The sequence below is a fragment of the Lissotriton helveticus genome, chromosome 1_1 (assembly GCF_964261635.1).
Source record: "Lissotriton helveticus chromosome 1_1, aLisHel1.1, whole genome shotgun sequence".
Taxonomy (NCBI): Eukaryota; Metazoa; Chordata; class Amphibia; order Caudata; family Salamandridae; genus Lissotriton; species Lissotriton helveticus.
Window position 1 is genome coordinate 455,799,509 of NC_136057.1, and position 144,179 is coordinate 455,943,687.

The following is a 144,179-nucleotide window of genomic DNA, read 5'->3' on the forward strand; positions in this document are numbered from 1 at the left end:
AGGGGGGACCCATGATATCAGCCATAAGAGATATCCGCCACCGCGATAAAGTAACAGAGAAGAAGCAAAAGAGGTTGGGTATCCCAATATTAAAAGAGCACTAAATCGCAGTAGGGACTCCAAAAAAGATTTTTTTTAAAAAAGCGCAGCCTGTAAAGTAGGCACAGCACACAAGCAGGAAGAAAAATAGTTATTGAAGAAAATAGCACTGAAGCATTTGAGACATGCAGGTCAAAAGCGTAAAATCCAGTAAGGAGCAGCTAATATTTCCAGAAACGTCAAAAACATTCACAGCACTCTGGAGTGGTTATGCAGCAAACAGAAGATAACTGGGTCATAGGCCGCAATAAATATCTGAAAAAAAAGTCACCGTAATCAACTTGTGCCTGTATATGGAAGGAGTCGTCACTGGCTCATGAGGGAGAGAAACCGAGCGTCGTCACACCATAAAATGGCGGCCGCTCCCAGCCTCCGAGACTGAGGACTCCTCAAAAAGCCAAAACACAGCTCTCCTGACGCTCCAAATGTCGGAAAGCGGCGTATTCCATTCCCGGCAATTTCCGACCTCCGAGAATCCACTTTAGAACTGGTAGGCAGCACTGGAAGGGGACCTAAATCGTCCCGACAGCCACCGAAGCCCCGGAGCTACTCACGGGCCGCCATCACGTCGCGGCGTGCAAGCCACGCCCCTTTTGTATACACTATTTGATGTAATAATAACTGGGACCACCCTTTATTATACTGCCCCCTTCATTATAGGCTATTCGTTTGCGACATCGTATTTTTAAACAGTTTTATATAGCACGAACTAAAGCCGAAAGTATTTAAGCACTTTTACATGAGCACCAGTTATATTACACAAGGACACACATTCATTTTTGGTAGGCATGGGGAAATTAAGAGATTTGCCCAGCATCACAGGATGCCGATGCCGAGACCCAAACCCAGTTCCCCAGCTCTAAAGTCGTCAGCGATGGCCCGCAGGGCAAACACATTTCGGCAACAAGCCTGTTGTCTTAAATCGGTCTGCAAGCTGGAAAGCCTAAACAGGGCCGGACTGGCCGTAGCGGGCAGTGGGCAATCCCCCAGTGCGCCGCACGGGTGGGGGCAGTTTTTGTTGCAGGGACGTTTTTGCAGCATAGCTGTAAAATCGGCCCTGTAACAAAATCGTCTGAAAACCGGCCCTGGCAAAGAGCTCGGCGGCACCCCCAACCCCCAGGGGGGGAGGAGGGAGGGAGGGGGGCATCCGAGACCTTTGCCAGGGCCGGTTTTGGTTCCCAGTCTAGCCCTGAGCCTAAATGGGTCTCTGGGTCACCAATTGCTATTAGTCGCGAGCGCCCTTAATTGATACTATCGACAGGTCTGTGTTTTAAGGTACTAACATAACGAGCTATTCGATATGTGCCATTGCTGAGGATGAAGGGTTAAGTACTGGGTTAGAGAATAAGGACACGTTTTTTCCACACAAAGAAGGGCATTGCTACAAATAAATGAAATACACATGTTAATTTATAAGAACTAGAAGATGAAAGGGCAATGAAATTTCACCAAGGTACTGGTTACTGAAATCTCTCCACCCTTCATTTTACGGTAACGTACGTGCCTTGCGTTGCGCAAACAAGCGTCGGTAGTTGTACAGATAAAAAATTTCCTTCAAAGCAAAAGAGAAGTTCTGCCAAGTGAACAGTAGATGGCAGCCATTGATCAACAGGAGAATTTACTCCAGAAGGAATACTCTTCAGATACGTTTTTTTTGCAAGGTTTTAGATCAAATTTATCCGAGGAAATAAAATTAAAAGTGTTTCTATTTCCTCATTCTATATTTAAATTCAATGCCCTCGTGAAATTAAAACGGCACCATTCTATTTCAGTGTTTGATCAGTCTTTTTAAGAACTGTTCCTAACCGATGTGAAAATAAAAAACAACATCCAGCGAAAGTCCTACACGGCCATCAGAGAGAGACAGGTTTGCAGCCATTACATCCATTACTTGACAAGTGGTTATTGTCATGCATTTACAGGTTGAGGCAGCCGCAGAGGATGCAAAGGCGTAGTGACAGCCTTTCAATACAGGTGGACATAAGATAAAATCAAGAATTGACAATGCTGTTCGTTTAGGCTTTGTCATAGCTAAAAGTGTTTTATCTTGCAGCACTAACATTTATCACACGAGGAGTGGGGCTGCAGGGCAGGGGGTTCACTGTAGCCCTGGACCCAAACCCATGCGGGCTCTCACTGTGCTCAACAATGCAGTCTTTAATTTTGCCACAATATTTTAGATCAACTTCACTGATAAACATTTGAAAAACCCTCTACAACAAGCATTGGCAAGGCAAAACTGTCTAGCCTATTGACTTATTCTATGCTTGCTTTTTCACAGATGGCAGACGTTCATATGGCAGCTATAGTTAAAAGGATTTTTTTAAAGCATACGAAAATTCATTCAAAGATTCCCAACGTGCCTGAGCATACATACGCATGGTTAGCCTTTCTGGAATGAACACAGTGTTGGGAACAGAGAAAAGGGTGCAGGGAGCAAGTTTGCACTGGAGTGGTTATATTTAATGAAGATAGGGGACTAGAGTAAAGTGAGGAGCTGGAAGAGATAGAGGGGAAGAGAAAATAGTCCATCATATGCACCACAATGCAAGGTCTGATGTTAACAGTGAAAGGATGAATATCATCCAATGAAAAAAACACGGTGAGAGCGAAATGTGTCATGAGCAGGGCAGGCAATGACATTGAATAAGAGAGCAGGTGTATTGAGATAGACAAGAGAGCTATCCAATCATGAGTAAGGAGATAATCAAACTCCACTCTATGGGGCATATTCTCAAGGACTTATCGCTGAGTTAGCAGTACTTTATCGCAGCCAAAGTGGAGATGAAGTTATTGCCCTATTCACAAGCTGGTGCTAACAGCCAATGTCACCAGTTTTCCTCTGATAGCAGCCACAAAAAACATTGCCACAGATGACACCGGCAACTATCGCTAATGATAAGCAGAGTAGGTGTTCCCATGTAAAAAGCCGCAACAACACCACTTCGCAACATTCTCAACGACCAGCCAGATCGGCGATAGGATCCCAAAACAGGTGATAAGGTGCGTTAGCAGCAGGGATTTAATACCTGCTCTTACCTGGTGTTAAGTTGGATGACAACCTGCACCATAAAAGGGAGCCCATCCCAGAGCCACACCTGAAGAACAACAGATGCCATGGAGCTACTGATCATGCAGCTCGGAGCGCCAAGAGGGCCACAACACACACCCACACCACCTCCAGGTCCGCCAATCTCACTGGGTCCCCCCTGCCCACCCTCCCGGCCTACCACAGAGGCAGCACAGACAAAGACAGTGGACCTTCAGAAAACGCACCAGCCTCACAGACTTAACATCAGTGGATGTCATTGCTCACTACAGGCTCAAAAGGACAACCATCCTCTGCATCCTGACCATCATTGCCCACAGGCTTACGGTACCAACTCAGCGGACAACCAACATCCCTCCGCAGACAAAGCTGCTGGCTGTGCTGCACCTGTTGGCCTCTGGTATCTTCCAACCAACAACTGCCAGAGTCACACAGCCAGCCCAATCAAGGTTAATCACAACTGTCTTGGATGCCATCATCTGCTTGGTACCCCAGCACCTTCACTTCCCCCACACTGTGCAGGAACAGCTGGAGACCAAGCAAGGCTTCTATGCCATACCTGGCTTCCCATACACGTTGGGGGCAATTGACTGCTTACATGTCCTACTTGTGCCCCCTGCCAACACTGCACACAATTAACACAATAGAAAGCCCCCACATTCCATCAATGTGCAGGCAATAGTGGACCACCGGGAACTCTTCACCAATGTTGTCGCCAACTACCCAGGCAGTGTGCATGATTCCGTCATCTTCCGACAGTCTTTGATCAACCAGCGCTTTTAGGCTGGCACCTACGGAAATACACTGCTCTTTGGTAAGTACCAAATGAAATCACGACACACCTCAACTGTACAATCATGCAACTCATAACTCTGGGAATGCACATGTTACAAACTCACATACAACATGCCAAACAATATGCCCACCAACCAGACACAACAGCACAACTTACTGTGGTAACCTGGGCTAGCCATGTACACAATCCATCAATGGCATGGCACCTCAGCCGCACAATAGCAGAATGTGGGGAGAGGTGGGAACCAGGCATGTGCGAAGGAGGCAAGTGACCCATGAATAAGAATGTGCACAATGCCAAGTGTGGCGTGGATGTGCTGGCCAGACTACAGTATGCAGACCACAGGCATGTCCATGTCGACATATACTGCTGGTGTTTGGATTGCGGTGGACAGTGGACGTAACCATGTTACCCTAGGCAGTGGGGAAGATCGTGGAAATGTAGCTTGTTACGTCTCCCCCTGCAAGCGTGAGCTGAGTGGGCTGGCCCGGTGTACACCAGGCCAGCGTAGGGGTGTGAATAAAAAGCCCGTTGCTCTGGGCATGGTTCTCTTCCGTAATGGCCACTGTGTCTGTGAGGGCGGACCCTCTCACCCTGCCACGAGGCCGATGCCATGAGCGGTGGTGCCTGCGATCCTGTGCGCCTGCTGTAAACCAGGCCGCTGGTCCCTAGACCCGTATTGGTCACCCCTGGGCACCCAGGCCTCACTGCTCACCTGTCAACACCGGTGTGTGTCAAAGAGGGCCCACCACGTGCCGGTGCAAGCTCAAAGCCCGAGGCCCGTGACCTTGGCAGCCTCCTCAGACCATCGCTGGCCTCCGGGACACAGGCCCCCAGCACTCCTTTCTTGTTGACGTACTCCACCGCTGCCTCCGGCCTCCACTGCGGTCTGGTAGGTCACACATTTGATACTGAGTCTTGATATCATGATGGCTGAGTTCATATGTTAATGGGACGTTTGATATCACTGTACTCCCTCGATGTGGTGCCACCAACTCTGTGCATAGCATTCCAACAACACGCGTCTGTGGTCCCTTACTGACTACACTGCGGTCAAGTAGGTCACACATTTGGAACTGAGTCTTTATTTATTTATGGCAGAGTTTATACCATTGTACAGGCCTCATCGCAGACTGCTTCTGGTGCCACTAACTCTGCCCCGAAATTCATGGACACTCTTTGTTTGAACTTTGGTGGCATCTGAGTCTATGGCCTGGGGGTTGTTTCCAACATTATGTAGCTGGTACTGACTTGGTGTAAAAAATGTGCCTGTAGCATTCATTGCCTCCATATTGCCTGTTTCTTTTTAGTTCTGCCCTCTGCATCTTGCCCTGGAAGAACACCTTCCACTGTCCCCCGAAACACTTGATACATTCAGCTTCGACATCGACGAGGACCTGCTCAGCTCTCGTGGCCCTAAATCAGTGCACTGCAAGTCACCGTCCCATGGCGGTGTGCCTGTGCCGGCCGCAGTGCATCCGGGCCACTAACTCTGTGCAGCTCAAGTCATGGACACTTGCTGTTTGAACTTAGAACTTCTGATTGTCTGATCACTGTTGTAGTTGTTGCCAGCACCAACCACTCCCTGAGGGCTGGATTACACTCATCCCACAACCATCCAGCACAGGCGTCACTGGTTCCACAAACTATCTAAGTGTGTTAGTGTGGTCATGATGTATGCATGAGGGCCACGGACCCTACCACATTACATTGTGCTGTGTACAGCAGACGCAACCATGTCACCTCAGGCAGTGGGGAAGACCTGGAACATGTAGCTGTGTCGTACCCCCCTGTAAGCATAAGAGGAGTGGGCTGGCGTAGAACAGTCTTGAGTAGGGATGTAGTTAATCAACCTGGGGCCCTATCTCAGAAAAATGAAACCATTTCTCGAGAATTCGGACCTCAAATCTGCAGTCCAGTCCTTAGTTATTTCTAGGCTTGAATACGGATGTACCACCCTCGCGGGGCTTCCCAAATTCTCGAACCGCCCCTCTAAAAGCCTGTCTCAATGCTGCAGCAAGACTCATAACAAGTTCTAGGAAATATGACCACATTTCGCCACACCTGAAAGCACTTAACTGGCTACCCAATGAAGCTCGAATCCACCTAAAAATGGCCTGCATCACACACAAGGCGCTACACCACAACATCCCCCAGTGCCTAGCCCAAAAACATACCATATCTGGAGGAAACAGACATTCAAGGAGCGCTAACAATCTACTTCTGAAACCCTCACGTTTCAAAAAGTCTAAAACTTCCAACAGAGCATTCTCTGGGGCTGCGCCAAGAATTTGGAACTCCCTTCCACCACACATCAGAAAAATCTCCTCTATCCCTCTCTTCAAAAAGGAAGTAAAATTATTCCTGATGAGCAAATTCCTACCTTAAATCAATACAACCACAACACAAGATCGGCAAACCCCAAACTACCTCTATTCTTGGGTTCCGAGTAATTAAGACCTACATGAACTTAAATTGTATTTTCTGCTCAGAACATTTCTTTTCAATGCTGCCATGAGAAATGATGACCCATGTGAACTTGAATGGTCTTTTATTGTCCAAAACAAGTTTTTTCAATGCTGCTACTCCTTGTTACTTGCAGAATATGTTTCTTTGTATGCAATGTTCCCCTTTGAATGTTTCACCTTACGCCTTATGTAAAACGCTCTGATACCCTACCTTGGGTCTGGTTCGCGCTCTATAAAACTTTAAAAATAAATAAATAAATAAACACCATCATTGATAATTTCTTTACATGAGTACGTCACATTGTCACAGTCCTTAGCAATCATGGGGCAGTACAAAATCACCACAGGCACAGCATGACAAATACATTCATAACAACACACATTCCCTGAGAGCGTCACTTCTCTGTACAAGTACAACACTCTGACAAGTGTAAGTGCAACATGTAGTGCTAACAATCTCATAATGTGAAAATAGATGGTGGGTGTGTCACCTCTGTACATAGAGGCTGTTTAGGGTATCACGTATTCAAAATGCCATTACTGTGTGTCAAAGATAGTACAGAATCCCACTTATCAGCATTTCACATGTGTCCCAAATCATTACATATAGGCTGTCATTTGTTACCTACAATTGACAACAGGCCTTCTTTTGGGGTCCAATATGTACCACCATGATGCAGGGTTTGCACGCTGTGACTCAAGTCCCACAACATGAGCAGCATGGACTTAAGGGGGAATCACTGCCCCTACATTCGTCCATGCTTTCATACTTGATTAATCATAGACATGACATGTCTTTGTGTATTAGTATGTATTATTCACGTTCAGTGGAGTGCTGAAGCTGTCTTAGTACTGGGCCATGCAGACAACACTTTACAATGTTGCCTCGTGGAGGGCCAGCCAGAGTCCTTTAGGGATTGACAAGTTTCTCGGAAGGGGAATAGTCCAGTCCGCAGGCTCATTGCTGTGTCATTGTTAAGCAACACAAAATATGGCAGTCCATGTCGAGGTTCAAGGTTAGTGTTGCAGAGTGTATCAGGGGACGGTGCAGGTGTTATTCCAGGGCATGATGCAGAGGGCAGAACCAAGCAGAAACAAGCCATATGGTGGAGATGAGTGCTACTTCTTCCTTCTTCCACTAAGGCAGATTCATCTTCATCTTCGTCCTCTGGCGTTTCATCTGCCTCACATGTGGGTGGTGGTGTTTGGTCTGCAGCACTGTGTGACACATCAGAGGTCGGAGACATGGATGTAGGAGTAGCAGCAGCATTCATCTGCGCAATGTCTTGCGGCATCACTTCCATGATGAGGATCTGCAGGGCATGGAAGATCCCATTTACAGCTTTCTCGTGTGCAGCTGTGGTAGCCATTCTTTGCGCCTCCATCCGCTCCATGTTCTCCATGACACTCCTTATGTTTCCCAAATCACGGATGACATCGCTGTAGCCACTCTGACTAGACAGTTGTTGTTGTCTCCCAGTCATGATTCCAGCAATGGCAGCCATGGATTGTTGGAGGGCATGGGGCGGACTGTGGGTGTCCATTAGGGAGAGTAAGTGGTCCCTGATGAGACTTAGACACTCACGTATGGCATCTAGTTTGGCTGCCATTAGGCGGAACACCACCCGCACCTGTTCAGCCAGCTCCTTCTGGCAGTCTAACACACGGCGTTGAAACTCCATGTATTCTTCGGTGAAGTGCTGGGAGCCAAACGTGGTGGTGGGTGCTTCCTGCTGTGTGGTCTGTGCAGGGGGTGGACTCACCTCGATGGTGCTGGGCTGCCCTGCTACTAGAGGAGGGGTGCAGAGGTTGTCCATGAACCATTGGAGTTCGTCTTAGTCATTGTCCTGTAGGGCGTCTCCATCATCACTGACATGATGTAGGGTCTGCTCTGCAGGAGGTGTTGATTGTCCCTCTGCAATGTAAAGGGGAGATGCAGTTTCACAGTGTGTTCCATGTATGTTTACGCATTGGCAAAGTTTACATACAGACTTGTGAGGAGATGCCTATTCAATGCGGAACAGTGGACATTTGTACTGCATCATTGATGTGAGGTTGTACTTGTACATTGTCATCTCACAGTTTTTTTGTGTGCTTTTTTGGTGCATTTTCCCGCATGACGCGTGGGAATTGCAGGCCTGTCGCTGGTTATCGCTGATTTTTGTATTGCTGTTTTAGACAACGCCGCTTTTTTGCGTTTGTGTTTTGCATTTTTTAGGCGTCACGTTAATTTTAACGTGGTTATTTGATGCATTATCGTGGGACTATCGCAAGATACAGCCGTGTTGAGAATATAACGTTAACACGGCGCTATTTTCCCGCGATAGACTGCAATCTGAAAAGTTGCGTTAAGCTATTTTTGCGATAATTATCACACGTTCTTGAGAATATCCCTCTATGACCCAAAGTTGCGTGAAGCGAAATGTTCACATCATTTTATGCGTTAATGTTGCTTTGTATGATGTTCAAGTTTTCTGCATGTGATTACTCTGTGTGCAAGTTTACCATGCGATAAATGTGTATGTAAAAAATTGCATGCAGAAAATCTTCAAAATTACCACGTGGGAAATAAGCATGTGGAAAAATCACAAACAGTAATTATGAGTCGTATGGTAACCGATACCACAACAGGAATTAGTGCCAAACAACTCCTTCTGCGAGGAGCAGGAAATATTTGGGTCCGATGGCACAGTGCCACGTCTGTTTTCAGAATGCAATTCCTGCACAAACTGTATAGATATTGAATGCTTTTTTTCACTGTCCTCCACTGTACAGAGGAGTGAAGACTGCATTCACTTTTTGAACTGTTTGCTGCTTTATCCGACTTCTGAACTTGGTTGGCATGGTTCTCAACACCGACTGCCCTGTAAATCTTGCTTTTCCTTCTCAGCCTCTTCTGCAAGTACTTGCAGTTCTCACAGTGAGCAACTCGGAAAGGTAAAGTTTAGTGAGTGAGGCTCTCACTCACTAAACCTAACCTTTCTGAGCTGCTCGGTAGTTTAACTGTTTGTCTCGGATGGTTGTTCCTGTACAGGCATGGAAATGGATTTGAAAACCAAATATGGTATGCTCCTTAGAAGGCTAACTTTGTGAAATGGTGTTTGTCGCCAGTTAAGCGCACAATCTGCACACGAATGATGCAATGGGAATAGGCTGGCACCTAAAAATCACGTTTCCCTTGTTTATGTGTCTTTTCTCGACGATGTGGTAAACTCGATACCACAGATCTGAACACTCCACTAATCTGGGTCCTGCACACAGAATCTCTGCTCACAAACAGTACCTCCAGAGTGCCCAGAGTTATCGTCCTGGATTCCACTGCTTTGCAATCAGGCTCTACGGATTGTATTGTACACAATGGGTCTTTGACAGGGAGCTCAGCTTTATGTTGGAAAGACGTAGAAAAGGCAGACACTCTCAAATTGTCACTTTTTACAATGGGTGGTGCAAGCTGCAGAGGCCTCCTGACCAGAGCCCTGGCACTTATCTGTTTGACATATTATTACAAAGTGTTTTTGTCGGAATTGTGACTGCAAAGTGACACCAATTGCCACCTGAGACACCTCCAACTAGTGCCGCACATATAGCCTAGAGCACTTTAGATTCTGGGACTTCCATGGTCCATGTTACCACTATTGACTAGCAAACCCAAACCTGCAAGTGCTTAAAGCAGAAATACTGAACTGGCTGAGGGTGACTTCTGCTCCCTCTGGTCTCTTCATTCTCTGTCTCTCTCACTCTGACTCCCTTATGTTCACCCATTTAGCTTTCATTTCTCTCTCTCTCTGTTGTCCCAGACTACAGAACGGCTACTGTGATTGCTCCAAATGAGAATGTGTGTGTGGAAATGCTTGAACGACATATCCAGACATGTTTGTAAAGGTGGGGAGGGGAAAAGTGCGGAGCAACACCACTACTGCTTATTTTATTATAGTGTACATCATCAGCAAGTTCATATGGGATAAGCGACATTTTGGGTAAGAAAAGGTTGAGGAGAATTAAATAATGCATGGCGGCGTTGGCCCTTTGAAGGCCTGTAGTCTCCTTGAACAAATATTTTTTTTCATAATTATAGATGCAGTGGGCTGTGCTGTGTGCAATTTCCCAAAGAGAATGCTTGTTATCTGAAGATTTGTAGCAGGGCTTATTATCCCTCCAGCACGTAGGCATTCTACTGTGGGCACAAGTTCTTCTCAAAGTTTCTTATGCATCAGTATGATGTCATTGAGTGACTGGAGATGTCGTTCAAGCATTCCCACTTACAAATTACCATTTCAGAGCAATCACAATAGCCAGGGCTTTAAGTGGGATGATAAAACTGGGGGATCTCTCAAAGGGGTGTGGCTAATGTAATTAAGGGCGTGGCTTAAAAACACCTCAGCTAAAAATCTGTGCTTAGCATAGTGTGCAGCTCAACTTGTATTTTGCTGTTTCTATCATTGCATCCATATGTACGATACAAGTATTGTACCTATAACAAGTCAGGACTACTGCCTTTGTCAAGGTTGTTTTTTGCATAAGATAAATAAGCAGCAACTATGGCTAGTATATAATATTGAAAAAGCTTCCACTTAAAGCCCTGGTGACACCACGACAATGTTGTTGCTCCTGAAATTCAAAATGGGAAGGGAAATCCATAGAGAAAATGACTCTATGAAGGATTTCCCTTCCGCTACAACGCTCACCTGGCATGACTTCATGCCTGCCGTAACTTCTCCACTACTGAGAAGTGAGCAGTGTGAGCACGCATACATCGACGTGCCTGCGTCACTGCAGTCCGGAAAAAAGGGACCACCTGTGCCAGGGCACAAAACAGAGCCCGATTGAGACCTGTTTCGAGGCCCCCTTTAAAAAACTGCCGGTGCTCAGCACCTGTGGGTCCCGGCCCACTTAAAGCCCTGACAATAGCCGTCTGTAGTCTGGGCCAATCCTAACACAGATAACCCTACCTACAATAGAGATTACATTTGTCAAACAGTCTGTTGTTTTTGGGCTCCACGAACCCCTCTTACTTTGAAGCTAAGTAAAATTGTCCGAGTGACCACTGATTTCTGCTACAGGTCTGTTTTGAGTTGCACAGGCGTATGCCCAGTTCCTGACCTAGAAATCAGAGGCACCCAAAGATGGAGGCTCTCAGACCAAGGAGGCTCACAAGTAAACGATGACAAGTTCAGCGCTCTACTTGCACTCTGTTGGTGTGACGCTGCTTTCAGTTTTGCCCAGTGATTAATTTGAGCCGCAGGTTTCTGGTGCTCGGCACCAGCACTTTGTTGTCGGCACCAGCACTTATCGCAGCTGCCAAATGGTGTAATTTAGAGATGAGCAGAACAAAAATTGTTCATTAATTCAGTATGCATTATATACAATTAATAGCTGCCACCCAAGCTATTTTTATAGCTGTGGGGCCTGGAATGTGTAGAATTGTCACACTTGCGGCAGTGTGCTGATTAGTAGTTGTGCTGGTACTGTCATTGGCAACACTGGCACTTGCAATGGGTGGTGCAAGCTGCAGAGGCCTCCTTACCAGAGCACTGGCCCTTATATTTTTACAAATCAAGCACCGGTGCCTCTACAGACCTGACAACCTTTATGCAGGTTGCTTTATCTGTTGCAGTCACGCAGGGGACCTAGCTAGATAGGCAGGCTCTAATGCTGTCTTCTCAGTGGAGAAAATAAACCAAGAACATTCAGATCCATCAAAGGTTCAGGACAATTGTATTTAATGCTCTGCAGGCGGCGCACCACAGTAAGGGTATGAATCACTCAGACCATATCCCACCAAATTCGAGTCAGTCCACAGACTCTCCATCAAATGGCAGGTGGATTTCAGATCTGTCAGCACCATTTAGATGATATGTTGATATCCACTTTGAGTAAAGTGCGATTAATTATTTTTGCCATTTTGTACACTGGATTGCTCTGATTTTGAAAACCCGCTTATGGGTGCTCCACGACAGACTGGATACACGTATCTAGCCCTGTTTTTTCATGTTTCCTTTGATGACCCCCTCACCCTCAGTCTCATCTATTTTCTGATGATATTCTCATTGGATCATCTCATCATTTTTAGACTTTTTTCAAGACTTTTCCTCAACTTAGTAAAATGTCAAATTATCCCAAAAGGCCATTTTCGGCAGTAAAAGAGCTTGAAAATTTGTATAATAGGATCTCTATGTTATATGCACGCATTATGTCTGAGTAAAAATAGTTTTATTGTATTTTTGAAGCATTTAACTCATAAAGGATATTACAGTGTAATCCTTTGGCTATCTTTCCACTCACAGCAATTACCCTTGAATTAGCAAGAGGAATCTTATTGATATGTTTTTGCTGTCTTGCCAGTAAATGTGGCCCAGTTTTAGAAATCCAATACCCTCTGGGAAGCACAGGCTTAGCCATGTTACAGACCCGAGCCAGGTGGGCAGACATACTAATATTATTATTATTGAGTGCTTGTATAGTGCGCATGCCCACCCAGCAAGTTTCCCCAGCGATTCGGGTATGACGTAGGCCAGTCTGAGGGTTAAAAGAGTGGGGTCTTTAATGCATTGTAAAATCTGAGAAGGAAAGTACAGCATCTCAGGGATTCAGGAAGGGAGTTCCAGAGTTTAGGACCAAAGAAGGAGAAGTATTGTTCTCCCATTCGGGTTAGGTCAACTCTTGGAACTACAAAAACAGTTTGCTGCTAGAATGCAAAGTATGGGCCAGATGGTATGGGGACGGCAGTTTTCGCAATATTGCGGTTCTGAAAAGGCTCAGATTTTCTACATACAGCAAAAAGCTTTGACATGTATTCGCCTACCCACAGAAGTCAATCTAGTTGGCGACTGAGCAAAGATACTGAGGAATGTTTAGGGAGGTGAAACAGGAGCCTTGAGGCGGAGTTCTGGACCACCTGTAAGCGTCTTTGCGATGCCGTATCAGCCCCTAAGTACAAGATTTTGCCATAATCAAGTCTGGAAAATATCATGGCCTGGATGACTGCTCTCTGGGCAGAAAAGAGAAGTATCGACAAAATCTTCCTTGAACCATTTCATAATGGTAAAGCATGTGGAGGCTACTCTGGCCACTTGTGGCTTCATAGACAGGGTGGAGTCGAGCAAGAAGCCAAGGTTTTTCACTGGTGGGGATAGACGGCGTTCCCAGTATGGCAGGCCAATGCTGAGGGCCCCAAGGCTGAGGATTCCTTCTTAGCGCCATTGCCTCCATCTTGTCACCATTCAATTTCAGGGAGTTGGTATTCATCTAAGTGGAGACAAGGCTTACGCAGGAGTTGAGGTCCTCTGGGTTAACTTCCCGTCTGGACAACAGCGTGGAAAATGATCAGTTTGTCATCTGCGTATGAATACAAAGTTAGTCTGCAGCCTTCCACCAGGTCCACCAAAGGGCAGACATAGATATTGGAAAGCATGGGGTTTAGGGCAGAGCCCTGAGGAACTCCAGTAGTAAGTGGGAGAAATCCAGACCCCGCATTTAATGAGAAGACCTGAATTGTATGATCCTTAAGGAAAGAAGAGAGCCAGGCCAGTGTCGTTCCTTGAAGGCATAGTTGGGACAATCTGTGAGAATTTTGTGTGACACAGTGTCGAAGGCTGCATGAAGATGCAGTAGGATCAATGCAGCAGTGCCGCCTGAGTCTAGGAGTTGCCTTAAGCGCTCGGTGACTCCTAGCAAATGCAGTTTCAGTGTTGTGCTCAGCTCTGAAGCCTGACTGAGAGGGGTGATGGCAACATGGTGTTTCCACCCATGAGGTAAGTTTGATATTAATGTGTTTTTTCCAATATCTTGGAAAAAATGGGTAGTAAAGAAATAGGTCTAAAATTGGACCTGTTGTTTTGGTCCACGTGGGTTTTTTTCAATAAGGGAAAGACCATTGCATGTTTCCAGGCTTTAGGAAGTTCAGAAGATCGAGCACCAGCTGCAAGAGCTGTGGGCTCAGGCTGCTCAATTTGGCAGAAGGGAGAGGGTATAGCTGGGATCCGGACTTGATTGACTGCAAAATGTCCATCAGTTGAGAGTGGTCCAGTGGGAGTTGACACCGTAGTCCAGTGGGCGCCTTACGTGTCACAGTAGGGTTTTCGCTCCTAATTGGGGGTACAGTAAATGCAAGACTGTCATTTCTTGCTGTGGCCAAAGAGGACATAATATCTGTTACCTTGTTAAGCCTGAGCGTGTGTCAGCATCACAAAAATACATTCTGACCCCTTAGAGTCTTGTGAATATCTGGGCATGTCCTTAAGATCGGCGGATAACCAAAACTGTAAACTCCACGCACTCCACCACCCCCCGGGTACAAAGACCAAGTTTATAGACCAGATGATGGAAATCATCACTACCAACTCTAATCTGCAGTCTAATTATATTTTCTTAGGAGACTTCAATCTTCACTGGGATGATCATACTGACAGTCAGATCACCCTCTTCAAAGCCTTCCTGGAAGAGCAATTGTTGGTCCAAGGATGTCATCTTCCTACCCACTCCAAAGGTTCAACCTTAGATTGGATCATAGCTAAAGAGAAGGTGATCGATAAAATTGTAATCACCCCCTGCGATTGGTCTGATCACCACATAATTACATTCGAAATTCCCTTTATAAAAATCAAATCATCCTCACAATCTATTAAGCCAAAAAAATTGAACTGTGACACTAGAGGAATCAATATGGATAATGTAGCCACTCGCTGTGAAATAGAATTGCAGACACCTAAGAGCATGGTTGACGTCAGTGACCTCCCATTGCATTATAACAAGACAATGTCAAGCATTATTGAGGACATAGCCCCTCTAAAACTAAAAAGGATCACTGACAAAGACAAAAACCCATAGTTCAATGGTGCCCTTAATGAAGAAAGAAGGTCACTGAGACTTTCAGAACGTAAATGGAGACAACACCCTTCCTAAATCAACTGAGACAGTCCAGGAAAGCCTATAATAAAAGCATTCTAAAATAAAAATAAGTCTTTTTCAGGAAACAACTGGATAATGCAGTAAACAGACCAAGGAAATTATTCGATATACTGAAAGAACAATCCAATAAATCTGCCAAATCGGCAACAGCCATTTCAAAAACAATCTTAAATAGTGAAGATGTCTCTGTTTTCTTTACAGAAAAAAGCTAACTCACCGGAGGGGGAGCTCAAAAAAGCAGCCGAAGACATTGAAAGCGATAAGGGTACTTTAGATGAACAACAGGTTCAATAAGAATTAGAAAAACCATAAAACAATGCTCGATGGACAGGATTTAAGCCGGTCAGGGAACTAGACATTGCAAAGATCATGTCGACCACTAAACCTAACAATCACTACAACGATCCTTTACTGGCAAAGTGCTGGTCTTCTATAAACCACCTGCTAATCCCGTCATGGACAAAGGTCATAAATGCCTCAATGACACAAGGCCAAATAACGGCCTGCCTAAAAACTGGTCAAGTCATTTCATTCTTAAAAAAACTAACAGAGAACCCCACTGATCCTAACAATGTCAGACCAGTAATAAACATTCCAATGCTAGCCAAAGTACTGGAAAAATGTGTCCAACAACAACTGAGTCTTCATATTTCGGAATTCAATCTGCTTAATGATTTCCAATCAGGTTTCAGACCAAACCATAGTACAGAAACAGCAATTCTGCACATCGTAGATGCCGCTTTACTGGCTCTCGACCACAACAAAGCATGTCTCCTAATCCTGTTGGAACTTTCGTCGGCTTTCGACATGGTAAACCATGCCAAAATATTAGATCGGATGAAAAACAGAATGGGGCTAGAGAGAACAGTCCTAAAATGGTTTACTTCCTTTCTTGAGAACAGATTGCAAAAATTCATTGTCAACCGAACTCTATCAGGCCCATCCAGAAATACAATCGGAGTTCCGCAAGGGTCAACACTATCTGCGGCGCTATTTAATCTATACATAGAACCACTCACGGACATATTACAAAAAGCTAACATTTCTTTCCACATGTATGCAGATGACACTCAGCTGTCCATCAAGGTCGCATCGACAGAAGAGATAAAGACCATGAATTAGGACTAACGAGAATCCTCCAATGGCCAACCATGAACCAACACGATGGCAAAAAATGCCTGTTTCCATTTAAGCTGCCTGAGAAAACTAAAACCATTCCTAAATAAAACAGATCTCAAAACAGCAGTTCAGGCACTGGTCATATTAAGGATAGAGTATGGTTGCACAACTCTGGCCGGGCTCCCCAATATTTCAACAGCACCACTGAAAGCATGTCTTAATGCAGCCACAAGACTAATATCTGGATCCAAACAATTCGACCATATCTCCACTCATTTGAAAGGACTCAACTGGTTGCCCTTCGAAGCAAGAATTCAATTCAAGTTGGCATGCATCACTCACAAAGTGTTACACCACAAAACACCAGTTTACCTAACCCAGAAACTCACGCTATCAGGAGGGTGCCGGGTTCCCAGGTGCCACGCAGACCTACTAGTGAAACCGGCTCGTTTTTGTAAGACAAGAACTTATGACCGAGCGTTCTCTGGGGCAGCTCCGAGAATCTGGAATGCACTCCCCCCTAACATTAGAAGAATTCCATCCATCGCTACATTCATAAAGGAAGCAAAATCGTTCTATATGAGGACATTTCTACCTTAATTCTATATAGCATAGCTACTGTCTACAAGCTTCTCATGACTGTTTCCTTGCTTCCTATAGCCGCTCATTAACCCGATGTGGGCTTGTATATATGTTTTCCTTGTAGCTTAATGTTTTAGTCTAGTCATGGTAATTTAACTGATAACTTATATATATGTTTTCCTTGAAGCTTAATGTTTTGATCTAGTCATGGTAAATTAACTGATGACTCAGTAACTTATAAAGTTTTGTTTGTGGAAATGCATCTGTAAAGCGCTCTGATACCCTTCGCTGGGTCATGTTTTCGCTATAGAAAACACTAAATAAATAAATAAATAAATAAAAAATAAATAAATAAGTGTGGGAGCAAGATAGATGTTGGGTAGATCTGATAGATCTTTAACCACTTTAAAAAGTGTTTTGGGGCAGTATTGTGCTTGAGCAATTTTTTCTGAATAAAATAGAACACGTGCCATCCTGCAGGGTGAGTGATACTGGTTTAGTGCCAATTTATATTTGTGCTTTGAGTCAGTATCATATAGTTTTCTCCATGCCCTTTCAAGGCGCTTGCACAATTTCTTTTCTGCCTGCAGTGGCTCCTTGAACCAAGGGGAGGTAATATGTTGCCTAAGCACAAATGTTTGCTTAGCTGATAGCATTGTCTCAAGCGAGTCTCTTAACCAGTTGTTAATTACAGGTAGTTCTAGTTCAACCCTCTCTGTTAACTGAGGTAAAGACCTTGGAAGGCAATCATTGAAAGTGAGAGTTTCAAATTTAGACCAATTCCTGGCCAAGGGTTTGGGCTTAGTTGTCATCATAGGTAGTGAGGATTGGGGCCTATAGAAAAAGGTACTGCAAAGTGGTCAGACCATAGTAATGGAATAGGTGGGTCTGTGTTGAGACCTAAAATATTAGAAAAAAATGGGATCCAATAGATGGCCTGCTTTATGAGTGGGAAGGGAATTTATTAGATTAAGATTCATGGCATTCAAACCCGCAATTAGTGTTTGACTGAGAATACAGGTGGCATCCTCTAAGTGCAAATTGAAGTCAACGAGCAGAGTGAAATAGGAGCTTCTGAGTATGAGAGTAGAAATTGTTTCAAGGGTAGTGGAGCACCAGCTACCTGCGTAGTTGGAAGTACGGCAGATTAGTGTGCCAAAGATTGTACACTTAGGTGTAAGTTGGAGGGAAAAGAACAAGGTTTCACATGCCGATAGAGGAAGCCCCTCTATCTTGCACTGGTATATATCTTTAAAAACTATCTCTGTGCCATCTCCCTTCTTGTCTTTCTGATCCCCTCTGAGAATGCAGTAATTGAGTGGGAGAGCATCAATAACATCAGGCAGTGATGCCTTGTGTAGCCAAGTCTCTGTCAGGAATAGAGCGTCTGGTGTCATGTCTACCAGAAACTCACAAAAGTGAAGTTGATTGCTAACTAATGAACGGCAGTTTATGCAAAAAAATTGAAAGCTGCTAGTGGGTAACTGTCTTCGAGATATGATCTCTCTGTACGTGTCCTCAGAGATAGGTGTGTATTTAATGGTACCAGCAGTGGCCGTGAAATCAGAGGGTTTACAGGAAAAAAGGCAGTGTTTGCAATTCACCTCATAGACTAATGGGTTAATAGTTGGCTGACACCTTTCTTGGCATATGGGATGCAGTGTTTTTTTAAACTATGATGAGAAGACTACTCTTTCTATCCTCAATTGGGCAGGGTCTCTGGCCCTTGGTCCCATTCTGGCACGGATGGGTGCAGACAGGCTTGCCTTATGCATGCTTTTGGCGCACACATTCGCTGCACTACAGTGCCAGGCTTCCCTTCAATCACTGCTGGGAGCACCAAAATTCCACTCAGCTGTGCCGCAAGCCAGCCAAGATTGTGGCCATCAGGGCACACCAAATCAGCCTGGTGCGTCCCAGCTCCCTCTGCACAATCGGGAAACCCATTGCAGCCCGGGAAGCTGATGACTGCAAAATGAGTGGCCAAGTGGTCATAAGCTTTGAATGCAATATTAAAACAGTAGATGTTGTAAAACAGTTTGGTTGTGATCAAGTTTTCTCCCACAGTAGCACCCCTGCCAGGGGTGGCTCCTCCACAAGGGTGGAGTAGCGTCGCCCCACTGCTTTCTCGCTGTACGAGAAAGCGAAAACATAAAATGGTAACATCTTTTAGTTATTACCATTTTCTGTTTGCTTTGCAAAATTGTGGGTGGGCGGGTGGGCGGGTGGACGGGGCTGCTCTGCTCTTTGAGCAGGGGAGGAGTGGTTTGCCCACTCCTGAGAGCACAAAGACTGTTTGGTTGGCCCTCTCGGGCCATCCAAACCGGTCATGCTCACTCTGCCCTTCTGCATGCAGGCTGCATTGCAGCCTGCATGGAGAACATGCCCACCCCTCTAGCCCCTGGCTGGGTGCCGTCCCGACCAATCACCACGCTGCTGCCAGCATTGTAATTGGCTTTGGGGAGGTAGTCTGGCTGCCTGATTCCTGTTCATGTCCGAGTCAGCAAAGCAGGACAGCAGGAGCAGTGAAGATGCGGGACCCGACGGAAAGGTAGGTGTACATTTAAAAAACAAATTGTGATCCACCTCTCCCTGCGTGACCCCCTCCACGTGTGACCCCCCTCCTTGCACGTCCCCCTTGCCTGCCCCCCACCTGCAAGCCATGCCAGCCGCTACTGATCCCCACTACATTTTAAAATCAAATTCGATCAGTTAAAGATGCCTAAATAGGAAATTCAGATTTAAAAGTAGAACCCCTTACTGAGGGTAGCGTAGGATTGAAGATATTCCCTGACAATAGAGTCAGCAATAGAATAAACTTTAAGCTCCTCACGCACACATGCAAGGCCCTCCACAACATCAGACCAGCATACCTAAACAACTGCCTCTCCTTCCATGCACCCAAGAGAAACCTCCAATCAGTCGACCTCTCTCTGGCCACCGCCCCATGCCTCTACAAGACCAGAATGGATGGAAAGTCCTTCTCCAACCTCGCAGCAAAGACCAGGAATGACCTCCCTCTCCACCTCCGGCAAAGCCCCACAGTGCTCCAGTTTAGGGAGAACCTAAAGATCTGGCTCTTCAGATGACCCAGCTCTATATGGAGCCGTCCCCCACCACCCCCCAGCGCCTTGAGACCGTGACGGGTGAGTAGCTGCGCTTTAAAAAAACCTGATTGATTGAGCGCTGGGATGCCTGTCCCTACGCACTATAACCCAGTAACCTTTAATGCATTACTTGAGCTTGTGTTTATAGGGAAAGAACTCCACACTATGGGCCTATTCACAAACTGAATTTTGTAGTATGTTAGTAGTACTAACATAGCTCTCCTAACATTCTAGTACTATTCACTAACTTACATTCAGAGGTGTGCACCTCTGCCTCTCATATCTATTATGTGCAGAGATTTCTGCCCCAACTGCAGAGATCTCTGAACACATAGGTATATGAATTAGTAGTAAACGTGGGAGGAATTGGGAAGTTGATGAAAAATAGAGAATATTTATGACTAAGTCGACGTGGGTTAGGGAAATCTAGGTAGGGGTTTATGGAGGGACATGCACACAAGCAGAAGATTAAGCCCATTTCTATTGACAAACTGTACTTCCATAGATACTACAGCCAAAGAAGACCCAGAACAGATGTGAATGTACTCCAGCTCAGAGACAACCATTGGAACTGCAATACCCTCCCATAGAAAATAACAGAGGTATGGATGTAAAAAATGCGATGGGAGAAAAGCTTTCAAATAGTCATTGGTAATTATTCAGTGTGGCATTCTAACCCATCATGTTTTTTTGGCCACTATGCCACCTCAGATTACACCCAGTCATATGCAGATAAGCCTTTGTTCTGTTCCAACAGGAACAGCCCAGCCCCAGCTGCCAAGCCAGGTCCTCTCTGAAACCAGAACAAAAGCATCCTGAGACTTGCTACAGCCTAGTTCGACCTCTTCATTCACGTGCAGCATGGATCCAGTGGCAAAGTGAGTGATAAAACCCATGTCTGGGTATACCCTTGGCCACGTCAGACTTGACTGGGCAGGTTGGTATAGACTGTTGCCATACGGAGCAGGGTCACTACCAATTTGCATTAGTGGGGTCTTTGTCTGGAGAGCCACAGTGGGTAAAAAAAGAATGGGTTGAAATGCAACTCTAAGTGATTGAAAGTGGTTAAAATACTTGCAAGAATTTGTCCCATCACCATTGTGTGACTGACTTAAAAGAAAACCCAATAGGAAATAATGACTACACAAATGTATGTATTTTACCTTTTTAAACATATATAGAAATGTAATGGAATGTAAAAAAAGATATAAATTATAAATAAATAGATTTAAATTTTAAAATATTCGAATTGCTTTTTTATTTAAAAAAATCTAATTCTATGCATAACTTTTAGACATTTTAATACATTATAAAAATATGTAAAAAATATTTAAGGTGCATATTTTTTACCTAAATCTTCCTCTAAATTCTACCTAAAAAAATAATATTCATTTAATATAGTTAAAGTAATGAAATATTTAATTAAAAATAAAGTTAATAGTTCTGTAACATTTTTTACATTTGTTCTACATTTAAAATACATATACATATAACATAACAAAGTTAAACTATATATTTTAATTTTAATAAACTTTTATACATTTCCCTACACTTTACCATGGAGAGATCTGGCATTCTCAGTCATTCACTGGAAAAGTCAATTGTTAAAGTGAAATTATAGTTAGGGGAAAATGGCAGTTAAAGAGTAACATTTTTAACTAAAAAAATAGTTATGGTTTACAGAGCTAACTAGAATTGTGTGTCAGATAACTCCTTTGTCATAAGTTTGTAAGTACTATATTATTCCTTAGACTTACCAATAACTTTTCAAGAAACCATGCCCCTTGATCATGGTGTGTTGGATGGCACCATGTTTGGCATAGTAGAGCATTTCTCTTAATAGTACATATGAGACGGATTAAATAAATTGTCTCTCTACATTACAAGAAAGGTGAATAATGAGAAAGAATGTTCTCCAAGTATTACTTAACTGCACTAATATATTGGTAAATCAGGAGAAGACCAAGATACTTATCTTTGGGAAGTACCATTGAAAGAAGACAGCTCAATGGCGCCTAGGAGAACTGCAAATCAGAACTTGTAAAAGCTATAATTATTTGGGTCTCAGGCTAACGGAAGGGGCAAAATCATCAGCTCATTTGAAATATTTAAGAAGCAAGGAGACCGGAATCATCTGCAGCCTTAGAAGTCTCAACCGAAGACTACACAGTCCGTCCACTGAACCCATCCTGAAAGTCCTAAAAGCAAAAGTAGTGCCCTTCGTCAACTACGGCCACTTAACCTTTCCTGGAGCCCTTATTAACCTTTTCATGAGACACCAAATCTCGGTATACAAGAAAGTATTAGGCATCCCACGACAGGCCAGGAGACCAAGAGTAAGGCTGGAGCAGGGTCTAACTTGCCCAGACGTTACCTGTCTTGGAGTCACTTTAAAATACTATATTAGCACCCTGCGAGCTCCAGCAACAGCCTTGAAAGCACAAATTAAAACAATTATCGAAGAAAGAGGATCCCAATGGCAGGCGCAATTGACAGTGGCCATAAAATTGTTAGAAATTGAGGTGCAAAACCTGGACAATTCAAACACTCCAGTAGCTGCATGGAAAAGAGCTGTGAACAGACAGGTCAAGAAAATATCATACGTAAGAGACCAGGAAAGTTTACATCACCAACTAAATCTCTCTTCACTGGACACCTCCTACATAGTGGGAAAACCACAGCCTTATTTCAAGCAAGCACTATCTGTCCAAGCCCGAAACAATATCACTTACATGAGACTTCTCGCATTGCCCATTGTGGATTTTAATCAAAGTTGGGCCCGACTGGACAATTTAGGTGCATGCAGACTTTGTAATTACCATCAGGAATCCTGGTTCCATTTTCTGTGCTGTTGTCCCAAGTTAGCTAGTGAGAGGCACCGTTTGGTCATTCCGATCTGCAGAGCTCAGGGCCTTATACGATGCAGAGAAGTCTCCGACTTGTGTTTTTCTTCTAACACAGCTCAAACAGTTGCACAGCAAGGGAAATTCATAGAATTAATTCGAGCCGCACTGTCGCCGAAAATCAAGCCACAAAAAGAAAACAGTCGGCTAGGAAGTACGAGAGCCTCGGACATACCTCCCGTTTAAGACTAATGCACTTTGCCCTCGCACTGTATAACCAGAATGTGATACTCGTTTTTAAGGTTTTATGCCTTACGTAGTAGTAGTAACAAGCATGGAATTTTAACTTTTTTATACTTCTTTTATATTGCTAGTACATTGTAATGATTTTAAGTAATTGAACAATAAAAGGCTTTCTTTCTTACTTAACTGCACTATATATGTAATGTATTCTATCTCTGTTCATGGGATTTTAAAAAATATTACATTATGTGAAATCAATATTTAGGGTTTGGTTTACTATTGTCTTAGAAACATTTTTTATATTTAAATATATGCTACAATTTTTCAATTTATGTTTCCTTCTCTTTTTTGTTTCTTAACAGAATCCTTACTTGAAAATGGTGAGAAGGTGGAATTTACTAGTGGGGGGATTATCAATATCATAAACTCTTTCTCAAGTCTGAGAATAACCAGTGAGGGACAATGCTAGTTCAAAAAGAGATTTTTGTATGCTTTTGAGTAGTACTTTCATTAATACTACGTAATGGAATATTCTTCTGGAATACTTTTTAATGTTCAAGGGGTGACTGGCGTTTTTATTCTGGGAGCAGTTCTATGCTAGAATATTGTTAGTAAAACTATTGTCTGATAGAAATATTGTATTCTTAAAATTATTTACAAAAATATCATCCCACTGGAAGTTGGCTTTCCAATCTAATTATATTCACAACATTTTGTCAATGATACTTAGGACAAAATATTTCTGCCAGGCAATATTTTGGCTAATATATTCTTGTACCACGCTCTGGGATCTCATTTCTTTTTCTTTCGCTGTAGGAATCATCTCCGTCTTGGAGGCAATGGATAATTTGAGATTTATGTAGTGTTGTAAGAAATCTTCCCAAAAAGGATTATTGACAGTGGGATTTATTTAGTAAGATATATTAACTTTAACCTGTACCAAGGGCCAGGCGAATCTTAATAACTGACATTCAGTTCAAATCGTTATATATTAGGTTCCAAGACAGAACAGCCAAAGAACCAATGGCCTAACAAGAATTAATTACACCACATATCAAAGAACAGTAAAGAAATCCTACCTACAAATGCAACACATCATTTCCCTTTAAACTTCTTTCAAAATAAAAGAAAGCACAAGTGCGTGTGACAAATAAACACCAAAAAAAAATAAAAAAAAAATAAAACCATGAACTAAACAAGATGAATAAATTGAAAGAAAAATGTATATGACACATAAGGTGTCCCTGAGATGTTAAAACAATACATAAAACATTACAAGGCATGATAAGATAGTAAACCAGAAAGTTAAATCACAAGCTTTCCATTTTGCTTGTCCTATGTAATTAGACGCGCTGTGTCGTCTGCTCACCAGGTGTGCACACGTGCTCTCCATGCCACTGGAGTCAAGCTATCCTGACTGATGAGGGGTGATGCCCCGAAACCAGTTCCAGGATGCTTGTTTCCAGTCCTGGGAGGACCTAGCATTTCTGGCCAGACTGTTCCCATGGGGAACAGGGTCAAGACTGAATTGCATATAGCTTGGTCTTAAAGTGGAATGGCACGGGGAGCAAAAAAATGAGGAAATTAGGCCGAGATCTCTGTACTGGGGTGAATGTTTGACATTGATCAGCATTCTGTCCATCAATTGTTTTTTTTGCATTTGCCACACTGAGTGGAACGGGCATTCCCAGACTTGGGTCCCGTAGTCTCCATACCACTGGAGTCAAGCTGTCCTGGCTGATGAGGGGTGATGCCCCGAAACCGTTCCCAGGATGTTAATTTCCGGTCCAGGGAGACCCGACCTGGCAGTTCGTGTTGGTGTGTTCCCATGGGAAACAGGGTCAAGACTGGTTTGCCTAGATCTGGGTCTAAAGTCGAATGGCATGGGAAACCAAAAACGATGGATTTAGGCTCAGATCTCTGTACTGGGGTGAATGTTTGACATTGATCAGCATTTTGTCAATCAATTGTTCTTTTTGCATTTGTCACCACGAGTGGAACGGGTATGTCCAGATGTGGTTCCCGTGCTCTCTATGCTACTGGAGTCAAGACAGCCTGGCTGATGAGGAGTGATGCCCCAAAACCAGTCCCAGGAGGTTTGTTTCCAGTCCAGGGAGGACCTGGCCTGGCAGTTCAGGCTGGACTTTTCCCATGGGCAACAGGGTCAAGACGGATTTGCATATGGCTGGGCCTAAACTGGAAGGCCAAAAAAACGATGGATTTAGGCCGAGATCCCTGTACTGGGGTGAATGTTTGACATTGATCAGCATTCTGTCCATCAATTGTTCTATTTGCATGTGTGCCCAGAGCTGAAAGAAATGGTGCCAGTACCAACAGTCACCTGTGAGGATTACCATTTGCGCTCCATGTGGTGGTTACTGTAATAATAAGAAAAATCCCCAAAACCTTTTCCACTAGGTAAAGCTGCTTATGCCTTATAAACACTGGTGCACAAGGCTTCGTGCACACGATCCCTGAGTCCTTAAATATAGAAAACAGAGCCTGGATTGTTGAAAACACACACAACACAGAAGAAGTCAAGTAGATCGCACCCGTCCAAAAATAGTCTCCCACTTGTCACTAACTTTGTAGTTTGGGGAGAAATCCTCCTATAAAGGATTATTAACAGAGGGGTTTATTAAGTTGGATATAGTAACTGTAACATGTACAGAGGGCCCAGAGAGTCTGAATAACGGACCGCCTTTCAAATAATTACGTTACATTCCAAGAGGGCACACCTAAAGAACCAATGTAATTACATCACATAACAAACAACAGTAAAGAAGTAATTACATCACATGATAAAGAACAGCAAAGAGGCCCTACCTACAAATGCCACAATTTACCAATTTAAATAGCGTTGCAACTAAAATCTCTAGGACAGACTTCAAGTTTCTGTGAGGGTGGGGCATTCACTCTCATTGGGAAGATCCTATAGTCATGTTCAGTACAGTTCCTGTCCACCATCTTCTCCACCCATCGCTGACACACTTTGCAAGATTCATACACAGACTTGTCGCTGTCACCCTGTGCTAGCTCGCGGAGTGAAGTCGCCTAGCGATGGGCCGAGTCAGAATACTGGCTAGATAGTCAGTGAAGTTGACAGGGGGTTGTTTGAAGTCTTCAGTAGGTGTATTGTGGCCTTGTCAGACCCGACTTCAAGCCAGTGTCCAAATTCCCACAGTACACAGATCAATGTGTCACGAAAACAGACAGCGTGCATGAAGCAGCTCTCCGCAGTAGAAACAGTAAAAAGTGCCCAAGCTCTTTTTATCGTATTCATATAAAGTCTGAAAAGCGATCACGAACTAGCATCCTTTGATTGGCAGCGAAATGCCTCCTAAGGCGATAGGAGGGCACTGCGAGTATGATTAATCCGACAGTACTATAATTTACATTGTGGTGATTTCCATTGAATCACAGAGTGCAGTTCTTTCTCTGTCGGAATCACACAGTTCTTGGCACCGTTTATTTGTATGTTCGCAGTCCTTCTGCTTCCATTATATGTCTCAGCACTAGAAAACCCAAGGTGGTCACCGTCTCTAGCGAATTTTTAATTGGAGGAAATCAACATCATGCTTTGAAGGGGCTATTCCCTGATATAAAGTTTTATTTGTGGAAAACAATGTTTTTGAAAATAACAACGCGTGCCTTTCATTTGCTGACTTTAATCATTTTTTACGAGTAACCTCAAACCTCAGAAAATACATTCTCATTAGAGATAAAGGAAATACCACCGTAAGCATCAGGATGTCGATTTTCCAGTATGTATCGAGGAATACATTAATATGCTTTACTCTCTCGTTGCTAAGGACCCATAACAAAAAGAGACCAATTTCAAATCTAACTTACGTAATAAACATCATTGAGTCAACAGTATTTGGCCTCTGAAAGGCATTCTGGAGTAGAACAACCAAGTATTCCCTGCCCAAGCGGAGTTCAGTTGTCCCAGAAGTATGGAACCAACATTCATTTCCACCTGGGATGAACATAAATTGCAAGTGAATGAGGACTGTCAAGCATAAAATGATAAGTTAAAGACTTAGACACGTGAATCAAACATCAGGAGGTAAATTAATTTCAGTTTTTTCCTATTGGACAGAAACACAAGCATCATCTTAAAACAATTTACCTAAAAACTGCCTGCATGACTGAAATACACGCATGACCAACAACTTTCTTAATTTAATTTCAGCTAAAAAAAACAAAGGATGTCAGTCGTAACTACTCCATTATAGCAGAACGCTTCCACTTATAAGCTCTAATGGAAGCAACCCTCCTCCGGTTAAGTAGTAACAGACCTAGTGTGCACAGAGGTGCTAACCTCAGTCTAATTCCTGAAATAAGCAAGTTCATCAAAACCTCTTACCCCATACACTGCAAAGCTATATAAAATAATGTCCATATGGAACGATACCAATAGCTTATATTTGAGCAATTCTGACCACATAGTTGAAAGGCTCCAATGAGTACAAAATGTGGCCCCAAACTATGTATACACACAGACAGACAGAACTATGCATCCTGGCCATTTTATATTCTACATTGGTTAGCAGTAGCACTCAATTGAGAATAACCTTCAAACCACTTTGCAAGTAAAAAAAAAACAATGTAAGAGAGGCACAACACAAACTCAACTAACTCTTGGTTCACAATACCCTGCTTAGGGCTATAATTATTCATCCCCCAACAAATGGCGAGCTGGAGGAAACACTTCCCAGGGAAACCTGCAAAAGTATGGAATACCCTTCAAAAGCATATTTGCAATACACAGGATCATACACCAATCAAAAAATGGTTCGAAACTAAAATTAGTCCATTTAACTTCAAACTCCTATGGAACACAACCAATACCCTTGCAATATCCTTTCAGAAACAGAGAAAACTCTTCCCCGATCATCAGGAAAGTAGTGCAAGACCTGACTAAAAGAATCCAAAGCCTGCTGTCCAATAGGAAAAGGAAACAAACAGCACAACCCACAATTACTAGAATGATGAGCCCAATTATGAACATGGAGCACAGAAGCAAGTCCAAATCAGAGAAATGACAACACAAGTACATGACACATACGTTGACTTACCCAAACACCACCTTCACTCTTTATGCCTAGCTAAAACTTTTTTTCTACTGAATCAATGCACCACCTATGATATTTAATGCCATCCTGAAAAATTGGTAGAATCACCAAATTTACCTTTGTGTCAATGGCTAAGGTCACTGGCAGAAGCAAAAGAAAAGATGAAATGTGAATAGTGTCTGACTGGAGGAATGTCAGGTGCACCCGCCTAGCTAAAAGGGAACAAGTAGGGGAATGATATAACACCGTTTGTTTATGTGAGGTATGTATGTATTATATGATCCAATTCCTTCATGTAGATCCACCTGAAACCCAAAGTTAAAAGCAACAAACTTCTCAGTCCTCTCCACTAATCACAAAGCCTGTACATAATGTTTATTGTATGTTTGTGATCTCACGTAGATCTTGATTAATGAGATTCCTGTACCTCACATAACTTCTAGTTTTCCTTATGCCAAAACCTGTCTAGCTTTCTCTTATGTCACACTGGTTCAAACAGAAATGTCTTACAGGAACTGAAATTGGATGAATGTCACATACAATTGTGCTGCTTTTGCAAAGTTCACAAAGTGACATTCTAAAACTAGGTGGATATTTCTTGGTGCCTGTGTCGTGTAGTTCCTGTATTACCCATGCTGGACCTGCGAGTTGATTAACATAAACTGTAGGATTGGTGGCAGTCTAACTCTGAGCACCGCTTGCCGTGTATGTTAGCCTGTTTACCTTAGCTAGCTCACAGTACCACTATAATCTCCTCTTATCGGCGAGAGAATAGTTTCTGGCAACCTAAGATGAAGACAACCCTAATCCAGCCGGCTGGTGGCATTTGAAAGTGGTGGGTGTAAAGGAAGGGTCTGAATGTGTACTGTGTTGCAAGCGATGATTGACTAAATGGGAACTGCGAGACCCTCACGCCAAGGAAATCTTGAAGAACAACAAAAAAAGGACCAAATGGTGCAAGTTAAACCACATTTCAGAAAGTAAGAATATTTATAAAGTTAATTAGGATATGTTGTCTTGAAACAATTAAACACATTTAAAACTGTCCCATATCGTGCTTCATTCCTGCTTCCACCCATGCCATTCATTTAGCCTGACTGCATTATTTTAAAGCAATAGGGTTGAAAATAATCGCCAGATGCACATGTTACACTTCATTTAACAGCACATAGGCTGCTCTTGAAAATGCAAGGTAAAGATAAGTAGCTCACAAATGTCATTGGCGCTCCCTGCAAACAAACCAATTGGCAACATTTTAAACTGGCCTACCGTGGACTAGAAGAAACCCCCATTGGGCACTTCACAGTTCAGCAGAAATCAAATCCTTGTTTTCCTTGCATCAAAGCATAGACAACAACAAACGAAGGTCAGAGTGAGATTTAATTTCCATTCACATGATAATACCACCATTCTTTCTATTTTATTACTGTTTTCTAGCACAGTGCATTTGCCGCTTTAATCATTCTTTGCAGTGCTGCTGCTCTCACGTTTGCAGGGAGCAGCGTGACACAGGGCAAGAGGAAGGCTGGGTTGGAGCTATGGACGACTCACCTGCCCTATCTCAGTAAAGTGAGAGTTTAGAGTGTTAGAGCGAGGCTGGCGCTATGGACAACCCACCCACCTGATGAATGGGCGGCAGGAGTTAGTCTATGTGGGGCTGGAGGAGAGAAAGAAGAGGTAAGGGATAGAGGGGGCAGAGAGCATAGAGAGAGGAAGGGCGAGAACAGGGATAAGAAGAAGAAGGGAGAGAGGAGGACAGAGAGGATTGCCAGAACTCCTGAGTAAGCGTCTGTGGCTGGAAAAATCTTTTGCGATCGCATTACAAGGCAAAACACTTTTAATGTGAACCAGTACCTACTTCCTCTACAACGTAGAGTGACTGGTGGAGACAGGAGTGGAGCCGTAACATGAGCCACACTGAGACAGGAGTACAGTGTGACTGATCACAGCTCCCCTGCAGAGGAATTCAGCCCGAAGTAATATCACCTGTTCTTGTGACTCTCTAGTCATAAGTAATTCTCTCTCTGAAACTTGTCTGTGTTACAGTACAGCTTCAATTTCATTCAGTACCACACTTTTGTTCAAGTAAACGCTACCTAATTATTTAATATGGTCTGGTGGCACAGAACCAGGGACGGCTGTTTCTTGAATAGGCCTTCGCTTCAACACATACACCAGGGGGGTCGATTCCGATCTGGTAAAAAAATCCGCCATACGACTCGCATCCGGAGCCGTTTCCGTACGACTCGTACAGACGCCGTACGACCCGACGAGTATGATCCCGACCGGTGTACCAGGACAAGAGTCGTACCGTCCACGCCAGGTAAGGGCCATCCGTACGGAAAAGCGCACATTCACATACATACCGTACGGCGCGTACACCCCATGATCGCAGATGTACGCGCCGTACCCCTGCGATCATAGTGGGTATGTGCTGTACACCCAGCATACATGGGGTACGCACCGTACACCCAGCGTACATGGGGTACGGTGCGTACCCCATGTACGCTGGGCGTACGGTGCGTACCCCTGCGATCATCGGGTGTACGTGCCATACCCGGGGGGGCCGTTCCGTACCTGTTTCTGGGCGAACTCCGCTTTTACGGTTGTTTTCAGCTCCCGTTGGAAAAGGGTCGTACGGTGCGTACCCAACACGAATCGTACTTGCCGGGTCGGAAAAATCGGCCGCGAACCGTACAGATGTCGCGTACAGCGGGTTCCGAGGGAGAGTCGTACGGGGATTTCATTCGTACGGTCCCTGTACGATTTGTACGGAGTACGGCTCCTGGTATGGATCATACGGTGAACGTTGCAGGGTACGAATCGTACGGGAAAAACACTCCGAACGGCAATTCGGAGCGCTTTTTACCGGATCGTAATCGACCCGAGGTGTGCTTCTTGGGTCTGCATTTCGCCTGATAGCTTTTAGCCCCCAACCTCCACGACAGTGCATTTCCGGATTCAACGCCACTGTCAGTTCTTTCTGTCAGAGAATATCTGTGTAAAATTCCAGCATACAATATATATATTTTTTTTTACAGCCAACGAGTCTCACACATCGCAGTCCCCATTTTGGGATAGCAATGTCGCACTCTAAAACTGTTTTTACAGTGCCTGTGCCTCATTATCTCTGTTAACTCCAGTGGTCTCAGTCATGCAGCGGTACTCTCTCCCATGGACTTTGTTTCCAATGGATTTTGTTACCAAAATCCACCTAATCTCTCCCACCAAAAACCCTTCAACCACATGCCCCAACTGTGCTTACCGCGCTGATGGACTATTTACATTGCAAACATTTGCATTACATAATACCCCAATCTGTGACCCGCTGCGCCTGTGAGTGTGCAGACAGTCAGACACCATGATGTAGCGCGATTAGGTCGGACTCGGAGACCGTCGGACTGTATTGCAAAGAAGCAAATGCAATTTTATGATCTTAATTATTCAAAGCAACTGCAAGGCTAGAAGAGCCGCTACCCTGCCAGTGACTGCCTACTACGTATGAAGAAGAAATGATCATGTGCCAGTGTCATGTTCGAAACAATAAAACAACAACAACAGAACTGAGACAAGTGTAATTACGGGGGAAGAAAGGAGTTGCTGAGATATTGAACTGGCTGGCGAGTGATGGCTGCAGCGAACCACGTCACGTAGTCAGAGGTGAGCTGTGCTCTGCACCCCCCCTGCAATGGTGGATCCTGTCTGGCATCCTGGCGAGAGGCTGGCGTCCTCGTGTTTCTGACCGGCAGTTCTTCGACTGAGCTTGGCCCGAGCGGCTATGTCAATCAATCAATCAATCAATCAATTCATTTATAGAGCGAGCTACTCACCCGTGAGGGTCTCAAGGTGCTGGGGCGGAGGGGGGGAGGTGCTGCTACTGCTCGAATAGCCAGGTCTTGAGGTGTTCCCTGAAGGTGAGATGGTCCTCGGTCAGTCGTAGGTGTGCAGGGAGGGAGTTCCATGTTTTGGCTACCAGGTAGGAGAACGATCTTCCTCCGGTGGTGGTTCTGCGAATCCGTGAGATGGTGGCGAGGGTGAGGCTGGCAGAGCGGAGCTGGTGGGTGGGAGTGTAGAACGAGAGGCGGTTGTTGAGGTATTCAGGGAACAATGTTGTGGAGTGCCTTGTGTGCGAGGGGGAGGAGCCTGAACGTTATCCTATTGCTGATGGGGAGCGAAGTGCAGGTTTCTCAGGTGGGCGGATATGTGGTTGTGGCGAGGGATGTCGAGGATGAGTCGTTCGGAGGCGTTCTGTATGCGTTGTAGTCGTTTCTGGAGTTTGGCAGTGGTTCCAGCGTATAGGGCGTTTCCGTAGTCCAGTCGGCTGGTGAGGAGGCCTGGGTGACGGTCTTTCTGGATTTTGGTGGGAATCCACCTGAAGATCTTTCGGAGCATGCGCAGGGTGTTGAAGCAAGTGGACGAGACGGCGTTGACTTGCTTGGTCATCGTGAGGGAGGAGTCCAGGATGAATCCCAGGTTGCGGGCGTGGTCCGAGGGTGTCGGCGCGAAGCCCAGCGCTGCGGGCCACCAGGAGTCGTCCCAGGCTGAAGGGGATTGTCCGAGGATGAGGACCTCCGTCTTGTCTGAGTTCAGCTTCAGGCGGCTGAGCTTCATATATTCTGCTACTTCTTTCATTCCTTCTTGGAGGTTGGTTTTGGTGGTGGCTGGGTTTTTGGTGAGAGAGAGTATCAGCTGGGTGTCGTCGGCGTAGGAGATGATGTTTATGTAGTGTTTGCGTGCGATGGTGGCGAGGGGGCTCATGTAGATATTGAAGAGGGGGGAAACATCCTTTACAACGCAACGTTTACAACGCACTACCATTACGACGCAACTATGACAACGCACGTCATTACAACGACTTGCGCTGGAGGGCGCTCTAGGATAGGGAATAGTTTAATTACTATCCAACACCTTCCCTACTATCCACGGGGACTGGAGTTCGAATAGTAAATTAAACTATTCACTATCCAGCGCCCCCCAACGCAAGTCGTTGTAACAACTTGCATTGTAAAAGTTGCGTCGTAATGGCATGCGTTATAAAAGCATGCGTTGTAATGTCATACATCCTGTAGAGGGTTGGGCTGAGCGAGGAGCCTTGGGGCACGCCGCAGATGATCTCGGTGGCCGCTGAGCGGAAGGGAGGGAGGCGGACTCTCTGGGTTCTGTCTGAGAAGAACGAGGTGATCCAGTCCAGGGCCTTTCCTTGGATCCCAGTGTTGAAGAGTAACGTAACGGAATGCTTTTCCCTGCTCGATGATGGATTTTCTTTCTTGCTAACTGAGGCACGTTTAAGACTCGGGAGCGCTTGATTGTTTTGAGGTGCTACGCTTTCCCTGGCGTCGACCAGAGAGGAAGGGGAGAGAGGCTGTGGCTGCGGCTGGATGTTTTTACGTCGCTCATTTCAACTGTGCCAGAATTAGAAAAGAAATCGGCTTCTCATGGATTTTATCGGCGACGGCCCTGAAAACTAAACCATTAAAACCATTTTTTCATTGTGGAGAGGAGCTGAGAGAAGCTGAGCCCCTAAACAAAAGGTATGGACGGGATTGTGACTCTGTGGGAGGCTTCTACTAAAGTAAATTTCGAGACATTGCAACAGTGCACCTGGTAATAGTGAGGGGCTTTTGAGTATTTTGCCTTTGTCTCTACCTCTGCCTTGACTGTGCTGTCCTGCACTGTTGTTTTCAATTAAAAGTGCTTTTGGGGGTCTCAAATGCTCGGAAAAGAAAGAGACTGCATAGCGAAATAACAGCAAAATAATCCAGTGATTTCGAGTTTTGCCCCTTCCTGCAAAGCTCAAGTTGAAGTATACAACTTTATAATAGAAGGGAATTGATTTATTTATTTATCTGTCACTCTCTGAGCAAGAGAGATTGATCAGAGGTTAATCTTGACAGCATAAAGTTGGATAAAAATGGCCAAACTGTTGAACGCTCGCATCAAAGCCAAAGCCCGCCGACTTCAGGTTAAAGAAGCAAAAGAAGCGACCCGGTTGGCTGGCAAAGAATCCTCCGCAGACTTGTCAGATCTTAATTCTTCATTTGAGAGTTCAGACGAACAAGACTCGCCCTCTGTTGGGTTACTGAATCAGACGGATGTCTTGGGTAACGCAACGACGGTTGATATGAATTTAGTTACTGCCAGACCAGCCCCATCACAGCCAGATAGTACCAGATCTGATGGTCCTAAAAAATAAAAACAGTAATTAAGGAGTCAAAGCAATTCTCCCTTTTCTTGAAAAAGACAACTTCACAGCCTGTTATAAGCCTTGTGCTAGACCTGCAGTCTGCTGTGGAAGCCGCTGGGACTAGCCAACTTTCGGCCACTTCACCACGAGGAAAGGTGGCTGAAGCCACAATTAGACACGGAATCCCACAGTTTATATACAAGCGGACATGTGTCTAAACACTGTACCTCTGCTGAGGCTGATATCCCACCAAGATGAGGAATCATCGTTATTGACGGTTCAAAATGAGCTATGCTCAGGAAACATCAAACCAGCACCTGCTTCAGCTCCTAACCAGACGGGGGAATCCCTAGCGCCCCCGCCATTGCAGTGTGTCCATCCGCTAAATCCCAGAAACAATCTCAGTCTGCCTTACAGAAGGTGGGTTTGGTAGAGGACATGCTGTCTGCGGGTGAGCAGATTGATAATCACATGGATACTCATTTTTCCTGTACTGTGGATCCTTCTAGCCCCGTCCTCAGTATGAACACCAAGTCAGCGAGCGAGGTTCAGATGACAGTTAAAGACATGCTAAATCTAATTCTAGAGGAGGTTCGGGAGATGAAAAGAACTCAGAGAGCTGAACTTTCCTCAATACATTTGCGTTTGGAGAAAATTGAGGATGTAATTTCAAGTTTTCCTCTAAGACTTCAAGAAGCGGAGGCTCAGATTTCTACCCTTGAGGATCAGATGGCGGTGGTAAAAGAAGAGGTTAAGGTGGCAATTAAAAGCAAGCAGGTACTCGAAAATAAATTGGATGAGCTGGAAAATTACACATGGAGATCCAATCTTCCAATAGTCGGAGTTCTGGAGGGGCTAGAGGGGGCCAATACAGTACAATGGGTCACCTCATTCATTAGGCAAAAAGTAATTCCAGAATTTGAAGGGGACCCGACTATTACTCGAGTGCATCGGGCACCTGCTCACCCCTTTCCCAACTCTACGCTGCCAGGCACAATCCTTTAAAAAATTTCTGACTTTCGTATTAAAGAAACAATACTATCTAAAGCTATACAGCAAAGACAGTTTTCAGTAAACGAAACAGAAAAGTGCTGCATCTTCTCGGACATGTCTGCAGCGGCAGCACGTAGAAGGAAGAAATTTGTGAACATTTTACATCTGTTTAAAGCTAATGGAGCTCAGACTGAAGTACTGGGTTTTTAAGAACCCAGCTGTGCCAGGGAACACACCCTAAGACTTTGAGTCCTTCCTGTCTCAGACTACAGAAACACAGAGTCTTCTAGGTGAAGTCAAAGATCGAATTTATTGGCTGCAGCCAGTAACAGGTATCCTAGAAGTACAACACGGTGTATGTTCTCAGGAGACTGCTCAACTTACAAAGCCAGCCATCCCGTTTTACACAAAATATTATGCTTTAGGCAAACATTCCTTATTTTACAGTTGACCATTCACATATTTTGATGACAAAGAAAAAGCAGATTCATGATGACAAGCCTATTTTCAGTTTGTCCAGCCCACAATCAATTTCCCGGCAAGGCCCAACATTTTCATCAGATATCGGACGGACCCCTAATAAAATCGGGCACCTCCTCCTCATAAAGCAGGTCATAAAGAAGGAAACAGAGACAGGTGTGTGTAAGATTAGGCATGGTTTGTATGCAATGAAAGGTTTATGGTATGCTGTGCCTTGATCTAATCTCGATCGGCCACTGGGAGAGGAACTGGTCGAACAGGTTTGGCTTCAGGCAGTGGAGTCAACTTGCCCAGGTCACACAAAAGTCAGCAAAGGTGTATGTGTCCTTAAGACACGTTTTGGCCTTAGTCATCGGCCTATGTGAGGGCAACCACAAAATGGCTGCCATGCACAAAATGGAACCCATGTGTTCAGGACGAAATCCCCGATTTCAGGGTGATCTCGCCACTCGAATGCGACGAAAATGCTCGGACATAGTGTACTCGTCATTCTCGGTCCGCTGATACGAAAATCGTCATGATACGACGATGTTTATGACACGGGTGCAGAATTTTCAGTACTACAGCCCCTCCTTTTGCCCTTACATAGGCAATCAACCTACACTCACGCTAATCTGAGTCCAGGTCTATATTCATAAAATCATTGAGATGTTGCTGTAGCATCATCCTATTACTTAGTTCGTCCCTCGATACAGGTTTCCTTACACACGATGTAGCACAGAGGCCACATATAGCAGGTGCACACTGTACGCACAGACAGAACAGGAAAAGGATGGCTAAAATCATCCCAATGACCATCAGAATCTTCCACCCCCAGGCGGACATCAGTTCCCAGAACCACCCCATCAACGACCAATCTCCTTTATCCACATGAATAGATTCAGAGATCTAATGTAGTTTGGAGATGGCCTGGTACACTGTTGGAGCGTTATCTGGAATGAAAATACAGCAACTCGATTGGATCACTTTACACACCCCACCTCGGTCTGCAAGTATGAAAACTAGCACAACTCTGTTCTGAAGGGTCATAAGGCGATCCGACTGGAGCTCAGCAGTCAAGTTACTAAGGGCACCGGCAGTTTCAACTACGGTGGATTCAACCACCCTCGTCAATTGCCTTATGTTCCTGCTGTTAACCATAGGTCCCCAAAACGGCAGAAAACCCTTAAAGAAGTCTCCAAATTCTTGTCCCGCAGTGTCTTCTTTACTGAAGACACCTCTAACTATCCTTGTCTTGTGGTAATCTGCCACAGCTGTGTAGGTGGGTGGCAACAGGAATGAAACAAAACATGTGCCCGAGAAGTCATGGGGCAGCCATGTGTAGGCTCTATCATGACAGATGAAATAGGTACCCTTAGCTCCTAGGAACGAAGGGGAAGTCTGAGACGCAAAGACATATGTCTCAGTGCAGATACTCTTCAATAGCTGAGCTCTGGGATTCTTGCCAGTACCTTGCAGACACAGGTGACCCTGATGGGGTACAATCCAAATCGGGGAGGATCTCGTTGCTCGCTGGTTTTCACTCAGAGTAACTCCATATTCGGTCACGTTCCATCCAATATATGCTAGTGTCTCATCTCTCGGGATAGTCTCATAGGAAATAGCTTCTCTAATCATATCTGCTATACCCTTAACTAGAGCACTATTCTTTGGATTATCTTTTTCAGAACGTAGGGGGTGGACTTCATGAGCATAGATAAACATCGTTCTGTATGCCCATACAGAACCATTGTAGCTAAATGGCAGGACCAGATAAGGGATACCTTTATCAGTAGTATGAGGCATAAGACCACACACCCAACAGTTAGTCGTGTTCACTACTAATTGGTGTTGGTGCAAAAGCTGAACGAAAGAGTTATTGATAAATTCTAATCTCCTAGCGGACTCATGTTCAGGTAAAGGATGAAAAGAATGTGAAGAAACAGTAGAAGGAGGCATGGGCTGTGCTGTGGGTGCAAATGTCACTTGAAAAGAGAATAAAACATATCCTATTAAAAACATCATTACGCTAACCAACATGAAAATGCAAAATATCCAAAAACGTTTTCATCATTGTACACATTTTTGCTTTAAAGTTCATCTCCTTGGCAGGTCTCTCCATCTCGAAAAACTCCATCCTCTAATGTTGCTGCTCGCGGAGGTAGGGTGTTCCGTGCTAAGGAATGCGCCTGTCAGTTCAAGGGAACGCCCAAGAACCAACCAGAACCGTCGACCTTGTGTCTTCGGCTTGGACTCCAAAGACTTGTCGCCCGCGACCCTACAGCTGAACCCGGATGGTGGTTCGAAAAACAAAAATAAAAAAGTTTCTCAGATGAGAGAGCTGTACTTTCAAAAATAGCAAAGAAAAGGTTTTATTTGTCCATAGTTCTCGGACTCAGATTATAACGGCTCTTTCCAGATAAAGTCTGGTCTTGGAACAACAGTTCAGGCTTGTTAGTGTCCAATCAAATTGACGGTGGCACAGCTTCCTGCAAAAGGTTGTCACTTTCACGCTCAGAATTTGTTCCTTTTACAAGTGCATCGCTGAAAGGCAGAAAACGAGGCACAGTCTCAGTCTCAGAGTCAGCAATACCCTCCTGGACCCACCGGTCGTACGGCAGAGGCAAAGGGACCCTCTTGCAGTGTACGCCGTGGATCCAGTTCTTCTTGCCTTCCACTCGCACGGCGGATCTTGTTGACAAAAGGACTAGGTGAGGGCCGGTCCAGCGGGGCTGATCATTCTTTGTCCGCTGGAAATTTTTCACCAAAACCCATGAGCCAGGAGCGATGATGTGACCTGGATCTTCAGAAACCTGAGGCAGAGAGTCGTGAACCTGTAGGTGTAAAACACGCAATTTAGTCATCAAATCATACAAATAATCAAGCAGCACAGGGTGTTCAATCTCACTGAATTTTGTCGGCCTAGGCACTCCCCATATGTTAGCCGGGCGGCCGAACACGATTTCGTAGGGACTAAGTCCCACTCGTGAGTGCACAGTCATTCTTGTCGATAGAAGTGCTAATGGTAAGGCATCGGGCCATTAAGACCAGAGCTTGCTTGTATTTTGGCCAGTTTCAGTTTTAACGTGCCGTTGTAGCACTCTACTAGTCCAGCTGATTGGGGGTGATTTGCAGCGTGAAACCTCTGCTGGATCCCTAGCCCTTCACATACTCTCTTCATCACTTGACCCACAAATTCGCTCCCATTATCACTCCAGACCATTCTCGGTAACCCAAATCTGGGGAAGAATTCTTTGACAAGGGCTTTAGCTGTGGACATGGCAGTGTTTTCTTTCAAGGGATATGCTTCTACCCATCTCGAAAAGGCACAAACAACAACGAGTACGTATTTCAAATTGTTGCACCTTTCCATGTGGATGAAATCTAGCTGCAAAACCTTGAACGGATACGTTGGAGGCGCAAAATGACCAGCTGGAGTTGGGGTTCCCCTACCAGGATTGTATTTCAAGAACACCATGCAATTCTTGACCACATCGTCTGCGCATTTTGGGATTCTAGCATTTTGCCATACTGGAGCCAACAACTTACAAATCCCTTTCACACTGATGTGAGCCATTCCATGGGCCATTGTAACCACTGCAAGCACATATGCATCGGGTAACAACCATCGCTGATGCTCTGACAATTCAACCCAACAACCATTTGCATCCAATTTACCCGTACTCTCTCTCCATACGCTCAACTATTTCTCTGTAGCTTCAGCTTGAAAAGACTTCACACTCTCTATCGTATCTTCACACATTCCGATGTCACCAACCCATCTCGCAGGGCCTGCAACATACATTCGACTCATCACATCTCTCGCTGTTTCTTTTGCGATTTCATCAGCAAATGCATTACCACGACCAACATCATCAGTGACCTTCTTATGTGCACTGCATTTCACAATCGCAACTTGCAACGGCAAAGTAAGTGACTCAAGAAGCTCATTTACCAACTGACCATGCTGTATCTTGGCTCCATGCGAAGTCAGAAACCCACGTTCTTTCCACAGTCGTCCAAAACTATGAGCCACACCAAATGCATACTGGCTGTCAGTATATATGGTCACTTTCATTCCTTTTGATAACACACACGCTCTTGTAAGTGCAATCAACTCGGCTGCTTGAGCTGAATTATGTGGGATACGTGCAGCTTCAAAAATCGTATGCAAAGTCGTAACAGCATATGCCGCAGTCGTATCACCATTCGGGAGCCTAAAGCATGAACCATCCACCCATAAGGTACCATCACACTCCCAAGAGGAGTGTCTCTGAGATCTACTCTCCCTTTCGTTTCTTCCTCTGTCTTAAGTAAACAATCATGTTGTTCAGAAACATCTGTCTCTGCTACAATCGGCAACAACGTTGCTGGGTTCAATGTGTTGCATCTTTTTATGTGCACATGACTCGCTAAAAGTGTCAGCTCATAACCTGACAATCGAGCACTAGTTTAGTGCTGTGTCTTGGTTCTGTTTAACAAAATGTCCACTGCATGTGCAACCATTAGAATTAACATATTATTCATCACTAACCCAGCAGACTGCCGAATAGAAACTGCTGCTGCCGCTGTGGCTCTCAAGCAACTTGGCAACGCTCTAGCTACCGGATCCAAAGTCGACGAAAAATACGCGCATGGACGTTGTTTGTACCCAAAAGACTGTGTCAACACTGACAATGCACAACCTTTTTTCTCATGGACATACAGTGTAAAGGGCTTGCTGTAGTCGGGGGTACCCAACACAGGAGCTGAACACAATGCATCACGCAATTCGGTAAAACTTTTCTGACAATCCTCAGACCATGGAAGGGGATTCGGTGTATCTTTACAAGTCAATGCCACCAAAGGTTTGGCCAGTAAAGAAAAATTTGGTATCCATTGTCTGCAATAGGATGTAATGCCCCAGAAAGCGCGCACTTCTCTCTGTGTCCTTGGCACACTCAATTTTGCAATTGCCTGAATTCTTTCTGGGGTCAGTTTCCTTCCCTCCTTCGATAAGAGATGACCTAAGTAGGTCACTTCTTGTCGACAATACTGTAATTTCGAAAGGGACACTTTGTGATGCAAATCGGACAAATGACGTAACAATGACAATGTTGCTTCTTTACAAATTTCCTCAGTATCTGCAGCGACTAGTAAATCGTCAACGTACTGAATAAGGGTAGCGCCATCAGGTAGAACAATTATATCAAGCTGTATTTTTAAAGCCTGACTATATATAGATGGACTCTCACAATAGCCCTGGGGAGCGTGTTTGAACCGGAAGCTTCGTCCTCCTAAACAGAAGCCGAAAATATCCCTGCTCTCCTCGGCAATCGGGATGCTGAAGAAAGCATTCTTCAAGTCAATCACCGAGAACCAAGTCGCAGAAGCTGGAATCATAGTCAATAGGGCAGTGATATCAGGAACGACTGGAAATTGTGGCACAACGATTTTGTTCACCCCTATAAGATCAATCACAAACCTGTAAACAGGTGGCTGAGAAGGGTCAGTACGCTTCAAAACAGGCAAAACAGGACTATTGCAAACGTTGCCTCTTGTCTCTTCAATTACATCTTTTTCAATCAAATCATAAATGATCGCTAGTAACGCTTTTTCACCTTCACTAGAGATCTTGTATTGGGGAATGCGTGGCATTTTAGCATTCGCTTTTAATGTCACAACATATGACGGTATTTCCAAAAGACCCACATCATTAGGGCCAGTAGCCCAAAGAATATCAGGAAGAGATAACAATTCTGCCGGAAGTTTATTCTTCGACAAATACATTGGGGAGACCACTTTCTTACTCAGTGTAAGCTGTACTCCTGAAGGAGAACAATACAAGGTTGCATATCATCTTTTCAACAGATCCAATCCTAACAAGTTCTCACCACAACCCGTTGTCAAAATAAGGGGTGCTTCCAATTCATAAGGTCCAACAGAAAGGGACATAGGACTAGAAATCGGGTTCCTAACCGGGGCGCCAGAAAAACCTACTGATACATTCATTTCGCCAGACAAAGGTGCGCATGGGAGTTTAGAGTGTATAATAGAACTCTTCGTAGCACCAGTATCCAACAGAAAAGGCTCTGACACACCTGATGTAATCACCTCAACATAAGGTCCACTCTGATCCACTGGAACTGAAAGAACTCCCTCTCTTTGTCTATGGCTGTCCTAGCAATCATTACCTTCCATATTCTCATCTTCTGCATTGTAGTCATCAGCATAGTATTGAGGTGTCCTACCAGACGCGTTATTCTGCTGACAAAACTATTCATTGAATTCTGAGGCGGAAAAGAACGCGCGTTCTGGGGGAAATTTCCACGTCCTCTACCTCTAGGCGCTTGTGGGGCACCCCGACCTCGTGCGCTAGAAACACCATTCATATGCTGTAACAAAGCAGGGCAGCTACTTTTAAAATGACCTTCTTCTTTGCAATATGCACACTGATTAGGTCCTACAGGAAAGCGTGGTTGAGAAAACTCGAACCTTTACGAGTTTCTCTGAAATTGCTGAGGTTGCTGATAATCACGCTGACCACCACGAGGCGGGTAAGCTTGCTGTAAAAGAACCTTCGTCTTTAACTCTTTAGTTTTCTTTTCTACTCTATCTTTCTCGTCCTTATCTCTATTTTCGTAATACTGTGCAGTAGCCAATATCTGTGCTGATGAGGAAACGGCCCACGAACTCTCTGAATCTTTCAATTTTTTACACAACTCAGGAAGCAAATTATGTACGAATTTGTCAATGAACAACCGTTGACCACCTTCTGTACTCATATCTTGACCACTGTGGTCGATAAACGTCTCCTCAAACCTGGTGAAGAAATCAGACACGGTTTCCTCTTTCTTCTGCTTACATGCAGACAATTTGTCCCAATTCACTCGCATAGCAGGCATTAAAGTCTTCATATAGGTAACGATCTTGCCAGGAAGTTCTGCAACTAAAGACTCAGGTTTAGCACCACCAACTTGTCGGCCATCTGCAGTGGCAATATTAGCCCATGTATCACCTAACTCCGGCGCATGATCTGTATGACGAATCAATCCCCACAAAGGCTGTGGAACCACATTTCCAAACAACATGTCTATGTCAGCTAAATTCATAATACATGAGTCTGCGGTCTGTGATAGTTCCTTATAATACCCTGCAGGATTTTTACGGGGGTCAGGTAAAGTCTGCTTAAGGGCCAAAACTTCAGCTCGTTTTCAAGGAACATGTACAAAAACACGCTGAAAGTGTGCTGGCACAGCATCAACGTGATTAGCGACATCATCTGCAACGGCTTCCTTCCCTACTGGAGGAACCTCTCTCATTGGGTACTGTCTCGCATTCCTCCTAACAGAGGGATCAGGTTCAAACAACGACCGAGAGATAGTCTCCTTCCTAAATGACAACAATGTCGCAACTGCTCTTTCAACATCGGAACCCACAATCGTTCCTTTTGCAAACTCGAACCGTACACGGCACAACTCAGGTGGGTTGGGCTCTAAATCATTATCCTCCATATCCTCACAAAGAAAAGTACACATTTTATCAAAAACGTATCTTTGCTTCGGTGCTTCCCACTGATGGAAGACATCCATAACAGACTCTAGCTCATATCTTGTGGGGTCTGTAACCCATTTATGTGCCAAATAATCCAATGTTTCCCGCTCTCTAGAGTCGGGCAGTTGACTGCGCAACTGTTTGTGCGTTGAAACAGGAGTCATACTCGCTGCCCCAAAAAGAGGAGATAGGAGACTAGCAACAGTGTCAGTCATTCTCTGTCGAACAGAGGGAGAAGTCGACGAAAGAACAGGGGGAAAAGCAGAGTGAGGCAAAGCAGATGCAGATGCAGACGCAGAGGCAGTAACAGGAGGAACATCAGATGAGGTAGTTGATGCAGTAGGCAAGGTTGTAGGAAGTATAGAGGGAGCAGGTAGCAAAGTCAGCGGCCCTTGAGGAGGCTGAGCCGTAGCAGTAGGAGCCAACTGAAAAGGAGCTGGCGGTTGTGGAAGAACCTGAGGCACAACAATCGGAGGTTTCACAACTAAAGGTTGCGGAGGTGCAGTAGCACTCTGCGCATTGGGGGGTGGTGAATTCAATAAATGCGACATTAAAGGATATTTCTCAAGTTCCTTTGCTGTATCCTGCTGGAGAGGTGACAAAACTGGATAGCATTTATCGATTGCCATTTTACATTGCCTGTGCAACTGCTCACTCGCTTGTTCTTCTTCATCATCCTTATACTGCATAGCAGCTTGCATTATCGAGATACCCTTTTCTCTTTTATTCCTTTTAGCTAATTTAATTTCTTTCTGTTTGGCTTCCTTTCGCCATAGGCGGAAAGAGTCAAACATCGCCGGCCGGGCTTTCTTCTTAAAGAGTCTAACCTCTAGATTATCTAATCTCTCTGTGTCAAAACTACCATATTGGGGCCATTTTAAAACACCATCCTTCCTGGTGTATCGAATCCATACTTCATTATATGTGATGGGGCCCACGCCGTGCTTTACATAGAGTTCATAAGTTGGAGTTCCAATTGGAGGAACCGGACACGAGTCCTCCAATCGGGAATCCCTATTACAACCAATACTAAACAAATTTCCAAGTCTGCTAAGACCAGGCATCTTCGCTCTCTAGTCTAGCTTCAAACTTCGAAGGATTATCGAAATACGATAGTCTTGTGAATACACGAGTCCCTCGGCTTTGGTACTTGCAAGTTCCAAATCAAAGATCCCAAGGGGATAACCAAACTAAGAACCAAACTAAGGACTGGGAGACGCTCCACTTTTACTTAACTGAGGTATCGATGACGTCACCAGAAGACTCGTCTATCGTTTCGCTCTACAAATCATCAAGGGTCCAAGACAGGACGATAGTCAGGGCAGCAGTCCTTCGTAGCCGTCGGGAAGCGGGGAACCTCGCAGCAAAGACTTTCGGACCACGAACGACATACAGGGGTCGATGAAGTGGTTGGCCTTCCTCCAGAATTTTCACACGAAGCTCCTCACGAACCTCTGGCTTGGACCGGTACCGCTGAAATCGCCCCACGTTGGGCGCCAACTGAAGTACTGGGTTTTTAAGAACCCAGCGGTGCCAGGGAACACACCCTAAGACTTCGAGTCCTTCCTGTCCCAGACTACAGAAACACAGAGTCTTCTAGGTGAAGTCAAAGATCGAATTTATTGGCTGCAGGCAGTAACAGGTATCCTAGAAGTACAACACGGTGTATATTCTCAGGAGACTGCTCAACTTACAAAGCCAGCCATCCCTTTTTATACAAAATATTATGCTTTAGGCAAACATTCCTTATTTTACAGTTGACCATTCACATATTTTGATGACAAAGAAAAAGCAGATTCATGATGACAAGCCTATTTTCTTCAGTTTGTCCAGCCCACAATCAATTTCCCGGCAAGGCCCAACATTTTCATCAGATATCGGACGGACCCCTAATAAAATCGGGCACCTCCTCCTCGTAAAGCAGGTCATAAAGAAGGAAACAGAGACAGGTGTGTGTAAGATTAGGCATGGTTTGTATGCAATGAAAGGTTTATGGTATGCTGTGCCTTGATCTAATCTCGATTGGCCACTGGGAGAGGAACTGGTCGAACAGGTTTGGCTTCAGGCAGTGGAGTCAACTTGCCCAGGTCACACAAAAGTCAGCAAAGGTGTATGTGTCCTTAAGACTTGTTTTGGCCTTAGTCATCGGCCTATGTGAGGGCAACCACAAAATGACTGCCATGCACAAAATGGAACCCAAGGGTTCAGGACGAGATCCCTGATTTCAGGGTGATCTCGCCACTCGAATGTGACGGAAATGCTCGGACATAGTGTACTCGTCATTCTCGGTCCGCTGATACCAAAATCGTCATGATACCACGATGTTTATGACACGGGTGCAGAATTTTCTCTATTGCCCAACAGTCCAAATTGAAAGTTTTGGTGAAAGGCACAATTTTCATGTTCTCAGACCTAGATGAAGCTCAGGAGCTATTGAAGGAAATTTCGCAGGGTTATAAGGGGTGAATGAAAAGAAGATGAATTGAGAGATAATTCTCTGTCTTAATCAAATGGCTGTGTTCAGTATAAAAACTATGCTTTATTTTACTTTACCCTGGTCAGGATTGTCAGTCTTAATGTAATATGCTGAATAAGATTATTTTGTGGATTATCGTACCATTCACTAGACTTCACTGGAGGGTAAGCCTGTTAAATCGCTTACATTGCCGGGGGGATGGAGGGTTCACAGGGGTGTGACAACAAGACACCCAGGTTGTTAGGGGGAAGGGAAGTGTGGTTGGCGTGGGGGAGGAAGGAAGGAAGGACCACATTCGTAGGGGGAGGGGCACAGGTATAGGGTTAGGAGCAATATGGGGGAGGGGGAGGGTCACTGGGGGTGGATAGGTTGTAAAAGTAAGGAAAAAATTAAGTCCTTTGTTTTTTTAACTGCTTTTTTCTTGATCAAGGTTTTTTATATCTCCCTATGAGGGTCAATCGACTGCAAAACTTTGTTCATTTGCTTTTATGACTAGCAAATAGCAACTGAAAGTAGTATCATTTAATGTAAATGGTTTAAATAATCAGAAGAAAATGCGGGCCATAGAGATGTGGATCAATACAGAAAATCCTTCGGTAATTCTTTTACATGAAACTCATATTTCTTATATAAAATTATATGATTTCTCTATGTTTAAGGCCTGGGCCTCGTATCGAGGTTTCTCCAGTACCTCTGCATCCCATAGAGGAACAGCTATCTTTTTAAATAAAAATATTCAAGCAGAGGTTATAAATTCTGAAAGGGATCAGCTGGGGCTACATGTACAGTTAAACATAGACAGAGGCCTATAACTTTTGTCAGTTTTTGTGCACCGATTGAGGATAACTTTAAGATCTATGAAGAGCTGTTTCAATCTTTGCTGACTGTTATAGGGGATGTGGCAATTGGGGGAGATTTTAATATACTCATTAATCCGATAATAGACTCCTCTACTAAGACAAGGAGACAACTAAAACCTAAATCATTGAAAATTCTGCAGAATTATGGGGCTACGCTTGATGTGCACGATCCATGGCGTATGAATTTTCCATCCAAAGCAGAATTTACTTGCTGGTCAGGCAGATTTAGGTCTTCATCTCGCATAGATTTTTTTTTTGGTCTCTAGAAAGCTTTGTTTCAGTCAGCAGAGATTTCTTCATAATGGATTTTCAGATCATGCCATGGTAGTTTTAGAGATTTATTTAGAAAACTCTGTAAAAATTCCCAAGCAATGGGTCTTTAGTAGACAATATTTAAATGATGAGCTTTGGGTTAATTCTACAAAGGTAGAGATTAAAGAATTTCTTATTCGAAATTATGAATCTGCCCCATTAAATATTGTCTGCGACACGCGTAAGGCTTTTACCCACGGGACCCCCGCCCTTATGGCGGGCGGTCCCAAACCCCGGTAGGATGACAGGCGGACAAAGTCCGCCCGTCATCCTAATAGGCCCCTTAGAGCAGAAAGTTCAAGTACTTAGCACTATAAGCCTTCACAACCCATCTAAAGCTAACCAATATCAGCTTGATCAGGCAAAACGGGATCTTAGTGCTAATTACTATACTCAGAGTGAAGCTGTCTTTCGCCAACAGCATCAAAAGGTATACGAAGAAAGCAACTTCACAGGCAGATTTCTGGCTTGGCAGGCTAAGGAACATGCTGCCGCCAACCTAATTAAAACTCTAATATGTCCTCTCACCGATTCAGAGACAGATGATCCGGTTAAAGTAGGGGATATAATGCTTAAACACTATGAATCCATCTATGGTCAACATCAGAGGGTAGACCCGTTCTACTAGAAGCCTTTTTAAACAATAATGAACTACCTAAGCTCTCAGAAGTTGATCAACAGTCTATGGCTAGATTATTTTCTAAGGAAGACTTAAAGAGAGTTATAAAGGATCTCCCTAATGGAAAGGTTGTGGGGAATTTTTTAAGGTCTTTTTTTCTGGTTTTGCTGATTTTTTTCTTATATTAATACATTGTATGCTAGAGGGAGGCACAATACCAGATTCCTTCAGACAAGGCTACGTAGTGAGTTTTTGAAAAAGGGGAAGGACAGCAAGGACCCAAATTCTCATCGCCCTATAACATTACTAAATTCTGATTACAAATTAGTAACAAAACTTCTATCATTGAGCTTTAATAATATCACGGCAGAATTGATTCATCCGGATCAGAATGGTTTTATTGCAGACAGACAGTTAGCAACTAACACACATTATTTAACTGAGGCTCTAGATTATTTTGAGATACGAGGGATCTCTGCTTTAGTTTTGTTATTAGATGCTGAAAAGGCTTTCGACTTGGTTGTTTGGGAGACACTGTTTATTATTTTAGGACACTTTGGGGTTTTGGCTAAAATTATTTCTTTGATTTGCAATCTATATTTCAATGCTAAAGCTAATGTATTTGTTAACACCGCAGTGGCGGGGTCAGTCCTAGTAAAACGAGGTACAAGACAAGGATGTCACTTATCACCAGTCCTTTTTACCTTTTTCATAGAGCCCCTGGCAATAGCATTGAGGAACTGTGCAGATATTCCCCCCCATCCCATCAATGGCAAAATTAAAATTATATGCAGATGATATCATGCATATTATAAAACTGGAACTTAGGGTTCAAGCCAAAGTATTTCAGCTCTTCGAGGATTTTGAAATTCTAGGAGGATACGGTGTAAATAAAAAGAAAACTTAAATTCTACAATGTGGGGAGGAATCTGTGGAACTACATCCGGACATTCTTTCCTGTACCAACACTAGACCAAAGAGATATCTGGGAGTCTTTTTTCAGCATCAGTAAGGGATTTATATGATCTGAATTTTAATCCCCTTCTCCGAAGAGTCCAAACGATGTTCTCACGCTGACTCTCTGCCATTATCCATTTTAGGAAGGCTGGCTTTGATCAAAATGTCGGTTCTTCCCCTCTTTAATTTTTTGTTCTCCATTTTTTTTGCCAGGTTCTTTCTTTACTCGAGTAGAATCAATGTTTACAGCCTTTATTTGGGCAAAGAAAACACCTCGCATTGCACTTAGCACTTTATATGAAGATCTGGATCAGGGGGGGCTTGCTCTGCCAAATCTTAGAGATTACTATAATGCTTAAATTGCCCAGTACCTATCCAGATTTAAATCTCATCTTCATACAAAAAGTTATTCATAAATACATTTTTTGATCTAATCTGCAAAGAAAATCAGATACATGCTCCTCTCCACGTGTTTAAATCTCCCAAATTTGTTCGCTATAAGTCCCTTCAGTGTTTTTTTTAAAAACGTCAGGCTCTGTTTAAGAGATATTCTATTCCCATTATCAACCTAACATCGTTATTATCTAGTATTCTCCCACTGATGGGTGTCACACAATACTCAGATCTTGCTGTTTATTGTGCGGCAGCAGGGATTTCGAAAGTTTCAGACTTTTTGAGAAATGGGAAATGGATCATCCTGACAGAAATGTCTCAATTAGTTACCCGAAATTTCATCTTATTAGGGTCATATAAATCGGTTTATAAATTCCTGGTTCAATTGGATATTATACAGTTAGATCAGCAAAGTCAGCTAATAAAGGAATTGTTAGTTGACGTGCCCAATAGAAAACCAGGGGTATGGAAATACCATCTGGCTCAAAATAGGAAGCTGGATCTTAGTCAAAAGGCGATTAAAAAAATGGTTGGAGCTGGAAAATCATGCAATGCCTTTGAATGTTTGGTCTGTCATTAATAGATTTAATTTTACTACATTAATGGGGGCGAATTGGCGGAGAATGTTATTTTTTAGTAAGTGGTTACTTTATCGTACACCTTCTTCTATTGCCAAAATGTATCCTAATCACTCTGCACACTGTTTAGACGTATCCATCATTCTTCAGCTAATTGGTCACATGTCATGGTTTATTGTGAAAAGATTGCAACATTCTGGGAAGAGATTTTCAGCCATTTCCAGCTCAAATGTGATATCGAAATTGTAGTGAACGAGAAATTAATTTTGTACATTTAGGATCCTGATCTCTCTTTTCCCTACCAGGTGGCTAAATTGCTATATATTGCAATGGCAGTGGCTAGATCTCTTTTATTACAACTATGGCGTACAGAGCAGATTCCATCTTTTTTTGAATGGCTACATAAGATGAAACGGGTTAAATCTAGTGAGAGGACTTTCGTGCAACAAGCGGGGGTATTAGAAGATTTGAGTAGATTTGGGGGACTTTCTTTGATTAAACAATTTGAGAGCAGTTATTGATATTACAGGAAAAAGTAGTATTTATATGCTTTATAGTATATTATATGCAGACATTGTGATTCTAATATCTTTTCTTATAATGCGTGGTGCATGATATTTGTTTTTTTCTTTCAGATCTACGTAATTTTTTGGGCTAAATGAGATGAAGTACTGTCGATGAACGGTATATTATTTATAAATTTGTATTGTTTTTAAGGACTTCAATAAAAAATTAATATAAAAAAAAACAACAGAACTGAGACCTGACTGTGTACAGTACAGGTAACAACTTAAAAATAAAAACTTACGTAGTCACTAACTCCCTGACTCAGCAACACAGAGAGATTGAAGAAGACACACAACACCGGGTGGCACAAGGTCTCGAGACCTCGACTCTAGTCTCGTGACTGAGTGACTCTCACTACACGTGTGGGTGGCATAGTGCGCCAGACGCGGTGATGCGTGCTGATAGCGCAGAGGAATGGCCAATCACCACTGCATGGCTCGCATAAGCCACTGTGTGATTGGCCATACAAGTGCGTGCACTGGGCAAACACCACCACCCACGCCCAGCACCATCCAGCAGGCTGCCTGGCTGAGCAGTGACTGCTCTCAGCCAATCCTGGTGCTGCATTAGCAGTGCCACTGCGCCAGGATTGGCTAAGAGTAGGGTTACTGCCTGCCCATAATCAGACCCAGGGGCCCGGGTCCCTCACACTCTGAGTCACAATAGGGAGGGAGGAGGGAAGGTACCGTACCGTGTGGGCATGCGCGGGCCAGTACTAAAAATACCTAGCCCAAAAATTGACATGCGCACACTGCAGCTAGCGCTGTTTGTGCTGCTCTGTCAATTACTGCCGGAGCCCCGCCCCCACACCTTCCGCAATGTCGGGCTTGTCCGGAAGCTCTCTGAGTTGCCGCAGACAGTGCGCTCAGATTAGACTCGAGATTTTTATTATTTTGATGAATCCTATTCCTGTCTGAATGTTAGCGTGACGGTCATCCATGACTAATGGGGCAATGCCCCAATGCCCCCAATGGACGCACCGCCACTGGCCTGATCCCCCAGGATGGTGGAAACAATGTACTACTTTTCACTCAGTCACTTGTGCTCACTTATGCGGTCTCGGAGAATTACACAGAAGAAACTGTTGTGCGTGTTACAATGAGAATTTATTGCACAGTTGTTCTTCTAGTGTATAATATATGTGCTGTGACAACCACTAGATAGTAGTAGAGATATATGATCAGCAATACAGTGACTATAAAAGGATAGTACAGTTCTACTATTTTGCAATAGTCATGAACACATACAAGGATATAAAATGCATGATAAAAGAAAGCGCGTGTACTTCTACGATGCCTATCTAGATGTACCTTAGTGTACCTAGCTGTACCTAGCATGTGAGTAGGTGTGAAGTCAAAAATCCCTCTAGGTTTAGTCTAACCCCATTACTTGAAGCAAGAGAGTGTGTGGGACCCCTTCCTGGTCTCGAGTTGGACACCCCACAAGGGATGTGTTAGACCACTGTCAGCTGGAGCATCTGCATGCAGGAGCCTCAGCGTCTCTGGTCAGTGTGTCGGCCTGGAAGTCTCAGTCCCTCTAACTAACACTAGCAAGAGGTGCTGTATTTATACAGAAAAGTATCTAGGTTTTCTTTGTTCCTTGTTTCTTGTATTAGCCATTGTTGGGTTTGAGAATGACGCATGGGATGAACCATGTACGTAGATATTATGCAGGTGAATGTAGCCCCAGCCTGGTTTCCAAGAACCCTTATGAATATTCATTCATACTGTGTCAGTCTAAAGATGAAGTCATAGAACGCTATTGTTAAGGGAAACCCTCCTTCTGCACCCAGGATTAGAACCAGGTAAAGGTTAAATCCTAAAAGGCGTGTTACTGTGTAGTGTAGGTGAGGTGATGTAGGTGAAAGGGTATGATGTTCCCCGGGCCTATATTAGGGTACCTGTATGAAACAATAACACCTGTATATGATATTACTAGTCTGCCTTACGACTGATCCGGCAGTGAACAAAGTTCTTTTACATCATGAATAGATGATGAAAATAGGGATCCTTATTACAAAAGTCTTGATTTTCATATGCATCCTTCCCTTGCCTAGCATGCCTAACATCTGTGGTTTTTTTGCAAGAAATGCATATACTAGGAAAAATAGTGGTTTCCATCCACCCTTATTGATCACAATCCCATTTGTTAGCATTGACACAATGGGGTGGTTGTCCCCCAAACGTTTTGGCTTCACTCCTACTTTGCTGAACTTGTTTTTGTTGGCTTTAGGACTCTGTGCACTTTACCACTGCTAACCAGTGTTAAATTACGTATGCGCTCTCCTTCAAACATAGTAAAAAAGGCTTACACCCAATTGGCACATTATGGGTCAGATGTACGAAATTCTCATTTTGCATTTCCTAAACAGCAATTCCTTATTAATTGCTGGTATGAAGGAATCAATTCAGTAGGCCTTAGGGTTTTCTTTCTTGCTTTTATTCAAAATCTTCATACAAAACGTAGCCAACGCGTTTCGTCCGAAGGACTTCTTCAGGGCTACAACAAACAGATATACAAAATACACATATTATACAAAACTATATTACAATTAAAAACCTAGTTTGTGATAAATCATAAATACAAAGGCATAATGTGCCTGCTGAAAGATCCTTAAACATGAATAGCCTACTGACAGAGTTTGCAATTTATCCTCATATAAACAATGAAATAATGAGGACAACAGTCTATGAGAAGCAAGGAAATGATACCTTCAAAGAGTGTATCAGGCTTATAGTTTATCCTGAGTGGTTTAGTATTATGGTTTGGAAGGGAGATTGGAGATAAAGAAAGGGAAATTTAAACTAAAACTGCAAATTAGTCATAATTAGAAATAAGTCCAAGACCATGTCTTACCGAAAAATATTGGAAATGTGTCACCAATTTTTCGTTCCAAAACTTTTTGTTAAGGCAGAACTTCAAATATTTTATGGCAATGATCGCCTGTTATGTGATTGATTTGATCACTATTGTCACTGTACACTGTGTGGTGTGCTGAACCATTGTGTTTTATTGTGAAAGCGCCATTGGGCATTGCCCTTGGAAGCCTAGGGGTATGTGGCTTCAGGTTTCTGGCACCCACAAAAATAACTAGACCACGAAATATTAGACGTAGTGCAGTCAATCTTTCTGCCCTATACCCATGTTCTAGTACTGCTACTTATTAATTGCTGTTTAGGAAATGCAAAAGGGTATGTAAAACATTTGCCTATCGCCTAGTAGCAATTCCTACAGAGTAGGATTTGCTATTAGGAAATTGCAAATAGGAAATGTTTCCCCACCTAAAGGCCAAATAGGAAATGTTTTTAATTTCCTAAATTGTGATTTCTTAATAGGAAATCCAAACCGAAGGGTGCCTCTGGGTGTAAGGCTCCTCTGGAGGGACCCCGAAATCCGTAGTTCACATGGAAGTGCACATATGTCATGTTAAAACATGCATTTTTAAAAGTATTTTTAAATTTTGCACATGGTTACCATCGACTTTGAGTTGATGGTAATTGCATTTCCTAAATGCCAAATTTGCATTTTGGAAATGTTTTGTACATGTGCTTTAGGACTCACAAATAGGTAATCCCTATTTGCGTTTCCTGATCGCGGTTGCAATGTGCGATTTCTACTGGGTAGAAATCGCAAATTACGACCTGTTTTTGGCCTTTGTACATATGAATATGCTGTTTTGCATTTCTTAACAGGTCAAAATTGCCATTCAGCCCGTTAAGAAATGCAAAAAGCTTTTGTACATCAGGCCCTTAATTTACCTATCAGTCCCTAGTAAAGTGGTACTACATGTACTCAGGGCCTGTAAATTATATGCTACTGGTGGATCTGCAGCACATTTTGTGCCACCACATAAGCTCTACCTCTGCAGCCTGTATGCGGTTTTAAACTGCCAATTCGACTTGACTAAATAAAAACTTTGCAATACATATAAGTCACACCTTGGGTAGGTCCTATGCAGCCCATAGGGAAGGGTGCATTTTGTTAAAAAAGTTGGAGATGTACTTTTAAGTTTTCTATGTCCTGGTAGTGAAAAGCTTGTTTCCCACTACTGTGAGAACTTACTCACCCACTGGATATCACAGGGTTGCTTTATTAGATTTAATAAGTGATATGTTTTTTGGGAGTAGGAATGTCATGTTTTATGTCTGAGGAATTGTAATGGTAAAGTTGGATTTTAAGCCACAATTCTAAAAATACCACTTTAGAAAAGTTGGCATTTTCTTGCCCTGACCATTTGGTGCCTGCAGCCTGTTCCTGGGTCACATGACTAAATAAGTAAAAGCCAGGAACTGTAAAGCACAGCAAATAACCTGTGAGGGTCTCAAGGAGCTGAATTGTAGGCACAAGGAGATTACATGATTTTGCCCAGAATCACAGGATGCTGAGCCAACCCCGAGACTCGAGCGTGGTTCTCCCAAATCTGAAGCCGGCAGCTCTGGCCATTACAGCACATCCCCTCCCTAAATATGAATCGGTGTAGTTGGCATTTGGCCTTTGTGTATTCCTCCCCGACAGCCACACAATAGAGGGTCAGGGTGTTGGCAGATTGGGTCACCCTGACTTGATGAGGGAGGTGGAGCTGGCATCTGTCACACTTACACTTCAAATACTCTGCTTCAGCTCACACACTGAAAATGTTATACTAGCCTATTTACCACTAAGAGTTGGGCCAAGGGAGACTCTGGCCTGATTTGGTGGACACAGTTCCTCCAGGGTACATTATCCTTAGATGTGATAGACTGGACAGGAGTGGGGCGGATCACAAGGCATTTAGCTATACCGTTAACCATGTGGATAAGAGCATAGGTGGCTCCCAGGAGGCAGCTACATTTGGGTTGAAAGTTTCAGCTAATTATACGTTTGCGGGTCTCTTGGTATATTGCCCTTCAGGCTCTCGAGCCAACTTTACGGAAGTTTGGTGCCAGACCCTGGAACCATACTTGACTGTCGCCCAAAGCATTATTTTGGGGGACTTTCATGTCATTTCGATGACCCTCTAAGCAAGAATTCTGCCATCCTCCTGGAACTTATGTCCAACTTTGGTTTTGTTCAGTTGGTGTGATGCTCCATGCTTATGGCGGCCATACTTTAGATGGGATTTTCACTAATCACAATTATCTGGTCATTGAGAAAGTCCAGCCCCTCAGCTGGGTTGATCACTGGCTGATCCTTTTTAAGCTATTGTCTCCTCATCCCACCACAGGTGCAAGCCTTACCCTTCCTAGGCTTTTATGATGCAAAACGTTTAACAAGATCACAGCAGAAGATTGGAAACAGCCCTGGTATTTTCATTAGCTGCTAGGGACAGTTAGCACTCCCCATCTGCAGATGGCTTCTGTGATTGGGTTAATGCTGCCTTGGACATTGTGGATCCCTATAAAACCAGGGGGGTCAAAAGAATTAAACCCAATACCCTTTTGGTATTCCATAGAACTAATGTCCCTTTGGCAGGATTACCACAGACAAGAACGGAAGTGGAGAGGTAACCCATGTTCCAGTGAAAAAGAGAAACAGAAAGAACTTGTTCGAGAATATAAACAGGTCATAGCACAGGCTAAATCAAGCTTGCTTACCGAGAAGATTAGATCTGCTAATAACTCCTCTAATCTTCTGTTTAAAGCAATAAACAAGTTACTAGAGCCTCCAATGCAACGGGCGCTTAACTTCTGCCAAGAGTTTTGCGACAAAGTTGCAGTTTATTTCCATGAAAAGGCTCCTAACATCATTGGAGATCTGGACCTGCCTGTGGTAGAGGAAATCTCCTTTGATAAACCTGCTCACTGTGCTACTGAGAATCTTCTTGATGCCTTCCCCCAGATTTCCACTCAGCAAACCAAGGATCTACTGCTGAGTTTAAAATCAGGAGCCCCCTCAGATACGTGTACGCATTCCATACTTTAATTTGCTCCAGATCCGATTACCGATTTTCTATGCAAGGTGTTCAACTGTACGCTCCAATCTGGAATTTTTCCTGGCATCTGGAAGGAAGCAATTATCATGCCGCTCCTTCAAAAGGCTATCGCCGATCCCAATGACATGAAAAATCTCCACCCTATTTCCTTACTTCCAGCTTCTGCAAACATCTTGGAACATTTTTTCAATAAAGAGCTAATGAAATTTATTGACAGACAGGGGATTTTTGATCTTTCTCAGAATGGGTTTTGTGCTGGTCACAGCACAGAAACTGCCCTCATTGAGGCCATTGACAGCATCCGTGCCCAGGTTGATCAGGGTGGAGTGGCTATCTTGATAATGGGCGACCTCTTGGCAGCATTCAATATGGTCTCTCCAGCACTGATGGTTCAGCGTATGCTGCAATTGGGGGTCAGTGGGACAGCCTTGCAGCTTCTCCACTCATTTTTGTCCAACAGTGCTCAAACTCTCAGCTGAGGAGGCTTCAAGGCTAAGGCGTTCAGTCTTCCCTGTGGAATACAACAGGGCTCATCTGTGTGCCCTACCCTGGTCAATCTCTGTGTGGCCCCTTTGGCTTACCTGGTGCATTCATTTGGTTTTCAAGTGCTGTCATATGTTGATGACACACAAATCATCATCTCCATTTCTAAGGAATTGCAGTGGGTGGCAGGGAGGTTCAATCAGTGTATGTCCAGCATCATCTGCTGGGTGAAGGATAACTCCCTGAAGATTAATGCAGACAAAGCTGAAGTTATTGTATTTGGTTCTCAAAATTCCATCTGGTCAAGCAATAGGTGGCCAGATGTCTGTGGACCTCTCCCCTGTCAGGAAATCCAAAATCCTGAGGGTCATCTTTGATGACTCTGAGCTTTGATGCTCAGGTCAATTGCACTGTCAGCACTTGCTTCTAATTTATGAGGACCCTGAAAAAGGTCCTCCCCTGCATTCCATCTAAACTGCACCAGCCAGTCATCATTGCCCTGGTTACCTCACGGCTGTACTACTGCAACGCTTTGTATTTGAACATTAATAGTTCCTCCCTGAACAAACTTCAGGTTGTACAGAATGAGGTAGCTTGTCTCATTCTGAACATTCCCAAGTGGCATTCCGCTAAGGAAAGGATTCACTCCCTACACTGGCTTCCTGTTAGAAAATGCATTGTTTTGAAAGCTTTGTGCCTAGTTTTACAGGCCCTGCATCATAAGGGCCCCTCTCACTTGAATACACTCCAATAGTACATCCTGGGGAGAACACTGAGATCCTCTTCCTGCAAATAACTGAGGATCCTGATCATTTGCAAAACTAGATGGGTTGGTCGCTCTTTCTCTGTAGCAGCCACCAAACTATGGAATGACCTACTTACCTATATTTCAGACGCCTTTAAAAAACATCCAAAAACATGGCTCTTCACATCTTAGTACACCCTTCTTGAGCCGCTCTTCTTGTGCTGCTTCTGTTGATTCCTCTGGTCCGCGATAGCGCCTTGACACCTATGGCTATTGGCGCGCTCTACAAATTCTATCCTATCGTATTTGGCCTGCAGGCAGACTGCGACCAGGGCAGGGAGACAGGAAATTCCAGTAGGGGGAACATTCCAGAAGATTCTTCTACTTTAAAGTGTCCAGATAGGTTATGGTGCAATCTTTCATCTGCACTTAGACAATTAATTTGAATTGTGTTTGGTCCCTTGTTTTCGATGTGTTACATAAGGACTGGTGCCGCCTAAATACTAGCAGGACTATTACAATTGGATTGGTGTTTATATCTGTTTTGATATGTTGTGTGTTTTTTATATGTGTATGTAAATAGATGTTGAGTTTGATTCTTTATATGTCACAGTGTTATTTATGCAGTTCATGTTTTCATAAGTCTACCATACTAAATATTCTGTGTGTCTCTCTCTATGACATGATGAAATTTTGTTTTGGATAATGTGATTAACGTTTCTATTTAATGTGAAATAAATCATGCACACTTGGAATTGATTGTCTAAGTGCAGATGAAAGATTGCGCAATAACCTATCTGGTCACTTGTTTGTTACATATACTATGGTGGTCTAGGCCAGGTAGTGACAAGACCCAAGCCTCTGTTAGGTTTTGCTCTACTTTAAAGTGGGCACCCAGTATTAAAAGGGGACCCTCAGACTCACTCTTCAGTATTCGGATGATCACTGACAGAATTTAGAGGACAAATATGTCATGTGGACAGAATATTGTTTAAAAACTATTGAGGACCAAACTATAGAGAAGGTAAGTGCAAATAGGTAGTTATAGATCTACTATTAATAACTCCATAGCTATGTACCTTTAATTTATATATATTATCAAGGTAAACAGATGTGGAGTTAAGTTTGATAAACTTTGCCTACCTATGGAAACTTACCTTCATGATATTCTTGTCCTCTATATTGTTGACACAATATTTTGTTCACATGATATTTTGGTCTAAATTTTTTGTCCAAACACCTCAGCACACTCCTAGACTGTGGATACTTCAGAAGAAGGACTGCCCAGCTGACCTGCTGCACTCGACCTGCCTGGACCTGCCTGAGTCCTGCTGGCCACTGTTGGAATGAGAACTTGATCCCCAAGAGGTGCCTCTCAGCTCTTTCTTGAAGAAAAGGAGAAATCCTTAAGTTTTGGGCTCTTCGTGACCATGAATGGGCCCGTTTGCGCCAAGATCTTCCTGCCCCGCGCCGACCACCAATGGAAAGCTATGGTAAAACAAACTCTTTAAACTACAGCAACCGCCAGCGATGACCAGCAATGCAAGATCTGTACTCCGCGCTACAGTGATGACCGTCTCCGACACCTAGACTGCTCTTTGCTCTACAGTGACGACCATCCGTGATGTTCTCTCTGCTCTTCGCGGCCTCTGCCACCATGAAAGGAATTCTTGGTGCTGGGCTATAGAAGTTAACTTTTTCTGGTACCTGTATCCAATTTGTACTGCGGTCGTTCTGAACTTGTGACTTTCACCTAGTTTCATACAACCAGAAAACCGTGAGTGGCTCTTTGTGCTTTTAGGTGCTATACTTACCTTAAATCTTTGAAATCTCATATCTTTGGTTCTACTAATTGAATGTTTGTTGTTTTGGTGTCCAGTAATTTAATACTTTTTACCCCAGTTTTCTACATTATTGTGGGATTTTTCTTGTGTTGTGTTTTCACTTTGTTGCTGTTTGTGTGTTCCATAAATACTTATACATTGACTCTAAGTTAAGTCAGACTGCAGTTACCAGAGGGTTAAACACAGAATAATTTAGTGACTTCCTGAGGTTCACTCTGACAAAAACTGTGGCTGTTGCTTGAGTAGGGTTTCACCCCCCTCAACCGACATCCCATTTTCTCGCACCATTCAAATATTTTAGATTTTTTTGCAAGTCTACACCTTAAAATGTTTAAAGCCCATATGTCATCCCATGATAAACAACTGTTTCCCAAATGCATACGCTTTAGCCTTAAACCTATTACTCCCTCCTCATTGCCTCTGCAAGAACCCCCACTGCATGTCATAACCTATTTATCATATCACACCCCGTCAACTGACTGATCATAGTTCTATGGTGTATAATTACATTATTGTTATTACTCAAAATGTTAACACTTGGGCACTTGATTAGAATAAACACGTATTTTCTGATTACATAGCAAAATGAAATGAACACTTAAAGTACAGATTGTATTTTTGCAAGATATTTAGAACAATAATGGGAATTAAGTAAGAATCAGACTCCAACCATGAAAAACCATACCCGCATAACACCTAGCATAGTCAGTGCGATTCGATGGTATTATTAAATGCTTTCTAATGAATAAACCAGTAAGCACACTAACCCTCTTGTGATGCATACCCCCTCGGCTGGGTTCAATGTTCATGAAACCAGGTACACAACAAAAAATAATATGGTGGCCAAGATTGTCTACTTCCACTCACAGATCTTGTGTCCAATAGGGAACATTTAACAAACCACCGTTCAAACAAAACACTTTAGACACAGCTGGCCCTGTAAAATTAATGAGGCCAGTTCTGCATAACAATCCCAGTGGAGTCCAGCATCAAACTCGTGGTACTTTAGCTAGGGCTTGTCTGACCAAAGTAATGTGCTGCTTTAAGACATTAACAACCAGCCCCTAAAACACAGGGCAACATGGCGGGAACCCAATGCGTGTCAGAAAGCTCTTAAAAGTTATCAGTTTATGACTAATTGGAAGTGGCAGAGAGGATACCAGCCTCGGAATACCAATAAAGGGACACACTTCTCAACCAGCTGGATTCTAATCCGTAGTGACCGTAAATAATGTGCAACACTTTAAAATGAACTATTCTTTAAAAGAAAGTAAACAAATGCACGTACTCAATTAAAAATTACATAGTGTAGTTGTTTGTCTTGGGGGATTGCACTTTTGTGTGATCATACCACTTTTCATGATTTTAGTCTTTTGCTTTGCACTATTTTAGAACTGCACATTATATGATTTTAGTTTTATAAGGCACATTTGTAAAATGGAGTAATGCATTTATATCTACATTTATTTCATCTTGAAAAATACATTATTCTGGGCCATGTGTGGATTTTCTAAATTGAAGGCTACACCTTATAACAATGTATTGTATGGCTTACATATAACAATGTCAAATATAGTCAGAGAGGCTAACAGGGCGAAGTGTGTTGAATATCCCGAACTGTGTACTTCAAAGGATGAGAAGTTGGAATCTATTCTCTATGTGAACGAGCCTTCTGTACTCAAAGAGCACTTCAACTGGATTAGTAATAGGAAAGAAAAGGACGCATCTTCCCTTAATCACACACTAAAAACAGATTTCGCAGGAGGCACCTCGAAAATTAGTAAGCGTTGGACTTGGTCCTCTATGCACGATCACCCCCAAACCTTTTGCCTTCACCCTATTTTTTTCTGAATTTGTTTTTGTCAATCTTAGGACTCTGTGTCTTTTACCACTGCTAACCAATGCTAAAGTGATTGAGCATACGCCCCTAAAATATGACAAAATTAGTTTACAACTGATTAGCATATTTCATTTATTTATAAGTCTCTAGTAAAGTGGTATTTCATATACCCAGGGCCTGTAATTTAAATGCTAATAGTAGACCTGCAGGTCTTATTGCCCCATTTACTTAAGTAGCCCTTTAAAACACGTCTGAGACCTGTCATTGGGGCCTGGATGCAATTTTATGCTGAAAAAACATTGAATTGGGAACAGGTAGGGACTTCAGTTTTGGGGTCTGAGAAATTGTAAATTAGTATCCTCTTTATTGATAAAGCCAGATTTTAAGTTATGGGGTACTGGTAACATTAAACATCTTGAATCTGTGCAAGAACAAATTCATGAGAAGGATATTAAGGCTACCAATGGCGACACCTCTCGTCCTTACGTTCCAAAATCTAATTATTAAGCGGTTAGAACATATTGCAATTTTACGCCTATTACTTTGTTGGATTGGATAACGGACAATCCTAGAGTTAGTGGATTATAGAGAGGGCATCAATGAAGTTGTAGAATTTAACATGCATTTAACTTTCCATTGGTTCAGACACGTTCAGAAATGGCTTAACGAGCTTGGTCTTCCCTCTTACTGGACAGAACCACAATTTCCGGTGCAAAGCTCAAAGAAAAATCGATAGCAAATATATTCGGAATGTGTCCTGACCACTCTCCATAGTAAGCCTAACCACAGGTACCAGATTGACAACGCAATTTCTTATTGTCAAACCAAATCCATGCTCTGAAGAGTTTCTTGATATCATCCAACCACATCTGGCAAAAATTATGTGCATGAAGTTTCGATATGAAACTCTCTAAAGAAAGGCCTAGACTGCAAAATAGAAATCGCAGGAAGAACCAATCCGCACTTTATGCACTTTAGCTCACACTAAAAATATTGAAATTGTAATTGCATTTATATAGGGCTTCCTACCCCTGATGGGGTATTGAAGCGCTTTTTCGGAAAGTAGCCCACTACTCCGGAACCCATATAGGATTAGTGGTGATTTACTATAGTTAAATATATGAAAATAATTTGAGAAGTATAGTGGAGGGGTAGAAGAGGGAAAAACCTTGCATTTATATAGCTCTTTCAACCCCTGATGAGGTGTAGAAGCGCTTTTTCTGCAAGTAGCATGCTACTCTGGAACCCATAAAGGATTAGTGGTGAATTAATAGGGAAATATGCAATTAATTTAAGTGGCGGACATGTTAGTCTGTTATTTAGATTGAGAAGGAATAGTGGAGGGTTTTCTTTTTTTGGGGGGTGTTTATAGCCGTAGGAGGGGGTTTGGGGTGAATAAAGGGAAGGCGGAGGAGAGTTAGTATAGGAAATATGAAATTCATTTGAGTGGTGGACATGTTCTTCTGTTTTTTGGATTGAAAAGGAATAGTGGAAGGATAGAAGAGGGAAGGAGGGATAGAAGAGGGAATGGTCTAGAATAATTTTATTTTAGTTCATAGCAGTAGGAGGGTGTTTGGATGAGTAAAAGGGAGGTGAGGGGAAGGAGTCAGAGGTAAAGGTTTAGAAAGGTTTGCTTGGGGGATCTGAAGAGTAAAAGAGGTATGAGCCTATGTACGCAGGGGTAGTGGAGGAAAAGGAAGGGTAGTGCATTGGCAAGAGTAATAGAATGAAGTTTGAGATGAGTCAGGGAGTTGAGGTGGAGGAAATATTGAGATACTGATATGATATTGAAGCTTCCTTTTAAAGTACCTATAGTCAAAAATCTCCTGAACCTCATACTTACATTGCCCTTCAAACAAGATGGGAGCTAGTCTCTATTTAACTTAGGTTCCTTTCTGACGAAGACATTGTTTTAAATGAGAGACATTAAAAGAAGAATTAACTCTTCAGGAAAGGGGAAGCTTGGAAATTTCAAAAGGGTTTAAATATCTAGAAGAAAACCTAGACCTACAGATGGAACGAGGGATATTGATGCAGAATAGCCAAACTCTATCTCCTGTCTTATAAGTAAGAGCTATTTGCTTATGCTGATTGGCCTGTAATTTCTGTTTTCATTTATCAGACAGAAATTCAGAATTTGTTTCTCTCAGACTTTTAAAAAGAAAAATTCAAGAATCTTAAACTGCTGGTTGATGATCATTTGTTTTCAAGGAATCTTGAAAGGATAGAGGATGAAGTCAAGTTAAGAAAAAAAATGGAGAGAAGCTATTGGAAGTATGGATTGAGTTATTGTAAGCAAATTCTGCTGCAGGCTGGAGAGTTTTCCAATTGTCCTGGGCAGCTGAAATGTAGCACCTTGTGAATTCTTCTAGAGTTAACTTTAGCCTTTCAGTTTGGCCATTTGCTTGAGGGTGAAAGGCAGAAGTAAATGCTCTATGGATGCCAAGATTATGATATAGGAATTCCCAAAATTTAGAGATGTGTTGGGCCCCATGATCAGAGAAAAGTTTCAAGGGTAATCCATAGACTCGGAATATGTCAGGATAGAAAATCTCTGCCATTTCAGATGCAGTTGGTAATTTGGGAAGAGAAGAAAAGTAAGCCATTTTAGCATATCAATGCACTGTAACTATTATTGTGGTGCAATTCTCGGATACTTGGAACTATGGAGCCACTAGACATGGTTTTTCAAGGGTTGGAGGGAACTTCAAATCTTAATAATAAATCTGAATAATGTAACATTGTAGTGAAGGGATCCTTGGACAAAATATCAAGTGTGTAAATATCAGTGGCATAAATATTTGGAAAAAAATATCACAACACAACAATATCGTGAAGCAGAAATATTGCTGTCAAGAATGTTGAATTTTCTTAGGTAATTAATATAATTTTCAATAATACCATTGTAAATATCGTTCTCACAACCATATTTGTGAGAAATATCGTTTTTTGATTATATTTATGTGTGTTCGTTTATATATTAATTGTTGGGGTTATTATTGTTTGAATTATTCGTATTCATATTTTTAAATATAATTTGTAATAGTAAGTCATTTATAATTTTTAATGTAATTATAATAATTTATGTTGTCATAGGGGATTGCTAGGTTTGCAGTGGTGTAGGCTGGAAAGTCAACTAAGTATAAGTAATTAATAATTAGGTATTAATGTATTATGAATTATTTAATTGATGAATAATTACATCAGTGTGCAATAATTATATGTTTTAAGCTATTTGTTAGGTGCAGGTTGCTGGGTTTGTAGGGGGTATAGGGTGGGAAGTAAATGAAGTCATAATTAATAAACAATACACTAAAAATGTGTCCATAATTATTCAGTTGATTATTATTATTATTAATTATGTAACATTTGCAATAGTAATATTTTCTAAATTATTTGTTAGGTGTGGGTTGGTGGGTGTGTAGAGGTATAGGGTGGAAAGCTAACTATTAATCAATAAATTAATTAATAAATAAGCATTACTTGATTAATTACTAAATAATTAATTGATTCGTTACTTAATGATTAATTTCTTATTTAATTTGGTATTAATTATGTTAATTGTGTTACATTTATTTATTTTAGTAATATTATAAGTGTGGGCTGCTTGGTTTGTGTGGTAAGTTAGTTAAGTAATAAATAATGACGTTTTTTTAATTGATAATTAATCATAAAATCATGCTAATTATTTGTTTTTCTGTATCTGTTTTTTGTTAATTAATAAATTTTATATTGAGTTTTTATATTTTGATTATAATAGGAGGTTTAGATGTATTATTTATATATTTTATTATATAAATATATTTTATTATATATATTTGTATTTGTTATGTTTAATACATGTTATGTACTTAAATTGAAGTACTTTCCCTACTGTTGCACAGACAGAAATGGGAATCGTAAATTTTACCCCTTCGGATTCCAATGCTTTTCTTACTGTTGACAGACTGGAGTGGGAATAGTAAATTTTGCCCATCCAAAGTCCAATGTTTTCCCAACTGTTGCACAGACTGGAGTGTGAATAGTAAATGTTACCCCTCCGTAGTCCAATGCTTTCCCTACTTTTTAACAGACTGGATTGGGAATAGTAAATTGTCGCCCTTTGGAGTCCAACGATTTCCCTACTGTTGCACAGACTAGAGTGGGAATAGTAAACGTTACCACTCCGTAGTCCAACTCTTTCCTTACTGTTGCAAAGACTGGAGTGGGAATAGTAACTGTTACCCCTACAGAGTCCAATTCTTTCCCTACTGTTACAGAGACTGGAGTGTTAATAGTAAAAGTTACCCATCCAGAATCCAACACTTTGCCTACATTTCACACACTGGAGTGTGAATAGTAAAAGTAACTTCTCTGAAGTCTAATGATTCCCCTACTGTTGCACAGACTGGAGTGGTAATAGGAAATTTTACCCCCCCCCCCCGAGTCAAATGCTTTCCCTACTGTACTGTTACAAAGACTGGAGTAGGATTAGTAAATGTTTCCCTTCTGGAAACCAATGCTTTCCTACAGAATGGAGTGGGAATAGTAAATGTAACACCTCCGAAGTCCAATCTTTTACTTACTGTTGCACACACCACTGGAGTTGGAATAGTAGATCTATTATTCCCAGATTGCAATACTTTATTTTTTAATATTGTTGAAATATATGTAATATTATTATTGGTTTAATTTTATTTTACTTCCATATATATTTTATGTTTATTTTGTATAATTTGGTTTTTACTTTTTAATATTTATTTAATATGGTAATATATTTAATATTTTGTATTTGATTTATTACTATTTATTATGTTTTATGTATTTATGTGTATATACATATGCTTTTTATAGTAGTAAATTAAACAGCACACACATATAGTTCAATGTAAAGTTAATATTGTTATATTACATATATATATATATATATATATATATATATATATATATATTCACTGACAAAACCATAGGTTATAGACCATATATAGTTAGGAATTAGCATTTTCAAAACCTTGAAAATTCACTGAAAAAACCATAGGTTAAAGACCATATATAGTTAGGAATTAGCATTTAAAAAACCTTATTTTACTCACACAAAACCATTGAAATTCCATATATAGTTAGTTGCACTAACTATATATCGCGCACCCGCAATCCACTGCTGATGATGTCACATATTACATCATTCATGACATGGTCAGTGACATCACTGATGACATCACTGATGACATCTCAAATGACATCACTGATGACATCACTGATGACATCATCCAGTGACTGTGTGTTTCTGTAAAGTTTAAATATGTTTTACATATTGAAGAATGAGTAGATGTATAAGTGTCTGGACGAAGGATTTAGTAGGTGCATGACTGAATGTATGAGTGAGTGATTAAATGTGTCTCACTGAGTGCATGGGTTAGTGACTAAACTGTCTTAATTTGTGCATCATTATGTCTGTTGTTCTGTAAACTGCTGCATGTGTTGATCAGTAGCTATATGATTAACTATATGGGTTATTGATTGATTGTCCAAGTATTTGTATGGGAGACTGAGTGTGTGTGTGGCTGGCTGGGAGGTGTGTGACTCTCTGCAGATCAATGTGTACTTGTATCAATGATTGTATAAGAAAGTAAGTATGTGTTAGTATATGTTTGAAAATGTAAGGTGCTCTATGTTTAACTGTATAGACAAGAAAATGGAAGTGTGATTGATTCTTTACAGGACTGACTAGGTGTGTGAGTAACTCCATGGATGAGTGGCAGAGTGTGAGTGTCTGTATAGGTGTATGAGTGCATATGATAGTGTTGTAAAGATGAGTGATTGTATGTATGAATGATTGTATGGGTGAATGAGTGAATGTGTGTGTAGACGTAGGAATCAGTGAGTGCGTATGTAGTAACTAGTATTGGTGTGTCAATGGTTTCAAAAATTATACTCTGTATTTAACACTGGGTGAAACAGAGGTTATATTAAAATGTGAGGAGATGCATTGTATTGTCACATGAATGATATCATCAGTGATGTGGTCATTGATGTCAAATGAGATGTCATCAGTGATGTCATCAGTGATGTCATTTGAGATGTCATCAGTGATGTCATCAGTGATGTCACTGACCATGTCATGAATGATGTAATATGTGACATCATCAGCAGTGGATTGCGGTTGCGCGATATATAGTTAGTGCAACTAACTATATATGGAATTTCAATGGTTTTGTGTGAGTAAAATAAGGTTTTTTAAATGCTAATTCCTAACTATATATGGTCTATAACCTATGGTTTTTTCAGTGAATTTTCAAGGTTTTGTAAATGCTAATTCCTAACTATATATGGTCTATAACCTATGGTTTTTTCAGTGAATTTCAATGGTTTTTTAATAGCAAATATCATAAGCTGTCGAATGTCAAGTACGTGGTAAGTGAAAACATTTTCGTGTTTATGCACACTGATCTGCTTTGAATGGTGCCCCCCCCCCTCATTTCTATTAGGAGTACTCTCTCTTTGCAGATAGTGAAAGGTAGTTAACGCAGGCCTTTGCCCCCGTTGTAATACGTCGTGCCTGCTTCTCTCTCCATTTGATTGATTGTTATCCAAGCATTTACTGTTTTAGAATTGGTTCTCTTTGGTTCATTCTCTATTTACAAACAGACACAGAGTCGCAATACTCTGTTTAGTCTTTGCAGATAACGAAAAATCGTGTAAAAAAAAGAAAAGGAATCGAGCAAAATCAGTAGGCCACTAATGGGATCTCTTTTTGACCTCGCTAAAATAGAAACATTAGGAACAACCCCTCATGACAAATACAAAACTAGTGAGATGAACTGAACTCCACACAATGATGGCTGCAAAACAGCTCGGCTCCGCCACCCACCCCGCCCAAAATAACGATAAAGAGCGGCTGCCATGATTGGTTGCGGAATGGCCACGATGGAGCAACGAAATGGTGGTGCTCTCATGCTAACCCCAGCTTCAGTCTGAAACATCCAGAAACACTGTAGACTACCAATTCGATCAGTTCCGGTAGCGCCCCAATGTAACCCGGTAGAGAAGAACTAGCCCTCCCCTCTTTGACTGATGGTTCTTGTTGCCTGTCCCTTCTGTTGTCATTTAACAGAACTATTTAGCCTGCTGAAAGGGGTTGTGTTCCGACCGCTGGTTGGTGGAGACATTTTGACTATATTCTGGACCTGCGTTGTCGCGTAATGCGTCATATGACGCGCCGCGTTAGCGCATCCGGAAGTCATCCGGGGCGCGACGCGCAGCGCGTAACGTAAGCATAACAAGTCATGTGACTTGTTAATAAAACTTTTCATTGGTTCATTTTACTTTTCTTATTCTAATGATGAAAGGCTTGGTCATATGACCTAAAAATTACGCTTTTTATTACTTCCGAACATTATTTTTTCTTAAATATATGTTATAATGTTCCAGGCTAATGTACTTTCCCGGAAAATTTACAACTGTCCTGCAAGTAAAATATATTCTTTTTTCGAGAAAAAGAGCGTTTCTACGTCCCATGACGGAGCCGTTGAGCAAAAGAGGGTCGACCTGCTGTCTTAGTCGCCGATACGCCTGAATATGAGATTCTTATCGATCACTTTATGTTGCAGGAGTGAAAAACACAACAGCCCTTGACCATTTATCTTTACTGCGTTCCTGCGTATTATACCTTTTACCCTTCATGTAATTGGTCTGCTTTATTTCACTTGCCTTTTAATGATTCTAAAACAGTGACTATTATTAAAAACTTTACCAATGTATATACTACTACCATGTTTTCTTTTAAAAACCTTTATTGTGAAAATTTCATTATACAAATACGAGCCTATAACCACGTGGGCCGGCCACGGAGCAAACTGTAATCGTATATGATGAGTAGACATTTACACTGTAGAGGAACGTAACGGGCGGGCCATTAGGTTGCAAGAACTAAGGTGTCTAACAGTTGCGGAATCGGTGGATGTACATTTTATAATTAAAATACGACAGGGCCAGTTACAATAAAATTATCTAGATATACATTTGCGGGCAAGTACCATGGGTGACGTTAATTCGAACTTTCAATAGTACAGTAATCAATAACACATCAGAACTTAATATCAATAGGGATGTCGAAATATTCAATCAATTCTCGTCCCCGCCCGCCATATGCTTCAAAACTGCATACGTATCTCGTGATTTCAAGGTTCTGCAACCAGTACACAACAAGGAGTTACGAGTCCCATTTATTCCGGCGCCATTTTAGGCGAGGACGGGCAGGTCCAGGATATAGTCAAAATGTCTCTACCAACCATCGACTATGATGATGTTCATATGCTGTATTTATTAGAGTAACACTCATCTGTCCACATGAAATTAATTTGCCACAATCTAAACATGTCATTTTAATCTTTCTAAAGTTCTAAATATTTGGGACCATTTCCCTTGCCTCTGATGCTGTCAGTGCCACTTCTTTGATGAATGTACTGGCAGGTCGGGGGTTCTCCTCCAAATCTCTCTTTTATGCAGCACTATAATTAATTGGTGCCACCTCTCCATATGACGATGCATGGTATAGTTACCATAACTACATTTTTTTTCGGTTCCTCTGGAGAGTACATCGTGGCAGATGAAGCGTGTAACGTACCGGGCATTTACCTTTTTTTGCATGTACAGGAAAGGAAAAAAAAAATCGAGCGTCCGAGTTCGAAAGTGTCCCAGGGCCATTTTAGTAGACCAGGCCCAAATCCAAAGAACAAGCCGCCATTTTGAGAGTCCTGTTGCAGCCGCCTGTCGCTGTAGCATCAAGAGCAGCCGAAACTCAGCTGAATGGCAACTGAAACGGTAAAGGGGCGCCCCACTACAGCAGACGAGCCTCCACCTAGGAAGGCCCGTTCACGCCGCCTCCCCCCCCCCTTCGGGCACCCCACGCCGTTATTCGGAGCAGTATTGTAGGATGGCCACACCAGTGCGGCAACTTGCTAGACATCACCTCGGTGGTAACCGAATCTCAGCGCCTTTTGGTGTCTTCTCTTCAGAAAATATTGTTGCGCTGCCTTTGGCCCCATTCGCACATCGGTCCGCTACTGACGCCATCTCACAGGCTAATGGGGCGCCCCACGCCGAGTTTCAGCATTGTAGGATGACCACACCAGTACAGCAACTTGCTAGACATCACCTCGGTGCCATCCGGATCTTCGCATCTCAACGCCTAGTGGTATCTTCCATACAGAAAATATCGTTGCGCTGCCTTTGGCCCCATTCGCACATCGGTCCGCTACTGACACCATCTCACAGGCCAACAGGGCGCCCCACGCCGACTTTCAACATTGTAGGATGGCCACACCAGTGCGGCAACTTGCTAGACACCACCTCGGTGCCATCCGGATCTTGGCATCTCAGCGCCTTGTGGTGTCTTCTAGTCAGAAAATATTGTTGCGCTGCCTTTGGCCCCATTCGCACATCGGTCCGCTACTGACGCCATCTCACAGGCCAACAGGGGGCCCCACGCCGACTTTTACCATTGTAGGATGGCCACACCAGTGCCACAACTTGCTAGACACCACCTCGGTGCCATCCGGATCTTGGCATCTCAGCGCCTTGTGGTGTCTTCTATTCAGAAAATATTGTTGCGCTGCCTTTGGCCCCATTCGCACATCGGTCCGCTACTGACGCCATCTCACAGGCCAACGGGGCGCCCCACGCCGACTTTCAACATTGTAGGATGGCCACACCAGTGCGGCAACTTGCTAGACACCACCTCGGTGCCATCCGGATCTTGGCATCTCAGCGCCTTGTGGTGTCTTCTAGTCAGAAAATATTGTTGCGCTGCCTTTGGCCCCATTCGCACATCGGTCCGCTACTGACGCCATCTCACAGGCCAACAGGGCGCCCCACGCCGACTTTTACCATTGTAGGATGGCCACACCAGTGCCACAACTTGCTAGACACCACCTCGGTGCCATCCGGATCTTGGCATCTCAGCGCCTTGTGGTGTCTTCTATTCAGAAAATATTGTTGCGCTGCCTTTGGCCCCATTCGCACATCGGTCCGCTACTGACGCCATCTCACAGGCCAACGGGGCGCCCCACGCCGACTTTCAACATTGTAGGATGGCCACACCAGTGCGACAACTTGCTAGACACCACCTCGGTGCCATCCGGATCTTGGCGCGTTGTGGTGCCTTCGGCCTATTCGCACATCGGTCCGCTACTGACGCGAACTCACAGGCCAACAGGGCGCCCCACGCCGACTTTCAGCATTGTAGGATGGCCACACCAGTGCTGCAACTTGCTGGACACCACCTCGGTGCCATCCGGATCTTGGCGCGTTGTGTTGCCTTCGGCCTATTCGCACATCGGTCCGCTACTGACGCCGCCTCACGTGCCAACGTATTTTCTCCGCATTTTATACCCTATGCCGCATAACAGGTCATGTGACTTGTTTATAAAACTTTTCATTGGTTCATTTTACTTTTGGTTTCCTAATGATGGAAGGCTTGATCATATGACCTAAAAACAACTTTTCATTGGATGAAAACTTTTTTTTTCCCCCAAACGATGAAAGCCCCACCTTGTTTCTGGATGTTTCAGACTGAAGCTGGCGTCACCATGAAAGCACCACCATCTCGTGGCTTCGTCGTAGTCATTCCGCGAGCAATCATGGCAGCCGCTCCCCACCAGAAGCCTGCAGGAGTCGGGGGCCCCCAAAACTTTTGATGAATCCTCAAGGCGGAGGGGACGCTTTCGAGAATGGGGTCCAAGACCTAGCAGACAAGCGTCCGATTTCCAAGGTGTCCCAGGGCCATTTCCGTGGACCAGGCCCAAAAAGGAAAGAGCCTGCCGCCATTTTGAGAGTCCTGTGACAGCCGCCTATCGCTGCACCGCAAGAGTGGGCGCAACTCAGCTGAATTGCGGCTTTTGACACAGTGGACCATAAGCGGACGGAATGGCAACTGAAACGGTAAAGGGGCGCCCCACTACAACAGACGAGACTCCACCTGGAGAGGCCCGTTCACGCCGCCTCCCCCGGGGCGCCCCACGCCGTTATTCGGAGCAGCATTGTAGGATACCAGAACCAGTGCGGCAACTTACTGGACATCACCTTGGTGCCATCGTTCTGCTGCCTTGGAACTATTCGCACAACAGTTTGCTACTGATGACCCACCCCCCGCGACGCCCCACGCCGGATTCCGAAATCAGTGAAATCTGGACGTTGTGCTGCGTTGGGACTATTCGCACAGCCGACCGCTACTTCGTTGTTTTTCCCTAAAAATGTTTATATGTTATTACTGTTTTTGTTTTCTTGTATATATTTATAAGTTATTAAAGTTTTATAATCTTACTACTTTGTTGGAGTGCTATATATTTTTAATGTGACACATAATTGTAAAAACTTTGATGTACAAAGAGTCATCCCTGGAATCTTCCGCTTCAGGCTCGGTCCCCTCCCCAATCACAATACAGGATGGTTTTCAGATAATAGGAACGCGTCTGCTGTGACGGATCTCATCGAGTGTGGGCCTTGATCTACTATAACTCCTTTGAAGAGGGGTGATTCTTTACAGCTGGGGCCATAAACTACATCTGCAGGGCTAGCTGATACCCTAGGACCGGCCTGGACAATCGGACACAGAGGAAAAGGAGTGTCAGAGGGTGCGGTAGTGAATAGGGCGAAAGGGAGGTGTCGGGCGGGCACAGGGTGTGATTCTCAGGGAAGAGCAGCGCAGATGGGGGGTGGTTTATTACCCATGCATAAGACAGAGAGCGGGGGTGACCACTGCCTGGGGGAGATGCTTGTGAGGGTGGGGAGCCATGCTAAGGATCGACAGCGTGCAGAGAGTGGGTCTGGTCAAGGCATCTAAAATGACTGCCGTGCACGACAAAAGTGTGGCATTTGAAAAAAGGCAAGATGGCACAGACAATGTTTTTCAACACTTCCTGATTTCCTTCGAATCGAACGTTAACAGACGTTGGGGCATATTACCAAAGTTAAGCGATATTTATCCCTAACGATGCTTAGCAACGAATTTTTTACCGCTAAGCATCTTCAGAAATTATCGCAGATAAACCTTGCTTTTATCAAGGTTTATCGCAAATACGATAAAAAACGACCGCAATGCATTAATATCACTGAAAACTCAGCGATATTCATGCATTACCGAGCTAATGCTCTTAGCCATGTTATCCACCTCCCATTGGATAACATGGCTAAGAACTGCTCAGGGCAGGTGGTAGCTTTTGGAGATATTCGCGCTTATCGCGAATATTTCCAAAAGTTGGTAATAGGAGATAGCGATGTTAGCGACTGTTTCCAGTCGCTAACATCTTGGCATGCCCACTTTGCATGTCATTAGTGATAAATATCACTCACATGCAAAGTGGGGCCCAAGATGGTCGCTATCTCCTACTAGCCGTCGCTAACTGATGTTAGCAACAGCTAGGTAATACAGAGATAATTTTATCTCCGCGAAGCGGAGAGCTGTTACAGATATATATCTTGTTTTTGAACGTTAATTTCTCAAAATCCACTGAAGCACATATATTGAGACCTAGCAAAGGCACATCGAGCTACCAGTCCCTACAATTTTGCCAAGTTTCGTGCAAATCCATTCAGCCGTTCGATTATTATTATTATTATTTTTTTTGCCCCGCGGGGCCCTTTTAAAACCTCCACATCAAACCTAAGAGGTCAAGGAGGATCTACTATGCCCCCTTATGGTCATTTGCCCCTTCGCTTTGGCCTCCTCTTGTCTCTCGATCCTACCGAGAGACAAGATGGCGGCCGCTACGGACTGTTTGCAATGTTTACAGACGCCGGAGAACCAATCAGCTTCGCAAACCTCCGTTACGCGAAGCAGAGCGCTGTTACAGATATATATCTTTTTTTGAACGTTAATTTCTCAAAATCCACTGAAGCACATATATTGAGACCTAGCAAAGGCACATCGGGCTACCAGTCCCTACAATTTTGCCAAGTTTCGTGCAAATCCATTCAGCCGTTCGGGCTAAAAGTGAGGCCAACCGCCCTATGGAAAACTCAATGTTAAAAACACGTTTTGGGACCCCCTTTTTTCTCGGCCCCCCCTTGACGAACCCCCCCCAAATTTTCAAGGGCTGCTCAGAAACAAAATGTGCCATTTTCCTGAAAATTTCAGCCAATTCCGTCCACAAACGCCAAAGTTATTAGACATAGAATTTTCAAAAATCCCATAGAGAAAAAATCCTAACTATATATACCTACTGGCGACCGCCAGTAGGTAATATATATATATATATATATATATATATATATATATATATATATATGTATATATATATATATATATATATATATATATATATATATATATATGAATATATAAACATACACAATGGTATATATTTATGATTGTATGGCTATGTAAGCATATATTTATATATAGTATTAAATGTTACTTACATTTATTTAGTTTACATTATATTATTGTTATATATTAAAATATTTAAGATGTACTATTTCAAATTATAGATATACATACATTTATATGTATATATGTATTATGTATATATATATATATATATGCATGTATATATATATATATATATATATATATATATATATATATATATATATATAATAATCCTGAAGCTCTGCACTTTCATCCACTTGGCGAATAGAGACACGAACCCAGCGATGTCAGGCCAGATGTTATTAATTTGCAAGAACCTCGAACCTGACGCATTTTGGGCACCTAGTACCCTTGCTCACAAGTCAAGTAAGAAACTTCATTCGCCATTTTAAATACAATGCTGTGTTGAAGTGCTAACACCATGTGATTACAAAACATAGACAAAACACTGGCAATCTTCTTTTTGAAAGCCCTAGCGAGTCTGTTTTCCAAACATTTTAAAATTCTGCCGCTCATGGGACCCTATTGTGTAGACAAACAATTCCTGCATAAATGCGCAAATAAATATAGCGATATTGCATTGTAAATTCAAGGTCATTATTCTTCATTATAAATAAATAATTTAGAATTCTTAAAAAAAAACCTTAGCCATAAAAAACTTTACACATTCACCTTCTATGCGTAAAACCACTACATAATAAATACATGAAATATACAATTGATATGTGATAAAAACATGAAAATCGTAGTAAAGGTAAAAAATATATGGCTGTGCAAATCGCAATAATTCAGTATAAACAATATACTTGTATGGCTCATGTCTATATCCATAACAGTACCAATCTGTATTTGACTTCCTGCTTAAATGCTTGAAGAGTACCCATTCTAATTCTCAGGCTGAGATGTGCAAAATTGTAAAAGAAAGTGCCAGGATAACCCTAAAGTGCTACAAAGATCTAAATAGATCATCACAAAGTGCTGGTGCTAATTATACTCCAATAAATGTTCAACAACTAAAACCACTTGTTAATTAGGTAATACTCCTACTTAACAAAGTTAAAAAAAGGACTTGAAGAGATCATAAACAACATTATTAATTCATGCAAAATGTCCAAAACTAGTAAAGCTTTTACAGAAAGTGGTACAGGTCCTCCGTATTGTTCAAACCATCAATCAATCAATCAATCAAAGCATTTGTATAGCGCGCTACTCACCCGGAGGGTCTCAAGGCGCTTGGGGAGGGGGGTCCGCTACTGCTCGAACAGCCAGGTCTTGAGCTGCTTCCTGAAGGCGAGGTGGTCCTGGGTCAGGCGGAGGTGGGTCGGGAGGGAGTTCCAGGTCTTGGCGGCGAGGTAGGAGAAGGACCTTCCCCCTGTGGTGACTCTTCGGATGCGGGGGACGGCGGCGAGAGCGTGGCCGGTCGATCGGAGCTGGCGTTTGGGAGCGTAGAAATTGAGGCGGCTGTTGAGGTATCCTGGTCCTTGGTTGTGCAGAGCTTTGTGTGCGTGGGTGAGGAGACGGAAGGTGATTCTCTTGTTGACCGGGAGCCAGTGCAGGTCTCGCAGGTGTCCGGAGATGTGGTTGCGACGGGGGATGTCCAGGATGAGCCTTGCTGAGGCGTTCTGGATCGGCTGGAGTCTCTTCTGGAGTTTGGCGGTGGTTCCGGCGTAGAGGGCGTTGTCGTAGTCCAGTCGGCTGGTGACGAGGGCCTGGGTGACCGTCTTCCTGGTCTCGGTGGGGATCCACCGGAAGATCTTGCGTAGCATGCGTAGGATGTTGAAGCATGACGAGGAGACGGCGTTGACTTGTCTGGTCATGGAGAGGGATGAGTCCAGGATGAAGCCCAGGTTGCGTGTGTGGTCTGTTGGTTTGGGTGCGCTGCCCAGGGCGGGGGGCCACCAGGAGTCGTCCCAGGTGGAGGGTGAGGATCCCAGGATGAGGACTTCCGTCTTGTCCAAGTTCAGTTTCAGGCGGCTGTTCTTCATCCATTCGGCTACCTCCTTCATCCCTTCGTGTAGGTTGGCTCTGGCGGTGGCGGGGTCGTTGGTGAGGGAGAGGATCAGCTGGGTGTCGTCGGCGTAGGAGATGATGTTGAGGTTGTGCTGTCGTGCGATGGCTGCGAGGGGACTCATGTAGACGTTGAAGAGGGTTGGGCTGAGCGAGGAGCCTTGAGGAACGCCGCAGATGACTTCGGTGGCTTCTGATCTGAACGGTGGGTGGCGGACTCTCTGTGTCCTTCCGGCGAGGAAGGAGATGGTCCACTGCATTGCCTTCTCCCGGATTCCGACGTTGCTGAGGCGCTGTACTAGGGTACGGTGGCAGACGGTGTCGAAGGCCGCTGAGAGGTCTAGGAGGATGAGGGCCGCTGTTTCTCCGTTGTTGAGCAGGGCTCGGATGTCATCGGTGGCTGCGATCAGGGCGGTCTCGGTGCTGTGGTTGGTCCTGAAGCCAGACTGCGAGAGGTCGAGGGATCCGTTCGTCTCGAGGAAGGCGGCCAGCTGCTTGGTGTCTTACTGTCCAATTCCAAAATTATTTTTGATTCTAACTTTCTCAACATCTTTTCCCTGTTGCCTCCCCGCTGGGGTTTGGGAACAGCTGCCACAACAAAATACTGCAAAAAACTGAGATCATTATTATGCAATAATTTAAAATGCCGGGCCGCTGGATATGTAGAATCGTTATTTACAATTGCCCTCAAATGCTGCAGTATTCTGATGTGCACCTGTAGCTTTGTGCTGCCCACATATCTAAGACCACAGGTGATCGTCAGAACATAAACTGCAAACTCAGTTTTGCAATTAAAACTACCTCTAATAGCGATTTTGTCTGAGCTAAAAGGTGTTGAGTAGGAGGAGGTAGTATTTACCCCGAACCTACATGCTCTGCAGGAGGAGCACTTAAAGAACTCCTGCCTCTGGCTGTTGCTAGTTCGGGAAAAGTCTTCACAATCTGTGTTGTCATGGAAGGGCCCTTCCTATATGTGATGGTGGGTTGAGAAGGTAGAAAAGGAGCCAAGACTCCATCTGTCATGATGATCGGCTAGTTACGTCTATTGATAGACCTGATCCTCCTCTCCTGTTTGCTGAAGGCAGTAATCATTCTAGGTGTGCTTGGAGAGGTGTCAGGTTTTTTCATGTTATTCACTTTAGATAAAAGAGTAACCCTCGATTTCATCTCAACTTTACTAACTGCCTCAGTCAGTAAGGACTCACTATAACCCCTAGCTCTGAATCTTTGTAGGGCTTCATGTTTGCATGTAGTGAAATCCTCATCATTTTTGATGCATATACTAACATCTAGAAATTCAACCTGTAGCTTACTGACCTGAGAAGTAAATCTTAGATTGGCCGTATTGATGTTGATTCTATCAATGAAATCCATGGCACTCTTCTCATCACCCCTCCGAATAATAAGAACATCATCAATGTAACACCACCTTTGTACTACATGGTTACAGCAATCAGAATGGAATGCGTGCTTCAGGACGTGTTACTCCCACCAACCTACATGCAAGCATGCATAGCTGGAGGAGAAACAGGCCCCCATCGTTACACCCCTCTTTTTTAAGTACACATCATTATCAAACAAAAAGTAATTGTTATAAAGACACCATGTCACAAGATCTAAAAGCATTTTGTTATGAATGTAACAGTCCAGAGGTCTTGTATCCAGAAAATGTTTCAAGGCATTCACGCCCGTTTCATGTTCTGTACTTGAATACAAGGATTCGATGTCTAACGGTATAAACAGCAAATCTTCCACCCATTGTACATCCATCAGTTTGTTCAATAGATCCCCGGTGTCCTTTATAAAAGTAGGTAGTTGTTTTACCAAATCTTGCAAGAAGAAGTCCACATACTGCGTTACATGTTCCCCTACACTTCCAATGGCCGAAATGATGGGTCTGTCAGGGACTGGGTAACTTTTTTGTGAACTTTTGGAATTAGATATAGCCTAGCCATTATTGGATGTTCTACATGTAGGAAATGATATTCCTCTGATGATATACATCCTTCTCTTTTCCATTGTGACAGCTTTGTTTTTAGGTTGTTTTTAGCTGTGTGAGATGTCTTCGAGCTTCTGTTGTGTAATTCTTTTGAGGCCAGATGACAATGTTGCCTCCCTTATCTGATTTTGGTAATTACTATTTCATGATTCTCACTCAGTTTTTTCATGAGCTTTGAGTACTGCATTTCTTGACTACTTTTTTGACGTCTTCTATGTTTGATCTGGTGATGTAGTTTTTTTATTTCATCCGTGACAACCTCATGAAAAATATCGATGCGTCCTTCAGCATCATCGGGGATAAACTGGGATTTTGGCTTGAAAGGACTATTGCCTGCTCCACGTCGTTGGATTTGCGCTGTGGTCGGTCTCTCATGCGTAGGCAACATAACTGTACTATTGAAGACCTGAGTAGGCATTTCTTCAATCAAATTGTGCAGTGTCAGAAGTGCAGAGACATCTCTAGCTTGGAGTTCCCTGCTACTACTGCTGGTATACTCAACCGAATGTACTTCCTTCAAGCCTTCTTTGATGGAAAAGAATTTCTTCAATTTTAGTTTGCGGATAAAGCATATACATACATATACTGCAGTTATAGAAGTTCATCCTGCAGCAAATGTTCTCCCAGTTCATCCATTTATCGGTGCGCTAGAAAAATGATACCATGAGTAGCATGTATATCATATGCACTTTGCACTTTAATTATTATCCAAGGATCAGTAACATCTTTGTTATTGTATCAAGCTGTTCCAATTCAATAATGACGCTTTGAAGCACGGTTTAACAATCTTTATATATTTGGGGGCGTGGCCAACAGCATGGCCGGGTAAGACGTGTCTCTGAGAAGCTCCCGATTTCCTGCTTTAAATCCGCTATAAAACGAATTCCAAACTTCACAAAAAACTGCAAATAGAATACTGGAACTGTCGCTGTACCTGCAGAGCTGGGGAAACGCTAAATCCCGTGGGAAGTGAGCAGATAGTTGCCGCGGAAGAGTTGGTGGCGCGAATCCCTTCCACCAAGATGGCGGCCGGACGAGTCCTGGTGGATCGAGAGTGATTCTTCCCCGGAAAAGAAGCCTGTGCCAAGCGGTGCACCCACCTACTTGAGGCTCGCAGGGTAAGGACTGCCGGCAGTGGCGGGACCCACCCCCCACCGGTGGAGTCTAGCCGGAGGTGGTCTGTGGCTTCGGGAGCCGGGAGGACGCCCGGCTTTCAACCGGCACCTGATCTGAGACCCGCATCGGGTCGGGCGGAGACTCCGGGGGACCGTTGCAGAGGAGTTGGTCGGGTCCCGAGGACCGGGGGTGCAGGAGGAGGGGGGAGGCCGGGTAGACACTGCCGGTGAAGCCCATCTTGACTGGAGAGGTGCCGCGGCCTGGTGCGCTAGGAGCTGTCACCGTGGGGTGCGGCGCAGACTGGGAGAGGCTTTGCCGAAGAAAGGGCTGCCGAAAACAGAGAGCCGCGATTTTAGAAGGCCCGGCGGCCGACGCCCAGACACGGACTGAATGCCTGTCTGCAATCCCCGCACGCCGCCACTGAGAACAACGGCCTGGGGCTGCACTGAACACACGGGGTGACCTGGCGGTGGGCACATTGAGGAGACTCCCCCCGACACGAGGGCCCCACAGCACTCCACTTCGAGTTCCACACGGCGGAGGTGGTGGTGCGCTTGGAGCCCCGGCCCTCCCTGTCTTCACTGCTCCCTCGCTCTCCCCCGGCACGACCCGAAGACCAGATGGAACTCCAACTGTGCAGGGAGCACCACTGGGATGAATTGAGCGGTGAATGCGGTGTAAGCTGCCTGAGAGCCCCCCACCAACGCCTACCAGGAGATCTGAATGACCACTGACCCCGCAGGGTGTGCACCACTGACACCGTACTGATTGAGGTTCTCGGTGGACTTCCTAGTTAATACAAACTTAGGCTGCGCTCCTGCTCGCGACGGAGAGCCCTGATGCCTGGTGTGACCCGACCGCATACCGCGACCTAAACAAACGAGACCCGCGATTCCCGCTGCGGTTCCTCGGCCTCTCCGCTCACACTTGCTCCTCCACGGAAGCCCCCCGGGCTAGAACAGATAGGAAAGAACCCTTCACAGTACTACTATCCAGAGTTGGGAGGCGACATGGGGAAAAGAGATCTGGTGGCAAGATCTGCGTGACAGGAAACCATCGAAAACTACGCCACAACCCATGCACAGAGGGAGGCGATCCCGCCGGCGCACGCCGCACGCACCGACACTGCCATGCTGCTGGAGGCGATCCAAGCCTCTAGGACGGACATACAGGACTCTAGAGTAGCGCTGGAAGTCAAAATAGGCGAGTTGGGCTCAGAGGTCCTATTGCTGTGCCAAGACTTTCGGAACCTAAAGGAGAGGGTGACGACGGCGGAGACTCGTATTGGTGAAGCAGAAGACTACCTCTCCACCCTCCGAAAAGACATGGCGGAACTCCAAGCATCACACAGGCAACTGCTATGGAGGGTGGATGATGCGGAAAACAGGGCGAGACGCAACAACCTGCGCTTCGTGGGCTTTAGAGAAGGAATCGAGGGGACGAATGTGGTGACTTATTTACACTCCTGGCACACGACAACCTTACCGCAGGCCGCATTCTCCAACTGTTTCATCATAGAAAGGGCACACAGGGCTCTGCTGGTGAAGCCACCGGAGGGAGCGCGACCAGGACCGATCATCGCACGTTTCCTTAATTTTGCAGACAGAGACCTCATTTTGAGAGAAGCCAGAAAGAAGAGTGAAGTTCGACTGGATAACACGAATATCATGATCTTCCCAGATTACAGCCAAGAGGTACAGAAACAAATACGCTCTTATGACTCAGTGAAAGCGAAATTACGCGATCTACACATATCCTACATGCTGCTCTTCCCGGCGAAATTGAAAGTAATTTTTAAAGGCAAGACGCACTTCTTCAATCGACCGGAGGAGGCTTGGCACTGGCTAGAAGAACGCCCGCTCTTGCGCGAGGCCGAGGAAGAGGGACGTAAGATACGATCTGAAATGGCGGCCGCCGACCTCTCCCATGCGACAATCGTCCCAATACATAAAGAGGGTAAACCGCGAGAGGACTGTGCGTCCTACCGCCCCATTTCCCTCCTGAACACGGAGGTGAAACTCCTAGCGACTATCTTGGCGCTCCGACTGAGGTCGGTGATCCCAGACCTTGTACATCTGGACCAAACGGGTTTTTTGCCGGACAGAGCAACTAGACTGAACCTTAGACGTACCCACAATTGGCTGCAGGAAGCGCGGGGAAGAGAAGAACCACACTGGTTTCTCTCCCTTGACGCTGAGAAAGCCTTCGACGCGGTTCACCGGCCGTTTCTAAAGGCTGTTTTGCAAAAGTTTGGTTTTGGCCCTAGGTTCCAGAGGTGGGTCCAGCTCCTCTACACTGCACCAAGAGCCAGAGTGAGGGTGAATGGGAGGCTGTCGCGTGAATTCCAGATCAAGAGAGGATCCCGTCAGGGCTGCCCTTTGTCCCCCCTCCTCTTTGCACTCACTATTGAGATACTTGCAGCCAAGATCCGACAAAAAGCAGGCATCTCCGGTTTTAGGAGAACTGACACAGACCCCGCACAAGAAAAGATATCCCTCTATGTGGATGATATACTCTTATATATTACAAAACCAGAGACCACTGTCCCGGAGTTATTCTGGGAATCAGAGCAATATGATGGGCAAGCGGGATACACAATAAATTGGCACAAATCGATCTTGTATGACCCGGGGGGATGAGGCCGCTGGGGGATGCTGCCGGGGCAACTACTGACGACGGTGGAGGGCTTTCAGTATCTTGGGATATACATCACCCTTGATAAGACACTATCATTCCAAAAAAACTTGGAGCGGATCATACTGAACTCCACGGCGGATATGGACCGCTGGAGACAGCTCCCACTTACACTTCAAGGTCGAGCGGCCATGTATAAGATGATTATCCTACCCAAGTATCTATATGTCCTACAGAACGAATACTATCCGCTTCCGGCAACGTTGATAGCTAAAATTCACTCGGATCTGAGAGCTTTTCTCTGGCTGGGTAAGCAACCTAGAGTGGCCCTGACTACTCTCCAGAGACACCAATAGAGTGTAGGGATCTCACTCCCTAACCTGGAAGCCTACTACTGGGCGGAACACATGGTACCGATTAACGATTGGCTACATGCCCCGGCAGATCATCCCACTTATGCCCTAGAAAGGCTTAAAATGTCATCACAGAACTTATTATACTATCTTTATGGGGGCACTAGACGGGAACCGCTCCTCTCAGCGACGGTTATTACGCTACTTGCATGGACTAAGGCCACAAAACGCATGGAATGGGAGAAGAAGCCCACCCGGCAAACACCGATATGGCACTGTCAGTGGTTAACAGAGCTAAATAAACTACGAGGCTTCCGAAGATGGGATGACATAGGTATTTCCACCATAGGGGACGTGATTGCCAAGGGGGAACTGAAATCCTTTTTGGTCCTAAAGTCGGAATTTGGGCTTCATCACTCACAGCTCTTTAAATATACGCAGCTGCGACATGCTTGGAAGGCCCAGAATATCCAACTAAGCGACATCCCAGAGTATGCACATCTGGAGGGACGGCTCCTCCAGGAACGAATCCAGGGGAAGGCGGTCTCTCTCACATATAAAACCTTAACTAACAATATGCTAGGTGATCTGGCGAAGCTTAGACAGACATGGGAAACGGAGGTGGGAGGCATGGATGACCTAGACTGGGACATAGTACTAATGCATCCCCGGGAGGTGGCAATTAAGTCTAGACTACGCCTTATTCAATTTAATGTGCTTCACAGAACCTATTACGATAGGGTGCGACTCCATAGAATGGGGAAAATAGAAGTCACAAAATGTCTTAGATGCCGACAAGATGATGGAGACTTTTATCACACCATATGGACATGCGACATGATACAAAATTACTGGACACACATCTTCACAGAACTGGGGGAGGTTTTGGGGGTCCGTATGACCAATGACGTGGACCTACCGCGTCCACTCCTCACCTTCCTGGTACTAGCACTAGTGGTAGCGAAAAGAGATATAGCGAAGTACTGGGGGTCGCCGGAGTCGCCAGGATTAGAGGAATGAAGAAGAGGGTTGGACCTTTACATGGCAGCCGAGAGAGTGACTTATAAAGCAAGGGGGTGCCCGAAGAAATTCCATAGGGTCTGGACCAAGTGGCGGCACCACCACGGATTGGACGGGGGGTTATGAGGAAGGGGACTTAAATATTTGGCTATTCGGTCACGAGAGCACCTCCAGGAAGACTCCGGATGGGACACAAAGAGAAATTGTACTTTGAATCTGTAGACGTTGAACCAGTGTGTTACGTATTGTGACAGAGATGTATAACTTTGGGGTGGGTGGGCGTGGGAGTAGAGGTATATGTACTGCTGATTACATGACTGCAATGTTGAGTTATGATAAAATGCAAATAAAAATATTTTTAAAAAACCCAATCTTTATATATTTACAACGCACAGCTATGCAGCTCTATATTCAGTTTTTAAATTATTAATAGTACTGTATATTACGTTCATTACATACATTAGATTACGTAGATTACATAGATGGCTCTCAGACATTGGGATACATGGCATGGTGCTTCAATAGTTGTCATCTTTCTTGAATGATAGAACATTTCAAGTACAGGAGAACACCACTCTCTCCAAAACCATGTCTCTAAGGTGTGGAGTCCCACAGGGCTCATCATTGAGCCAAATGCTTTTTAATGTCTACATTGAGCCACTTGCTAAAATCGTGCTGAAAGTTGACGTATCCATGACTTCTTATGCCAACGATACACAGTTGGTTATCTCCTTGGACGCAAAAAAATAGCAGGGACGGTGAGATACTATCTTTCTGCTTGATAAAAGTTAAAGAGTACCCATTCTAATGCTCAGGCTAAGATGTGCAAAATCGCAAAAGAAAGTGCCAGGATATCCCTAAAGTGCTACAAAGATCTAAATAGATCATCATAAAGTGCTGGTGCTAATTATACTCCAATAAATATACAACAACTAAAACCACTTGTTAATTAGGTAATACTCCTACTTAACAAAGTTAAAAAAGGACTAAAAATCTGCAGCTTTCTTGTCAGTCGGAATTTAAGAGATCATAAACAACATTATTAATTCATGCAAAATGTCCAAAACTAGTAAAGCTTTTACAGAAAGTGGTACAGGTCCTCCGTATTGTTCAAACCATTAGGTGTCTTACTGTCCAATTCCAAAATTATTTTTGATTCTAACTTTCTCAACATCTTTTCCCTGTTGCCTCCCCGCTGGAGTTTGGGAACAGATGCCACAACAAAATACTGCAAACAACTGAGATCATTATTATGCATTAATTTAAAATGCCGGGCCACTGGATATGTAGAATCGTTATTTACAATTGCCCTTAAATACTGCAGTATTCTGATGTGCACCTGTAGCTTTGTGCTGCCCACATATCAAAGGCCACAGGTGCACGTCAGAACATGAACTGCAAACTCATTTTTGCAATTAAAACTACCTCTAAAACGGATTTTGTCTGAGCTAAAAGGTGTTGAGTAGGAGGTAGAATTTACCCCGAACCTACATGCTCTGCAGGAGGAGCACTTAAAGAACTCCTGCCTCTGCAGTAGCCATTTTATGGCTGTTGCTAGTTCGGGAAAAGTCTTCACAATCTGTATTGTAATGGAAGGGCCCTTCCTATATGTGATGGTGGGTTGAGAAGGTAGATTAGGAGCCAAGACTCCATCTGTCATGATGATAGGCTAGTTACGTCTATTGATAAACCTGATCCTCCTCTCCTGTTTGCTGAAGGCAGTAATCAATCTAGGTGTGCTTATAGAGGTGTCAGGTTTTTTCATGTTATTCACTTTAGATACAAGAGTAACCCTCGATTTCATCTCAACTTTACTAACTGCCTCAGTCAGTAAGGACTCACTATAACCCCTAGCTCTGAATCTTTGTAGGGCTTCATGTTTGCATGTAGTGAAATCCTCATCTGTACTACAGATCCGCTTGAGGCGTGTTAGCTCTCCTAACGGGATGCTCTTGATTGTATGCTTAGGATGTGCACTACTGGCACGTAAGGTTGTATTGCCAGCTGTGGCCTTCCTGTGTAGAGTTGTAGAGTTGTTGCAATGCTCTCATTTTTTATGCATATACTAATATCTAGAAATTCAACCTGTAGCTTACTGATCTGAGAAGTAAATCTTAGATTGGCCGTATTGATGTTGATTCTATCAATGAAATCCATGGCATTCTTCTCATCACCCCTCCAAATAATAAGAACATCATCAATGTAACGCCACCATTGCACTACATGGTTACAGCAATCAGAATGGAATGCGTGCTTCAGGACCTGTTCCTCCCACCAACCTACATGTAAGCATGCATAGCTGGGGGAGAAACAGGCCCCCATCGCCACACCCTTCTTTTTTAAGTACACATCATTACCAAACAAAAAGTAATTGTTATAAAGACACCATGTCACAAGATCTAAAAGCATTTTGTTATGGATGTAACAGTCCAGAGGTCTTGTATCCAGAAAATGTTTCAAGGCATTCAAGCCCGTTTCATGTTCTGTACTTGTATACAAGGATTTGATGTCTAACGCTATAAACAGCAAATCCTCCACCCATTGTACATCCATCAGTTTGTTCAATAGGTCCACGGTGTCCTTTATAAAAGTAGGTAGTTGTTTTACCAAATCTTGCAAGAAGAAGTCCACATACTGCGTTACATGTTCCCCTACACTTGCAATGGCCGAAATGATGGTTCTGTCAGGGACTGTGTAACTTTTTCGTAAACTTTTGGAATTAGATATAGCCTAGCCATTATTGGATGTTCTACATGTAGGAAATTATATTCCTCTGATGATATACATCCTTCTCTTTTCCATTGTGACAGCTTTGTTATTAGGTTGTTTTTAGCTGTGTGATATTTTTTCATATCTACTCTTTTATAGCAAGATTGGTCTTCGAGATGTCTTCGAGCTTCTGTTGTGTAATTCTTTTGAGGCCAGATGAAAATGTTGCCTCCCTTATCTGATTTGGTAATTACTATTTCATGATTCTCACTCAGTTTTTTCATGAGCTTTGAGTACTGCATTTCTTGACTACTTTTTTGACGTCTTCTAAGTTTGATTTGGTGATGTAGTTCTTTAATTTCATCAGTGACAACCTGTAATCCTGCTTTCCTCGGGATCGGGTAACTCAGTCGGATCCCACACACCCCCCTGTTAACCTCACAGAGGATGTACCAGGCTGATAGGTGAAGTAAACAAGCTCTTTATTCAGGCTTGTTTTAACGGTCAAAACAATAAGCAAAGCAAGACAGCAAAAAGGTTCGGGATAGTGTCTAACCGTCCTCTGCAATGATGCTAGTCCTAGCACCTTCCAACAGAGGACACCATGCTAAATAATGGCCGAAAATGCCACTCGATGCGTCTATCCTCGTTATGGATATCGCTCCGTCTTAATCGTCCTCCGCATGCGTGTCAGTCCTGACACGCTTCCAACGGAGGGCAAAAGCGCTAAACAAAGAATGTCCTCCACACTCGATAACCCTCGAGCGGGGACTGGCCAATGGTCACAACAAAGGACCTCGTCCTGTTTACTCGATACCCTCGAGCGGGGACTGGCCACAGGTCACAACCAAGTACTCGTCCTGTTTACTCGATACCCTCGAGCGGGGACTGGCCACAGGTCACAACAAAGTACTCGTCCTGTTTACTCGATACCCTCGAGCGGGGACTGGCCACAGGTCACGTCAAAGGACCTTGTCCTGATACTCGAGACCCTCGAGCGGGGACTGCCGTATATACCGAAAGGACCGGAGTCCACAAAGCTCGAACCCTCGAGCGGGGACTGGCGTGTGTATCGAAAGGACCGTTGTCTTAACTGCTCGAGAACCCTCCAGCGGGGACAGACAAGGGGTCGGAGCTGAACGGCGTATACATAATAACAACAGAGCGTGAAGCGGAGCCCCGCTAACGCTGTTCTTGGCATCTGTTGTTCCTCACCGTAATCTCCTGGCTCCTGTTCCAAAGCCGCCGAATACAACGGAGCTCACCTTCCACTTGGCAGCTTCTCCGTGCTCGCGGTGAATGTTCAGATTATTCGACGCTTACTGCTGGCTTCCGGGTTGCTTAAATGGGTACGCCCTCTCAGCGCGACTGTCTCGCACGGCCTTCTGGGATTGGTAGTTCGGGCGGGCTTGCTCCTGGGTTATGTAGTTCTCGTTATCTCTTGTGTCCTACGCGACCTTGTTTGCTACGCGGCTCCGACGTTTGTCTTAACACAACCTCATGAAAAATATCGATGCGTCCTTCGGCATCATCGGGATAAACTGGGATTTTGGCTTGGATTTTTGCCGTGGTCAGTCTCTCTTGTGTTGGCAACATATCTGTACTATTGAAGACCTGAGTAGGCATTTCTTCAATCAAATTGTGCAGTGTCAGAAGTGCAGAGACATCTCTAGCTTGGAGTTCCCTGCTACTACTGCGGATATTCTCAACCGATTGTACCTCCTTCAAGCCTTCTTTGATGGAAAAGAATTTCTTCAATTTTAGTTTGCGGATAAAGCATATACATATATATATATATATATATATACAGCAGTTATAGAAGTTCATTCTGCAGCAAATGTTCTCCCAGTTCATCCATTTATCAGTGCGCTAGAAAAATTATACCATGAGTAGCATGTATATCATATGCACTTTGCACTTTAATTATTGTCCAAGCATCAGCACCATCTTTGTTGTTGTATTAAGCTGTTCCAATTCAATAATGATGCTTTGAAGCATGGTTTAACAATCTTTATATATTTACAGCGCACAGCTATGCAGCTCTATACCCCAGTTTTTAAATTAATAATAGTACTGTATATTACGTTCATTACATACATTACATTACGTACATTACATAGATGGCTCTCAGACATTGGGATACAGGGCATGGCGCTTAAATAGTTGTCATTGTTCTTGAATGTTATAACATTTCAAGTACAGGAGAACACCACTCTCTCCAAAACCATGTCTCTGAGGTGTGGAGTCTCACAGGGCTCATCATTGAGCCAAACGCTTTTTAATGTCTACATTGAGCCACTTGCTAAGATCGTGCTGGAATTTGACGTATCGATGACTTCTTATGCCAACGATACACAGTTGGTTATCTCCTTGGACGCAAAAAATAGCAGGGACGGTGAGAGACTATCTTCCTGCTTGATAAAAGTTAAAGAGTGGATGACAAGAAGCTGTCTAAAGTTAAACGGGGACAAAACTGAGTTACTATATCTCGGAAATAAAGAATACCTAGGCCCATTATAGACTGGCCTGCCTGTCTAGGCAACCCACTGACCCCCACGTAAAAAATAACAAATCTAGGATCCTGGTTAGAAACGGATCTCTCCATGGTGGCCAAGAAGGTTGCAGCATCTACATCTCAGTAGGACAATGGTCCATTCCCTGGTCACCTTGGGGTGAAATTATGGAAACTCACCTGTTCTTGGGCGCACTTAAATATGTTACTTGCAGATTGCAGGTGATTCAGAATGCAGCCACAAGGCTGCTGTCTAATGTTCCTGCATGGAAGTCAGTAAAAAAGCACTTACTTGGACTCCGTTGGCTACTGGTAGAATTAAATTTAAAGTACTGGTCATCACTCACAGAGCACGCCATAACAGAGGTCCCCAAAAAATCGAGAGGCTAGTGTCTCCCTACATCCCAAACAGGCAGATATGATCTAGTATGGAGGAACGTCTAAAACTAACAAAGGCTAGGAGGGAGAAATGGAGAGGAAGGTCTTTCTCCCACCTAGTTCCTAAACTCTGGAACTCCTTGCTTTTGGAATACAGATTGATAGACAATGAATTACTTTTCTGCAAAGAGATTAAGACCTGGCTGTTCATGCAGTATCTCTAAGACATGGTTAGCCCCTATTCAGTATCTGACCACTTAGCGCAGGGAAGTCCTTAATAATAATAGTAATGATATCTCCATTATAAGCATTGTGTTTGTTAATATTTGAATATAAGTAGAAATTAAGCAACCGGACCAATTAATGTGGTATTGCAATGAAGGCATTAGGTCATAGTCTGTTGTCCATGACCATACCTGTGTGCGATCACATGGTGTGTGTAACATTTAAAATGGTAGTTTCGCAGCACGTTTCGGTATGTGAGCAAGCCCAGTGTGGTGGGTGAAATGCGTCATCCTGACATGCAACAAATAAAGAATATCTAATAGAGCACAATCTTGGAGTCCGTGTCCTAAATTTGCAAAGCAGCGCATTGGAAACCAGTTAGGACTCCCTATACTTATAAAGGTAAGTACAAAAATATTGAAAAACATTGTTTCACACTAATATCAACAAAATAATGCCAAAAATATTGTTTATTTATATATATAAATATTGTCTATATATATATATATATATATATATATATATATATATATATATATATATATATATATGAACAATATTTTTGGAATGTTTTTATTGATATTAGTGTGAAACAATTTTTTCATCATTATTTTTGTACTTACCTTTATAAGTATAGGGAAACAATATTTTTGCAATCAACATTTTGTACATGACATTTCTGTATCACCAAATTGTTTTGATTGATATTATGTAAGTATTCCAACACTTATACTTCTATGTCCTTAGATTAATGAGTAGTGGCATAATTTAATTATAATTTCCTTGTCAATGTTTTGAAGGAATAAAGAGTTTATTTTTTTTAACAAAACCCATGCAATTTATATTCTAACATTGGAACTGAGGTAAATGCCACTCTTAGTTATGTATAATAATACTAATGGTTTCTTGACAAATTGACTCTAGAAAGGTAGAGGTAGGTGAGGCAGGTGAGGAAATGAAGGCTTGAAGAGCAGTAATACTCTCCACTGTCCTGGAGACCTTTTGTTCAGGATTTTATCGGGACAAGGAATCTGCAATACCATTTTCTGACTGAGGAATGTAAGTAAGACAAAAGTCAAATTGTTCAGAAAGAAATATGCCCAACAAACTTGTTTACTCTTCTGATATCAGACATTCTACCTGTTAAAAAATGTGAAGATTTCTGTGATGGGTGGGGACTGCTACTCAAAATGGGGCCTGAGTAAAACATGTATCCACTCATTAAAGGGTAACTCCATAGCGAGAAGTTATTTTTCCATAGTTTCTTTCTGATGAGGAAAATTCTTGAGAAAAAGAGCAAGGGGAAGTACTTTTCCATCTTGACCAAGCTGAATCAATACAGCTCCCGTAGCTTGGTCTGAGAATAAATGGTTTGGAGACATCAGTTTGTAAAATGGTAGCCCAAACTAACTTTTTCTTTTCACAGGCACTGTGAATCCATTGATAGGTTTTGTTCAGCTGGAGTAGATCTGTGATTGGAGAAATGAGTTTGGAGAAATTCTAGCTGAATTTCCAGTAATACTTGGACAAGCCTAAATAGCTTTGTGTTCCCTTTACTGAAGAAGTATTGACCAATCCAGATGCCTTAAAATTTCAAAGAATCCATAGCTATTCGTTCAGAAGAAAGAAAATCATCCTAATAATCCTTTCTAAATAGACATTTTTCTTGTCTGGCTAACAGTTTATTCTCGCAGAACTTGTTTATTGTTACCTAACATTACCTAAGAATTCCACAAGAGGATGCTTGAATTACGTCAGAAAACTAATTCTGTGTTAGCCCTATTTCTTAGCACAAAATGCCCCCTTGTGTTCAAAATGGATGCAAGGATGTATTTTGCTCTAAGATATAGCCCTAAACGCAACAGAACATGAATAGCAAGTGTGAGCAGCTGCTCATGCCCGCTAAATGTGGTTTTGGTGTAAGATTTTCCACCAACTTACTACTGGCTTTTGGAGCTATTTTCTTAGTGTAAAGTGTACCCGCACATCCAAAATGGATGTGAGGATGCACTTTGCATTAAGAAACAGCACTAAGGGGCTTATTACAATGTCGGTCGGAGTTGAAAAAATGGGTGTGTGTGTGTAAAACCCTGCACCCTGTGGCAGGCACCCCATGGTGCATGTCACACAGTGCATGGATTAACAGGGAGCACCCTAGGTACCCCCTCGGCCACCAACCGTAGGCAGCGGAGGCAAAGGGGGCATGCTAGGGGCCCTCAAAGACAGCCTTTCCGTGTCGTACAGGCCAGCATGGAAAACTGTGGGAAACCGATATCATAATCCCGACAGCAGGAACACCGTCCATAGGGGATTATGATGCAGCTCTGATCGACCGGAAGAATCCGAGAGCCATTCGGAAGGATGTCGGAATGACCAACCAGTTCATGTGACATCTTAATTCGGCAGTCGAACCGCAAACCGACCGTGTCGGTCGGAAAGTCTAGGACCACAGTCAGAATGCTTCCAACTAGCGGTCGGAGGCTTTCCGACCGGCATCGTAATCGGCCCCTAAATGGCAATTTGGGCTGGGCTGTTCCCATGGGAGCAGGGTGAAGACTTATTTGAACAAAGCTGAGTCCAAACTGGGGTGGCCTGGTGAGCAAGAAAACAATGTCTTTAGGCCCAGATCTCTGTACCTAGGGACATTGTTCAGCATTCCATCCATCAATTGTTCTTTTTGCGTTTGTCACCCCAAGTGAGACGGCGGGTGCCCAGAAGGGGGTGCCATGCTCACCATGCCACTGGATGCAGACTATCCTGGCTGATAAGGGGTGATACCCCAATACTGGTGCTAGGATGCTTTTTTCCAGTCCAAGGAAGACCTGGACTGGCAGTTCAGGCTGGATTGTTCCCTTGTGGTGCAGAGTCAAGACTGATTTGCATTTGGCTGGGTCCAAACCACAGTGGGTTTGTGAGCAAAAAAAACAATGGATTTAAGTCCATATCTATGTGCTGGTGAGTGTTTGACATTGTTCAGAATTCCATCCATCAATTGTTGTTTTTGAATTTGTCACCCCAAGTGGGACGGGGATGTCCAGACTTGCATCCCGTGCTCGCCATGCCAATGGATTCAGGCTATCCTGGCTGTTATGGGGTGATACCCTGAAACTGGTCCCAGGATACCTGTTTCCAGTCCAGGGAGAACCTGGCCTGGTAGTTCGGGCTGAACAATTGCCATGGGGAGCAGGGTCAACACTGACTTGCAAATGGCTGGGTCCAACCTGGAATGGCATGGTGATCAAACAAACAAATGTTTTAGGCCCAGACCTCTGTACTGGGGGTAAATATTTGACATTGTTTAGCTTTCTGTCCATCAATTGTTTTCTTTACATTGTTCACCCTAAGTGGGATGGGTATCCCCAGACATGAGCCCCGTGCTCGCCATGTCACTGGAATCAAGCTAGCCTGGCTGATGAGGAAAGAAACCCCGAATCCAGTCCCAGGATGCTTATTTCTAGCGCAGGGAGGATGTGGCCTGGCAGTTTGGGCTAGACTGTTCCCACGGGGAGCATTGTCAAGACTGATTTGCATATGGCTGGGTCCAAACTGGAATTCCATGGTGAGAAAATAGAAAGGATGGGTTCAAGTCCAGATCTTTGTACTTGGGGTGAATGTCTGACATTGTCTAGCATTCCGTCCATCAATTGTTCTTTTTGCATTTGTTGCTCTAAGTGGGACAAGTATGCCCAGACGTGCATCCCGTGCTCGCCATGCCACTGGACTCAAGCTAGCCTGGCTGATGAAGGGTGATACCCAGAAACCAGTACCAGGATGCTTGCTTCTGGTCCAGGGAGGGTATGGCCTGGCAGTTTGGACTGGACTGTTCCCATTGGGAGCAGACTCAAGACTGAATTGCATATGGCTGGGTCCAAACTGGGGTGGCGTGGTGAGAAATTACCTGTCTCAATCACAAGTTCCTTAACTTCAGTTAGCTCTTTTAACTAAGAAGCAAACTTCAAACCACAAAAAACAGTAAACCACCAGAAGCAAATCAGCACTTCATCAAAAGAAATCAAAATATCTAATCCAAGCCTAATCTTGTCAACTTTCCAGAATATGTATTAACCTCCCTGTAGGACTCAAATTCAGTTCAAACTTCCAAGACTTTCATGAGACACTACAACCTCACCTATTCAGACTCCATCTGTATCTAGACAATTAATGGGCCCACTTTTTCAGTACACCTGTAGACAGAGCCCTAACTAGTGCTATGTAATCTGTTGTTCAATGTGAAGTGCTATGCTACCCAAGTAGTGAGGTCTGTGCTACATAATTACAACAGTAGTGATGATGATGACACTAATAATAAAAACAATATACTGTCAACCAAATGTGAAGTCATATTGAATCTGCGTCTCAAGATCTAAATATTTTTTGGGTTCTCTTATTAGTTCTTCCAAACTTAAATTAAATAGAACTTCCTATTGCATCAGGATGCATGGAGAAAGGCCTCGGAGATCAGAGACGTTGTTTGGTAAGATGGCTGACAAGATTCTTTAGAGAAGTTTACGATCTACAATCCTTATCGAAGCTGCACTAAATTTGGCACTCATTAGTCTGGAATTACTTCAGAATTGCAGCAGCACTGAAACCAGCCGAAATGTGATGCTACATTCATTCAACTTCAAACTCAGGGCATAGGCACAGTCCCTCCTGTGTTTGGCTTAATCCGGCCAGGCCAAAATTTGGAATGGAGGACGGATGGCCCACGCCCTTTACAGACTCCAGAGAGAAAAAACAGAGGTCTGCTATGAAGAATGATTGATTTTTAGAGACCCAGCAGCTGCTCTCTGAGGTCGAACTGTGGGTTTCATACTAGATGTGAGTGTGGCGCAGTCATGCGACCTAGAACCCTTGACAGCTGCTAGTTCTGTGGACCTGGTGCCGGGGTGTGACATGAGGAGCCCTTTCAAGGTTGTGCCACATATTGGGTCCTGCTAGGCCCCTGGGGGCTCAGTGACCGGGGTAGGCAGCAACAACATCCAGGTCTGCGAAGGCCAAGAGCTGCCCCACCACAACAAGCATGCACACGTGCCTATAGGTGAAAATTAATCAAGTGGTCTTATGGTAAGAGCGCTCCTGGCAGCAAAAATGTAGGTGGGCCTTGAAGGCTGGCACTATGGGAACATAAGGTGGGCACTGCGTGATTGGCAGCCACGGCCCGTGGAGGGAGTTTCAGTGGGGCGGAGAGGCGGGGCGGGGTGCTAAGTAAACAATTTAATAAATAAAACAAATTTCGTAGTGCGCCCTGCATCACATTTTGCGATGCAGGGCGCACTACGAAATTCGTTTTATTAATTAAATTGTTTACTTACCTTCAATTATCCATACTCCGATTTTTAGGACCCCCCACCCCACCTCTCTGCCCCACTGAAACACCCTCCACGGGCCACGGCTGGTGATAGGACCCTTGTCTGAATCCCATACCCCGAGAAGTGGATGGGAAGCATGTTGTGGATGTCTATAGATGGCTCTGCTATTAAACTGTGAGGGACTTCTAAAGAATAACTTTACCTCCTTGAAAGATGATTGCTCTCTTAGGGTGCAATGCTTTCCTGTATGCTCTACATTTGGACTGCACCCCACCCTGAGCCACAGTCTGCAAATAGGGGGTGCTGCCTGAGAGCTCCCTGCAGGACATAAGACCCTTCCAGAGACATCTGAATTCACATACAATCAATACAAAGTAAACATTGAGGCTTGCTGTTTTAAAGACCGGGGAAGAACTACATAAAGGGACAGAATGCATCCCAGCAAATATCTTCAATGTGGGAGAGCTGTCCTCCACAACCTTCAACAACTTGAGGTATTTCTCCACATTGTTACCTGTAGAGATCATACTATTGTGATTGGAAAGCCCTGACAAAGACTTACATAAAGCAAGGCAATCCAAATGGGCAAGGATAAAACGTCCAAACCAGTGTAGGGTAATTATGTTACTCAATATTATACCCCTCCACCAAAATCTTACAGAACCACAAGGCAAACAAGCACCCTTTTGCCACCTGACATTCATGATCAAAGTGTTGAACCCTCAATGACTGACTTACTCCTAGCAATTCAAAACTTGAGAGGTGCACAAGAAAACAAAGTAGATGCGATGTTGATTGAAGTCAACCTGTTGCACATGGAATTAAGGAAAATGGCAGAGCGGGTCCAAACAACTGAAGGTGACATCAAAGGATGAAACTTGTAGTTTGCACCTTAAGGTACAGAATGTCTACCCCATATGCACTAACTAAAGCCCTGGAAGAGAGAGTGGAAGATGTGGAAGGCTGATCCAGACAAAATATCCTTTGATTTTTGGGCTTTCTTGAATGATCGGAAGGGATGTCAACCAAATTATTCCTCGAGCAATGGATCCCACAGGTGCTCAAACCCCAGCACTTCTCAATCATTTATTCAGGACAAATAGCTCACAGGGCCCCGGTCTCTAGACTCCTTCCAGGAGCCCCTACGAGAGCTTTCATAGCCATCTATCTAAATTAGCGAGACAGAAATTGTGCCCTACAATTACCACGACACAATGACGCCCCAATTAGGAAATCACACAATTTCTATATATCCTGACTGTACACAAAAAGTGCAAAACAAAGGAAAACATTTAAAACATGAAGCAAAAGCTTAAGTCATTGAACTTGAAATACATGTTGTTATATCCAGCTTGCCTATGAATAATAGCAAGAGGGTGTATGGACTTGGCTAGAGATGTGGGATTAAGCACCTGAAAGGAGAACCAGCAGATTCTGCTGCAGTTTGGTCAGGAATGGAATGGGGAAATCATAAAAAACGTGAAATTACAAGGAATAGAGGTCCTACATTCCATTGAAAGACAGTGCCAAGATTCCACTCACCTGAAGATTCTGAAATTGCAGGAGCAAAGACTGTACTCCCAATAACTCCAAGGAACAATCCCCAGCACAAAGCACAACAAGTGCCAACTGTTGTGCCCAAGAATGGGAAGGATATGGAAGGGATGAAAGGGAAGATAAGACGGACTTCTAAGCTCTAACTACAGCAGACAAGCACCTCAGCTGTTAGATCCCAGTCTTCTCACAACACCTTACAAAAGGGGATTACAAGAAGACCATGAGAAAAGCACGGAGACAACCATAACTAACCTCCTTTTCCCCTCTGATCAACCGACTAAAGGTTTAAACAGTGGGTAATCCCAGCAAGGTATTCAAACAGAGTGAAAGGCACATACAGGCAGATTCATCAAGCGAAATGCGCTCGCAAAAGGGCCAGATTCTGAGAATCTGGCTCTTTGCGAGTGCAATTTTTGCATTTGGGATACATCATCCCAAATGCAAAAATCGCTAATAAAGAATTCGCAAATTTGCGAGGATTAGCATTTAAGGAATCTCTATTAGAGATTCCTTAAATGCTATTCATGAAACATTTAAAAATTGCGAAATCGCAATTTAGGACCGCTATTTACCACGAAGTCAAACCTCGTAGTAAATAGCGAAAACTTAAAAAAATGCATTTAAATGCATTTCTCTAAGTTGCATGTTACACACACACATGTCCTTTGGACATGTGTGTGCACAACATCAGTGTAAATTCACATTTCAGGGGTGCTACAGGGTGTCCTTTGGACACCCCTGCACCCTTGAAATCTCATCCTTATTTGCGATTAGCAAATTGCTAATCGGGGAGCTATTCCTTATTTGCGATTAGCAGTTTGCTAATCGCAAACAAGGAACATGTAGGAATCGCAATATTTATTGCAATTCCTACATGAATCCCGTTTTGCAGTCCTTAATAGCGATTCCTTATGAATCGCTATTAAAGACTCGCAAAACGGGTCTTTGATGAATCTAGCAGATAGTTCCCTCTCCTGGGGTGATAATTCATGGTCTGCGCACCATCCTAGATCCTTTTTTGGGGTGTGTTATTACTTTAATAAGACTCAATGTCATGCAAAATGTCTTCTTTTTGCTAGCTGTGAAAACCGCAGTTAAGTAAATAGACTGTACGGAGCAAATGTCCAGGCTGCTAAAAGGGGATGGTGGGCAGAAAACAAGGAGCTGGAGACCAGTGGTAGGATATGGGTAACAGAAAGGAGGGTCCAATTGACAGGCTGTCCCAGCAAGACATTGGGAATGAGAAGCAGGGGTTCCAAATTCCCCAAAAGGTTGTCAAACAACAGGGAGCACAGAATCTAGTTAGACAGTTGTCAATAATTTGGAAGAGGGCGATCAAAACCATTCTAAAAAGTCTCCCATTTGATCCTTATATTCCACTATGGTGAATTAAGCCATTCAGAGATATTGATAAGAACATGTCAATTGTTGGAAGGGGAAGGGTCGAACAGAGGGAAACTTGAAAATTACCATGATCTTTTGTGTGGTATTCCATAGATTGTTGTCTTCTGTACCTTAACCCCTTTTTATTGGCATTAGGACTCCATGCACTTTACTCCTGCTAACCAGTTGTAACGTCCTTGTGCTCTCCTTTTTAAACATAGTATTGGCATCCCTCTAATTGGCACATATAATTTACTTATAAGTCCTTAGTTTATGGCACTACATATACTTAGGGCCCATAAATTAAATGCTACAAGTAGATTGCAGCATTCATTGTGCTACACACAAAATATATCTAAGTTCTGCCCTTGCATCCTGAATGCAGTTTTAAACTGCCATTTTAACCTGGTGAAATACATATTTTGTCAGGCTTAAACCTTCCTTGCTAATACTTACAAGTCATCCCTAGTGTAGGCACTGAATGTCCATAGGGCAGGGTGCATGTGTAGTTACGTTTCACATGTCTGGCAGTGAAAAGCCTCCAGTTTTTCACTGTGGCATGGCTGACTCTCTCATAGAAAAGAACAAGTATACAATGTAACTCCTTATAATGTAAGACTTAAGCTTGGGAATAGCCAGAGAAATGATTCAATGACTAATTGGAATAGGAGTTTAAAATGAAACCTAAAAGTCAAGTCGTCCGATTTAAATTACTATTTTGAAAATGCCACTTTCAGAAAGTTATTGAACAAGGGAGATAAGCCTGGACCTTATGTTATTTGTGAACATTATTAAATTCACGTTATGGTCAAACACATTGCTTTTTGTTTGATCCGGTATTTTATTTATACATTTTTATTTAGAAAAAATGCATTCTTTGCTTATTTGTTCAAGCATTCAACACAGAGGAATGACAAATTGAATTCCAGTGTGTAAATTGAGGACATTTTCCCTGTCATAGACATTTAAGTGTTCCCTGTGTGAATTTTGATACCTGATTTAGACATCTCAGAAAGTCTAGGATCAGTATTTCAGTACACCACTTAAGTTGGTGTTAGAGCACTATTGCATTGGATGTTTTCTTGTGATTTTCTATGTGTATTTATAATGTTTTGTAATAATTGTCTTATCAATGTATAGAATTTGGATATGATTAGACTTTTGTCTTTTTCATGCTTGAACAAATAAGCAAAGAATGCAATTTGTCTAAATACAATGGTGTAAATAAAATACCGGATCAAACAAAAAGCAATGTGTTTGACCATAACATGAATTTAATAATGTTAACAAACAACGTATGGTCCAGGTTTATCTCCCTTGTTCAATACAGTTCTACGGCCCTGCCTGTCCTCGACCCCCATGCCTAACTCCCCAGTTGTTGACTTTAAGAAAGTTGGCATTTTCCTGCCTAAACGAAATGCGCTTCTCTGAAAGTATCCAGGGTTACCTGACTGTTAATGGGTATCCTGCTGTGTGACATGTAGTCCTCCTAGACAGTCAACAAAGGGGCTGGGTGTGGAGAGGTGAGGGCCTTCCTTACAGGATGACTGGGGAGGTGTTGTGCCCTTGTCCTGATTCAACTTCAATTGGTAGCCGGTTGCTATATCTAGTCCTTCCTCATTTCAGAAGAACCAGAACCTGTAACTGGCAGATGCAGCTCACACCTCTGCATGTCTGCCCTCTGTTTTACTAGCCAGACTAGAGCCAAATTCAGGAGAAAGGGAAGGGAAGAACTGAACAGAACCAGATTTAGAGTTTGACAAAGGGATGTCTGCAACCACAGGCATTAAAGCGACATCCACAGAACCTGAAACATTCCTGGACCTTTGAAGAATCAGAAGAAGAAGTGCTCTGCTTGCTGAAGCCTGAAGGAAGGCTAAACCGGCTTACCTTGAATCCAGGACCCCAGTTGTGACCCCAAGGGTCAGTTGGCTGACCTCCTGTGTGAACTACAGGAACACAGTACATTCTGGAGGCTTTTCATACTTCCCAGCAGACCAAACTGAACTGGACCGGACTTGGTCCCCTCTGCTGGTCTCTGTGGGTGTTCGTTGTGACCCCAAGTGTCATACTCAAGGTCCTGGACCCTTGTTTGGAGTTTAAAACCTAATGAGAATTGGCACAATCTACTCTGTTATTGCTTCTATATTATGTGGAAAACCTCATGGTTTCCTTTTAGCCCCTACCCTTTTTACCATGTACTTGAAACCACTTAGAGAGATGTGCTAAAGGGTCTGTAATTGCAATTCTTAGCTTATATCTGAAACTAATGCCACTTCAGGACATTGGAACCCTAAAATCATGCCATAAAAACTTTGAGAATGAATGTCCATAAACATATTGAGACAGAATCCTGAAAAACTGAGGGTAAAGAAACATCTAATGACATTCAATTGCATGTCAATTGGTTGTCGAACCTGCACTCACTCGGATTCTCTCACCAGCAACAGAGGAAAAATTGCTGGGCATCAGGCTGTGATGCAGCACTGAAGGAGTATGCAGTTCCTGTAGGGTGGGGAAAGAAGAAGGAGGCTAGGTTGGTCAACACCCTTACGCAGTAGTGGAGTGTGGGGGTCTCCCAATTTGGGAAGTGGGGCCCTCACATACCCATTTGGATGTCAAGCTTCATCATTGGGCTTTCTCCTCATCAGGCCGGCGCTGCAATGCCTCAAGGCAGAGCAAAGGGTAGGTTCCCGGCACCTGTTTTCCAGGAAAACTGATGACGTTCACTTTTGTACCGATCGTTGCTCTGCCTAACTATTGATGAGGTTAGACTGGAAACCAAATTGGGTTGGTCCCATGATTTGTATTATTAAGGTATCTCATTGAAAGGTCATCAGAGAGTTTGGTTCATATTCCATAACCAACCACCTGTGCAGATAGTGCATCAAGATAGGTCCTGAAGAATTGCAGAGTGATATACACACATAGGGCAAGAAACATGTTGACCATGCCTCCAACCATTTTAATCGGCGGTATCCCTATTCTGATTTTAATTGAGACGAGTGGGCTTGCAGATTAAAATTCCTTTTGGAGCACCACCTCGCCTTAATTTATTTATTCTCACATCACCTTACATCTACACCACTAGGCCTCTCACACGCACGTCACCTATACAGCTTTGGAAAAGACTCTCTGACAAAGAGCCCCTCATAGGTTGCCCATCAGGCATTGCAGCACCAGCCTGATGAAGAGCTAGCCCTATGATGAAGCATGAAACCCAAATCGGTGTGTGAGGGCCCCACTTCCTAAATTGGGAGACACCCACACTCCACTACTGAGTAAGGGTGTTGACCAACCTAGCCTCTTTCTTCTTTCCCCACCCTACAGGAACTGCATACTCTTTTGGTGCTACATTGTATTTATTGGGACCTGTATGCTGGATCTATAGGCACCCCTTCTCCCTCATTTGGATTGAGCATCAGGCTGTGATACCATGTGCACCACTTGAGAAGATAGGCAGTTTCATTACAACATCTTCTCAAGTGGCCCACAGTTTCTGCAGATGAATCAACATTGTACTATCTAAAAAAGTTAACTCCTTTTCCCCAACCACTGGATTTCAGACTAGTTGTTCATGCTGTTGTGGTTTCTCATATTGATTATGGAAAATCAACTTTAAGTAGAGTGCCAAATCCAGCCACCTATTAGGGCTCACCTCCACTCCATCGCTTTTTCCATCATTCTTTCATACATTTTCACAGTGACTGCTCTGCATCTGTGTTCTCAAGGCCTCTCATCACCATTTGTTACTTCATACCTTCTACTCCAATCCTTATATAACATTTATTTCTGAGTCGCTAGGTCTCCAGATTATTTTTCTTTTGTCCTGTCAGTCCCTTGCTTAGTCTCACCTCATTGTTTAAATCCTTCCCTAACTTTGCTGCTAGCTTCTGCAAATTTCACATTCTTGAGTAAGAATTTATTGTGCCTGTCTGTTCCAGAGTTCACTATCTCAGTCCTTATTATGCCACCTTGTTCAGTGTAAGAGACTATTTGGTTACCTGCTCGGACATCACTTAAAATAAAAAGATGAATAAATAAATGGATGAATAAATAAATAGATCTCCTTCACGTCACAACAAAGCTACCCTCCTGAACATTAGATCTTTAGTGTCTAATGCAACTTCCATATCTATCCTCTTCCAGGACTATGACATTTATCCTATTGCACTCAAGGAAACCTGTTTTGCTTATCGTGTTACAAGGGGTTGTCTTTATCCTGGAGGATTCCCTTCAAGGGAATCTGGTTTACTCAATATACTCCTCCCCATTCCAACGCCTTACTGCTTTTGCCTGCTTCTCTTTTTATCTTTTTATTTACTTCCACTTTTGTTTCTTCCACTTCTTTCTCCACTCTACTGGTTTCTTTTCTACTTTTCTACTTATTTTCCTTCTACTCTCCCCCCCGCATCCTGCCCTTCTACTGCTTTCCTGCTGCTGCTGCCCCCACGGTCTCTCCCCCTCATTTTCCTGCTCCCACCTCCCAGCTTTCCCGCCCTTCCCGACCTCTACCTAATGGAGGCCGCTATGCGGCCGTACACAGCAGGTGTGCCGCTGGCATGCCAAAAGCAAGCCCGTCTGCGTCCCTCCGTGACCCTACCGCGACCAGTGCCAGGAACCCTGGTCCTCTGACCTGCCAATGATACAGGTCCGCAGCTCTCCAAGCACTCAACGTCGGCAAGAACAACAACTGCAAGCTCTCCTCAACTCTCAACATCCACGGTCCCTTCACTTGCCGATACTGCCACCACTCCCTCACCGAGAGCCAGGATCCACCCCCGCTTACCAGCTACAACTCCACTGCAGCCCCAACCCTGCAATGCATCCTCCTCAATTTCCTCTCCCTCCACAGACATGCCACGGAAATCTGGGACCTCCTCGACAGCACCACTTCCGATTTTGCTTTTCTTACCGAAACCTGGACAAGCACCACCTCGGGACCAGACACTGCGTTCCCCATCCCCGAAGGATACAAAATCACCCGTAAGGACTGCACGAATCGCCACTGAGTCGGCATCGCTCAGAAGGCCAACCACCACCTGAAAAACTACACCGACGGGCCCACAGTCCTAATGGAACACATCCACTTCAAGATGCATGTCAACTCGACCACCATCCTCTGAGGCACCCCATCTACAGACCTCCCGGACCCGCACACCTTTCTCCGACTCCTGCACACACATCATCATCCCACATGCCATCACCTCCACTAACTACACTTTGCTGGGAGACCTCAGCTTTCACCTCGACAATTGCCAAGACCCCAACTCCACCTCCCTCCTGGAAAACCTCCACATCATCAGACTCAATTAGATCGTACCAAGACCAACACACTCAGCAGGACACACCCTCGACCCCACCTTCAGCCACACCTCCAAATCATGGACGGACCACCACTGGGTCCACTTCACCTATGCAGCAAACATCTCCCACAGATGCCAACCCCAGCCCCAATGCAGGAATTGGAACAAGGTCTCCGATGACCAGCTCGCTGCCAGCCTTAGCGACTCCGCTCCCACCACCTCAGACGACGACCCCACCACCTCCACCCATACCCTACACAAATGGATCACTGACTGCGCCAACACCATCGCCCCCTCAAGAAATCCTCCAACCCTTGCGCAAAAACGTCTAGCTGGTTCTCTACCGAACTCTAGGAATCCAGACGAACATCATACGCCTCGAAAAATGACAGAGGAACTCCAAAACACCAGCAGACCTCCACAATTACAAAACAGCCACCATCGCCCACCACAAACTCATCAGACACACAAGGAAGAAAGCGCTCCAGGACGGAATCTCCACCCACTCACACAACAGCAAAGAACTCTTGGGCATCATCAGAGTTCACCCAACCCAACAGCGAGTCCACCTACATCCCACCCGCCCAGGACCTCAGTGGCGAACTCAGTACCTTCTTACATCACAAAATCAAGACCATCAACGTCAATTTTGATGACAATAACCTCCATGATGAACCCACACTCACTGCTTCCTGCACCACACAGCCTACACTTAACAGCTGGACCGCCTTCAGCATCAAAGACACCCTAAACACTATGAAGACTAACCACTCTGGGGCCCCCACGGACCCCGACCCCCACCACATCTACCAAAGAGCCGTGGATATCATCGTCTTTGAGCTTCAAAGAATCATCAACCGCTCCTTTGATAAAGACTCCTTCCGCTTTGACTGGAAACCCACCGAGATCAACCCTCTCTTGAAAAAACCCTTGGCGGACCCCACTTACACAAGAACTTCAGACCAATCTCCTTACTTCCTTACCAGCCAACTCGCCCCCTTTGTTGACGAGAACAACATCCTCTCCTCCTCCTAATTAGGCTTCAGTAAGAACCACAGCACAGAAACCGCCCTCATCGTCGCGACAGACGACATCCGCTCCCTCCTCGACAAAGGAGAAACTGTGGCCCTCATCCTCCTGGAACTCTCTGCGGCCTTTGACACAGTCTCACACCAAACCCTAGCCCAGAGACTCCACGCTGCAGGAATCTGGGACAAAGCGCTCAACTGGATCCGCTCATTCCCCTCTGGTAAAACGCAACAAGTCAGACTCCCTTCTTTCCTCTCGGAACCCACACCGACCACCTGCAGAGTCCCACAAAGATCCTCCATCAGCCCCACTCTGTTCAGCGTCTACATGGCCCCACTTGCATCCATCATTAGATCACATGGACTCAACATCGTATGGTACTCAGACAACACTCAACTCATCCTCTCCCTTTCCAGCGAACCCAACATCTCGAAAAATAACTTTAAAAAAGGAATGGAAGCTGTTGCCAGGTGGATGAAGAACAGCTGCCTACAGCTGAACACAGAAAAAACCGAAGTCCTCATCATAGGCCCACAAAGCCCTCCACAACACCAGCACTGCCAACATGAACCACGGCCTCTCGTTCCACGCACCCCAAAGATCCCTCCGCTCAGCCCAGCTTTCCCTTGTGATGGTGCCGCGCATCAAGAAGACCAGAACAGGAGGCCGCCCCTTCTCCTTCCTCATGGCCAAAGCTTGGAACATCCTCCATCTCCAGCTCCGGTAGACACCAACTCTCTCCAAGTTCCTGAAGGACCTCAAGAGCTGGCTCTTCGACAAATTACCTTGAGTGTCCAGCAACTACATGAACCCAGGTTGGCCCTGGAAGCCCTCGGGACCTACTTGGCCTTCGACGAAACACTGTGAGTGCCAAGGAGCTGCACACCCCTCTCCCCCCTCCAACGCCTTGAGAACCTTCCGGGTGAGTAGCTACACTTAACAAACCCCTGATTGATTGATATACTTTGAAGATTACAAGCACAACATCTAAAATCACTGAGGCAGTACATCTACTGCTCATCTGACAGCAAAACGGTGGGTTTAAGCATATTTTAATTGATTATATCACTGTCAGTTGAACACTCACTTGAAATCCTTGACTCAGGACATTGTGCATCCAGGGAAGGAGACAGAGATAACCTATACAAGAGTAGAAGGGGAATGTAAGATTCACACACAAGATAGTGGGCGCACAGAAGGAGGTGGAGTCCAGGAGGCCATCAGACATTTCCTAAGGAAGCCAACATTGAGATTTACGTTGGCGAGAGTGAGGGGGGCGGAGACACCAAGGGGAGAGGAAAACCCTGCTGAAGGACAGTAGAAAGAAAGAAGCAGACACAGGAAATCGGCATAGGAAGAGGTTAAAAAAAGCACTAGTGAAGAACTGAGTGAAGAACTGAGTGGCACACATGCTGTAGGTTCCTTGAGGGGACAGGAAGCCACCAGCTACCTGGCCACTGTCTGAGAATTGTTTGCTCAAGGCAAGTGACAAAGGCAGGAAATTGATGGGTGGAACTGAATGAAACCTAAAGTAATAGAAAAAAGTTATTTGCATAGAATATAGAATTAACCAACAAGAATTAGACTGGTTAGACCACTTCTTCATTACTTTCCAGACCTTAACATACTATCCCAGTGCTAAACTGGAGATGGAAATGGTAAAACATATAGATCTCAAACAGAGTGAGCAGAGAAGCATTAGCAAAACCAACACGTCTAGTGTTAAGGTGCTACCCCATGCAATCAGAGGCAATCAAAAAGCCACATATATTATGTGTGCTGTGCCTCTGGGCAATCTGTTTCTTTCTGTGTTTCCTAAGTATATTCCCAAGTATGTGCCCTGTTTTTGGTCCAGAGGATTGCAATGCTGGTGTTTTAGTCCCCAAAGGTGCAGTGCGGATGCAACTCAGCATCCCAAGCTTAGGTGCTAAACATAGAAGCAGAGAAAGAGGCTTCTCCAGTGACTGCGCCATCGTGTACTAAAGAAGTCTTATCAAATAAAGTTACATTGTCGCACAGCATTCCACGCAATGTGATATCAGATCAAGCCGGGTCAAGGGACGAACTCCATACATTTTCCAACCTTTTTGGACTTCGCGCTCCTTTTCGTTATTTCTTGCTTCCCACCTGTGTACTGCCTACATCTGAAGTGGGAGTGTTGATATGACGTCTCGCTAACCTGAAAACTTCTGTGAGTTGTGTCTGGATAATTGCCATAGTATCAGTAGACAATAATATGATAATAGTGACAACATCTGAATTTCGAGGAGCGGGTTATTTAAAATCCTCGTCGGGCTCCAAGCCATTTGTATGCAGTGTGTACAGGAGTCATTGAAAACTATCCGAACATCAGTATTGTGTTCATGGCCGGAACAGCCCCATAAACCCGCACTGGTATCCATTCTAATTGCAAGCCACCTGCAGTTCCAGATGGAAAATGTTCTCTTTTCATCTATTCCTCCATACTGCTGCAGCTGACATGCACATAAATAAAACATTGCAACTTTCTGTTTCTTCCCCTCACAGAGTTTAGCCCTAGGTGACGACCAAAGCTGCATGGCTTCCCTGTGCTTTGTTCTGCAGCTCGCTTCTCATCCTCATTCAGACACGAGGCAAGGCGGCCACGGCTGACCCCCCATTGGCCTTCTTACAAAAGTTGACCTTTAGTCAAGGTGATGACGAGAGCCATCATTTTTGCTAGTGCTGGATTCAAGCGCGTCTCAGGCTCGGCTCAGCTGGTTCAAACATTTCGATGGCAACGCGTGTCTTACCCTGGAGCTGTCAATGCGGCGCTTTGAAAGTAGATGGTGGGTAATCTCAGCCGATGGATACAAACCTCAGCAGGGGGTTATATCACGCTGACTGGTGCAATGCAGTCAGTTCTGGAACAGGAAAGACAACAATGTTTCACGAAAAGTAAAATAGTGCAAATATATAAATGCGTGCCCACATGTGCTCAGCAGGCAGATTGGATGATTTAACATGTCATTCTTCGTTTAACTGTTTGCATCTCTTCTACAAGTTCTCCTTTTCCAAATAAGTCCCATGCGCATTTCGGGCTCTCTGTACCATCCTATACAGTTGGTAAGCCATTACACTCACTACTAATACATATCACCTATTCCTCTCCAAGACTGTGCACTTTACCACTGATCACTACTTGCATATGCAGTCTGATGTAAGTTCAGCACGATCCTCAGGAAAGAAATATGTACTTATACAACTCAAGTTAACGGTAATTCTTATTGTTTTAGTTAATTAAAACCATAACAGGTTTACAAAGTAATAATTATACATTACCTCCTCGTCCTGTCTCCCCGTCCCATTCCTGATAAGTGAGCAGCTAGTCTGCTCCACAGAAACCCCTACCTAGCTGAGCTGTTTGCACTTCCCCCTAGGATGACGTCACCTACACGTGACTATAAAGGTGTGGTATATAAATAAATAATACCGGATCTATTTTTGGATGAATGAATGAATAACAGATAGCTCAATAAAATAAGAGTCAAGATTCGAGGTAGTAGGAGTTTCTGCAGGTTTATTACAGCATAAGGACAGGATCAGGACAACCTGCATAGGATGACCCAGCAGCTGCTGGGGCTTGATCTGGGATGAGCGCGCTAACTTTTAATAACAATACATTGACTTATATACATAGCGCAAACACATAGCATTACATTGCAGTAGGCGTAGCAGTGGGTGGAGCAGAAGGCGTGACGCGTAGCAGTCGCGAGAGATAACAGTAAAAGTAGGTGTAACTGGGCGTGTACATAGACATGTGATGCAAACGTAACAGAATATGTCATGAATGGGCGGAAACATAGGAGGGGGCTACCTAAGGAGCCGGGACCTCTAACCTAATGGTGCGCGAAAACTGGCAATGACGTGTTACTAGGAGAAGCTGGGGGCTACGAACTCTGTGCTAGGAGCAGAGACTAGAGTCTGGAGGGTCGGAGCGACATGTACCTAAACCCTATCTGGTATCTGATGTTTAGGGAACATGTTGATATAAACTTAGAAGTCATGAGGGGAAAAGCTAACTTGATTCTAAGACTGGACCATGCATTATTCTACATGTAGTGCGTGATGAAGAATATTAAATGACCATTAATACAGTATTTCTCTAACGTGGAGCCGAATAGGCTAGACAATGACGGAAACTATTGATGCAGTTCAGTGGCTTAGGAATGCAGAAGGAGGACTGAACTGATAGCTGGAACTATAACATACTTTTGGCAGACTCAGAGGCAGAGCCAGGCTGCACCGGGCACTGCGAGGCAGGAAGTAAGTGAAGGGTCGAGGATACAGGTGGGGGCTGTATCGCTCCTTAGCGAGGCTTTCAGGAGACAGGAGCTGAATCTGATGTCCGGGCCCTTTTGAGGCCTGGAAACGGGGACTTTATAATGGAATAACGTGCACACTGAGAAACGTGGCAACATTACTTTACATAGGCCTAATATTCGTAGTATTCACGAGAACTGGAAAATGACATACCAGAGGTGGACACAACTATAATTGCGTCATTAATCGGACATGGGAATAACATATGCATATTGGTCATGCACACATAACATATGATGGATGAGGCGTAGGGACACAGAACATGGCAAAATTTACTTTTCCACATTCCCTCCTTGTCACTACGTTTCCATCAGGAAACATCAATTTTCATGATACCATCTATCATTTCATACAGTACCATTTGCTCGTCTCGAATTGTCTTGGAACGGGATTTAGAACGGGGCTTGGGACTAGGAATACAAGAGGTAGCACACATGCTGCAAATCGCAGGGCCACATTGTATACAGAGGCAGCAGCTAAATATGATCGCTACTGCAATACCTAGAAAGGACAGGACTTTCCATCCCCAGGCGGAAATTATATTCCAGAACCAACCTGACCATGTCCAGGTGCCTGGATCTTGATGTAACAGATGGGCAATTTTATGAAGTCTGGTTATAGCTGAATAAACAGACGGCGCGTTATTTGGAATGAAAATACAGCAACTAGATCCGATGACTCTACAGGCCCCGCCCCTATCGGCCAGTATGACGTCAAGGACGAGACGATTTTGCAAAACGACAAATCTCATAGCAGATTGTTCTTCGGTTAGGTTACCTAGAGCAGAGGCAGTCTCATTTACTACAGCTTCAAGGGTTCTTGTTAACCTACGGATCAGTTTACTATTCTGGACAGGTCCTACAAAGAAGAAGAAACCTTTATTGAAATCTGTATACTGTTCTAGAGTAGTTTCAGTATAATCGACAATTGGGGACTCCCTTCTATGTCTAATGTGTACTAGATGTGTGTTTCTGTGATAATCAGATGGGGCTAGGAAAACAGGTGGCAGTAGGAAAGCAATGTAACAGGTTCCCTCCCAATCGAGGGGCAGACGAACATATGCGGTCTGACCACAAATAAAATAAGAATGACGTGAAGTTTTGAAAACAGATTTCCTACTGTCACTATACTTGATAACAGTAGTACAATCACTATGACCTACATGTATGGAACCATAACTACGGACACATAATTCGCCTTTGACAGGTAGTACTGAAATAGCAGGTAAGTCTGGAGTAGTATCAGACTGAACATTCAGGACCATGAAATTCGACGAATAATTACCTAAATTATAAACTTCATTTTCTAGATCTAAACCTGTTCTGTGGGGGAGACCTTGCTTGTCTGGAAAACATGTACTGTTAAGAAAAGACATATCTGTTGAGGATGACGTTAACGTGGACCATGCTCCACACGAACCATTGTGTGAGAATGGATAAGGAAAGAGTGGCAGAACTCCCTTCGGTGTCTGGAAAGGGGGGAGTCGACCACACACCCAACAATTAGTGGCATTGCTGGTCTGGTGTGAGTAATGTAACATACGGATAAATGTGTTGTTGCGCATAGCGAGGCGGTATGAATATTCGTGAGGAGGCAGATCACTAAACGTGTGCTCTACTGTAGCATTAGCAGACATATTTACATGAGGAACTGGAAAATACAGATAGAACGCATAGCTGATGCAGGAAATCATAATGCTGATGAATAATATGAAACATAGAAAAACGATACATCTGATTGAACTTTGACTGACTCTCTCACTATGGGGGTCTATTTTATACATGTCAGAAACAATCTAACCGTTTCACCTAGGGGAGGACTTATACAATCAAACTGACTGACTTATTTTACTAGACCTGAGCTTTAACTTATACTCCTGCTGCGGAGTTTTCTCTAACAAGGGAGGGGTTGTAATAATGTCTTGTGCGGGACAGTCCTTAAGAGCAATATTTTGGCAGTCCTTCGAATCCTGGGAAATGTTTTTGGAGACTGGTTTCAATCCTTTAAAAAGTTTTACATGAGAAAGGTGGATCCATCCTTTTCTGCCTTCCAACTTGACGGCAGTACGGGTGGTCAAGAGGACCTGACGTGGCTCCTTCCAACGTGGTTCCAGCGGACTTGATCTGTCAAAATTTCTGATCATCACCAAGGAGCCTGGAACGATCTCGTGCGGTGCCACCTCGGTATTGTCTGGAAATGCGGCGGCAACCTGTGAACGACATGAGTTGAGGGCAGACATCAAGGAAGCTAGGTAATCTGTCAGCATATTACATGAAACATCGGTAATACTTCGGGGTCTAGGAGTACCCCACATGTTAGGGGGGCGGCCGAATACGACCTCATACGGGGACAGACCTGATCTGGAATGTGCGACCATGCGCATATAAAACAAAGCGACTGGCAGAGCTACTAGCCAGTCCACACCTTTTTCTTTACAGACTTTTGCAATTCGGATTTTCAGAGTCTGATTATGTCTCTCTACGAGACCGGCTGCTTCAGGATGGCGTACACAATGGAACTTCCACTGGTACCCTAACAAAAGGGAAACGTGCTTCATCAGTTCAGATGAGAATGGCTGGCCGTTATCAGAATATACGACTCTAGGGAGTCCATACCTAGGGAAGAATTCACGAACCAACTGCTTGGCAGTGGTCGCGGCTGTGTAATCTGGGACTGGATATGCTTCTGTCCACCTGGACAAAGCGCATACTACTACAAGGACATACTTGAAACCTCGACATCGCTCCATCTGAATATAATCCATCTGGAGGACCTCAAAAGGGTGGTCAGGGGGCTGGAAACCACCTTGTTCCACCGGGACACTTTTACCTGGATTAAACTGACAACATATCATACAGGTACGGACTTTCTGCTTGGCTGCAGCTCGTAAATGCTTGTTGAACCAAATGTTCTGGATACTGTCTAACATAGCTTTTTCTCCTAAATGTGCTGGACTATGTGCGGTATTGATAATGACTTGAACCATAGAGTCGGGGAGAAACCATGTGGCTCTACCCTTCGTTAACCATCCTTGATCTGTCTGGACCCCTCCTTGTTCAGACCATTTCTTGATTTCATCAGGGGTAGCATGTAACTGGATATCTATGACATCTTGAGTAGGGTCCTTAACTGTCATGCATGTAGTCGGATCTGGAGTATGTGTCATGTTAACTGGAGTGTCTGGAGTCTGTGCTGTAAGCTTGGCTGTGCGGTCTGCTAGATCGTTACCTTGAGAAATAATGTCTGTAGCTTTCGTATGTGCTTTGCACTTCATGATAGCAATGGATGTCGGTAAATGTATGGCATCTAACAGGGCTTGAATAAGGAGACCATGCTGAATCTTGGTTCCATGAGAAGTCATGAAACCTCTCTCCTGCCAGAGCACTCCGAAGTCGTGTACAACTCCGAATGCGTAACGTGAATCTGTGTAAACATTAACTTTCAGGTTCTTGGCGTGTATACAGGCTTGTGTCAGAGCGACTAGCTCTGCTGCTTGAGCGGACAGGGTATCAATACGGTGTGTTTCAATAACTTCGGTGTCAGTAGTCACTGCATACGCGGCGACTAGTTCTCCTATACTAGTTCTCATACATGAACCGTCCACATAAAGTGTCAGGTCGGGATCTGGTAACGGAATGTCTGTCAGGTCTTGTCTTGGCTTAGTCGTAATGTTAACTACTTCCACACAGTCATGTGTGTCTGGATTTGAATTAACTGATGGTAATAATGTAGCAGGATTCAGGACGTTGCAGCGTCTAATTTCTATGTGTGGCTGGAACAGTGTCAATTCATAACCTGTTAAACGTGCAATTGTCAAGTGCTGAGTTTGTGTTCGGTTTAAAAGAACTTCTACTGAATGTGGGACTTGTACTGTCAGGGAATGTCCTAAAACTATGGAATCACTTTGTCTGATAGCTAGTGCTGTGGCTGCAACTGACTTGAGGCACGCAGGCAACGCCTGGGCGACTGGATCTAATGTGCTCGAAAAATAAGCACAGGGCTTGTATTGTCCTGCTTGATCTTGTGTGAGAACAGATAATGCTGTACCTTCGCGTTCAGTAACGAAAAGTGTAAAAGGCTTACTGTAGTTCGGTGTAGCTAGAACTGGAGCTTGACATAGGGCTTTCTTTAATTCGTTGAAACTAAGTGTATGGTCAGATGTCCAAGGGAGGACAGTCGATACGGCTGCCTCCTGTGTCGTTAACTGTATCAGTGGCTTGGCTAGAAATGCATACTGGGGAATCCATTGCCTACAATAAGAAGTAAGGCCGATAAAGGCACGTACCTCCTTCTGGGTTCTGGGCTGGGGAAGACTCGCTATTAACTGGATACGGTCGGGTGTCAACTGCCTACCCCTCTTGGACAGCAAGTGCCCTAAGTATACCACTTGCTGGACACAGAATTGAAGCTTCGAAGGTGACACCTTGTGCCCCATCTCGGCTAGGAAATACAGAACTGTAAGGGATGCTCGTTCGCAGTCACGTTCAGAACGGGCTGTGATCAGTAGATCATCGACATACTGGAGCAGGGCAGTGTCAGTTGGCATGTGAATGTTGTCTAGTTGTCGCTTGAGTGCTTGACTGTAAATACTAGGGCTTTCTGTGAAACCTTGAGGAGCGCGTGTAAACATATAGCTCCTTCCATTTAAACAAAATCCGAAAAGAAACTGGCTATCTGGATGAATTGGAACACTGAAAAATGCATTCTTGAGGTCAATGACAGTGAAAAAACGTGGCTTCGTAATCAATAGCAGTTAACAGGGAAGAGATATCTGGGACAACTGGGTACTGAGGAATAATACATTTATTAAGCTCTCGTAAATCAATCACTAATCGATATACTGGGGGTGCATTCGGATCAGTACGTTTCATGACTGGAATGATCGGAGAATTGCATACATTGGAGTCAGTTTCTACAACTACTCCTTGAGCCATGAGCTCGTCAATAATTTTGGATAAGGCTGCTACAGCCTCGGGTGGCAATCTGTACTGTCTGATTCGGGGTAACACTACACCTGGTTTGAGAGTCACACGATGGGGTGTGATTTGCATGTAACCTACATCAGTTGGACCTTGCGCCCATAAATGCTGCGGAACATTAGACAATCTTGAATCAAAATCTCGTAATACATAGTGACCCTTAAAGTCACGTAGGAACAGACGTATTCCCTCTGGGGAACAGCAAATAACTGCACCTAATTCTTTCAGTGTCTTAATGCCTAACAGATTTTCTGGACATGACTTAGTAAGTAACAGATCAGTAGTGCGGGACAATGGACCTACTTCTAGAGTAACTGGCTTAGATATCTCATTAACTATTGGCTTTCCTGAAAATCCAAGGGAAACATTTCTTGAGCCTGAGAGCGGAGCCCCTGGAACTTCGGCGTGACTAATCGTGGTCCTACTTGCCCCTGTATCGATCAAAAACTTTCTGTCTTTCCCTAATACTTGACTGTGAACATAGGGACCTTCTTGATCTACAGGTATCTCGATGAGAGGCAAGCCTACCTCCCTCTCTAGGCTGTTTCATGAATATGACTGGTACTCTGGATACTCAGACTGTGCATACTGGTACATCTGCGATGTAACGTGCTGTGTTGCAGCAATGGGCTGCGGTACTGTAACTGTCTGTTGTGCATTCTGTGACTGAGGAATCTGTGAAACTTGTTCTTGTCTCGGCGGACGTGGTCTTTCTTTAGTCTTACCAGTAGCTATATTATGTTTCAGAACTGCACACTCGTTTATAAAATGACCTGGCTGTTTACAATAATTGCAGTTCCCTTTAACGGGAGCTGTAGGATGACTGGCTTGATTTGGACCCCTTTTCTGACTGTCTTGAGGAACAGATTGTGCAACTAGCACTTTCATTTTCGTGTCTTTCATACGTTTTCTCTCGTGTTCTTGCTCTTCTCTGATTCTATTCTGGTGATACTGGAGCATCTGGAGCATCTGGGACGGAGTATTTGCTTGCCAGGTGCTTTCGACTTTCAAAACTCGGTTTTTAATTTGTGGACTTGAATTCTCGACTAATTTAGTAACAAAAAGATGAGGGTATGACTCACTACTTGTCTTGAGACCACTGTTGATACTGAAACATTTTTCAAATCTAGAATAAAAATCACTAATATCTTCATCTTGTTTCTGTTTACAGGCTGAGATTGCATCCCAGTCTTCTTTTCTAGTTGTCAATAATCTGGGTAAAACTTGAATCAGTAATTCTGGTAACTCTTTACATTTATCTCCAAGACCGGTACCTGGTACTCGTGCCTTGTCTTCAGCTTCTAGAGCTGCCCAATCGATCTTTTTCTCTCCCACCTCCCATTCCTTTTCCTTTAACTTTTCATACACCCCTGCGGGTAACAGGACCTTTAACATTTTAATGATATCTGGGTAAGTGTATTCTCCCATACGGAGCATGTCTTTTAATTCTCTATGGAACCCTGCTGGATCTTTGTCATGACAGGGAATTAATTTCTTCATTTCAAGAAGTTCCATCTTTGAAATCGGAGTGTATACAAACACTCGTTGCATTACGCCACCCGCCCCTTGGACTGGGTGGACTTCTCGTAACGGATTCTGTCTGTCTATGTAAAATGATTTACTTTCTGGGGGTGAGACATGAACAAAATGCGGATTCAGGAACGTTCTATATTTGTGGCGCTGTTCTAGAATGACACTAATTAAATCGGTACCTAGACCTCTCCATTTATACTGGAGTAACTCGTTCAGGATATCATGCAACGGACCTGGGTCAGAATGTTGACCCTCATACAGAGTAATGAGGTGCTGGATCATATACATACCCACCAGTCGTTGCTCGGCTGGGGGCAGTTTCAGAAACATTTGTGCCACTATTTCGTCTGGAAAAGTGGTAGAATCAGAAATCCATCGGACTGCTGATCGGGCTAGTTCTTGTTCATGCATGGTGCTTAATTCACCGTAACCGACTCGTGATTTCAGAATGTGATCGGTAGCTTGAAATACTTGTTCTAGAGAACCTTGTTCTGGTGCTGAATGATGAAAAACAGACTTGTGTTCTAGACGTAAATGACGATCTGGAAATCTAGATTTTCCTACATACGCTATTCTGGCGGAATTCTCGTTCTCTTCCTCTTCAGGATCAGAGATACTTTCTTTCTCGCTTACTTGTGCTGCTTTACGCTGGTCGTGTAACCTTATTATTTCTTTACGAATTTTCTTGTACATACTCTCCATGGCACCGACGGTCTTGTGCTTACCCTCGGCTATATTATCACTCCACCTTGTCAGGATTCTCATTTCGGCGGGATCTTTAGACGGGTAATCTTGTTCTCTTATTAGACAATTGATCAGGAACTTTAATATCATGAGCTGAATCTCGGCTTTCCTTTGGGACATAATCTCACTAATACTTTCTGGATCATCCCCTGTACGGATGAAACGATATATTCTGTCTAGATCTTCTTTCATATTCGGCAAGGTGACTAGATACTCGGTCACTCTTCTTACACGTAAGGAATATAAAACCATATTATATTCGCCTGGAACTGGATCATAGACACATTCGTTAAGGGTTTGCCTGATTTCTGTAACAGACTGATGTTTGGGCGTGCGCTGTAACGCTTGAGCATGTAATTCGAGTAATGTTAAACGCTTGTGTGGCGGCGGGGTTTGAGGAAGACCTCCTCCTACGGCCCCTAGACTAGAATCGTCGACTGACATTCTTCGTCCTGGCAGGGTCGGTAATTGTAACGTGGGCTGGACTTGTATGGCGGACTGACCCGGGGGGGCTGTTAAGGGCACCCCGGTGTCTGGAGGAGCAGGAAGTGCCTGATTTACAGGGACTGGCGGAGCGCGAACTGGATTTGCATATTCGGGGACTGTGTCGTCCAGATAGGACGAAATAAAAATATCAGCTGCGGTCGGTTTGTGACGTAGCTTGGTTGGAATTAATGGTGGCGGGAAATTACTAGATGCCTCTGGGGTCGCTTTTGGCAAGCCCTCGGCAAGAAGAGGATACATACCCTTAATAAGGGCATGCCTCTGTCTGTCTGACTGTTCGGCTTTGACTTGTTCACCTATCTCGATTAATTCTCTTTCTTGGGCTCGTTCCTGGGATTCTCTACTTAACTCTGACTTTCTGACTTCTTTCTCGGTTCTTCTATGAGCTTCCTTACGCCATAACTCGATGGCATCTTTCTGTGACTGTCTGGCTTTCTTTTTCCATAATGCTTCTTCTACTCGCATGATACATTCGGCATCCCATGTACCCGATACGGGCCATCTATACTTTTCTTCTAACTGTTTGGTATACTCTACCCATAAATCTAGATACATTATGGCGCTTATGCCATGTTTCTGATACATAAAGTGACCTGGACTGTCCCTGGGCGGGACAGGAACCGCTTCCTCTAACAGACCCTTTCTAGTTTTTAACTGACGTAACTTGGAAAATAGCGGCATGACTGAACTGTAATCTGGACACAATACAATACACAATGAAAACACAAAATCACATCACACTCATACCACAACAGTAAAATACATAAAGAACATTATAAATAACAGTTCGAACAGAATATTACCTGGAATACTGAAAACCGAAACAGAACAGAATTTCTCGAGAACGGAACAGACTAGAATTACTGGATGCACTGCTATAACAGTACGGAACATACCGGTCCCATAAAGGGACGCATCAAGACCCGTATCCACCTAGGTGAACACTTCGTTTGTGAGTCTGGGCACCACCAACCCACGGACCAGGAGTCAATTTTAGATTGGTCCTGTCTAGATACTACCCCAGCAATGGTACTCACCGGGCAGCACGGAACGGAAGGCCTCGGACTGGACTGGACGACGGACGACGAACTTCGGACTTCAGTTACAGGTGGGCCTCCGGATACCTCGGACCTTGGACTCTCGGCTTGGGCTCTGGTCGGGACTCGCCGCGTTCCTCCACCGTCTCGTTCGGATGCTGGACCGCCTCCTCCGTCTCCTCCGTGGGCCTGAGGGATACTTGGAGCAGAAATATCTGCCAGTGCACGGTATGGTTCCGTCACGACTGCAGAGGGTCAGGGGGTCGGCGTGGCTTCACCGACGCGTGGGGAAAGGGCAAGTCCCTGTTCGGGCGCCATTATGTGGTATATAAATAAATAATACCGGATCTATTTTTGGATGAATGAATGAATAACAGATAGCTCAATAAAATAAGAGTCAAGATTCGAGGTAGTAGGAGTTTCTGCAGGTTTATTACAGCATAAGGACAGGATCAGGACAACCTGCATAGGATGACCCAGCAGCTGCTGGGGCTTGATCTGGGATGAGCGCGCTAACTTTTAATAACAATACATTGACTTATATACATAGCGCAAACACATAGCATTACATTGCAGTAGGCGTAGCAGTGGGTGGAGCAGAAGGCGTGACGCGTAGCAGTCGCGAGAGATAACAGTAAAAGTAGGTGTAACTGGGCGTGTACATAGACATGTGATGCAAACGTAACAGAATATGTCATGAATGGGCGGAAACATAGGAGGGGGCTACCTAAGGAGCCGGGACCTCTAACCTAATGGTGCGCGAAAACTGGCAATGACGTGTTACTAGGAGAAGCTGGGGGCTACGAACTCTGTGCTAGGAGCAGAGACTAGAGTCTGGAGGGTCGGAGCGACATGTACCTAAACCCTATCAGGTATCTGATGTTTAGGGAACATGTTGATATAAACTTAGAAGTCATGAGGGGAAAAGCTAACTTGATTCTAAGACTGGACCATGCATTATTCTACATGTAGTGCGTGATGAAGAATATTAAATGACCATTAATACAGTATTTCTCTAACGTGGAGCCGAATAGGCTAGACAATGACGGAAACTATTGATGCAGTTCAGTGGCTTAGGAATGCAGAAGGAGGACTGAACTGATAGCTGGAACTATAACATACTTTTGGCAGACTCAGAGGCAGAGCCAGGCTGCACCGGGCACTGCGAGGCAGGAAGTAAGTGAAGGGTCGAGGATACAGGTGGGGGCTGTATCGCTCCTTAGCGAGGCTTTCAGGAGACAGGAGCTGAATCTGATGTCCGGGCCCTTTTGAGGCCTGGAAACGGGGACTTTATAATGGAATAACGTGCACACTGAGAAACGTGGCAACATTACTTTACATAGGCCTAATATTCGTAGTATTCACGAGAACTGGAAAATGACATACCAGAGGTGGACACAACTATAATTGCGTCATTAATCGGACATGGGAATAACATATGCATATTGGTCATGCACACATAACATATGATGGATGAGGCGTAGGGACACAGAACATGGCAAAATTTACTTTTCCACAAGGGGGAAGTGCATCCATCAATCATCCTGTTCTTTTTTTTCTGCGTGCGCAGTTGCCCGTTACCTGGCTGTGCTGGAGGTTTGCCTTCTTATGGGTAAGTTTCTTTTGGCTTTTCTGTTGTTTTTCGGCGGCCTGCTTTAGCGGCCGCCCTTTGTGTCTCTTATGCTGTTTCTCCTCCCCCCCCCCGCGCTGCCTGGTTTTTCATTACCGGCGGTCTGTGCTTTTAATGTGCGGCTCGCGTTAGCGGCCGTTTCTGCCTGTCCTCGCTCACCTTGTTTGCTGGGCCTGCTTCAGCGGCTGTTTTCTTGGTGTTGGCAGTCCCCGATGGGCCCTGCTTTAGCGGGCGGGGGTTTCTGCTTGTGGAGGTTGAGGTGCACTGGATTTCCTGTGCTTTTGGGGGGGGGGGGCGGGTTTGGCGTTTGGCTGGGTTTTTATTATTATACTGGCCTCCTTTTTCCTGCACTCGTGTGAGTCCAGGTCCTCGGGACTTTGTGTCCTTTCCATGGGGTCCTTCCTGGCTGCATTTTGGTCCTTGATTCTGCCTGCTTTTAGTGTTTGAGTCTGGACTGGTTGCTGTCGTGGATTCAGGGACTTCTTCCTCTGCTACCCCTCTTGTTGCCCTGCGCCTCCTTATTGATGTGGCCGTGGCTGCTGCTTTCCTGGCTTGGGACGCGGCTGGACCTCCTCCCACGGTGCCTCGTGTCTCTTTTGATTCCGCAGGCTGCTGCTGAGAATGTCAATGGTCCTGTTGATGAGGGGGGTGTACGTGGTTTGTTCAGGGTGCTGAGCTCGCTGGACTGTTCACCCATGTGCGGTCCTATTTGGGCTTTTTCTCCTCCGGCGGTGACTGTCTTTTTTACGCAGTATGTCCTGCCTGCTCCTGTCTTTTTTCCTTTGCGCGGCGCGGTACGCTATGTGCTGTCTCGCGTATGGAAGGAGGTGGTCGTGTCTTCTTTTCCTAATTTCCTGTCCCGGCGTTTCCTTCTTGGGGGTTTTGCTGCTGAGTTCCCTCAGGCTGTGCAGGTTGTGGATTTGATGGCTGGCCTTTCCTCTCAGGGTTTGGTCGTTTCTATGTGCGCCCTTCCTGCGGACGCTGTGGATAGGCGTGTTGATGGGGCGAGGTGGCGTTCTTATGCTGCTTCTATAGTTTCTGTCTGGGCGAATACGTATTCTTCCTATATGGTTCAGTCGCTCCTTATGGATTTCCTGTCCCTGTCGGTTTGCTGAAACGACGGCGAGGATACCATGCCTCTTTTTGTCTCTGAAGGGTATGGTCGAGCAGTCTGCTGGGGACCGCAGGCTCTTGGCTCCGGTTCACCCTCCTTCTCGGGGTCGTGGGTTTGGTTACCGTCACGTTTTGGGCCTCCTGGTCGTGGCGCTTCTCTGCCTTTTCGTGGCGGGGATCGTGGCCGGGGGGCCCCTGTAAGTGCCAAGCCCCGCTCCGCTGCCGGTGTTGCCACCACCGCTTCCTCCTCTTCTCGGTGACTGTCTACCTTTGCCGGTTGGTGGTCGCCTCCATTCCTTCCGCGCCCAGTGGTTGTCGGGTCCGGATGCCTGGGCGATTCAGACTGTTTCGGAGGGTTGCCGGATAGAGTTTTCCTCTCCTTCTCCTCCGGGTTTTGTACGGACTCCCCTGCCCCGTCTTCCTCTGCGTTGGTTTGTTTGTTGGCAGGTGTGCGACTCCTGTTGGTGATGGGGGCTGTTGTGAGGGTTCCTCCGCTGGAGTGGGGCTTGGGTTGCTACTCGAACCTCTTTCTGGTTTCCAGGAGGAGCTCTTCGGTCCTGTTCTGGATCTGGAGCGGGTCATTCGCTTCGTCCTCCGTCGTCCATTCTAGATGGTGTCCCTCCGGTCCGTCCTGCCTCTGGTCCTTCCGGGTGGCTTCCTGCCATCCCTGGTTCTGAGGGTTGCGTTTCTGCACGTTCCTATCCATCCGGTTGGCCTGCGTTTTCTGCATTTTGCTGTGGGAACCCTTCGCTCTCAGTTCTGTGTGCTGCCTTTCGGCCTGTCTTCAGCGCCCAGGGTTTTCACCTTGCCCCTGGCCCCTCTGGCTCTGTCGGTTGTGGCCCGGGTGTGTCTTCTGCTGGGTTCCTTCTCGGCCACCGGTAGTCCTCCCTGGTGCCCTCTCAGTCCCTGTGGTTCCTGGGGACTCTCTTCCGGATGGTCCTGGGCATGGTGTTCCTCTCCCGGGGGCGCCGGTTGACTTTCTTTCATCTCCTTTCCTGGCTTCTTTCCCAGTCCCGGGTGTCTGCCCTTCTCTGGTTGCGGTGTCAGGGGGAGTTGGCGTCCGCTCTGCATCCCCCTCCTTGGGCCGGGCTGCGTCTGTACCCCCTGTTGCGTCGTATTCTGTCGCACTGGGATCCTGCCTCCTTGGCCTGCGAGTCTCTGGTCCCTGTCGCTCCGGGGATTCGGGCGGATCTCCTGTGGTGGTTGTTCTCTCCCTCTCTTTCCCAGGGGTTCGGTCTTCTTCCTCCTCAGTCTGTGGTCATGTTGTCCACGGATGCCAGTGCTTTGGGGTGGGGTGCCGTTCTGGGTGCCTCCTAGGCTCTGGGTCGGTGGTCCGGTTTCGAATCCCTCGGGTCCTCTTACTGGACGTAGTTGAGGGCGGTTTGGATGGCTCTTCTTTGGTTCGCTCCTCTCCTTCGGGGTCGGGCGGTCTCTGTGCAGACGGCCGGTCGGTTGGTTCGTTCTTCTGTGAATCACCAGGGGGGCATGTGTCGTGCCCTGTTTCTCCTGTCCCGGGAGATCGGCCTTTGGGCCGAGTCGACGCTCTTGTCTCTGACGGCGGTCTTTCTTCCGGGGAAGGGGATTGGGCCTGCGGATTCTTTGAGCAGGGTGTTCCCCTCTTCGGTGTCCCTTTGTCTGTCCCCGGATCTGTTCGACCTGCTTGTCCTCCGGTTCCGCCTTCCTTGGCTGGATCTGTTTGCCTCGGAGGAGTCCGCCCTTCTTCCTCGGTTTTGCAGCATTGTTCCCTCTCCGTTGGCGTGGGCTACCGATGCTTTCTCGATTCCTTGGTGGAGGGGTCTGCTGTTTGCCTTCCCTCCGTTTGTCTTAATTCCGAGGGTCCTCTGGATGATTCGTTGGGACCGGGCGGAGGTTCTCCTGGGGGTCCCGGAATGGTCTCGGCTGTCTTGGGTCCCCCTTCTGTTGGCGTTTTCTGTTTGCCCTCATTGGTGGTTTCCTCTGTCTCCCTCCCCGCTGCGGGCTCCTCTTCTGGGGGTTGCCTCCCTGCGTCGCCTCCGGCTGGAGGTTTGGCACTTGAGAGGTTAAGTTTGCTGGGTCTGGGTTGCTCGGTTGAGGTTGCCCGTTGTCTCCAGCTTTCTCGGCGTCCTTCCACCTGAAGTCGTATATCCCTCACTGGAGGAGTTTCTCCTCTTGGTGTCTTGTGAGGGGTCTCTCTTCTGCCTCCTGTGAGGCCGTGAAGGTTTTGGACTTCTTACGGGATGGTTTCGTCTTGGGGCTTGCGGTTTCTTCCCTTCGGGCCCAGTAGGCTGCCATTCTTGCTTTCCGGGGTTCTTCTGTTTCCTCTGTCTCCCCGTTGGTGGCTCGACTTCTGCGGAGTTTCTTGCTTCAGCGTCCTGTCTCTCGTTCTCCTGTGCCTCCTTGGGATCTTCCATTGGTTCTCCGGGCTTTGACAGGTCCTCCTTTCGAGCCTTTGGACTGCGTGGGCCTGAAATTCCTTTCTGCTGAAGTTTTTTCCTGGTGGCCATTACTTCTGGGCGGGGGGTTGGTGAGATTGGGGCGCTGATGGCTTCCCCTCCCTTCTTGCGCTTTTGCGGTGATAAGGTCATTCTCCGTCCGAGTCAGTTTTTTCTTCCTTGGGTGGTGTCTTCCTTTCACTGTCAGGAGGATGTTGTTCTCCCGGTGTTTTTTCCGGCTCCTGCCTCTCCTGTGGAGGTGCTCCTCCATTCTTTGGTTGTGGTGAGGGCTCTCCGCATCTACTTGGAGCGTACGGCTTGTTTCCGTACGGTTGATTCCCTTTTTGTTGCCTATGGCCTCTCGGGACTGGGACTTCGTCCTTCTTTGTCCACCTTGTCTCGTTGGGTCGGAGGCGCTGTAGTTTCTGCTTCCGATTCTGCCCACTGTCCTCTGCCTTCTTCTGTTCAGGGTGGGTCGACTAGGGGCGTGTCGTCCTCCTGGGCCTTGTTCAAAGGTGCCTCGTTGATAGACGTTTGCAATGCTGCCACTTGGGCTTCTCCCCATTCTTTTGTTGCTCATTGCCGTCTTCTGTTGGGGATGGCGGCCTCTGCTGCCTTTGGGGCTCGTGTCCTGTCTTCTGTACGGATTTGTAGTCTGTACTGTTTTCTGTTTGATTAAAATGGACCTGTTTTTTCTCATACTTTCTGGTCTGTTTTTTTCTCACAATCACCGTGTGCTTGGGTATGGGCTCACTTATCAGGAATGGGACGGGGAGACAGGACGAGGAGGTAATGCCCGGTTACTTACCGGTAATACACATTACTCCCCGTCCCATTCCTGAGCCCTTCCCTCCCTCCCTGGTTTGGGTTTTTCTTTGGGTGATTGTTTGTTTTTTCGTTCAGGTTTTCTTTGGTATTTTCAGGATGATTGATGGATGCACTTCCCCCTTTATAGTCACGTGTAGGTGACGTCATCCTAGGGGGAAGTGCAAACAGCTCAGCTAGGTAGGGGTTTCTGTGGAGCAGACTAGCTGCTCACTTATCAGGAATGGGACGGGGAGACCAGGACTCGGAGTAATGTGTATTACCGGTAAGTAACCGGGCATTCCATTTCATTACAATGTATTAATATCTTTTAAAATAAGTCTAAAAGAATTTTCATCGAGTCATAAAACGTATTCTTGTTAGGTTAAACGTGTTTTTAAAACAGGTGTACAAGAGGCAGGGTTAAAACTTCTTGTCAAGTCTGGAGATGATTAAAACAAACAATGCAATATGTCCAATTTATAGCATGTTTGTTCAATGTAAGCAAACTTTATAAATATGGAACCTACCAGCTGCTCTCCTCAGATCATTCAACTTATTCTCATTTTCCCAAGATTTTAGAATTAACAGGGATACAAGAGAAAACAGAATTAGACTTGTTGCCAGCTCGGTTGGTGCTTTAAACAAAGTAGTCGGTTCAATGTACCACCTATTTGTGCAAAAATAGACACACATTAAAACTAATGAAACCTACCAACCACCAATCAGTCTTTCTGATTAATCTATTGTATGCTTCTCAGCAAGAAGCGAGATATTATTTTATCCTTCCTATTGTTATACGTGCTCAAAATACTGTTGGAATACATTAAGGATAAGTTCATAATCTATTTGATTGCAGATAATCAAGAAAGATTGTTATACTTCCTATCGGTACATTATGAATACATTCATGATCTATATGATGGCGGATAGTCGGTAGCATGAGTAAGATTGTGAGTCCTGGTGACAATGGCTTGAATCCGCCTTCGCTTTTCCATGGCTGGGAAGTGAACTACTATGGTGAAATTACCTGACATCAAGTTCTTCTTGACAGGCAATTTTCAGGATCTTAACAAATTTGCAAATTAATTGTGGGTCGCCATGGTTGAAGAATGCAATTATGGCTTCCTTGTATGTTCGAATGTTTCTATCATTGAAACTGCTACCTTAATGCTGTAGCCGGAGCATGTGCTGATGTGGACAGATGCAAATCCGGTGAATAAGGTCCTCTTCTTTGTCATTGTAGCAAATCCGGTGAATAAGGTCCTCTTCTTTGTCATTGTAGTGCCTGCACAGTGTCAGACTGGTGCATTTCCATGCTGGTCTAGTTGCTAACGCAGGTATGTTACCTATGCGTAGACAAGAAGATATGTTTTATGCCTGACAAGAATGGAATTTATCAATCAATCAATCAATCAGAGTACTTGTAAAGCGCACTACTTACCGGTGAGGGTCTCAAGTTGGTGAGGGGGGGTGCCGCTACTGTTCGAAGAGCCATGTCTTGAGGAGTCTTCTGAAGGTGAGTAGGTCTTGGGTCTGCCGTAGGTGGGTAGGGAGGGTGTTCCAGGTCTTGGCGGCGAGGTAGGAGAAGGATCTGCCACCGGAGGTCATTCGTTGGATGCGGGGGACAGCGGCGAGGGCGAGGCTGGCGGAGCGGAGCTGGCGGGTGGGGGTGTAGAAGCTGAGTCTGCTGTTCAGGTAGGCTGGTCCGGCGTTGTGGAGTGCTTTATGTGCATGGGTGAGGAGCCTGAAGGTGATCCTCTTGTCAACGGGGAGCCAGTGAAGGACTCTCAGGTGGGGGGTGATGTGGCTGTGGTGGGGGACGTTGACGATCAGTCGGGCAGAGGCGTTTTGGATGCGTTGTAGTCGTCGTAGGTGTTTGGCTGGGATTCCTGCGTAGAGTGTGTTGCCGTAGTCCAGTCTGCTGCTGACGAGGGCCGGTGTCACCGTTCTTCTTGTTTCGGTCGGGATCCACTTGTAGATCCTGCGGAGCATGCTAAGGGTGTTGTAGCAGGAGGAGGAGACGGGGTTGATCTGTTTAGACATGGAGAGGGAGGAGTCGAGGACGAATCCTAGGTTGCGTGCATGGTCGGTGGGTGATGGTGCTGTTCCTAGTGTGGTCGGCCACCAGGAGTCATCCCAGGCTGAGGGGGTGGTTCAGAGGATGAGGACCTCCGTCTTGTCCGAGTTCAGCTTCAGACGGCTGTTGCTCATCCAGTCGATGATGGCCTTCATTCCCTCGTGGAGGTTGGTTTTGCCGGTGTGCGGGTCCTTGGTGAGGTAGAGGATGAGCTGGGTGTCGTCAGCGTAGGAGATGATGTTGAGGTCGTGTTGGCGGGCCACTTGTGCGAGTGGGGCCATGTAGACGTTGAACAGCGTCGGGCTGAGGGATGAGCCCTGGGGGACACCGCAGATGATGTCGATGGCCTCGGATGAGAAGGGTGGGAGGCGGACGCTCTGGGTTCTGCCGGAGAGGAAGGACGTGGTCCAGTCAAGGGCCTTCTCTTGAATTCCGGCTTCTATGAGGCGTGTCTTTAGAGTGCGATGGCAGACCGTGTCGAAGGCGGCTGACAAGTCCAGGAGGATGAGGGCTGATGTTTCGCCGTTGTCTAGTTGGCGCCTGATGTCGTCTGTGGAGGCGATGAGGGCTGTCTCAGTGCTGTGGTTTCGTCTGAACCTGGACTGGGACGGGTCCAAGATGTTGTTATTTTCCAGGTGGTGGGCAAGTTGTATGTTGACGAATTTCTCGATGACCTTTGCCGGGAATGGGAGCAGGGAGATGGGCTGGAAGTTCTTGAGGTCCTTGAGGTCCGCCTTGGGCTTCTTGAGGAGGGCGTTGATTTCGGCATGTTTCCAGCTTTCCGGGAATGTCGCTGTTTCGAAGGAGATGTTGATGTCCTTCAGTAGCTAGGGTGCGTTGGCTGCGTCTGCTTTGTTGAATACGTGGTGTGGGCACGGGTCTAACGTGATCCTGAGTGAATGGAGTTCATGACCATGCGTTTCTCCTCGTTGTTGACGTTGGACCAGGAGGTCAGGTGGTTGGCACTGGTGGTGTTCACAGGGGATGTGGAGTCTGGTGTAGTCGGGGTGGTCATGGTGTTGAAGCTGTCATGGATGTCAGCGATCTTGCGGTGGAAGAAGATGACTAGTGAGTTGCACAGTTCTTGTGAGGGTGGTATGTCGTTGGCATTGGCGCTGGGGTTGGAGAGTTCCTTTACGATGCTGAAGAGCTCTTTGCTGTCGTGTACGCTGTTATCCAGACGGTCTTTGAAGGAGGATCTCTTGGCTAATCTGAAGAGGTGGTGATGTCTGTGGGTGGCGTCCTTGTGGGCTGCCTGGTTGTCCGGGGTGTGTTCGTGTAGCCATACCTTCTCCAGTTTCCGGCATGCGCGTTTGGAGGTCTGCAGCTCGTCAGTGAACCAGGTGGCTCTCTTGCTGATGTGGTTGTTGGAGGGTTTCTTGAGTGGAGCAAGGGTGTTGGCGCAGTCGTTGATCCATTGTCTGAGGTTGCGGGCTGTGGTGTCTGGGTTGGTGGGGTTGGTGGGAGGGTTTTGGGTGAGGGTGGTGATCAGCTGGTCGTCGGTGACTTTGCTCCAGCAGCAGCGAGGTAGTTGTTGGGTGCGGTGGTGCATAGTTGGTTTCTTGAAGGTGAAATGGATGCAAAGGTGGTCGGTCCAGTGGAGTTCGGTGGTGTGGTTGAAGGCGATGTGGGTGCCTGTGGAGAAGACGGGTCCAGCATGTGGCCAGCGGCATGGGTGGGTGGGTGCAGTCACGAGTTGTCTGAGGCCGAGGTTGGCGAGGTTGTCGATCGGGGCGGCAGAGTTGGCGTCGTTGTTGTTCTCGAGGTGGAAATTCAGGTCTCCGAGGAGGATGTAGTCCATGAAGGCGAGTGCGTGGATGCTGGCGAGGTCGGTGAAGGAGTCGCAGAATTGAGCTCAGGGTCCGGGGGGCCTGTAGATGAGTGTACCTCTGAGGGTGGTGTTGGGGTCAGTGTGGATCCGGAAGTGCAGGTGTTCGGCGGTGTTGAGGGTGTCGTCTGTAGGTGGTGACTTTGAGGGTTGACTTGTGGATGATGGCGATTCCTCCTCCGATTCCATTGGCGCGATCCCTGCGGGTGATCTTGTAGCCGTCCGGGATGGCTATGGCGATGTCGGGCGCCGAGGAGTTGTTCCACCAGGTCTCGGTCAGGAAGGCCACGTCTGGAGCGGAGGTGTCGAGCAGATCCCAGAGCTTGATGGTGTGTTTGCGTGCGGAGCGGGTGTTGGGGAGTCCTTGGCGGTTTGGTGGCTCTGTTGCAGGTGAAGCTGCAGGTGTGACAGGAGAAAGGTCCATGAGTCCGCTTTGGGGCGCCTTGGAAGCAGGTTGGTGTATGAAGCAGAGGAAAGAGTATTGTAAAGCTTTATTACCATCCATTAATTATTAATTTATTCTTGTTAAAGCGCATGGCTACCCGTAGGCATCCCAGCGCTGAATGCAACAACAAGCAGTTTTAGGGTCTTACTGCAATTTCTGGAAACGCCACGTTTTTAGTTGTTTCTTAAATGTCAAGTGGTGTGGTATGGACCTAAGCTTAAGAGGGAGAGAATTCCATAAAATGGAGGCAGTGTAGGAGAACATGCGTCCACCTGATCAAATCAAATCAAATCGTCTTTATTCGGTTTCCATTTATGAAAAAACCATAAAAGTACAAAATACAGTGAATATTTAAAAAAGACATTGAATTCATTCAAAACTAAAATCATTCTTAAAAAGAAACGTTTGGCTGAGTAAAATACTTTTTAGACGAGAAGGTCATTATTATTTTGTAAGTTCAAACGATGCCTAAGACATAATTTTAGATACTGTGCCACCGATTTTGTCATTAAGTTGTTTTCTAAAAATTGTAGTGCCAGATAGGCAGGGCGGCATCTACGGATTTTCATTGCTTTCAATATAGGTAATATCCACCTTCTGCGCAGTGGCTCGTAAAATTTGCAGAAGAAAAGGACATGAATTATGGACTGTGGAGATGTTAAATCACAGGGGCATACTGATGCAATTTGTGTCCAAACGTTCTGGGTAGGGAATAAAACCAAATAGTGATACAGATTAAACCTAAAACGAGTGAGAAGTAATTTTTCGAATTGTGACAAATCGTATTGCAAATATGGTTGGATGGTTGGGACCAACTGTATTAATAGGCAATGTTGGACTGTTGGCTTTCCTATTTCGTTTAGTGTTCGAAGTTGGGATAGATGCGATAGGCAGAGAGTTTTTAATTCCTTTTTTGTTATGTCTGTTACTGAGAGTGGTTCATCAAAGAATCTTTGGAGACCAATATCTGAAAGGAAAGATTTTACGTAACCCAGCCATCTTATCTTTGTCATGTTCTCTAGTTTCATGCAGTCCTGGATTATTGCTCTTGTAAGCTGACACTCTTCCGTAACCCAGATTCTGCGCCATAACATGATAGGCTGGATCTTAATGATATCAGAAATGTGGTCCATCCCAAGTTCCAGATGGCATCCAAATGTAGTTGTGCTCTTTGGAACGGCCAGTAAAAATTTTAAAAAGGAATTTTCGACTATCTGTAGTTGATCGACGTTTGTTGTTCCCCAGACTCCTGCTCCGAAGGTGGCTGTGCTTATGCATTTTGCATTATAAATCTTTATCATCTCCATGGGAGGTCTTTTACCCAATCGAAGAGAGAAAGCTTTTAGGGCGCCAACTGTTTTTATCAGGGATAACCTTCGAGAAGTGAGTGCTTCTTTCCAGTTAAACGCCTCATCAATGGTGATGCCTAGGTAAGGGTACGTTTTAGTTCTTTCAAGGGGGAGGCTGTCCACATAGATTTTCTTCACTTTTTTTCCCTTAATACCGGCGTGCATCACGAAGGTTTTCTTTATGTTCACTTTTAAGTTTAGATTGGTCATAAAGGAACAGTAATATTTTAGTGCCCTTTGGAGCTGGACCGGAGTTCGTGCAAGGATTACCGCATCGTCGGCATATAATAATGCGGGAATTTGCCGACGGCCTGCTTCTGGGAGATCTTTTACACCCTGTAACATTGCAACTTCGAGTCCGTTGGTGTAAAGCGTGAACAAGAAGGGGGCCAGCACGCACCCATGTCTGACCCCCTTCTGTATTGGAAAGCTGTTTGTTAATTGACCAGCTGTCCCAAATCGTACCTTTCCCTTAGCTCCCGAGTATAATTCACGCAGAAAGTCGATTATCAGTGATTCGATCCCCATTTGCAGCATTATTGACCAAAGTTTCGAGTGTTCCACACAGTCGAATGCTGCTGTGAGATCGACGTAAACCATGTGTAGACAAGATTTTTTTACTGTTACGTATTTACCAGCCAATAATGTTAGGTTTAGAACTTGGTCCACGGTGCTCAGGCCAGCCCTGAACCCGTATTGTAAGTCTGAGAGGGCTCCATGTTCTTTCGACCACTCCTGGAGTCGGTCAAGCAGTATTCTCCCTGCCATCTTTCCGACCGAGTCCAGGAGGGAGATGGGGCGATAACAGGAGGGGTTGTCTCTGTTACCCTTTTTAAAAATGGGCACTAGAATCGATGTTGACCAAGAATCAGGAAGTTCGATATCCTTTGCTGCGTTTAATACTTTTGTTAGGAGGGGGGACCATAAGTCTGGTAAAAATTTGAAAAGGTCCATGGGAACAGAATCTGGTCCTGGTGCTTTGCCGTTTTTTGCAATATTTCTGGCTTTCTCTATTTCGTTGTTGGTAAACTGTATTTGTATTGGGTATTTCACCGGTGGGAGAGGAACAGGCGAAGTTGACGAAATTGAATCTCCGGAGTTGACCACTCCGAAGACCCCTGAGAAATGTTGCACCCAGTCCTCCGCATTTATGGCTACGTCCAAAGAAGGACCATCTTTGTTTTCTGTTAAAAAGGGACTCTTGACTATTTTCCAAAAAGCTGTGTTGTCTTTCAAGGTACTGCTGTTTAACAGTTGGGTCCAGAGATTTATTTGTAGGTCCTTTTTTCTTTGTTTAATTGCCTGCGTGTAAAGTTTCCTTAATTTAGTTACCTCTTCTCTGTTTCTTTCTTTTTTTCCTAGGGCTTTCTTTAGATCAGAATAGGCCTTTGTGCAATTAGTGTTAAACCATCCTTTTCTTGGTGCTTTATTTCGTTTGCTGGGTTTAGTTAGTTCATTACTTATGGTTTTCACTATTACGTTATAACTGTTCATGATCTCAATAGGAGTTGACAAGGTATCCAGACATTTATCAATTTCTTTCCTGCATGTTTTAATAATTCTTGCAGTGGTAGATTCGTGGTCCAAGTTGCCCCACTTGAGAGTGTAGCCATTTAGTCTGTCTAATGTTAGAGCTTCCTGGTGGAGCAGGCCAGGGTGGGCCTTAATTGTGTTGTTTCGGTGATCGGGTTCTAGATACGTCAATCTGAGTGGAAAATGATCGCTAAGTGCGTTATTATCCACTTCAAAGGACTTTATTCGTGTGGCTTTGTTGTTAGAGACTAGTATATAGTCTATCAACGTTTCAGCACCTCTTCCATGGAAGGTAGAAATAAATTGGGTTGTGGGAATCTTTATCATGTTAGCGAAGCCTATGTCTAGCTCACACATAATGGCCTGCATGTTGATGCCTTTCACCGTGTGGGCAAAGTGTGTTAGTGAATTTTCTTGTTCGTCTATGATCCCGCAGGTGGAGGTATTGCTTCTATCACATATATGGAGGTTGAAGTCTCCTCCCCAGATCAATGAATGTGAAATTTTAGCATATTTTATTTTCAGGTCATTTACTGTGTCGGAGATTTGACTTAAAACTTTGGACAGCTCCGTCGGTGTCATGTTATTGTAAAAGTTTATAATGGTGTAGACCTCTTGATTAGTACCTTTGATGTTAATGATCTGATAATTGTGATGAAGTAATGCGGGCGTTGTTTCGCGGTACGGCCAGAGGTTAGAGATATATGTAGTCAGGCCGCCTTTGCTTCTCCCTGAGTTTGTTTTTATTGCTTGGGAAAAGTAAGTTCTGTATCCCACGAGGTGAATTGAGTCGTTAAGCCATGTCTCTTGAAGACAGATTAGATCGTTTGAATTGACCAGTTCTAAGTAACTTTTTTCAAGATGTTTAGTTGCTAGTCCCGCCACGTTCCAGAATAACATCTTCCTGTCACAGTTTTTACTAATATTGACTGGTGGCGTTGACTGGACAATGGTTACTTCTTCTGATGGTATAAAGGGAAAGTCAAGAATCGAGAATGAGGCATTTGTTTGCTTGTTTATAACGGATTGTGACGGACTCGCAGATCTAACATATTCCTTTGGTTGATGTTGAGACTCTTGTTCCCGTTTTGCCAATGTTTGGGTTTTTGTTTTTTCTATGAGTACGTATGATCTCTGTTTTGGTATGCTAGAAGGTTTATTGGACGTCTTGCTCTTAGGATGGTTAACTGGAGAGTTTGTATAGTCTCTAGTGGTTAGCGGAGAAGTCAAGTTGTAGTTCTGTGATAATGGTCAGTCTACCATGTCTAGGCAGCTGTAACTGTTGAAGGTTAGTATTCCGGTCCAAGGTTCCCTGTAGGCGGGTTGATGTGCTTTTCTACCGTAGTCCTTCCAGTCGCCCTGATCTCTATAATCATGCCCCCATTCTCCTTGATACCAATTATTTTGATTGTTTTCATTACCCCAGTCTCCCTGATTCCAGTTATTTGTTCCGTGGTCTGGTCGATTCCAGGACCAATTTAAGGGTCGATTGGGGTCCTCAAAACGATGGCCTTGTCGAGGATAAAAGAAGGATAAACGTTTAACGTCCAACCCTGCGCTGTTTCCTGATGATTCCCATGAACATATATAGTCCACTGCGCAGGGGTTTTCAAGGTTGACTATTATACAGTCTCCATGGATTGTTTTTGGTTGCGGGCCTATCCATGAGACCCTTTTCAATGTTGTAATTCTGGTGATGTTATTTGATTGGTTGGGTCTATTAATGTTCAACCAGTGGCGGGTTTTGTTTCACAGGGACCAAGTTGGTTCGTCTGAATCATTGCTTAATTCTGGGACTCTTGTTATTATAACTACGAAGGGTGCTGCTTCTGGTGGAAGATTTACTAATTTTGGCCGTCTTTTGTTTGATCGTTCTACTTTGTTGGTTTGTCTCTGTGTCTGATCGTAACGTGAATTAATTTGTACAGATGATATCAGGGGAGTATTTGTGAGTGGAGTTTTTGCTGATGGAGCATTTACTATTGGTTGATTTTGTGATACAGATGTAGTTTTAGTTGTTTCTTGGGGTATTTTAGTTTTTAGTGAAGGAATCGGGTTGTTTGACTTATTTACCGGATCTCCTATTTTTGTAGTAGTGGTGTTTATAGTTGCCGTTTTATTACATAGTTGTTGTGAATTGATTGTAGATTTAACTTTCCCTGGTGTGGCCGTTGGTCCAGGCATAGTTAAAATGTCCTTGTTTCTAGGATTAGAAGTTATTTTTGAAGTAGCAAATAATATAGCTACCTGCTTTTCTATGATTTCTAAACTTTTCTGAATAGGTTGTAAGTGGTATTTAACTATTTCCGATATTTCTTTTGACCATGATGATTGTGCTCTATCGTTATTAACGTGTCTTGTTGAGTGGGAGGCCCCAATTTCTTGACAGATCTGTTTAGGATTAACTCTGGCATTGCGGGCTTCGACTGTGGGTACGTCAGGGTTAATATTACTATTGGGTTCTGCAATTACGATGGATTTACGTTGACTTTGATCATTGTTTGAATCGTGCGGTGAGAACAATGAGTCAGGGGCTGTATGTATTACAGCTGTGTTAGTAGATTTTTTGAGGGTATTTCTTTGTATTGAAAAAGTTTGGGAATTGCTCCTTCCCTAGTTCCTCTTGACTCAGCCTGTATAGGATCGTTTAATGTTGGCTGAGGACTGGCAAAGATGTCAGGAGTCTGCTCAAGATCCTGGGTCAATTGTGAATCGGACAGTTGGGAGGACACTGATAAATCAACCATGTTTGGTATAGCATGTATATCTGCATTTGTTTCCGCGTTGATATTATTTTGTGGTCGATCTTTTGGAGTTTGTGCCTGTGCTATCATTCCCATAGATGAGCGTCTGGCTTGATCTAGTTCATATGAAACTCGACGTTCAATCAGCAGTACAGTTTGATCAATAGTTTGATTTACTTTTGTAATAAATTGATCAATGGGACCTACTGCACTCGTCATGTTTTTTTTCTGGGTCTTGCTTCTAGTGCTTCTTGTAGACATTGAACTGATTGTGTAGGCGAGTATGCTTTACATAGGTTTACTGATGATCTATGAAATATAGTATCCCTCAGTGAACAGCTTGCAGGTCCTTATGCAGGGCTTTACCTTGTAATAGTTGTTAGGGGGGTGGGCCCAGCCCAGTCTTCTCCGGTCTGTGACGGGCTAGGACGGGCCCACCCTTGGCCCAGGCTTCGCCCAGCGTCCCGCTCGCGTCCCGCGAGGGGGAGCGGTGACGCCCTTTATGCGCCTCCTGGCGCGGCGTGCTGGGGGTGTGGCTGGAGACCTCGAGGGCTGCCGGGAGTTGTAGGCAGCCCCTCGCCTCGCTCCGCTCGGCGGCCCCGCTGTCAGATGTGATGAGACAGCAGGACGGCGGGAGGTAGGCGGCGGTGGGTCTCAACAGCCCTTGGGTAATTTTGTACGGCGGAGCCTTCCCCTTACAGCAAAGATCAGGTCAGAGTTTCAGGATTCGATGCGAGCAGAAAACAGCGTGTCACGGCTCTGCGAAGCGGTGACGCCCTTTATGCGCCTCCTGGCGCGGCGTGCTGGGGGTGTGGCTGGAGACCTCGAGGCCTGCCGGGAGTTGTAGGCAGCCCCTCGCCTCGCTCCGCTCGGCGGCCCCGCTGTCGGATGTGATGAGACAGCAGGACGGCGGGAGGTAGGCGGCGGTGGGTCTCAACAGCCCTTGGGTAATTTTGTACGGCGGAGCCTTCCCCTTACAGCAAAGATCAGGTCAGAGTTTCAGGATTCGATGCAAGCAGAAAACAGCGTGTCCACCTGATCATACTCTCCTAGTTTTTGGTACCCTAGTTTGAAAAAGGTTGGCAGATCTCAAGTTATGCAGAGGTTGATAGAAAGTTAGAAGGGAGTGATTGATTTTGGGGCCTGTGCCCCAGAGGAGTTTTATGCGCAATACAAAGGGATTTGAACCTTGTACGTTCTGAGATAGGCAGCCAGTGTAGTACTTTCAGTGCTGGTTTCGCCAACTACTTTCTGGGGATGTTATGTAGTAGTCTGGCCGTTGAGTTCTGCACTACTTGTAGTTTTCTTATTGTGGTATTCGAATTGCCTAAATATAATGAGTTACAGTAATCCAGCCGGGGGGAGTATCAATGCTTGTACCATGGTTCTGTGAGCCTTTTCTGGGAGTAACAGTAGTATCTTCCTTAGTTGTCTTGGGATACTAAAGCAGGTGGATGCTGCTTGAACCACTTGGTGGTCAAGTTTGAGAGATCTGTCTAGCCAAATTCCTAGGCTTTTGATCCTGTCTTTAGGTGTTGGGGCTAAGCCAAGACAGTTCGGCCAGCTTATATTTGGATGTGCCTCTACATTTTTTCCGAGGATCATTAACTCGGTCTTGTCCCCATGAAGCCTGAAGTATGATTGGTCCATTCAAGAGGCCACCTTTCCCAGGCAGGCTTCAAGGTCAATAGTGCTCCTCTACGGATGATTGAGGGCTACCACCAATTGGGTGTCATCGGCGTATGTAACTATCCACGCCCCATAAGGAAAAACTAACTCGGGCAATGGTCTAAGATACACATTAAAAAAGTTGGGGCTCAATGACGAACCCAGCGTGACCCCACAGGTAAGTGGGATTTTTCTTGATGTGTGCCTGCCTTCGAATACTTGGAAAGTTATATCAGTCAAGAAGGATTTAAGCCACGAGAGAGCATTACCTATCACTCCTACCTCTTTAAGTCTTTCCAGTAAGATGCCATAATTTACCGTATCACATGCAGCACTTAAGTCGAGCAAAATAATTGCCACTGTGCTTCCTAGATCCAGCACTTTCCTGGATTCCTCCATTACTGTTAAAAGTGCAGCTTCCGTCCCATGGTTAGGTCGGAAGCCTGTCTGGGAGGTATGTAGAATCTCATGGGATTCCAGGTAGTTTGGAAAAAACTGTATTTATGTATTTTTCTAGAATTTTGCTGACCAGGGGAAGTAGTGATACCGGCCGGTAGTTGCTCCATATTTCAGGGTTCAGGTTAGGTTTCTTTATGAGTGCTTTCACCATGGCGTGTTTCCAACTCAATGGTTCTGTCGCAGTAGTTAAAGACAGATTGACAATTTCTAGGAGTGCTGGGAATATAGTCTCCGTTACCTTACTCAGCATGTAGGCTGGTGCGGGATTACATGGGGATCCCGATTTGACTTTCGCAAAGATTTTGGCAAGGATATTCATATCCAGGATTAGGATGTCGGTCAGATGATTTGTTTTCCCCGACATACTTTCCCTTTTTTTTTTAACTTTTTCCATCTGTCGAGGTGGTGGGAAAGCGTTATATATGTTGCGAATGTTGTTATTAAAACATTCTGCCAATTCCATATATCGCTGTGGGGCTGATTCTATGGGCCTTTCCGGCTGAGGGCAGGTAGATCGTTTTTTTGCTATTCTTACAATTTTCATTGGAGCGTTGGCTGCTGAGTTAATTTTTTCCTCAAAATATAGTGCCTGCGCTTTCTTAGTTTCTGTTTGATATATTTTTGCCTCTCTGTATTTTTGTTTTTTTTCTGGACAATAGTCCCTCCTCCATGTGAATGTGAGTGGGATCTAAATTTATTTTTATCCTCTAGCGAGGATATCAATTTTGTGCCTGCTATTGGCTCTCTTTTTGAAAGCATCATATAACACGCTTGCCGCCCATTGATCTGTGAAACTCAGTAGTTTAATAGAGGTATACAGATATTATTGGTGTTTTGATTGTCGGTTGCTTTGAAGAGCTGACTATGATGCTTGATGTAGGGAGTTTTGAGCACAGCTGATCTTATACCAGTTTTTTTAAATTTTTGCTGCTCTTCTGGCTAGATCTTGTTTGGTAAAGCCGAATTCTAGGTGGATTTGAGCTGGGAACCGTTCTGTGATAAATTAAACACTGACCTAAACGTGGTGATCTGTATTTTATCCACTGTTTCTCCATCCTGGCCTCTCATCGCTGTGCTTGCGTAAGTGATTGTTGGCAATAGCTTGGCAGCACTTATTGTTAGAAGTGGATGAAATGATGACCCATGTAGTTGTTTTCTCCAGAGTGATAAAGACGTGGATTAGAGCAGTCCCCTTTAACTTGATGTATTTTTTTTGTTGCTTAAGTGTTCCTCTTTAGTCGATGTATCCACCCATATATTTATAATTGGTTATAGAGTGAAGCTGGGTGGCCTTTAATCAGAATTTTGGAATGTGGCCCAGATAATTGTAGAGTGACATTGTTTTGGTTTTTGCCACATTTACCTCCAGATAACTATTTTCAGCGTAGGAAGTGAGTACATTCAGCGATTTTTGTAGGCCTCTTTAGATTGGCTGAATTGTACGATTTTGTCTGCATACCATAGGTGGGTGTGACCAAGGGGACCCAAATGGGGAGGATGGTTATTTTCGTGGTCTAAGGCGCAATAAGATCCACCATAAAGAGATTGAAAAGATGGAGAGCTAGCACGCAACCCTCTTTTAGGCCTTGATGTGTTGGTATTTTTCTAGAAAACCTCGTTCAGTCAATCAATCAATCAGGGGTTTATATAGCGTGCTACTTACCTGTGAGGGTCTGAAGGTGCTTAGGGCGGGGGAGGCTGCTCCGAATCAGTTGAAGAGCCAGGTCATGTGGTCCCTACCTGAACCTGTGCAGGGTCGGGGAGCGTCTGATTTTCACCGGGTGCTCGTTCCAGGTCTTGGCTGTGATGTAGGAGAAGGCTCTACATCCGGTTTTGTTTCTGCGGATGCAGTGGACTTCTGCCAGGGCGAGGTCGGCAGAGCAGAGATTTCTCTTGGGTACATGGAAGGAGACTTTCTTGTTGAGGTATTTGAGTCTGATGTTGTTGAGGGCTTTGTAGGCATGGGTAAGGAGTTTGAAAGTGACTCTCATCTCGACGGGGAGCCAGTGGAGGTCACATAGGTGTTTGGTCATGGGCTCGTGCCGCGGTGTTCCGAGAGTCTGGCCGCGGCGTTCTGGATGGTTTGGAGTCTGTGTAGAAGAGTTCTGTTGATTCTGGCGTAGGGGGCCTTGCCGTAGTCAAGTCTGTCGGTTATGAGTGCGTGGGTGACGGTCCTTCTGCAGTCTGGGGGGATCCATTTGAAGGTCATACGGAGGATGCGAAGGCAGTTGAAACTGGTGGAGGCGACAGCGTTGATCTGGCGGTTCATTGAGAGGGAGGAGTCGCGGATGATGCTGAGGTTCGGGTTTGGTCCACGGGGGAGGGTGAACTCCGAAGGGCAGGCGGCCACCAGGTGTTGTCCCAGGCAGTGGAGCAGGGTGCGAGGATGGGGACATTGGTCTTCTCTGAGTTGAGCTTCAGACAGCTGTCCTTCATTCCATCTCCAATTTTTCTTTGTACCCAGGTGTCCGAGTATAGCAAGAGAATTGCTCTTAAAAGGGTGTCTGGAATGCCCCATTTCTTCAGTTTGTGCCATGACAGTTGCCAGTTTACACGAGCAATGGCTGCTTTGAAATCTATGAAACCAAAGTGTAGTTTGCTTTTGCCCTGCTTGCATTGGTCTGACAAAATGGCAATTATTAGAATGTTTATACTCTCACCCACTCCTTTTGTAATAATAATAAATAATAATAATCCACATTTGTATAGCGCACAATCACCCGTTAGGGTCTCTAGACGCTGGGGGCCGTTGGGAAGATTAAGCAAGCTATTGCCCAGAGTCGCATGGTGCTGGGCTAACCTGCCGCCGGCACCGGGGATCGAACCGTGATCCCCAGATTCCAGCGTCTGAAGCCAGTCTGGTTCTGTGGGATGATGTTGTTGTTGCTGGACCAAGCCGTTAAATCCTCTAGCAGCAGGGATACATAGTGTTTGGCTTTTGAGTCAAGGAGGGGTATAAGTCGGTAATTTGCTGAATTTGCCCTGTCCCCTGCCTTGTAGATTGCATTTATTATTGATACTCACCAACTTTCTAAGATGTTACCGCTTACCTGTACTAATGGATTTATAACCAGAAATCTATGTCTTCTTTGAATATTGCCTGCAGTAGGACATTTTGATAAGAGCCACCTTCCCGACGTCCCTTGCACAGAATTTTGCAAACTGATATCAGTAAATATGTTGTTTAACCCTGATTTGGACAAGGGGATGGCCTGACAATTGAGGTAAAAGTGATTTGAAGGTTATTTGCGACACCCTCTTCACTTGAATGCTGATGATTTATTGAGAAGGTGGTGGCAAAGAAGGAGACCCATGTAGATTCTGGGATATTAAAGTTGTTTATACTTCCTGATGTTACGTGAAGCCAGATTCCCAGAAAGGTCTTGGGTTGCGGTGTTTGGCGTTATAGATTGTTTTTTCCCAGAAGTTGTGCTCCACTGTTCTTTTTTCTTTCCATAGCTGCTTTTTGTATGTTTTTTGGACCCCTTTTCGATGTATCAATAACACACTGCTGGAGGAGGGATTGTTCAGTTGCCTTGCTAATTTCTTTTGCTCGCTTTCCAGGTGCATGCACCATTTTGAGAGCTGGTCTTTTGGTCTTTTCCAGACATGAGAGCCTGGGGGCTTTCTTTTTGTATATGTAGACAATTGTGTTAGTAAAGCTTCTCTGAAGCCCAACCAGACGGCATTATAATGTTCGTTTGTGCTAATGAATTTAGTCATTAATTTTTTTGCTTGTGATGCAAGGTCAGCTATGGTTTCTGTCAACCAGTGTATTCATTTCATTTTTATTGTAGTGGTCGAGCTGACTTCTGGGTGGGCTTGTTCGTGTATCTATGGGCTAATCCTATCAGCAAATGATGGGATGAATGATCAATGAATGTGGTATATTTAATTGAGAAGTGTTAGCCCTGGCTCTTTTAACAGGGTGGTCCCCACACTTTTTGCTTTTTGCCTCCTATTATTCTGACCCTGGTTCTGTTGGCAATAGGATTCTGGGCACTTTACCACTTCTGATCAGTGCTAAAGTGCATATGCTTGCTGTATAAATTGTGACAATGATTGGTTATCCATGGTTGGCATATTTGATTTACTGCTAAATCCCGAGTAAAGTGCACTGTGTATGCCATGGCCTGTAAATCAAATGCTACTAGTGGGCTTGCAGCACTGGTTGTGCAACCCATATGAGTAGTCCTATAAATGTGTCTCAGACCTACCACTGTGTCTGTGTGCGCAGTTGTACACTGCCATGTTGTCCTGGCAATTGCACCCACTTGCCATGCCCAAACCTCCCCTTTATTCACATGAAAGAAAGGTAGGCCCAAGGTACTACCATAGGCAGGGTCCAGAGTATGTGAAAGGTAGGACATCTACTAGTTTGTGTGACATGTTGTGATAGTGAAATAATGTGTATTTCGTTTTTCACTATTGAAAGGCTATCTGTCCCATAGGCTTATCATAGGGGCTGCACTGTAATAATTTTACATGTGTAGATTTCCGTAGAGAAAAGGTAGAAAAATTGAGTTTAGGCTCTCAAAACTCAGAATTTATTAAAGCATCTTTTGGAAAAGGTGTTTTTTAAATTCCATGTTTGAAACTGTCACTTTTAGAAAGTGGGCCTTTTCTTGCTTTTCCATTCTGTGTGCCTCTATTTGTGTATTCAGCGTCTGGTGTTTGAGTGACAGGAGCTGGGATGTGCATTCACTCTAAACAGTCACTGGGCTGGTTTGAGGTGTGCCCTGCCTTGCCGATTCATTGCAGTCTGAATAGACCTGGTCTGCATTTAGAGTGGTGGGAGGAGTTTCGCTTGCACCTGAATAGGCTGTGTCTCCTTTTTCATAATGCTGTATCCGCCCCCTGTGGTCATGCAGCACCAAGGAGGACAGGACTGGCTTGGACTGGGTACAGAAACCCCTTACAGCAATGAGAACAATGACTATTTGGGGTAAAAGTTTTGCATCTAAAACTACAGGACTTGGCTGCCCTCAATTCTGACACATTCTTCATGTGGGGGAGGGTTTTTTAAACTGGGGGTTTGGGATATTTGAACTTTATTAAATAGGTCTGGATTGTGCGATGGACCCTGATGTTACTCTAAGGTTCTGTCCTTCTGTCTAAATTTGGGAGGATCAGGCTTACCTGCAAGCTGGAGGCCTGCTTGGGTAATTGGTTTATCTCTAGAAATCTCCAGGTTTTGTGACAAAATGTTCTGATCCTGTCCCTCTATATGAACCAATATTGAGTTCTGGTTAACATTATGTGTGTTCGGTTCAGTTGAGTTTCCAAGATACACATTTTTCCTTGAATAGGAGGGTGCGTTGACCCAGCTCACTGGCTGAGTGCAGCTGTGATAATTTGGACTAGAAGTAAGATTTGAAGCAATATTACAGGACTTTCATTCATGTTCGGTCTGATGACTTACAGGTTCCTGTTTTTGATTCCTTTCCTCTGGCAGAGTGACATTCATCTGAAAGTGGCCGCTGGGTTGTAAGGAGCCCGCTTGTGTCTGTCCTAACGATTGTTTGCTGCGGCTTTCTCCTGGGTTTTGTTCTTGTTTAGAAAGCTGGATAGAGATGCGCTCTTTTTCCTGTGTTGTTTTATTGGTAGACACTCTGTAGTCTGAGGGTGACATCCCTGAGTCATTTGTGTGGTTTTATGATGCATATGTGGCTGAATTTTCTGTTGAGTAAATATTGGGTACATTTGCTTGGGGTCTTTTTTATAGATTGCAGATGTTTATGTCGTGGCTTCCTTGCAAGTTTTCGTTGTCTTTTAATTAGTTTGCAAGGTGGGGGACTTAAGTTGGTCTGGACTAAAATTGTGTTCTGGGTTTCCCCCTTTGGGTTTACACCTTCTTCATCTGCTGTTATCTTTGGAATCAAGCATTCTTGGCAGAATTCCTGTATTTCCTGATTTTGGGTTGCGGTGATTACATCCTCTTTTGTGCCGACCCTATGCGTGTGTACTCTTTGTGATTCCTGGTTCAAGCTAGTTGTTTGTATTACAGTGGTTGCATCTTTTGTGGTGCTGACTCTGAGTGTAAAGACAGTTTATCAATGATCAGACCACAATTGTAGTTTGTCGGGGATGGTGGGTGATCTGCTTGTGCCTTTGTAATTAATGCGGTTAGGGACTCAAGTTTTAGATTTATGCACAAGATATATGCTGCCATCAAGTTCATTCGGTCAATCTGTATGATTGGAAATTCAGAACTTCAACTGATGATTGTAGTGTTGTTTGTAAAATTTCCCACCTTTGAGGGGAAAGTTGTGATTGCTTGGCTGCATTCGGTGGTGATTCACTTTCACTTGTTGATGAAATCATGTGAGGCGATATGGGACTTTTCCATATGTTTAAAGGCAGTCAAATCTCTCTTTTAGAACTACCTATTGGTGAGTGTGTGGTTGAGAAGTTTGCAGAGATTCACGCACTCCGTGTTACGCAGAGCTCGAGGAGTTAAAAAAAAGTGAGCTTTTTCCCCACAATAGCGTCCGTCTGCGTCAAGTTGGCGAGCGCAAGTGGCAAAAATCCACCTCCTGGTGAGATTTTTCCTCGTTCATGATCGTCAACTTCAAGTTGGCTAGCGCAAGAATGGAAAATCAACCTCCCGGCGGGATTTCTCAACACAGGAGGTCAGATTTCTCATTGCAAGTGGTCGAGTATGCTCACAACCGCTCGCGTTGAGAAACTGTCCATTCGCGCTGAGAAAGATGATGCTCGAGTAAAAATCTACTCGAGCGGCAGAAAGGAAGCAGCGCCCGCTTGCGCTGTGCATGGTGGCATTTGTGATGATTGCACAATGCAGACAAGCACCTGGCACTGAAAATCTCTGCAAACATCATTTAGCCAACCCACTCCACCACTGACGGAGCTCCTCGTAGTGCTGTGGAGTTTTTTTTGTACTTCACAGGTTTCTACGTAACTCCGCGAACTCCACCCAGGCTTAGTTTTGTCGCACCATTCTTATTGTTTTGGTGTTATTATGTTTTTTAAGCTTTATATTATATTATTTCCTGTCATTCTCAGATGTCTGTTGCACTATCGACCATGAGTAATGATCTCAATATCCTGATTACGTAAATCCATTAAGTACATTGAATATTCTTCCAATGATATCATGTTGGAGACCACTTCGCAGTTATACAACATTACAGCTTACTGACCTCATCCTGTTCTAAGACTTAGGAGCCTATTAGGATGGTGAGCGGATCGCCCCCGCCAGGCCGGTGGTTGCCACTGCCGGCCCGGTGGGGGCGATCTATGCCTGAATGATCCCCCACCAAATTAGAATGGCTGGGGGGTCCACTGCGGATGGAAAGACCGTCTGCCGCTCATCTACCGGTCGAATCGTCGACGGGGCGGAAAAGGGACATAATATGATGGAGGTGTCTGCATGACACCGCCATCCATATTATGATGCTCGGGGAGAGGTGCCTTTCCATGGCGGCGTTTTTGCTGTTGGGGGCCTCAAGGCTGTTGGAGAGGTGGGGGTGCACATGGAGGGTATCTATGGTACGAATAAACAAAAGGGACAAGTCCTTCTACTGGTTTTCAAGTCTGTTGTCCTGACCAAAACCTTTAAAGAGAAGAGCGCAAACAACTGCAAGTAGTTTTAGGAAACGCCTCCCCTACCTACCTAGCAGGTGGCATTCTTCATCATCGGGCCCAGCTGGATTACCTAGCGTAATCCAGCTGTGCTTTACAGCGGAGCAGGTTGTTTGTGTAAGGAAAGTGAAGTGCTAAGTGAAGTGCAGTTATGGGTTAAAAAATGTCTCTAGGAATGACCCTTGTAAAAGTTTTAATAAAAGGGCTCTAGGACATAGGTAAAAACATTTCTGGGATCCACTTGAGGTTTTTGAATGTACCTCTGTATCCCTGTAAAAATGTAGGTCTACTAGTTTCAGCCTTTGGGTTGGTTCATAGGGCTTTCTTCAGGACCAGAAAAGAGTGTGTGACCAAAAACGGGGTCACAGTGGTGATAATATCAGTACACGCCCTAAAGTGTGCTGTGAGTGTAGTGGAGTGTTTACTTACAAATCCTCTGTATGGAGTACTTAGACTCTGAGTTAATTATGCCTCATGTATCCGATCGTATTCTGCTACTACCCTTGCTGACTTTTTGTCAAAGAAAAAGGTTGGTATGACCTAAGCAGCTGATCGGGTCCCGCTGGTTTGCCCGGATCGGTTTCGGTAACTTCCTCTAGTAGGATGCGGGCGGAAGTGCTCGAGGGAAGTGCCCTATGGTACCCCACTACATTTACATGCACAAGGTGGCAGGCACCACGCGGTTCCTGTCACGTTGTGCATGCAAATAAACAACATGCATTTTTTACATTGCAGTAAAATGTAAAAAATGCGGGATGCGCCTGCCAGTGTGGCGGGCGCATCCTAATGCCAATGGCGGGACTGCTGCAACTTATGTGATAGCCCCCCATGTCTTTTGGATTTGTGTCTTCACGATCCCAGCATGTATTTACAACATTATTCCCCTTGAATTTAAGGTGCTGTTGGCCATGGAAAGTGTTGTGACATGATAATATTCGTGTCACATCATGTTCCATATGAGATTTTTTTTAACTTTATATTATAGGTTATTGTTGCTGTTTTGCTGATCTGAGATGGTTGCTGCATTTCTGGCCTTAAGTAACGCTTTCTTTATCTCGGTCACACAACTATGTTAGGTTTATTCAATGTCACCAGCTCTGAAAATGAGCTATTGGTTTACACTATAATTTCTGGCTATTTATATTACCTCTCCTACTTGATCATTAAGCATTTCAAAAATCGATATTTGTGCGAATCACACCATTGTTGTTGTATTATTACTATCCCATGATGGCTGCTATTTTCGAATAAATATTATGCCTTTGGCCATCTCTGCTTCGCAGCAGCTAATTGACCCTCCCAATTAGTGCAGCCCCATTTATGACTACGTATAAATGATGTGTATGCGTACTTACCGGTTGGACCTTGGGGACGGACAGGATATGTATCAAGGTAGATACTTTCTGGTGGGGAGCAGCTTTACTATACACATGCAGGGA